Source organism: Mobula birostris, chromosome 2, assembly GCF_030028105.1.
Source record: "Mobula birostris isolate sMobBir1 chromosome 2, sMobBir1.hap1, whole genome shotgun sequence".
NCBI classification, from domain to species: domain Eukaryota; kingdom Metazoa; phylum Chordata; class Chondrichthyes; order Myliobatiformes; family Myliobatidae; genus Mobula; species Mobula birostris.
Genome location: NC_092371.1, coordinates 2,549,921 through 2,671,547, shown reverse-complemented (window position 1 = coordinate 2,671,547; position 121,627 = coordinate 2,549,921). Strand labels below are relative to the sequence as shown.

The following is a 121,627-nucleotide window of genomic DNA, read 5'->3' as shown; positions in this document are numbered from 1 at the left end:
TAACCTACCTCTGCTGCTATTTCTTATGCTCTTATGGAGTACTTCCTTAATCATTTCATTAACATAGCATCCTCTCACCCACAAACCCTGGAGCATGATCAGTCAGCATTTAGTCAGCAGCGTGCCCGTTCATCAGGACTGTGAAAGAAGAGGCAAGAACCAAATTAAGAAGTCTAGTAAAAGTGCGTACACGCCGGCAGGCGATAGGAGAAGGAAGGTGAGAGCGAATGTAAGGTGTAGGAAGCGTGGAGAAGAATTGTGCAAAATTCTCATCTCAGTCCGCTGACAAAGGGACACATCCGTCCTGTCCCACGCTGTCATATCTACTGACCTACGATTACCCTTATCCCACGTACCTGCGTTCGATTCACTCAGCACCCAATTTGTCATTTCATCCCCATTCGTCCCCTATCTACGTGCCTTATAGCACTTAGTTTCACTGATCATCAAATGGAGGCAGAAGATTGTGGATGAGAAAGAAGAGCAGGGTGGCATGCCTGAATGACTATCGACCTGTGCCTCTGACATCAATTGTTATGAAGTGCTTCGAGAGATTGGTTATGGCACACATCAACCACAGCCTACCGGTCAACCTCGACGCTTTGCAATTCGTCTACCGGAGCAACAGGTCAACGGCAGATGCCATCTCTCTGGCCCTGCATTCCTCCTTAGAGCATTTGGAGAATAAAGACTCATATGTAAGGCTCCTTTTCATTGACTACAGCTCTACCTTTAATATCATCATTCCAAAATAAACTGATTCCTAAGCTCCGGAGCCTGGGCCTTAGCACACGGATCTGCAGCTGGATCTTCAACTTCCTCACAGACAGGACCCAGGCTGTAAAAATAGAGGACAAGCTCCCCTCTACAATCACTTTGAGCACCGGTGCCCCACAAGACTGTGTACTTAGCCTCCTGCTGTACTCACTGTACACCCATGATTGTGTAGCCAAGTTTCCATCGAACTCAATATGTAAGTTTGCTGATGACACCAGAACTGTAGGCCGTATATCGGGTAATGATGAGTTTGAGTACAGAGAGGAAATTAAGAACCTGGTGGCATGGTGCGAAGACAATAATCTATCCCTCAACGTCAGCAAGACGAAGGAATTAGTTGTTGACTTCAGAAGGAGTAGCGGACCGCACGACCCCATTTACATCGGTGGTGCGCAAGTGGAACAGGTCAAAAGCTTTAAGCAACATTTCCAATTAGATGGAATACTGAATTTAAAGAAGTTAGCTGAAACACAAAGTGCTGGAGGAACGCAACAACTCAAGAAATTCAGCAAATGCTGGAAATGTGCGAGAAAATCAACAAGTCAGTCGGCATCTACGGAGCACAATAAACAATTGACAATTCATGCCAAGACACTTGATCGATACTTTATTTACATGATACTGAGATCTCAGGAACGCACCGTGGCGGCTACTTGTGATTCACGGCTCTGACTTGAAGAACTTCAGCATCGGGCGTGATTGTTTGAAACTGTCCCCCAATCCGCACTGAAAACATACCGTGAGTGTGTCGTTCGCTGATCCCTTCTGTTCAGGCGCCGTCAACACCACCGACGGATTCAGTGGTGCGGTGATCAGCAGGTGCGCCCCACCTTTGCTCCGGTAAAGAGTGTTCACCCGAAACGTTGACGGCGTATTCCTCTCTCTCTCTCGCTGCTGCATGACCAGAGGAGATACTCCACTATTGTGTGCGTATTGTGACAAGTATTCACAATCTGGATCGGGCAGAAACACGTTGAAGCATTTCACCAGATTCCCCTTTCTCTCACAGTGATATATTCACTGAAATGGTATCCTTCCATTTACTCTTCAACGTCCAGCCGGTTTTCACGTCCTATGTAAACTAATCAAGTATTTAACACCTTAGCTGTTTTTATACTGCAGTGGTTATCACTGTCAAATTACACGCCAACAGTTCCCAGTTCGATAGAAAACGGCAACGTAAATATTTCTCATTTTCCAGTTTGTCACAATGAACGTGTATACTGTGGGTTTGTATTTAAACAGACGATTGATGTCCGAAGGTATATTTCTACTTAGTAAGCATTCGGACAGGTTTGTTTGCCCACCTTAGGTGGGAAGTAGGGCAGGACCGGTTCCATACGGCGCACATGGGATGAACAGAATTACCGTTGCTATGTACTCTATGTGTCTGAATCTCTCGTTCAGTCGACCTTCCCCCTCTCGGGCCCTGTCTCCATCGTGATCTCTGCACCATTTTCTCAGTGTCGGCCGTTATTGACCTTTTTTAAAATTTTGTTTATTATTTTCCTTCGCGTTGAAAACTCTACATCGACGACACATGAAAAAAGTCAAAGGGGAACAAGTGGATTTTGAAATACGTGGTGCGTTGCTACAGCCCCAACCGGACTCAACGGGAGCTAGTTACAGTTGGGGCGGGATTCGTGAAGATAGTTAAGAGTGGAAATAAGTCATTGCATGCATTTGTTACTGAGTTTGATTTTAGTACAGTATACAATTCAGTCGTTAATACCGGTTTTCCAGTATCTGGAGTGAGTGTTCTGTATAGGTCCATTCATATCCGCTGGATGCGGGACATAACAGACAGCAGTCGCGTTTCTGTAGTGTAGTGGTTATCACGTTCGCCTAACACGCGAAAGGTCTCTGGTTCGAAACCAAGCAGAAACATTCGGGCATACTTTTGTTTACAACAAGTCCTTGGAAACGGACGCAACGACATGTTAATTCAATGGAGTACTTCTGTTACACAGCATTCTGATATTTCTGATACAGAGCATTCCCTCAACCACAAACCTCTGGAGCAAGAGCAGTTAGCATTTATTCAGTGACCGTTCATCCGGACTGCAAAAGAAAGGGCACGAACCAGAATAAGAAGTTTCGTAAAGGTCTGTACACGCCGGCAGGTGATAGGAGGAGGGAGTTGACAGCGAACGTAAGATGCAGGGAGCGTGGAAAAGATCTATGTAAAATTCTGATCTGTGACACTGTTAGCGGTGACACACTCAGTCTGTCCCACACTGTGATCTCTTCTGACATGCGACTTTTCTCATCCCAGGTACGTGCGTTCGACTCACTCAGCACCCAGTTTGTCATTTCAACTCCAATCTTCCCCAGTGTTCAGGGGAACAGACAGGAGGCTCTATCAGCCTGAAAGAGATACCCGCATTGTGTGTTGCCTCCCAGGTGCCAGGGTATGGGATGTTTCGGATAGGGAGCAGAGTATTATGAAGGCATGGGGTGAACGGCCAGAAGTCCTGATAGACGTTGGTACCAATGACATTGGTAGAGAAAGTGAGGTAGCTTGAAGAGAGAATTCACGGTGTTGGGGAGAAATCTGAAAAGCAGGACCTCCAGGGTAGTAATCGTAGGATTGTTGTCTGTGCCACGTTCTAACGAGCGCAAGAATATTATGATCGGGCGTATTAATGCGTGGCTGAGAGACGGCAGTAGGGGGCGGGTTTCGGGTTCGTGGATCATTGGGCGCCTTCTGTGGGAGGTATGACGTGTACTAAAAGAATGGGCTGCACCTGAAACCGGAGTGGTCCAGTATCCGAGCAGGCAGGTTGAATACAACTGCTAGGGATTGTTTACAATAATTTGGCAGAGGGATGGGAACTGGACTGACAGGGTTGAGGAAGGAGAAAATAGAAATATATCAAAGATAGCGTGCAACAGAGATGATAGAAAGGACAGGCAGGAAATGAGCCATCATCACAGCCAAAGGGATGATTCAGAGGGCAACAGAGCGGTGATGCAGTTAAAACAGAAAGCAAAAAATACTGGACTAAAAGTGTTATATTTAAAAGCACGGAGCATAAACAACGGACAATCTTGAAATTCAGCTACAGTTTGGCAAGTATGACAACGTGACCATCTCTGAAACGTGGCTAAAGGATGGCTGCCATTCGAACTGAACGTCCAAGGATATACGGTGTATCAGAAAGAAAGGTTAGTAGCCGGAGAGCTTAGTGTGGCTCTGTGTACAAGAAACAATATTAAATCATTAGAAAGGGATGACTAAGCTCGGAAGGTCGAGAGGCTCTATGGGTTGAGTTAAGAAATGGCAAGGGTAAAAGGACCATAATGACAGTTGCATATAGGCCTCCAACAGCAACCGAGATATGGATTACAAATTATAGCAGGAAAATAAAAAGGCATGTCAGAAGGGCAATGCGATGATAATCGTTCGGAATTTTAACGTGAAAGTGGATTGGGAAAAGCAGGCCAGTATTGAACCTCAAAACAGAGATTTTGTGGAATTTCTAAGGGATGGCTTTTGAGAACAGACTGTTGTTGAGCCCACTCGGCGATCGACTGTGCTGGATTGGGTGTTGTACAGTGATCCGGATGTGATAAGAGAGTTTAAGATTGAGGAACACTTCGGGTACAGAGATCACAATATGTTCGAGTTCAGTTTGAAATTTGAGAAGCAGAAACTAAATTGCAATGTTTCAATATTTCAGTGGAATAAAGGAAATTACAATGGCATGAGAGGCGAACTGGCCAAAGTTGACTGGAAATGGGCACGAGAAGGAAGGACAGCACAGCAGCAATGGCTGGAGTTTCTGCAAAAATTGAGGGAAATGCAGAGCAGATATAGTCGTTTAAAGTTAAATTGGATCGATATATGGACAGGAAGGGAATGGAGGGTTATGGACCGAGTGCAGGTCGGTGGGACTAGGTGAGAGTAGGAGTTCGGCACGGACTAGAAGGGCCGAGATAGCCTGTGTTCGTGCTGTAATTGTAATATGGTTATATATTCCAAATAAGAATAAATTTTCCAATGAAAGAAGGACACTACCGTGCCTGACAAGTGAAGTCAGAGCCAAAGTAAAGCAAAAGAGAGGCATATAAGGAAGCCAAAGATAGTGGAAAGATAGAGGATTGGGAAGTTTATAAAAACTTGCAGAAGGAAACTAAGAATGTCATTAGGAAGGAAAAGGTTAATTAACAAAGGAAGCAGGTAACTAATATCAAAGAAGATCGTAAAAGCTTTATTAAATATATAAAGTACCAAATGCACGGTCGGGTTCTGAAGGAAGTAGCTGGAGAATTTGCAGAGGCATCAGCAATGATTTTCAAGAATCGATATGTTCTGGCATTGTACCGCATGACTGGAAAATTGCGAATGTTACTCTGCTATCTATGAAGGGTGGGAGGCTGCAGAAAGGAAACTATAGACCTGTTAGCCTGACATCAGTGGAAACATGTTGGAATCGATTGTTACGGATGAGATTATCGAGCACCTGGAAGTACATGATAAGATAGGCTAAAGCCAGCCTGGTTTCCTGAAAAAAAAATCCTGCCTGACTAAACTACTGTAATCTTTTAAGGAAATTACAAGCGGGGTAGACAAAAGAGATGCTGTAGATGTGGTGTAGTTGGATGTACAGAAGGCTTTTGACACGATACGCACATAAGGCTGCTTAGCAAGATAAGAGCAGATGGAATTACAGGGAAGATAGTAGAATGGGTGGAGATTTGGCTGTTCGGCAGAAAACAGAGAGTGGGAATAAAGGGATCGTATTCTGGCAGCCGTTACCAATGGAGTTCCACAGGACTCGGTGTTGTGACCGCTTCCTTTTACGACGTATGTCAATGATTTTTACTGTGGTACAAAGATAGGTGGAGGAGCGGGTAGTGTAGAGGAAACAGAGAGCCTGCAGAGATAATTAGATGGTTAAGGGTATGGGCAAAGAAGTAGCAAATGAAATACCATGTTAGAATGTGTATGGTCATGCACTTTGGTGAAGAAATAAACGGGCAGACTATTATTTAAATGGGGAGATAATTCAAAATGCAGAAATGCAAAGGAACTTTGGAGTCTTCATGCAGGATCCCCTAAATGTTAAACTGCAGGTTGAGTCGGTGGTGAAGAAGGCGAATGCAATCTTGGATTTCATTTCTAGATGTATAGAATAAAAGAGCAGGGATGTGATGTTCAGGCTCTATGAGACATTCGCGATGAGACGACACTATCAGGCGAGACGGAACAAGTTCCATCTCATCCGTACTGCTCGAGGACGGTGTGAGTGCCACGTAGGTGAGTGAAATTTAACTCAAAGCGCACCTCATCGTACTACCTCTGTTCGTTCCGCCTACGTTGTATGCACCAAGAAACAGAAAGTGCTGGAGGAACGCAACAACAAAAGAAATTCCGCAAATGCTGGAAATGTGCAAGGAAATCAGGAGTCAGACGGCATCTACGGAACAGAATAAACGATTGACAATTCATGCCAAGACACTTGATGGAAACTTTATTTACACTGATATTGAGATCTCTGCAATGCAGCGGGCCGGCTTGACTTGAAAAATTCCAACACCAGGTCTGCTTATTTGAAACTGCCTCCCAATCCGCATTGAAGATATACTGTCAGGGTGTCGTTCCTCTGATTCCTTCAGTTAAGGCGCCGTCAACCAATCGACGGATTCGGTGGGGCGATGATGAACAGGATCGTCCCATCGTTGCTCGGATAATGGGTCTGTACCAGTAATCGTTGACGGCGTATTCCTCTCTCTCAGTGCTGCATGACGAGAGCAGTTACTCCACTATTGTGTGCGTCCTGTGACAGGAATTCAGAATCTGGATCGGAGAGAAACACTGAAAATTTTCTCCAGATTCCGCTTCCTCTCACAGCCGTCATATTCACTGAGATGGTATCTTTCCAGTTACTCTTCAACGTCCAGCAAGTTTCCACGCTTTATGTAAACTGTTCTTGTTTTTCACAGCCCAGAACTTTGCTTCACTGATCGTCAAGTGGCGGGAGAAGGGTTAGGATGTTGCAAATGCACTATTTAGCAAATCAGGAGCACATTGCACACGGCAAAATCTGTCGCTGAACACGGTTATGAAACATTTCAAAGGAGAGGGAACGCAGAATTTGAAGAAGTTAGCAGACGTTGTGGCAATTCCATCGCAATCAGACGATACAGAACAAGTTCCATCTCAGTAGTACAGCTCGAGGGCAGGCGAATGCCACGTAGCTTAACTGGTCAGAAAGTCTGTCCACTGAAAGGGGGAGGGAGGTTTGGAATTCGCAGAGGCGCTTTTAGTTTCTGAGGTATCGTCCTTTATTAAAGTGACGTTCTTTGCAAGAATTGCCATTCCCTGATTTGTCACACAGGGGTTGCCGTAGAAGAGCGACCTGTCTCTGCCTGAACAGCGCTGGGAACCTCTTTTCAGTTTTTGACTCAGTCCATCCAAAGATAGTGCAACGCATTTTTCTGACACGACTTCATCTTCGTTACATTCGCTGTGTGGAATTTAACTCAAAGCGTACCTCCTCTCCCAACCTCCGTTCGTCCCTCCTAGTTTGTATGTAGCAAGAAACACAAAGTGCTGGACGAACTCAACAACACAAGAATTTCCGCAAATGCTGGAAAAATGCGGGGAAATCTACAAGTCAGACGGCATCTGCAGAGGAGAATAAACAATTGACAATTCATGCCAAGGCACTTGATCGATACTTCATTTACACTGATACTGAGCTCTCTGGATTGCAACGTGGCGGCTACTTGTGATTCATCGTCTTGACTTGAAGAACATCAGTACCCGGCCTGCTTGCTTGAAACTTGCTCACACGCCGCACTGAAAATATATCGTGAATGTGTAGTACCTTTGATCTCTTCCCTTATGGCGCCTTCAACACCACCGACGGATTCGGTGGTGCGTTGATGAACGGGTTCGCCCGATCGTTGTTCCGAAAAATAGTCTGCGCCCCAAACGGTGACGGCGAACTCCCTCTCTTTCGCTGCTGCATGCCCAGAGAAGTTACCCCACTATTGTAACAGGAATTCACAAACTTGGTCGGGGAGAAACACGTTGAAACATTTCACCAGATTCCTCTTTCTCTCACAGCCGACAGATTCAGTGAAATGGCATGCTTCCATTTCCTCTCCAACTCCCAGCAGGTCTCCACGTTCCATGGAAACTGGTCTTGTTTTTTTACACCCCACTGGTTTTTATACTTCAGTGGTTATCACAGTAAACTTACACGCTAATAGTTCCGAGTTCGATGGAGGACGGTAACGTAAGTACTACTCGTGCCCCAGTTTCTCAGTAAGAGCGTGTATACTGAAGATTACAACTCAAACGGACAACTACTGCCCCAAATCGTTTTTTGTACTTTGCAAGCGTTCGAAAAATTTTGTTTGTCCATCAAAGGCAGGATGAAGGGCAGGACCGGTTCAATACTGCGCCCATGGGATAATCAGAATTACCATCGCTGTGCACTCTGTGATTCTGAATCTCTCGATCAGTCTACTTCGAAGCCTTCACCCTCTTGGGCGACTGTCTGCATCTTTTGATACTATCCTCATTTGCTCAGTACCGGCCGTTATGTATAATCTAGAACGTGCATATTTTTTCCTCCACGTTGAAAACTCTATTTGACACCCGCACCTGAATGAAGTCACAAGACAGTAGGTGGAATTTGAGATACGTGGTGCATTTCTCCATCCTCATCTGGACTCAGCAGGAGGCAGTTTCAGTAGTGACGGGATTCGTGAAGATTGTTAGGAGAGGAAAAGATCCATTGCATTCATTTTTTATTCATATTGGGGATGATTTTAGTATATAATTCAGTCGTTAGCGTTTGGGTTTTAATGGAGGGAAGTGTGTGTTGTGCATTGTATCCCCTGCATGTGATACATGATACACAGCAGCAGCGTTTCTGTAGTGTAGTGGTTATCACGTTCGCCTAACACGCGAAAGGTCCCTGGTTCGAAACCAGGCAGAAACATTCTGTCATAATTTTATATCTATCAAATAATTAGAAAGGGTAGCAACCAGGTTTATTCAATGGAGTACTTCTGTTACTCGTCCGTAAACTGAGCATAACCTCACCCACAAGTTGCTAGACAAACAGAAGTCAGCATTTATGTCGTGATCGTCTATTAGGACTAAAAAAGATGGGACACGAACAAGAATAAGAAGTTTGGTAAAGTTGGCTAGTTCTAGGAGGAGGCAGATGAGAGAGAAGGTAAGGTGTAGGGAGCTTGGAGAAGGATTGTGTAAAATTCTCATCTGAAACAGCCGTGTACCGTGGCACAGTCTCTCTGTCGCAAACTGCGATGGCTTCTCACCTGCGATTCTTCTTCGTATCCCAGGTGCGTGCCTTCGATTCACTTTGCACTCAATTTATCATTTCATCCCGAATCTTCCACGTATCTGCGTTCCTTCCAGCACCTGGCTTCATATATCGGCAATTGGCGAGAAAAGGATTCGAATGTTGCAAATGCAGTCTTTAGCAAATAGGCCGTACATGCCGTTGGAGAGAATCCTTCCCAAAACACGGTTATGCACACGTTTCAAATTATATGGAATACTGAATTTAAAGAAGTTAGCAGAATTTGAAGCAATTCCATCTGACAGACGATACAGAACAAGTTCCACCTCATCAATACGGCTCGAGGACGATGTAAATGCCAGGTACATTAATTGCTCAAGGAGTCTGTCCAGTAAAAAGGAGAATGTGGTTTGGATCTCCCAGAGGCGCTTTTAGCTTATAGTGTGAACTTCCTTAATTGAAGGGTCGTTACTTGCAAGGATAACCTTTCCCTGATTTATCACGCAGGTGCTGCTGTAGGAGAGCGACCTACCTCTGCCTGAGCAGCGCTGGGAACTTCTTTTCCTTCTCTGACTCTGTCCATTCGAAGCTAGTAGACGCAATTTTCTGAATTGACTTAATTTTCGTTGCATTCATTAAGTAGAATTTACCACAAAACCGCACCCCAAACACACACCTCCGCTCGTCCTGCCTAGTTTGTATGTAGCAAGAAACACAAAGTGCTGGAGGAATTCGACAACACAAGAAATTCCACAAAAGATGGAAATGTGCGAAGAAACAAACAAGTCAGACGGCATCTACGGAGCAGAATAAACAATTGACAATTCATGCCAAGACACTTGATCGATACTTTATTTACACTGATACTGAGCTATCTGGGATGCAGCGGGGCGGCTAATTATGATTCACCGGCTTGACTTAAAGAACTTCAGCACCCAGTCTCCTTGTTTGAAATTGTCTCCCAATCCGCACTGAAAATACACTGAGTGTGCTGTTCCTCTGATCCCTTCCCAGGATCCGCCGTCAACACCGCCGACAGATTCAGTGGTGCGGTGATGAACATTGTTGTTCGGATAAACCGTCTCCGCACGAAACGGTGACGGCGAATTCCTCTCTCTCGCTGCTGCAAGACCAGAGGAGTTACTCCACTATTGTGCGCGTATTGTGACAGGAATTCACAATCTGGATCCGGGGAAAACACGTTGAAACATTTTACCAGATTCGGCTTTTTCTCAAGCCGACAGATGTACTGAAACGGTATCCCTCCGCTTACTCTTCAACGCCCAGCAAGTTTTCACGTTCTATATAAATTGTTCTTGTTTTTTACATGCCAGCGATTTTTATCGTGCGGTGGTTATCAAGGTCAACGTACTCGCCAATAGTTCCGAGTTCGATAGAGGACGGTAACGTAAATATTACTTGTTCTCAAGTTTCTCGGTAAGGGCGTGTAAAAATAAATCTCAGATAGTGAGCAGTAAAGTTGTCAGGAAGGACAGGCAGGTGATGGCGCAAATTTGCAGCCATTGGGATGAGTTACAGTGCAATAAAGTTGTAGTGAAATCAAAGCAAAAATTACCAAATACTGGACTTAAGCTGTTATACTTAAATGCACGCAGCATAAGGAATAAGGTGGATGATCTTGTCGTGCAGCCACAGATTGGCAGGCATGATATGTGGCCATCACAGAGACATGGCTAAAGGATACATGTCTCTGGGAGCTGAACATCCAAGGATACACGGTGTATCGGAAGGATACGCAGGTAGGCAGAGGGGGTGGCGTGGCTTTATTGGTGAGAAGTGATATTAAATCATTAGAAAGAGGTGACATAGGATCGGAAGGTGCAGAATATTTATGGGTTGAGCTAAGAAATAGTAGGGGTAAAAGGACACTGATGGCAGTTATTTATAGGGCTCCAAACAGCTGCAGTGATGTGGACTACAAATTACAACTGGAAATAGAAAAGGCTTGTCAGAAAGGCAGTGTTATGATAATTGTGGGGTATATTAACATGCGAGTGCATTGGGAAAATCAGGTCAGCACTGGATCTCAAGAGAGAGAATTTGTAGAATGTCTGCGAGATGGCTTTTTAGAGCAGCTTGTTGTTGAGCCCACTAGGGGATCGGCTGTACTGGATTGGGTATTGTGTAATGAACCAGTGGTGATCAGAGAGACTGAGGTGAAGGAACCCTTAGGAGGCAGTGATCATAACATAATTGAGTTCACTGTGAAATTTGAGAAAGAGAAGCCGAAATCCGATTTGTCGGTGCTTCAGTGGAGTAAAGGAAATTACTATGGCATGAGAGAGGAACTGGCCAAAGTTGACTGGAAAGGGACACTAGCGGGAAGGATGACAGAGCAGCAGTGGCTGGAGTTTATGCGAGAAGTGAGGAAGGTGCAAGACAGATATATTCCAAAAAAGAAGAAATTTTCGAATGGAAACAGGATGCAACCGCGGCTGACAAGACAAGTCAAAACCAAAGTTAAAGCAAAGGAGAGGGCATACAAGGAAGCAAAAATTAGTGAGAAGAAAGACGATTGGGAAGTTTTTAAAAGCTTACGAAAGGAAACTAAGAGGTCATTAAGAGGGATAAGATGAACTATGAAAGGAAGCTGGCAAATAATATCAAAGAGGATACGAAAAGCTTTTTCAAGTATATATAGAGTAAAAGGCAGGTGAGAGTAGACATAGGACCGATAGAAAATGATGCTGGAGAAATTGTAATGGGAGATAAGGAGATGGCGGAGGATGTGAACGAATATTTTGCATCAGTCTTCACCGAAGAAGACATCAGCAGTATACTGGACACTCAAGGGTGTCAGGTAAGAGAAGTGTGCGCAGTCACAATTACGAAAGAGAAAGTACTCAGGAAGCTGAATAGTCTAAGGGTAGATAAATCTCCCGGACAAGATGGAATGCACCCTCGTGTTCTGAAGGAAGTAGCTGTGGAGATTGCGGAGGCATTAGTGATCATCTTTCAAAAGTCAAGAGATTCTGGCATGGTTCCAGAGGACTGGAAGATTGCAAATGTCGCTCCGTTATTTAAGAAGGGAGCAAGGAAGCAAAAAGGAAATTATAGACCTGTTAGCTTGACATCGGTGGTTGGGAAGTTGTTGGAGTCGATTGTCATGGATGAGGTTACGGAGTAGCTGGAGGCATATGACAAGATAGGTGGAACTCAGCATGGTTTCCTTAAAAGAAAATCCTGCCTGACAAACCTATTGCAATTTTTTGAGGAAATTACAAGTAGGCGAGACAAGGGACATCCAATGGATGTTGTGTATTTGAATTTCCTTTTTTTTCCCCATAATCTTTTATGACAAACAGAAAAACAACAAAAAGAACAGCGCATCTACAAAATCCATGACCTTAACAAAATCTAATTAAATAATGAGCAGCAAAAGGGAGAAAAATATAAAGGCAAAAGTAAACATACACAGCAGAGGTTCACCGCACCAAAAAACCTCAGTCCTCACCCCGTAAGAAAGTCCAATACAGAGCTCCATATCCTTTCAAAGATGTCTCCTCTGTTCTCATTACATAGTATCGGTCTCTCCAAATGTAAAGTATTTGCCAGTTATCTCAGCCACAGATCGTGCGTAGGCACAGAGTCCATTTTCCACATTTGCAGCATTAAATTCTTAGCAATCACCATGCCAAACAATACAACCTTTTTTTAATATTTATTGGCTGAAGATAAGGAGCTTGTTGCTCCAAGGATGGCTATGAGCGGGTCTGGTTCCCACCGCTTCCCATAAGCCTCAGAGAAACAGTGAAAAACACTCTTCCAGTATGCATAAAGCTTACTACATGACCAGAATGAATGTGACAAGTTACTGTTCACAGATTTACATCTATTACAAACTGATGAAACATCAGGGTAGAAACTGTGCATCTTTGCTTTGCAATACTGAAGTCTATGTATTGTTTTAAACTGTATAAGTCTGTGTCTGACGTTGACCGAACAATCATGTATACGCTTTAAACACTCATCCCAGACCTCCTCTGTCAGTTCTATACCCAATTCATCCACCCATGCCTGGATAACCCGCAGTATTCAACCGAGCTCCATTATGTAGGATCTGATAAAAATAGGATGCCGCAGTACGAGTAACAGGACTAAATTTATTTTTTGCCTCCAGGGACGCATGTTTATCTAAAACTTCGAAGTTAGGTGTATATTTCCTGACATAATCTCGAATTTGTAAATATATAATAAACACTAGATGCAGGGATATTGTAAACTGCTTGTAACTGCGCAAATGAGGCAAAGTTTCCATTAATATATAGGTCACCTGCAATACAGATGCCTCTCTGTCTCCAGGTAGAAATAAACATCATCATTCAGGCCAGGCCTTTAACAAGGTGCCGCACATGAAGCTGCTAAACAAGATAATAGCCCATGGAGTTACGGGAAAGTTACATACGTGGATAAAGCGTTGGCTGGTTGGCAGGAAACAGAGAGTGGGAATAAAGGGATCCCATTCTGGTTGGCTGCCTGTTACCAGTGGGTTCCACAGGGGTCCGTGTTTGGGCCGCTTCTTTTTACGTTGTACATCAACGATTTGGATTATGGAATAGAATGCTTTGTGGCTAAGTTTGCTGACGATACGAAGATAGGTGGAGGGGCCTGTAGTATTGAGAAAACAGAGATTCTGCAGAGAGACTTGGCTAGATTGGGAGAATGGGCAAAGAAGTGGCAAATGAAATACAATGTTGGAAAGTGTATGGTTATGCACTTTGGTAGAAGGAATAAACGGGCAGACTATTATTTTAATGGGGAGAGAATTCAAAGTTCCGAAATGCAACGGGACTTGGGAGTCCTCGTGCAGGATACCCTTAAGGTTAACCTCCAGGTTGAGTCGGTGGCGAAGAAGGCGAATGTAATGTTGACATTCATTTTTAGAGGTTGCACAGAGCGTCACAGGAAGTCATTCCTGCCTGTGGCCATCAAATTTTACAACTCCTCCCTTGGAGGGTCAGACACCCTGAGCCAATAGGCTGGTCCTGGACTTATTTCATAATTTACTGGCATAATTTACATATTGCTATTTAACTATTTATGGTTATATTACTATTTATGATTTATGGTGCAACTGTAACGAAAACCAATTTCCCCCGGGATCAATAATGTTTGACTATGACTATGACTATGAGTAGAGTATAGGAGCAGGGATGTGATGTTGAGGCTCTATAAGGCGCTGGTGAGACCTCACTTGGTGTACTGTGTGCAGTTTTGGGCTCCTTATTTAAGAAAGGATGTGCTGACGTTGGAGACGGTTCAGAGAAGATTCACTAGAATGATTCCGGGAATGAGAGGATTAACATATGAGGAACGTCTGACCGCTCCTGAACTGTACTCCTTGGAGTTTAGAAGAATGAGGGGCGACCTCATAGAAACATTTCGAATGTTGAAAGGTATGGAAAGCGTGGATGTGGCAAAGTTGTTTCCCATGATGGGGGAGTCTAGTACGAGAGGGCATGACTTAAGGATTGAAGGGCGCCCATTCAGAACAGAGATGCGAAGATTTTTTTTTAGCCAGAGGGTGGTGAATCTGTGGAAATTGTTGCCACGGGCGGCAGTGGAGGCCAAGTCATTGGGTGTATTTAAGGCAGAGATTGATAGGTATCTGAGTAGCCAGGGCATCAAAGGTTATGGTGAGAAGACGGAGGTGTGGGACTAAATGGGAGAATGGATCAGCTCATGATAAAATGGCGGAGCAGACTCGGTGGGCCGAATAGCCGACTTCTGCTCCTTTGTCTTATGGTCTTTACTGTACTGAAGATTACCACTCATATGGACAACTGTTGTTCCATGTTATTTTTTGTACTTTGCGAGCTCGGAAAATTTTGTTTCTCCATCACAGGAGGGATGTATGGCAGAGTCTGTTAAATGAGGCGCAGATCGGATAAAAATAATTACCATCGCTATGTACTGTATGCGTCCGAATCTCTCATTCAGTCAACCTTGAATCCTTCCCTCTCTCGTGCGCTTGTCTACATCGTATCTATCCCCTTTCTCTCAGTATCGGCCGTTATGGACAATTTTGAAAGTGCATAATTTTCTCTTTGATGCTGAATATGATTTTAGAATATAATTCAATCATTGGTTTTTGGACCCTATTGGCTGGAACTGTGTGTTGTCTGTAGTTCCACTGGTATCCACAGTATGTGTTCCATGGTAGACAACTGCGAGGTTTCTGTAGTGTAGTGGTTATCACGTTCGCCTAACACGCGAAAGGTCCCTGGTTCGAAACCAGGCAGAAACAGAACGTGATACTTTTGTATAAATCAAATCCTTGGAAAGGGACGAAACCACTTTTATTCAATGAAGTACTCCTGTTACTCGTTCCGTAAATTGAGTACAACCTCAGCCACAAAACACTGGACAAAGAGAAGTCGGAATTTATAACATGACCGTTTATCATGGCTAGAAAAGATGGCCTGTATGTGGCCTCCGTTGGTCGTGATTGACCATGGGTCCTGCCCCTCCGGTAGTCACTGGTTTGTCGATAAGCGCTGACTGTGGCTATTGAGGCCGATCCTTGAATGGCAGGGTCTGCCACAGTTGCTGCATGTGTAGGGCGTCGTGGAATTGTTGTCCGATGTCCGCTGTGCTCTCCGTTTAGCTCTCCGCTCCTCAAACTGACTCAGGATCACTCTTTCGACTTGCCCTAGGTGTTGCTGAAGAGTACCTCGCCATTTGTTGCGTTCATCTGCTGTATCCTCCCAGCACTCTGTGTTGATTTTTAAGACTTTCATGTCGCGCTTGCAGAAGCGAAGCTGGGGTCTACCAAAGTTCCTCTTGTCTGTTGCTAGCTCTCCGTAGAGTTCGCCTTTGGCAGTCTACCATCCTTCATAGAACGGACTGTCTGCGTTGTCTTAAAAGCGTGAACATTGTGGGAAGTCTAGACGACCTCAGAGTTTGGGACTTTATCTCTCCAGGTGATGCCGAGGATGTGGCCAAAGCTGTGCAGGTGAAAACTATTGAGTTTCCTCTCCTGCTTGGAGTAGATGGTCCAAGTCTGATAACGCAAGCATTGCATACAGCAGTCTTGATCTTTGTAGCGAGTTTCGGATTCTCTCAGACCCGCGAATGGAGTCGAGCAAGGATCGATGCTGCTTTGCCGATACATCTCTTGATTTCAGCATCGAGGGAGTGAGTGTCGCTGATGGTGGACCCCAAGTATGTGGACTCGTGGACCACTTCTAGATCGTAATTGCCGATGGTAATTAGGGCCGGAATTTAGGCAGAACTAGGCTGAGCCCAAAATAGGTAGCTATCATCATGCCGGAGAAAAAAGATACGAGAGTGGAGCACAGAAAAGAAAAAAGAAACAGGAAAAAGAGGACCGTGAGGAAGAAGCATTAAAAAAGATATTGAAATTGACTGAATTTTTAAACCTGTTCTCGATGTTGCAGCAGTACCATCGTTCCTGTGACAGTCTGAGACCGGTGGACAAATGGAGACTTATTTAACAGTTATCGCTATCACCGGCGTTAGCACAGGTTCACCGTTCTTACCACAGTCAGCAGCTAACGTTGAAGAGGCAGAGGGCATAACTTTTGGGATTCCCGACCACAGAGGCCTCCGAACAACCAAGTCGGGCCGCCATTGATGTTAACGTTTCCGCTACGGACGATCCTTACAGCACTGATCCTGCTCGCTGGGGAAAGGAAACGTTAGATGATTGAGTCCGAGCGTACTGGGCTAAGACAGGGCAGGAGTCCTGCCAGAATAACGATGTGGATATCAAAGCTTCGGAACGAGTATACAAACAGCAGAGACGTTTTTTCGCCAAATTTCACTTCAAACGCAAGCTCGTAAATGGTGAGAACATATCAAGGCACCGGCTCTTATATTCCCCTTCCACCGGCTGTGTGTTTTGTTTTGCATGCCGCATCTTCAGTGATGGCAACTGTCAGTCCATCTTCGAAACTGGTTTTAGCGACTGGAAGCATGCCGCTGAGCGCATAGGAGAGCATGAAAATAGCGAACTCCGCAGGAAAAATACTGACCGACGTTACACTAGCGTCTGACAGCGGAAGAATAGATACAGAACTGCAAAAACAGTTCGAGTCAGAGTGTGTCTACTGGACTGACGTATTGAGAAGAGCGTTGATGGTTGTGAAGTTTTTGGTCGAGAGGGGACTGGCTATCCGAGGCTCCAGTGACATATTTGGCAGGCCTGATAAGGGCAACTACATAGGCTCAGATCCACAATGGGGCAGTACAGGCTGAGTCATCTTACTCTGATGTTACTTGAAAGTGATCTCGTTTGGAAACCAGTGATCTGATCAAGGACTTTGTTGCAAAGAAATCGAGAAGAACTAGGCTTTAATTTTGAAAAACAAGCATCTGACTTTGTAAATATCTAGGCTCGTGTGTCAGTGCTGTTCCTGCTTTTGTGGCAATAGGCTAATAGTTGACTGTTTACAAACTTAGTAAGTAATAAGTGGTCTTTACTCTGCAAGCCACACAGTACAGCAATAGGTTAGTATGTGCTAGATCTCATTTATCAAAAAGATTGTTGGAGTATTGTCAAGTTTCCTAGTCTGCTATAGTGCCATCTCTCTTGGCCTTTTTGTCTCTCATTTCCATTTTACTTTCTCAGAACACATGGTTGAGAAAAATACCGAGATAAAAATGCTTTGGCATTGTTTGAGAAATAAGGCCTATGGTATGTGCAGCAATAGCTAAATAAAGATTTAATATTGGGTACATCATACTTCATCTCCCTCATTACTAAGCCAACTAAGCCTATGTCAATATTTGAGTGTTTTAGATGCTGTCCTTCAAACCAGGAATCTGCATTACTTTCTGTCCTCCGTCTTAAGGCCTGTAAGTTTATAGCCTAAACTAATGTCTTGGTCCACAGCTTTCATATTTACACCAATACGACCTTTGCTCTTGTTCTTGCCTTTCTTTGCTTGGTACAGCAGCATTTTACGGTGTCGGCAGGGGCCCATCAGTGCCTCGTGCCCAGGGTCCCCGGCCCCACTAAATCCGGCCCTGGTCTACACTATTGCTCTGTTTAACAAAATGCATTATTGTGCATTTCAGAACACTTATTCCACCTGCTACTTTTTGCCAATTCTTCCAATTTGTCGAAATCCAGTTTTAATCACATTGCTTCCGCAACACTACCTACCCGTCCACCTATCTGCATATCATCCGCACACTTTGCCGCGAAGCTATCCATCCTATTATCTAAATCATTGACACCCAATACTGACCCCTGAGGAACACCACTACTCACTGGCAGACAGCCAGAAAATTCAAGTAAGTGACATCCAATGCCTCTCCTTTGTCCACCCTGCTTGTTACTTCCTCGAGGAATTCTAACAGATTTGTCAGGCAAGATTTCCCTTTTCAGAAACCATAATGATATTGAATTATTTTATCATTAGTCTCCAATCATTCAGAAACCTCATCCTCAATAATAGACCTCAACACTTTCTCAACTACTGGGGTTAGACTAACTGACTAATTTCCTTTCTTTTGCCGTCCTCCCTTCTTGAATGCAGATGTCAGGCACAGCCATGGTAGGTGGGGACTCCATCGTGAGAGGTACAGAAAGGGGTTTCTGCGGCAACAGGCGGGATTTAAGGATGGTGTGTTACCTCTCTGGTGCTAGGATCCAGGACGTCACGGACCGATTGCAGGGCATCCTCAAGGGTGAAGGTGAACAGGCGGAAGTGGTGGTGCGTGTCGCCACAAATGACGTCGGGAAGAGGAAGAAAGAAATTCTGCAGCGTGACTTCAGAGAACTCGGAAGAAGGTTGAAAAGCAGGACCTCCAGGGTGGTTACCTCCGGTTTGCTTCCAGTTCCTTGTGCTGGAGAGGACAAGAACAGGGAGATAGGGGATCTGAATGTGTGGCTGAGGAGCTGGTGCCTGAAACAGGGATTCAGATTCTTAGACCACTGGGATCTGTTTTGGGGTAAGGATGAATTGTACAAAAGGGACTGGTTGCACCTCAACAGGCGGGGGACCAGCGTTCTGGCAGACAGGTTTGCCTCTGCTGCACAGGTGTGTTTAAACTAAGTCGTGGGGGGGGGGGAGGTAGGAGAGGAAATATAAGGATGGAGTTAAAGGGAAAGAGAGAATAAGGAAAGTTAAGAAAGACAACAGAATTAACGGGACAGAAAGCTCAGGAAGGGATCGGAGAGTGTGGCCAAGTGCAATAGGAATCGATGTGAAAGCTGAGGGGAGTAAAAATATTACATTAAATGGATTAAAAGTATTATATATGAATGCACGAAGTACAAGAAATAAAATGTATGAGCTTGAGTCTCAGTTGGAAATTGGCAAGTATGATGTTATAGGGATAACAGAGACATGGCTGCAAGAGGGCCAGGGCTGGGAAGTGAATATTCAAGGATATACATCCTATCGAAAGGACAGACAGGTGGGCAGAGGGGGTGGGGTGGATCTGTTGGTGAGGAATGAAATTCAGGATCTTGTGAAGGGCGACATAGAATCAGGAGATGTAGAGTCATTATGGATAGAACTGAGAAATTGTAAGGGCAAAAAGACACTAATGGGATTTATCTGCAGGCCCCCAAATAGTATCCTGGATATAGGGTGTAAGTTGAATCAAAAGTTAAAATTGGCATGTTGCAAAGGTAATGCTACGGTTGTTATGGGGGATTTCAACATGCAGGTAGACTGGGAAAATCAGGTTGCTACTGGACCCCAAGAAAGGGAGTTTGTGGAGTGCCTCCGAGATGGATTCTTAGAGCAACGTGTACTGGAACCTACCAGTGAGAAGGCAATTCTGGATTTAGTGTTGTGTAATGAGCCAGATTTGATAAAGGAACTCGAGGTAAAGGAGCCATTAGGAGGTAGTGACCATAATATGATAAGTTTTAATCTACAATTTGAGAGGGAGAAGGGAAAATCGGAAGTGTCAGTGTTACAGTTCAACAAAGAGGAGTATGGAATTACTGACACGGTGTTCGCTTATTGCTCCGAATAACAATTTTAAGTACAGATGGAAACAAACTTCAATCTGCCTTTGCTAAACACTAAGCTTCCTTCCACAGTCCAAAGGCGGACCGGTTAGTAGATTTTAAAATTGTCCCGATTCCACAATGTACGTCTGAATAATCAAACTAATTTCCTTCATTTGCTAACACGAGAAGTTCTGCAGATGCTGAAAATCCAATGTAAAACATACACAATGCTGGAAGAACTCAGCAAGTCAGGCAGCACCTATCGAAATGATAAACAGTTGACCTTTCAGGCCGAGAAAAATCTTCAGGACTGGAAAGGACACCAGAAGAAGATGGTGGGTGGTAGGAGATGGAGGGAACCCAGAAGGTGATAGATGAGGCCAGGTGAGCAGAAAAGGTAACGGGCTGGTGAGGAAGGAATCTGAAAGAGAGGAGAAAGTGACGGAGGAGGAGTCCCAGGAGGACGTGATAGGCAGCTGAGAAGAGATAAGAGGCCAGAGTGGAGAATAGAAGTTGGGAAGGGGAGGGGAGGGGAAAATCATTTTACCAGAAGAGCTGTCAGGTAATCCAAAAGGAAAAATAATGGGCCTATGGAGTACCTGATCTCAGTGTGTTGTTTTTCATTGAATTTGGAACCGGGTTTTTCGGCTATTTATCGTCGTGACGTTGGGAATGCAATTAAACACAATATTCTGTTGCTCTAGAATTGATAACCCTTCGATCCCTTGATAATTAGCGACGATGCTGAAGCGGATCGCTTCATACGTCTCACCCAGCCCGCATACCCAGATTGCACCTGTCAGCGAGAAAGGACGGAGCAACACAAGTCAGCCTCATAACCCCAGCCGGAAAGGCAACTCACTTCAATGTGCATGTCCTTCTAGCCCCTTAACGTAATCGTACTATATGTTAAAACACTTGACTGTTGGTGAATGAAAACTGCTCCCCACTCTACCATGGGCCGGATTCTTGTTTTTTGTCCCTTTGCGTTCCCAACAGGGTGCAACCGTGTGGCCCAACGGATAAGGCGTCTGATTCGGAGTTTGATGCGAGATCAAACTGAAGATTGTCGGTTCGAGTCCAGTCACGGTTCTTGCACACGGCTGAAAGTTTCGGTTTCATGCTGCCACTTACTCATCCCACCACAGTTGTCGAAGTGGCTGACATGCGTTTACGGACCGACGGGCTGACGTTCCTCGTGTCGTCAGTGGACAGGCTGCGGTCGCCGGGTGTGGCCGTTCTCTGGGAGCAGGAACTCTATTCGCAGGAGCGGCACTGAAATCCAAGTTGTTTTCGGAAGGGGCACAACAGCGAGGGGATCGGGTGAGAAACAAGTTAGCAGGGACAAAGGGGCATCACAGCAGCTTATCTCAGCCGGGCCGACAGCAGCGGGCAGATACAAATAGACCAGTCAGAGAGAGCGTTTAATATAGCCATAGTAAATACAGAGCCGGCTCGAGACCCACACAATCGGGAACACTGCATACTTAGGAAAGGAGGTCAGACTATATGGTCTTAATTTCCTTTCTTCTGCCTCTAACCCTTCTTCAAGAGTGACATTTGCATTTTTCCAGTCTTCCCAAACCATTCCAGAATCTACTGATTCTTGAAAGATCGATTCCAACGCCTCACAATCTCTTCAGCCACCTCCTTCAGAACGCTGTGGTGTACGGCTTCTGGACCAGCTGACGTGTCGACCTTCAAGTTGATACTCTGCAGGAACTTCCTCCATACTGCTTGTGTCTTCCATAGTGAAAAATAATGCGAAATATTTGTTCAGTTCGTCCGCCATTTCCTTTTCTCCACTACTACCTCTATAAAATCGTTTTCAAGCGGTCCGATATAAACTTTCGCCTCTCTTTTACACGTTACTTATGTGCATAAACGTTTTCTATACTTACTAATATTATTGGCCAGCTTGCTTTCCTATTGCAATTTTTACCTCTTAATGAATGTGCCCTTCCTTTGGCTTTTATGTTGGCGTTGACTTCTCTTGATAGCCTCTATTGTGTCATCTTGCCTTTTGAATACCTCTTCCTGTTTGGGGTGTATATATCCTGTGCCTTCTGAATTGATGCCATAAATAGCACCCATTCCTGCTCAGCCCTCATCCTTGCCAGTGTTTGTGTGCTGTCAATTTTGTTCAACTCCTCACTGATGCCTCTGTAATTCCCTGCGCTCCACTGTAATACGATACATCTGACTATGTTTCCTTATCAAATTTCAGGGTGAATTCGGTTTTTCTATGATCATTTTTCCCTAAGAGGTCTTTTACCTTGAGCCCTCTGATCAATTCCGGTACGTGGCACAACACCGAATCCAGAATAGCTGGTCACCTAGTGGGTTCATCCAGGAGCTGGTCTTAAAAGCCATCCAGTAGACATTTCAGAAGTTCCCCCCTCTGGGATCCAGCGCCAATAGGATTTTCCCAATCTACCGGCATATTGAAATTCCAATTGCCTTACTGGGCACGCATTTCCTGTCTCCCGCTGTAATTTGTAGTCACATCTTTATTACTGATTGGAGGTCAGCATACAACTCCCATCAGGATATATTTACTCGTGCAATTCTTTAGTTTTACCCACAACGACCCTATGTCACCTCTTTCTAATTATTTGATGTTCTTTTATTATTGCCAACAGCTAGGCTTGCAGATCAGCTGCTGTGTTGAAACTGACTCCCAAACCGCGCTCAGAATTATTCCTTGGGGGCACATCCGCTCTCTCATGGCGTTGTTAGCCCCAAGTATTACGGAGGTGTACAGGTTCGACAGAAATTCACAGTATGAAACCGGGAGAAACGTGTCGAAACATCTCAAAAGCTTCTATTCCTGTGGAAACCGATCAGTTGACGGAAATTTCATCTTTCTATTTCCTCGTGTACGTCCAGCTGCTTTCCATGCCTGTATCGTTTTCATTCATTCACTGACCTTTGTTTCAATTCGTTCCTTTGTCGAGCATTTACTCTCTGACATAAACCCTTCGTGAACAATAGAGGGCTCGATTGGAGGGAAGACTTAGATTGATGCTAGAGTAGCATAGAAGATGACCACAACATTGTGGGCCGATTTACGGTGCTGTTCTGTTCCATGTGATATGTTACATTGGAAAATCTGCTTTTGGGGCAGGCGGTGGCTTCCTTCGGCTTTAGGAAGGAAGAAAATGAATAACGTAGAGATGGTGGGAACGCTGAATGTGCTGAAAATGTAGCTCCTTTCCACCGATGCTGAATGACCTACTGCATAACTTTCTTTTTCATTTCAAATTTCCAGCAACGCAGGTTTTAGAATAAAAGAAAGATAATTTTGTATTTGGGCACAGTATTTCATTTTAGCCACGACAGTTCATTGTTAAAATTGGCCTCACAGGCTCACTTCTGCTGGCTGTTTTCGGAAGGGTAAAGTGCGTTTAATATCGTGAGGAACAAGTGAGCGAACACGCAGCAAACATTTTGATGACAAAATCCGACGCCGCGCTTGTGACCTCGACGTGATTCGAACACGCAACCTTCTGATCTGGAGGCAGACGCGCTACCATTGCACCACGAAGTCAAGCGATGAGAGTTTCTTTATACAAGAAACTTCAACGTTCCGTCGGATTGACTGAGGTTCGCCAGCTATACAGTATTGATAATACGCAAACTGGCGGCTTCTTTAGTTCTTTTGCTCGGTTTGCAGAACTTCATTTTCCGGCCTGCTGCGTTTAAGTTGACTCGCACGCCCAATGGGAATTTATTCCTTGAGTGTACATTCCCTCCCTCAGGACGTCCTCAGCCCCAAGTGGTGAGGAAGCGAACAAGTTCGACAGAAGTTTATTACCTATGACGGGGAGAAGCGTCCAGAAACCTTTCAACAGATTCCGCTTCCGACCAGCAGACTGACATTACATATTTCCCTGTCATCGTTTATGTCCAGCTGTGTTCCATCCTCTGTATCTTTACGTAGCCGACTTTGTAGTGTAGTCACTATCACGTTCCCATTACCGGCGAAAGGTTCTAAGTTCTATATTGATGGCGAATGCGATGTCAGGTTGTTCCGTTCACATTGACAACAAGTGTCCGAAGCTTTGCTGCAGAAACATGGGAATGCGCTTACAGTTTGAAAACACCCCAACAAACTTTCCAAAGTTTATGATCATCTCTGGCTGGACGAAGTACTGGACCGGTTCAATGCCACATATATTAATCGTAAATGTACACAATTAGTCCCATTGTGTTCTCATTGTGCCTGGGTCTCTAGACCCGCCTTTACGTTACGTCTCTGTCTAAATGTGCAATGTGCAATTTATAGTCATTTGTAGTAAATAGTGTGTACAACACGACAGTCAATTTAGCAGAGAAATGCAATTGTATCAGTGTGAATTAATCAGTCTGATGGGCTGGTGGAAAAAGCTGTCCTGGAGCCTTTTGGGCCTGGCTATTATGCTGAGGTACACTATCCAGCTGGACAGGTTGTAGTTGGGATGACCTGGGTCCCCAATGATCCTTCGGGCCCTTTTTACGTAGCTGTCTCTGTAAATGTCCTGAATAGTGGGACTTTATTTATGCCAATTCACCATATATGCATCTTTAGTTTTTACTTTACTCGAATCCTCAATATCCCCGTTCAACCGAGGTTCCCTAATCCTGTCATAACCAATCTTCACACCAACAGCTGTGACATAGGTTGACAATTCACCTGCTTATATGTTACCTTAATCAACGATCGTCTGGTGATTCACGTGTTTGGAATTGCATCGCAACTTCGTGGTAAACTGCTCTGTGGAAGACAACAAATAACATATTCGACGTGGGCAATATACGATTAATCCATTTGCTTTCTCAGAAACAATTCATTCATCGCCGGCTGTCTAATTTCAAAAAAAAATATTGACATCCTCAATTCCTTGAAAGCTGCTTGATGTGTTGAACATCCTGATATTGATGAACATCCCACAGGTCGTGTTGCTCACTCTCCTCACGTCACTGTCTCAGATGAAGACACTCAGTTCAAAGGCAAAAGCTGGTACTTATCAGCCTAAAGCTTCAGTGTAAGATTAATGAAACCAGCTGCGAGCAGGGTTTTGAATCTGTGCGCAGAAGCTCCACCGGATTTCGCATCAGTTGGCTGTGACTGCTTTCTGTTGAATTACTCGAAAGGATGTCATATATCAAGAGCAGACTTGTCACTTGAAGTAATAAATATTACCATTTCCAAGCGAGGTTTATGCGGGATCCAGATACCAGTTAAATAGACTCCTGCGTATAGATTGAGGCGACAGATTCCAGGTAGAAAACTGACATTATTTCTGAAAAATAGAATACAAACTTATAGATCGTTGTTCAGAGAATGGTTGAGTTACACTAACATGATACAGAGGATTTGTCACAATTAGGACATTAAAGTAATGGAAGATTTTAAGGAATTTGAAGGGGGGGTATAAAATATATTACCTGCAGAGAATCGTCCATGCGCTTTGGTAAGACTGACAAATGAGAATCAGAATCTAAATTAGGTTTAATAGCACTCGCATATGTCTGCAATTTGTTCACTTGCGTCAGCTGTATATTGCAATGCATAATACAGTATATATTTTTAAACTGCAACTGATTATATACTATAATTGATTCACGTGATGAGTGAAGGAGTTCAGTATTTTAAACAATGACCTGTTTTTCCAACTTTCGCCGCCGTTGTTTACTAGAATTCTGTCTATCTATATGTGACCTTCTATATTGCCAGAAAATTGAATTCAGACGCAACACCGGCTCTGGTGGGACTCGAACCCACAACCTTTGAATTACTTCACACACTCTTAGAAGTCCAACACGCTATCGATTGCGCCACAGAGCCTGTATACTGTTGGGGAAAATTGTTTCACAAACAATTGCAAATTGTCAACTGCAGGCATTCGTCCACTCTCGATCGTTCTTCCGTTGAAGACCCGACAAAACCAGTCCATCAGTACCCATCATATTTCTCATGAATATTTGGAGCAGAAAACAGGAATTCTGCAGATGCTGGAAATTCAAGCAACACACATCAAAGTTGCTGGTGAACGCAGCAGGCCAGGCAGCATCTCTAGGAAGAGGTACAGTTGACGTTTCAGGCCGAGACCCTTCGTCAGGACTAACTGAAAGAAGAGCTAGTAAAACATTTGAAAGTGGGAGGGGGAGGGGGAGATCCAAAATGATAGGAGAAGACAGGAGGGGGAGGGATGGAACCAAGAGCTGGACAGGTGATTGGCAAAGGGGATATGAGAGGATCATGGGACAGGAGGTCCAGGGAGAAAGACAAGGGGAGGGGGACCCAGAGGATGGGCAAGGGGTATAGTCAGAGGGAGAGAGGGAGAAAAAGGAGAGTGAGAGAAAGAATGTGTGTATAAAAATAGATAACGGACGGGGTACAAGGGGGAGATGGGGCATGAGCGGAAGTTAGAGAAGTCGATGTTCATGCCATCAGGTTGGAGGCTACCCAGACGGAATATAAGGTGTTGTTCCTCCAACCTGGGTGTGGCTTCATCTTTACAGCAGAGGAGGTCGTGGATAGACATGTACAGTAGAGGAGGCCGTGGATATTTCACGCACATCTGCTCTCACTCCATCCTCCCACCACTACACTAGGAACAGGGTTCCCCTGGTCCTCACCTACCACCCCACCAGCCTCCGGGTCCAACATATTATTCTCCGTAACTTCCGCCAGCCCCAACGGGATCCCACCACTAAGCACATCTTTCCCTCCCCCCTCTCTCTCTGCTTTCCGCAGGGATCGCTCCCTACGAGACTCCCTTGTCCATTCGTCCGCCCCCCCACCCCCATCCCTCCCCACTGATCTTCCTTCTGGCACTTATCCGTGTAAGCGGAACAAGTGCTACACATGCCCTTACACTTCCTCCCTTACCACCATTCAGGGCCCCAGACAGTCCTTCCAGGTGAGGCGACACTTCACCTGTGAGTCGGCTGGGGTGATATACTGCGTCCGGTGCTCCCGATGTGGCCTTCAATATATCGGCGAGACCCGACGCAGACTGGGAGACCGCTTTCCTGAACACCTACGCTCTGTCCGCCAGAGAAGGCAGGATATCCCAGTGGCCACACATTTTAATTCCACATCCCATTCCCATTCTGACATGTCTATCCACGGCTTCCTCTACTGTAAAGATGAAGCCACACTCAGGTTGGAGGAACAACACCTTATATTCCGTCTGGGTAGACTGCAACCTGATGGAATGAACATGACTTCTCTAACTTCCGCTAATGCCCCACCTCCCCCTCGTACCCCGTTCGTTATTTATTTTTATACACACATTCTTTCTCTCACTCTCCTTTTTCTCCCTCTGTCCCTCTAACTATATCCCTTGCCCATCCTCTGGGTTCCCCCCCCCCATCTTTCTCCCCGGACCTCCTGTCCCATGATCCTCTCATATCCCTTTTGCCAATCACCTGTCCAGCTCTTGGCTCCATCCCTCCCCCTCCTGTCTTCTCCTATCAATTTGGATCTCCCCCTCCCCCTCTCCCTCCCACTTTCAAATTTCTAAACTAACTCTTCCTTCAGTTAGTCCTGACGAAGGGTCCCGGCCTAAAAGGTCGACTGTACCTCTCCCTAGAGATGCTGCCTGGCCTGCTGCGTTCACCAGCAACTTTGATTTGGAGCAGAGGATTTGACGGATTGGTTAAAACGACGGACTGTTAAGCCATTGTGATTTGTACGCGTGGACAGGAACTCCACCCTCGGCGAGAGACCTTGACTACCTGTGGGGGGCACCGTCGCGTCCAGCGCTACGGACCTCTGTTCAGTTCCGCCGCGGTCTGTAATCACAGGGTTAGATATTGTATTAATAGGTCACCTGGGTGAATTGGGCGGCGTGGCTAGTTGGGGCGGAAGGACGCGCTGTAACTCTAGATGATAAGAAAACAGTTGAAAGCAAATGTACGCCATGAACTTCTATTTCGAGAGACCTGCAAACACTTCTTCTCCTGCCGAGGGAGCCGCGCTGAAAATCTTCAGAATCAGCATATTTCCGGTTGAGAACAGACCGGGGCACTCCGATTAACGTCACTGTGAGCACACTGCTCTCCTGCACTTAGACGACATAATTCGGGAATCACTTCAAACTCCGCAGGATAACATTTGCAACAGAACTCCCAAAGCATCGCTGCTTATGGTCCCGGTCTCTGCTGGATTTTGCTTGATTGATTTTTTATTGAAACCTCAGTTAACCTCTCTGCATGGAAGTTCGCTGTGATCTACCTCAAAATATCGGGAGTACAAATTGCCTGGGCCAATTTTACAAAAGAGAACTTCTTGCATTTTCCCAGAATCCTCTCCCTTGCCGAATGTTTACTCCTTGTCCATCTTCTCTCCGTGCGTGGTTCCAATGCACATGTGATTACGGAAAATGCTGCCCATGTTCCGGAGTTACATGGACTACCATTGCGCCATGAGGTCTGGCGGCAAGTTACATGCATAGAAGGAACCGATGATCTGCCGTAGTGGGAGAGACTCATTTACCAGAGAACAGGACATCTGTTCTCTCACCCAGCCGCTGCTAGCGGAGGGCTGTCAGTTTTGCCTCAGCGGTTACTGGGAGCCGCATTCTCTTCAGGGACCGAGTCTGTGCACACACAGAAATCACACAATGTCCTGTCACATTTTAGTCTTCTTTAGATTCACCAAGAGCAATTTAACTCAACCTTCCGCCCCATCCAATCTGCCGCTTAGTACTTTATTTAGTGACGTACACAAAATACAGGAGGAACTTGTCAAATCAGGCAGCATCTATGGACGTTAAAAAAGTTAATGTTTCGAGCCAAGACTATTCATCAGTACTTTATTTGCACTGATACTGTGACCTGGTCCGGATGGAATACCTGGCCGTGTGCTCAGAGTCTGTGCAGGGCAGCTGGCCGGGGTCTTCACGGAGATTTTCAATCTGTCCCTGGCCCAGGCCGTTGTCCCCACAAGCTTCAAGATCGCCACCATCGTGCCAGTGCTGAAGCATTCCACTGCCACGGGCCTGAGTGACTTCCGCCCAATTGCACTCACCCGCATCCTTGCAAAGTGCTTTGAGGGACTGGTTCCATCGCATCTGAAATCCTGTCTGCCCACTACCCAGGACCCGCATCAATTTGCCTATCGCACCAACAGGTCAACAGAGGACGCCATCTCCACGGCACTTCACTCTGCCCTGACCCACCTGGACAGTCCCAACTCCTACGTCAGAATGCTATATATTGACTTTAGTTTGGCGTTCAATACTGTGGTCCCCTTGAAGCTGATTGCCAAACTTCGCCAGCTTGGTATCAGCTCATCTATCTGCAATTGGACCTTGGACTTTATGACTAACAGATTCCAATCAGTTAAGTTAGACAACCTCTCCTCCTCCACTCTCACCCTGAACACCGGCGTGCCTCAAGGCTGTGTGCTGAGCCCTCTTCTGTACTCCCTTTTCACCTATGACTGCGTTCCTGTCCATGGTGCTAACTCCATAATCACGTTCGCAGACGACACCACGGTGGTTGGTCTGATCAGAGGGGATGACGAGACGGCCTACAGGGTCGAGGTGCAGCAGCTGGCCGCGTGGTGTGCGACAACAACCTGGCCCTTAACACCCAGAAGACCAAGGAGATCATTGTGGACTTCAGGCATGCTAGGAGCCACACTCACCTCCCCATCTACATCAACGGAGCTTCAGTGGAGCGTATATCAAGCTTCAAATTCCTTGGTGTCCACATTTCCGAGGATCTCACCTGGTCCCTGAACTCCTCCATCCTGGTCAAAAAGGCGCAATAGCGCCTTTATTTCATGCGGAGAATCAAGAAAGCTCACCTCTGTTCCAGGATACTGACGGACTTTTACCGCGGTACCATTGAGAACATACTCACCAACTGCATCTCAGTGTGGTATGGCAATTGTCCCGTATCGGACCACAAGGCACTCCAGCGTGTGGTGAAATCTGCCCAGCGGATTATCGGCACCCAATTTCCCACCATTGAGAACATCTGCCATAAACGCAGCCTGGACAGGGCGAAAAGCATTATCAAGGATGCATCTCACCCTAACATGGACTTTTTACTCTCCTCCCATCCGGTAGGCGCTACAGGATCCTTCGTTCCCGCACCAGCAGGCACAGGAAGAGCTTCTTCCCTGAGGTTGCGACCATGCTGAACCTCACATCACAGCGCTACGCAGTACTGAACCCATATTGTACTGTCTCAGTACTTCTATATTTGTGTGCTGTAGCACTTACTTTTTATTCGCAGTTATTTTGTAAATAACTATTCTTTGCATTTCTGGTTAGATGCTAACTGCATTTCATTGGTTTTGTATCTGTACTCGGCACTATGACAATAAAGTTCAATCTAATCTAATCTCTGGACTGCAGAGTGGCGGCTGTTTATAGATCACCGGCTCGACTGGCGGAACTTCAGCAACCGGCCTGTTTTGTTCAAACTGACTGCCACCACGCACTGAGAATTTACACGAGTGTGCCGCTACCCGGATCCGTTCCTTTAATGTTCCCTCAGCACCAACAGCAGATTATGTGCCCTGCTGGTGAACACTGAGTTGCTCTAGAATTTTGTGCGTTTCGTGACAGGAATTCACAACTGAAAACGGGAGAAACGCGTTGAAACATTTCACGAGCTTCCGCTTTCCCTCACAGCCGACAGGCAATCTGAAATTGCAGTTTTCCATTTACTATACAACGTCGTGCAAGTTTCGATGTTCCACATAACCTGGTCTTTGTTTTAAACCTCAGCGGGTTTTTTTTTCGTACAGTGGGTATCACGTTCACATTACGCACGACTGGTTTCCGGTTGAATAGCGGCCGGGAACATAAATCTGACTCTTGCTCGAGTTTGTCAAGAGAGTGCGTATTCTAGCGGTTCCGATTCACATTGACCACCGCTGCCCGAACGTATTTTTTAGCACTTAGCAACCACCCAATCAATCTTCAATGTCCACCACGGGCTGGAAGAAGGATAGGATGAGCTTAATGCCTCGTACTTAGCATAAAATACAATCACCCTCGCTATGTCCTCCCTGTAGCAGAATATCTCGTTCAGTCTGCATCCAACCCTTCCCCCTCCTCCGGTGCGTGTCGCCCTCTCCGTTTCTGTCTTCCTATTTCCTCAGTTATTAGAAATTTCAGATTTTTTTTTGCCTTCCACATTGAAAGCTCCAGTTCGCACACACATGAAGGAACTTACAGGACCACACACAGATTTTCAATTATATAGTGCAGTTGCAACTCCTGGCCTGGACTCAGCGGGAGCCAGTTTCGATTGTAGCAGGTTTCGTGAGGACTGTTGTCAGCGGAAATGGGCCACTGCATTCAATGTTTTATTAATACCGAGGTGACTTTCAAGGTTATTTAGCCATTAGCATTGGGTTCAAATTAACTGACAGAGCGTGTTGTGTACAGATCAATTCGTATATGCTGCGTGCGGTAGAGGTTTAACTGTAGTAGTGTTTCTGTAGTGTAGTGGTCATCACGTTCGCCTAACACGCGAAAGGTCCCTGGTTCGAAACCAGGCAGAAACATTCGGAGATACTTTTGTTCAAATCAAGTAATTGGAACGGGACACAACCAGTCGTTTATTCAATTATGTACTGCCGTATCTCCTTCCATAATGACAGAAATTAGTCTCACAAAATACAGTCAACATTTCCGCCGAGACCGTTCAACAGGATTGGAAAGGAAGGGAAAACATGGTAGTGGAAGGAAGGTGATAGGTGAAGCCAGGTGAGAGTGTTATGGGAGTGGGGTAGAAGGGTAGAATCCTGAAGAAGTTAAATCTTCTCTTCGACGGGGCTTCCGTGTGACTTTCTCACTGTCCCACTCAGTGATCTCTGCTGCCCTGCGACTTTTCGATCTGAGGTACGTGCATTCGATTCACTGACCACCCAGTCTTACACTTTGTCTCCCCACAACTCAACTCCTCCCCCCCCCCCGAGAATCAGTCCCTGAACACCATGGTGGAAAGTGTCGAAGGACAGTGAACTGCGAATATGAAGAATTTAGCAGAATCTGGCGGAACATCACTATCAATGTTGCGGAGCAAATTACATCTCAACAATACAGCTCGAGGACGGTGCGATGGCTCTGGTCAGAACGCATGCCTAGTGAAAACGAGTCGCTGGGTTCAGCTCGTAGAAGAGCGTTTAGTTCCTGAGGCGAACTGAGTTTGGAGCAGCCACGGTCCACGGAAGCAACGCCATTCACTGCAATCACGAACAGGCGTTGCCTTTGGAGAGCTGACAATCTCTGCCTCAGCAGCGCCTGGAATCCTCTTTTCCCTTCTTGACTCAGTCCATCCGCAAACCACATAAATGCTTCCATGCGGGAGAAGAAGATGGCGGCGCGCCTGCGCGTGCGCAGCCCTCCGGTGAGAAATGATGACGTATCTGTTAAATAGGGGCCGTGGGCAATTCTGATTTGATGGAGAATGGATGTAAAAGCACAGAGGAACAACTGGAGGAATTTCTGCAACGCTCGTTCACTGCTGTCGTTACTGCGTGGTCGGGAATCTTCCGGAAGGTAGGCCTCAAAATCCCCGGCTTTGCCTGCTTTTGGCGAGCGAGAAGGAGTTCGAATCGTTCGGACAGAGATGGCGCTCAGTACTCGGTGTCGGAGAACTGATCAATGCTCTAAGTATTCAGATAACTCGGAATCGGATTGTGGTCGGCATGGCAGGGAGATTTTTTCTTCCTTCTCCCGTCTGCGTGAGATGTGGGACATTTGAGAGACCTTGAACTCTTTACTGTGCTCATGGACTTCTTCATCAAGTTATGGTATTGTTGCACAATTGTAACTATTTGTTATAATTATGTGGTTTTGTCAGTTTTTTCAGTCTTGGTCTGTCCTATGTTTTGTGATATCGCACCGGAGGAAAGATTGTATCATTTCTTAATGCATGCGTTACTAAATGACAATAAAAGAGGACTATGTGTCTTCATAATCTTCAAAAAAAATCGAAATTGGCTCCCGCTGAGTCCAGGCCAGCAGCTGGAACTGCACCATATAAGTGAAAATCTGTGTGTAGTCCAGTGAGTTCCTTCATGTGTGTGCGAAATGGAGTTTTCAATGTGGAAGGCAAAAAGAAAAAATTCTGAAATTTCCAATAAAGGCTTCTACTGAGGAAATGGGAAGACAGAAACGGAGAGGGCGACACGCACCCGAAGACGGGGAAGGGTTGGATGTAGACTGAACGAGATATTCTGCTACAGGGAGGACATAGCGAGGGTGATTGTATTTTATGCCAAGTGCGAGGCATTAAGCTCATCCTATCCTTCTTCCAGCCTGTGGTGGATATTGAAGATTGATCGGGTAGTTTCTGAGTGCTAAAAAATACTTTCGGGCAGCGGTGGTCAATGTGAATCGGAACCACTAGAATACGCACTCTCCTGACAAACCCGAGTAAGAGTCAGATTTATGTTCCCGGCCGCTATTCAACTGGAGAATAGTCGCGAGTAATGTGAAGTTAAAAAAAAAAGCCGCTGAGGTTAAAAAAACAAAGACCGGGTTATTTGGAATATCGAAACTTGCAGGAAGTTGTAAATAAATAGAACACTACAATTTCAGATTGTCTGTCGGCTGTGAGAGAAAGCGGAAGCTCGTGAAATGTTTCAACGCGTTTCTCCCGTTTTCAGTTGTGAATTCCTGTCACGAAACGCACAAAATTCTAGAGCAACTCAGTGTTCAATAGCAGAGCGATGAATCTGCTGTTGGTGCTGAGGGAACATTGAGGGAACGGAACCGAGTATCGGCACACTCACTGTCAATTCTCAGAGCATGGTGACAGTCAGTTTGAACAAAACAGGCCGGCTGCTGAAGTTCCGCCAGTCGAACCGGTGATATATAAACAACCGCCACCCTGCAATCCAGAAATTAGATTAGATTCAACTTTATTGTCATTGTGCCGAGTACACAGACAAAACCAATGAAATTCAGTTAGCAACCAGAAATGCAAAGAATAATGTTATTTACAAAATAACTGCGAATAAAAAGTAAGTGCTACAGTACACAAATATAAAAGTACTGAGACAGTGCAATATGGGTGCAATGCTGCTTAGCGCTGTGATGTGAGGTTCAGCAGGGTCACAGCCTCAGGGAAGAAGTTCTTCCTGTGCCTGCTGGTGCGGGAGCGGAGGCTCCTGTAGCGCCTGCCGGATGGGGGGAAAGTAAAAAGCCCATTGTCACGGTGAGATGCATTCTTGATAATGCTTTTCGCTCTGCCCAGGCAGCGTTTATGGTAGATGTTCTCAATGGTGGGCAATTGGGTGCGGATGATCCGCTGCGCAGTTTTCACCACACGCTGGAGTGCTTTGCGATTCGTTAAGTGACAATTGCTATACCACACTGAGATGCAGCTGGTGTGTATGCTTCCAATGGTACAACGGTAAAAGTCCGTCAGTATCCTGGGAGAGAGGTGAGCTTTCATGATGCTCCACAAGAAATAAAGGCGCTGTTGCGCCCTGTTGATCAGGATGGAGGAGTTCAGGGACCAGGTGAGATCTTCGGAAATGTGGACACCTAGGAATTTGAAGCTTGATACACGCTCCACTGCAGCTCCGTTGATGTAGATGGGGACATGAGTGTGGCTCCTAGCATGCCTGAAGTCCACAATGATCTCCTTGGTCTTCTGGGTGTTAAGGGCCAGGTTGTTGTCGGCGCACCACGCGGCCAGGTGATGGACCTCGTCACTGTAGGCCGTCTCGTCATCCAACCACCGTGGTGTCGTCTGCGAACGCGATTATGGAGTTAGAACCATGGACAGGAAGGCAGTCGTAGGTGAAAAGGGAGTACAGAAGAGGGCTCAGCACACAGCCTTGAGCCACGCCGGTGTTCAGGGCGAGAGTGGAGGTGGAGAGGTTGTCTAACTTAACTGATTGGAGTCTGTTACTCAGAATGTCCAAGATCCAATTGCAGAGGGATACGCTGATACCAAGCTGGCGAGGTTTGGCGATCCGCTTGGAGGGGATCACAGTATTGAATGCCAAACTAAAGTCAATGAACAGCATTCTGACGTAAGAGTTGGGGCTGTCCAGGTGGCTCAGGGCAGAGTGAAGTGCCGAGGAGATGGCTTCCTCTGTTGACCTGTTGGTGCGATAGGCAAATTGATGGGGGTGCAGGGTAGTGGGCAGGCAGGATATCAGATGTGATAGACCCAGTCTCTCAAAGCACTTTGCAATGATGGGGCTGAGTGCAACTGGGCGGAAGTCATTCAGGCACGTGGCAGTGGAATGCTTCGGCACTAGCACGATGGTGGGGATCTTGAAGCTTGTGGGGACAACGTCCTGGGCCAGGGACAGATTGAAAATCTCCGTGAAGACCCTGGCCAACTGCCCTGCACAGACTAAACACACGGCCAGGTATCCCATCCGGACCAGATCTCAATGTCAATGCAAATAAAGTACTGGTGAAATGTCTTAGCTCGAAACATTAACTTTTTTTAACGTCCATGGATGCTGCCTGATTTGATAAGTTCCTCTTGTATTTTGTGTACGACACTTAATGAAGTACTGAGCGGCAGATTGGATGGGGCGGAAGGTTGATTTAAATTGCTATTGGTGAATCTAACGAAGATTAAAATGTGACAGGACATTGTGTGAATTCTGTGTGTGCACAGACTCGGTCCCTGAAGAGAATAAGGCTCCCAGTAACCGCTGAGGCAAAAATGACAGCCCGCCATTAGCAGCGTCTGGGTGAGAGAACAGATGTCCTGCTCTTTGGCAAATGAACCTCTCCCACTGCGGCAGATCACCGGTCGGTTCCTTCTATGCATGTAACTTGCAGCCAGACCTCGTGGCTCAATGGTAGTGCAGCTAACTCCAGAACATGGGCAGCATTTTCAGTAATCACATGTGCATTGGAACCAGGCACGGAGAGAAGATGGACAAGGAGTAAACATTCGGCAAGGGAGAGGATTCTGGGAAAATGCAAGAAGATCTCTTTTGTAAAATTGGCCTCGGCAATTTTTGCTCCGGATTATTCGAGGTTAATCACAGCGCAATACTCATAGCAACGATCACGTAAAATCAACCGTTGTTCTAGCTTCAAACATTTTTTTCGTATTTTCCGTCTTTGCACTGATAATTATTACATCGGGATGCCAGTTGAAGTGATAAATTCGAGAACTTCCATGCAGAGAGGTTAACTGAGGTTTCAATAAAAAAATAATCAAGCAAAACCCGGCAGAGACCGGGACCATAAGCAGCGATGCTTTGGGAGTTCTGTTCCAAACGTTATCCTACAGAGTTTGAACTGATTCCCGAATTATGTCGTCTAAGTGCAGGACAGCAGTGTGCTCACAGTAACGTTAATCGGAGTGCCCCGGTCTGTTCTCAACCGGAAATATGCTGATTCTGGAAATTTTCAGCGCGGCTCCCTCGGCAGGCGAAGAAGTGTTTGCAGGTCTCTCGAATTAGAAATTCATGGCGTACATTTGCTTTCAAATGTTTTTTTTTATCGTCTAGAGATACAGCACGTCCTTCTTCCCCAACGAACCGCGCCGCCCAATTCACCCAGGTGACCTATGAATACAATATCTAACCCTGCGATTACAGACCGCGGCGGAACTGAACAGAGGTCCGTAGCGCTGGACACGACGGTGCCCCCCACAGGTAGTCAAGGTCTCTCGACGAGGGTGGAATTCCTGTCCACGCGTACAAATCACAATGGCTTAACAGTCCGTCGTTTTAACCAATCATCTGCTCCAAATGGTCTTGAGAAATCTACTACTGTAATAAGAAGGGTACTGATGGACTGGTTTTGTCGCGTCTTCAATTGAAGAACGATTGAGAGTGGACGAATGCCTACGTTTGACCAATTGCAATTTCTTGTGAAATAATTATCCCCAACATTATCGACTACAGGCTCTGTGGCGCAATGGATAGCGTGTTGGACTTCTAAGAGTGTGTGAAGTAATTCAAAGGTTGTGGGTTCGAGTCCCACCAGAGCCGGTGTTGGGTCTGAATTCAATTTTCTGGCGATATAGAAGGTCACATATAGATGGTCAGAATTCTAGTAAACGATGGCGGCGAAAGTTGGAAAAACAGGTCATTGTTTGAAATACTGAACTCCTTCACTCATCACGTGAATCAATTATAGTATATAATCAGTTGCAGTTTAAAAATATATATTGTATTATGCATTGCAATATACAGCTGACGCAAGTCAACAAATTGCAGACATATGCGAGTGCTATTAAACCTAACTTAGATTCTGACTCTGATTTGTCAGTCTTACCAAAGCGCACGGACGTTTGGCTGTAGGTAATATATTTTATACCTATGGTTGCCTTCAAATTCCTTAAATTCTTCCATAATTTTAATGTCCTAATTGTGACAATTCCTTTGTATCATGTTCATCTAACTAAACCCTTCTCTGATTAAAGATCTATAAGTTTGTATTCTATATCTCAGAAAGAATGTCACTTTTCTACCTGGAATCTGTCGCCTCAATATATAAGCAACAGTCTATTTAACTGGTATCTGGATCCCGCATAACCCTTGCTTGGAAATAGTAATATTTATGACTTCAAGTGACAAGTCTGCTCTTGATATATGACATCCTTTCGAGTAATTCAACAGAAAGCAGTCACAGCCAACTGATGTGAGATCCACTGGAGTTTTTTTGACTGGAGTCAGAAACAGTTGACCACTTTGCCAAGTCAGTACAGGGTGCTATGACTACCTCCTCACAAGGAAATACTGCAACAGAGCAATGGTCATACCTTCGCGACACCATCTACGAATCAGCACTCTCTATCTTTGGAAGATAGACCACGAAGAGCAGTGACTGGTTTGAGGCAAAGTCCAACATCATGACTCCTGTCATCGAAGCCAAGCGTGCAGCTCTCACAGAGTACAAGTGCTCACCATCCGACCAAACACTCCAGGCACTTCGAGCTACTAGAAGCAAAGTGCATCAGACTGCAAGGCAGTGCGCAAATGAGTACTGGTTCCAGCTCAGTGAGGACATTCAGACAGCAGCTATAACAGGAAACATCAGATCGATGTATGATGGCATCATGAAGCCCCTTGGCCCATCGCAGAGCGAGACAGCACACCTGAAGTCAACCAGCGGTGAAATAATCACCGATAAAATCAAGCAGCTGGAACTCTGGGTAGAACACTACTCTGAGCTCTAGTCGGGGGGAAATGTTGTTCTTAGCTCAGCCATTGATGCCATCGATTATCGACCCGTCATGGATGAACTCGACTCCGAACCAACCATTGAGGACCTCAGCAAGGCAATTGACAGTCTGGCCCCAGGGAAAGCTCCTGGAAATGATGCGATTCCTCCAGACCTGATCAAACACTGCAAGAGCTCACTCCTCCAACCTTTACACGAGGTCCTCCGTCAGTGCTGGAAAGAAGGAGCCGTACCACAGGATATGTGTGACTCCAAAATCGTCACTTTGTACAAGAACAGGGTGATAGGAGCAACTGCAACAACTACAGGGGTATCTCCCTCCTGAGTATTGTCGGCAAAATCTTTGCTCGTGTAACTCTGGCACGTCTACAAACTCTGGCAGAATGGGTCTACCGAGTCCCAATGTGGTTTTCGCACAAGGAGGTCAACTGTCGACATGATTTTCTCACTCCGTCAACTCCAGGAGAATGCAGGGAACAACAGAAACCCCGCTATGTCGCTTTCATCGACTTGACCAAGGTTTTCGGCCTTGTCAGCAGGGATGGGCTCTTTCAGATTCTCCTCAAGATCGGCTGTCCAATGTATGATCAAGTCATCCAAGACGACATGAGGGCTACTGTTCATTACGATGGCAGCTCATCAGAACCCTTCGCTGTTCATCGTGGAGTCAAACAAGGATCGTATTGGCCCCAGCATTATTCGGCATCTTCTTCCTTTGTTGTTGAAGCACGCCTTTGGGACGTCGACAGAAGGCATCTACATGCACACCAGGTCTGATGGGCGGCTGTTCAACCCTGCGCGCCTGAGAGCAAAACCAAAGGTGTTGAAAGATCTTAATATGTGACATGTTCTTTGCCGATGACGCTGCTATAACCTCGAACACCAAACAGCAACTACAAACTCTCATGGACCGCTTTTTTAAGGCACGCAAGGACTTTGGGCTTACCATCAGCTTAAAGAAAACAAATGTTGTTGCCCAGAACGTAGTGGAGACACCAATCATTACCATCAACAATTATGATCCGGAAGTGGTCCACGAGTACACACACTTGGGGTCGACCATTAGCAACACTCTCTCCCTTGATGCTGAAATTAATAGCCATATCAGCAAAGCAGCATCGATCCTTGCTCGACTCTCCACGCGGCTCTGGGAGAATCGGAAACTCGATACAAAGACCAGGACTGCATGCCTTATCAGCACCTTCCTGTATGGTAGCGAGACTTGGACACTCTACTCGAAGCAGGAGAGGAAACTCAATATTTTTCAGCTGCGCAGCCTTCGCCGCATCCTCGGCATCACCTGGAGAAACAAGGTCCCACACTCTGAGGTCCTCTCCCGCGCTGGGCCTCCCACAATGTTCACGCCACAGTCGACGCTGCTCGACAAACCAGTGACTACCAGAGGCGCAGTACCCATGGTCGACCACGACCGACGGAGGACACACACAGACCATCCTTTCCTGCCCTGATAAACGGTCATGGTATAAATGCTGACTTCTCTTTGTCCAGTGTTTTGTGGCTGAGGTTATACTCAGTTTACGGAACGAGTAACAGAAGTACTCCATTGAATAAAAGCGGTTTCGTCTCTTTCCAAGGATTTGATTTATACAAAAGTATCACATTCTGTTTCTGCCTGGTTTCGAACCAGGGACCTTTCGCGTGTTAGGCGAACGTGATAACCACTACACTACAGAAACGTTGCGGCTGCTTATCATGTACCACATGCAGTGGATACAATGCACAACACACACTTCCAGCCAGTAAAAGCTGAAAGCTAATGACTGAATTATATACTAAAATCAACCTTCTATATCAATAAATAATGAATGCAATGGATCATTTCCTTTCATAGTAAACTTAACGAATCCCGCCACAACTGAAACTGCACCCCACTGACTCCAGATGAGGGTGTAGAAATGAACCACGTATCTCAAATTCCGTCTATCATCCTGTGACTTCATTCCTGTGTGTGTGTGTCGAAAGAAGTTTTCAACGCGAAGGAAAAATATACACGTTCAAAATTATCCATAACGACCGATGCTGAGAAAATGGGGACAGAAACGAAGATGCAGACAGGTGCCCGATAGGGGGAAAGCTTTAAATTCGACTGAACGAGAGATCCAGACACACAGAGGACAGAGCGATGGTAATTCTGCTGATCGCACGTGCGCAGTATTGAACGGTTGCTGCCCTTCATCCCACCTGTGATGGACAAACAAAATTGACCGAATGCTTGTAAAGTACAAAAAAATAATTTTGGGCAGTGGTTGTCCGTTTGAGTCGTAACCTTCACTATACACGCTCTTACTCGGAAACCGGAGCACGAGTAATATTTACGTTACCGTCCTCTATCGAACTGGGAACTACTGGCGTATGTATTGACCGTGATAACCACTGCAGTATAAAAACCGCTTGGGGGCGGGCGAGGGACAAGACCAGTTTACATTGAACGTGGTAACCTCGTAGGCGTTAAAGAATAAATGCAAAGATCCCATTTCAGTGAATCTGTCGGCTGTGAGAGAAAGGGGAAGCTGGTGAAGCACTTCAAAGTGTTTCTCCCGGATCCAGATTGTGAATTCCTGTCACAATACACACACAATAGTGGAGTAACTCCGCTGGTCATACAGCAGCGAGAGAGAGTAATTCGCTGTCAACGTTTCGGGCGAAGACCCCTTATCCGAACAACGATCGTGCGAATCCGTTCATCACCGCACCACTAATTACGTCGGTGGAGTTGTCGGCGCCTTAAGGGAGGAGATCAGAGGTGCGACACATTCACATTATATAATCAGTGGGGATTGGGAGGCAGTTTCAAACAAGCTGGCCGGGTACTGGCGTTCTTCAAGTCAAGCCGGTGAATCATATGTAGCCCCCACACTGCATTCCAGAGATCTCAGTATCAGTGTAAATAAAGTATCGCTAAAGTGCCTTGGCATGAATTGTCAATTGTTTATTCTCCTCCATAGATGCCGACTGACTTGTTGCTTTCCCCGCGCATTTCCAGCATTTGCGATATTTCTTGTGCTGTTGAGTTCGTCCAGCACTGTGTGTTTCTTCCTGCATACAAACTAGGCGTGACGAACGGAGTTTGGGCGAGCAGGTTCGCTTTAAGTTAAATGCCACTCACCGAATGCAACGAAGATGAAGTTGTGTCAGAAAAATGCGTTGCACTATCTTCGGATGGACAGAGTCAGAGAAGGGAAACAGGTTCCCAGCGCTGCTCAGGCAGAGGCAGGTCGCTCTTCTACGGCAACACCTGTGTGACATATCAGGAAATGACAATTCTTACAAAGAACGCCATTTCAATAAAGATGGTTCGCCCTATGAACTAAAAGCGCCTCTGCGAATTCCAAACCATCGTCTCCCTTTCACTGGAAAGATTTTTTGACCAGTTAAGCTACGTGGTGTTCGCCTGCCCTCGAGCAGTACTGTTGAGATGGAACTTGTTCTGTATCACCTGATACCGATGGAATTGCTTCAAATTCCGCTAACTTCTTCAAATTCAGTATTCCATCTGGTTTGAAATGTTTCATAACCGTGTTCAGGGACTGGTTTTCCCCAGTGCAAAGTCTTCCTGATTTGTTAAACACTGCACTTGCAACATCCTCATCCTTCTCCCTCCATTTGATGATCAGTCAGGCAAAGTGCCATAATGAGGCACGTAGAATGGGGTCAATTGGGGCTGAAATGACAAATTGCGTGCTTAGGGAATCGAACGCACCAACGTGGGATGAGAGTAATCGTAGGTCTGCATATATGACCGCGTGGGACAGGACGGATGTGTCTCCTTGTCAGCGGACTGAGATGAGAATTTTGAACATTTCTTCTCCACGCTCCCTACACCTTACATTCGCTCTTATCTGCCTCGTCCTATCACCTGCTGGCGTGTACACATTTTTACTAAACTTCTTATTTCGGTTCCTGCCCCTTCTTTCCCAGTCCTGATGAACGGTCACGTTGCTGACTAAATGCTGACTGATCTTGCTCCAGCGTTTTGTGCGTGAGATGATGCTTGGTTTATGGAACGAGTAACTTGTTTGCTTGTTACATACACCTGTTAGGGTGCATTCTCCAGATAACTTACAAGCTAACCGTAGCCTTCAGCCAGAAGCAGATACCATCAGGTGGTTGCCAACCTTCACAGAGTGTTTCGACCCTTAACCACGACACTCTCCAGTTGGTGGGCCAGCAGTGGTGGCCAAATCACTGCTCCTCTGCTCCTGGCTTCCAGCTTCCCTCCTCTCGCCTACTCGAAATCCAACAAGAGACTCGTTCTGTCTTTTCCACCATCCGAGGAGCTGCTTGTTGTTTCCGTCCGGGCCCAGAGCTGACAACAACCGCCATGCTGATTTGGCTGGGAAACCTCTGCAGCCGAGCTCCACAGGGAACAACCATGCCTGCCATCCCTTGTCTTTACACTCTCCTGCACTAAAGGCTGGTACTTCAAGGCCGTTTTTTCACAAGTACTCCACAAGAGTACAAGACATAGGAGCAGAAGTAGGTTATCCGGCCTATTGAGTCTGTTCCGCTATTCAATCATGGGCTGATCCAATCACCCAGTCATCCAGACTCCACTGACTTCTCTCTATGCCGGTTCATGTCATGGCTAATCAAGAACCTTCCTATCTCTGCCTGAAATACATCCAATGACTTGGCCTCCACTGCCTCTTGTGGCAACAAATTCCACAGATTTACCACCCTTTGAATAAAGTAATTTCTCCGCAATTCTGTTCTATCTGGACGTCCTTCAATCTTGATGTCGTGCCCTCTTGTCTTAGACACGCCTACCTTAGGAAATAACTTTGCCATATCTAATTTGTTCAGGCTATTTAACATTGGGAATGTTTCTATGAGATTCCCCCTCATTCACCTGAACTCCAGGGAATACAGCCCAAGAGCTGCAAGACATTCCTCATACGGTAACACTTTCATTCATGGAATCATTCTTGTGAATCTTCTCTGAACCCTCGCCAATGTCAGCGTATCTTTTCTAAAATAAAGATTCCAAAATTGCATTCAGTGCTCTAAGTGTGGTCTCACGAGTGTCTTGTAGAGCCTCAACATCACATCCATGCTGTTATATTCTACACCTCTAGAAATGAATGCCAACATTGCATTCGCCTTCCTCACCACGACTCATCCTGGAGGGGAACATGTAGGGTATCCTGCATAAGGAATCTCAAGTCCCTTTGCATTTCTGCATTTTGAGTTTTCTCCCCATCTAAATAATAGTCTATCCGTTTAATTCTTCCGAAAAAGTGCATGACCATGCACTTTCCAAACCCCGTATTTCATTTGACACTTCTTTGCCCATTCCCCTAAACTATCTAGTCTCTCAGCAAGCTCTCTGTTTCCTCAACGCTACCCGCTCGTCCACCTATGTTTTGTACCATAGTCCATTTCATTGACATATATAGTAAAAAGAAGCTGTCCCAACACTGACTCCTGTGGACCTTCATTGGTAACCGCCAGCGAGCCTGAATAGGATCCCTTAATTTCCACTCTCTGCTTTCTGCCGATCATCCAATGCCCTACCCATTCTGCTATCTTCCCTGTAATTCCATCGGCTCTTATCTTGCTAAGCAGCCTCATGTGCGGAACTATGTCAAAAACCTTCTGTAAGTCCAAGTACACCACATCTACTGCATCTCTTTTGTCTACCCCGTTTGTAATTTCCTTAATAGATTGCATTAGATTAGTCAGGCAGGATTTTCCTTTCGGGAAACCAGGCTGGCTTTAGCCTATCTTGTCATGTGCTTCCAAGTGCTCCATAGTCTCATCCCTAACAATCGATTCCAACATGTTCCCACTGATGTCAGGTTAACAGGTTTATAGTTTCCTTTCTGCAGCCTCCCACCCTTCTTAAATAGCGGAGTAACATTCGCAATTTTCCAGACATACGGTAAAATGCCAGAATCTATCGATTCTTGAAAATCATTGCTAATGCCTCCGCAAATACTCCAGCTACTTCTTTCAGAACCCGAGAGTGTCTTTGGGACATTAGGTAATTAATAAGGCTTTGACTATCTTCCTTGATATTAGTTACCAGCTTACGTTGATAATTCATCTTTTCCTTCCTAATGACATTCCTTCTGCAAGTTTTTAAAAGCTTCCTAGTCCTCCATCTTCCCACTATCTTTGGCTTCCTTGTATGCCTCTCTTTTGCTTTTACTTTGGCTCTGACTTCACTTGTCAGGCACGGTTGCGTCTTTCTTCCATTCGAAAATTTGTTCTTACTTGGAATATATCTGTCCTGCATTTCCCTCAATTTTCGCAGAAACTCCAGCCATTGCTGCGGTGTTGTCCTTCCTGCTCGTGTCCCTTTCAGTCAACTTTGACCAGATCCCCTCTCATGCCATTGTAATTTTCTTTAATCCGGTGAAATACTGACACATTGCAATTTAGCTTCTCATTCTCAAATTTCAAAGTGAACTGGAACATATTGTGATCACTTTACCCGAAGTGTTCCTTAAATTTAAGCTCTCTTATCATATCCGGATCATTGCACAACACACAATCCAGCACAGTCGATCGCCTAGTGGGCTCAACCACAAGCTGTTCTTAAAAGCCATCACTTAGACATTCCACAAAATCTCTCTCTTGAGGTCCAGTACAGGCCTGGCTTTCCCAATCCACTTCCACGTTAAAATCCCGAACGATTCTCATGACATTGCCCTTCTGATACGCCTTTTCTATCTCCTGCTATGACTTGTAATTCACATCCTGGCTGCCTATATACAACTGCCATTATGGTCCTTTCACCATTGTCATCTCTTAGCTCAACCCATAGAGGCTCCAGGCCTTCCGATCTTATGTCATCCCTTTCTAATAATTTAATATTATTTCTTGTACACAGGGAAACGCTACCCTCTCTGGTTACTAACCTATCTTTCCGATACACCGTATATCCTTGGACGTTCAATTCGAATGGCAGCCATCCTTTAGCCACGTTTCAGAGATGGCCACATCGTCATACTTGCCAACCTGTAGCTGAATTTCAATATTGTCCATTTTATTTATGCTCTGTGATTTTAAATCGAACACTTTCAGTCCAGCAACACACATAAAAGTTGCTGGTGAACGCAGCAGGTCAGGCCTGAAACGTCGACTGCACCTCTTCCTAGAGATGCTGCCTGCCCTGCTGCGTTCACCGGCAACTTTTATGTGTGTTGCTTGAATTTCCAGCACCTGCAGAATTCCTGTTGTTTGCGTTTTTACTTTCAGTCCAGTTTTTTTTTTTTGCTTTCTGCTTTAACCGCATCACGCCTCTGTTGCCAGTAAATCATCCCACTGGCTGTGATGATGCCTCATTTCCTGTCAGTCCTCTCTATTATCTCTGTTGCACGCTGCCTTTGATTTATTTCTATTTTCCCCTTCCTCAGCCCTATCAGTCCGGTTCCCATCATACCGTCGCAAACAGCTCTATTCAACCTGCCTGCTAGGATACTGGAGCCCATTCTTTTAGTACAGGTCATACCTCCCACAGGAGAGGCCCCAGTGATCCAGGAACACGAAGCCCGCCCCTACAGCCGTCTCGCAACCACACTATGCCTGATCATAATATGCTTGCGCTCGTTAGCACGTGGCACTGGCAGCATTCCTGCGATTACCACCCTGGAGGCCCCGCTTTTCAGCTTCCTACCCAGCTCCCTGAATTCTCTCTTCAGGCCACGTCCCTTTCTGTACCTATGGCATTGTTACCAACGAGTACCAAGACTTCTGGCCATCCACCACTTGCCTTCAGTATACACTGCACCCGATCCGAGACATCCCATACCCTGGCACCTGGGAGGCAACGCACCATGCGGGTATCTCTATCCGTCTGTTAGAGTCTCCTGTCTGTTCCCCTGCATATTGGGGACGATTGGGGTTGAAATGACAGACTGGGTGCTGAGTGAATCTAACGCATGCACCTGGGATAAGAAAAGATCACAGTGTGGGACAGAGAGAGAGTGTCACCGCTAACAGTGTCTCAGATCAGAATTTTACACAGTTCTTTTCCACACTCCATGCATCTTACCTTCCCTCTTAACTGCCTCCTCCTATCACCTGCCGGCGTGTACACACCTTTACAAATGATCTTATTCTGGTTCGTACCCCTTCTTTTGCAGTCCTGATGTACGGTCACGGCATAAATTCTAACTGTTCTTGCTGCAGACTTTTGTGGGTGAGGGGATGCTCTGCTTATGGAACGAGTAACGGAAGTACTCCATTGAATTAGCGTGCGGTTGTGTCCCTTTCCAAGGACTTGTTGTATACAAAAGTATGACCGAATGTTTCTGCCTGGTTTCGAACCAGGGACCTTTCGCGTGTTAGGCGAACGTGATAACCACTACACTACAGAAACGCTACGGCTGCCAGTTATGTCCCATATCCAGCGGATACGAATGGACCTATACAAAACACGCAGTTCCAGCTAATGGAAAATCGATATGAACGACTAAAATGAATGCTAAAATCAAACTCAATATTAATAACAAATGCATGCTTTCGCTCATTTCCACTCCTAACAATCTTCACAAATCTTCACAATTAACAGAAACTTGACAGTAACAACTGAATTATATACTAAAATTATACATAATATCAACTAAAAGTGAATGCAATGGCTCATTTTCACTCCTACCAATCTTCAGAAATCCCGCCGCAACGGTAACTGGCACCCACTGAGTCCAATTTGGGCCGTAGGAACGCACGACGTATTTCAAAATCCGCTTGCCCCCTTTGACTTCTCTCATGTGTGGGCGATATAGAGATCTAAACGCGAAGGAAAACAATAAACAAATTTAATAATATCAATAACGGCCGACACGGAGGAAATGGGGCAAAGATCACTATGGTCATAGAGCCCGAGAGGGGGAAGTCTTCAACGTCGACTGAACAAGAAATTCCGACACACAGAGCACATAGCGATGGTAATTCTGTTCATCCCATGTGCGTCGTATTGAACGGGTCCTGCCCTTCATCCCGCCTGTGATGGGAAACAAACTCGTCCGAATGCTTGCAAAGTAGAAAGAAATCTTCCTGCAGCAGTTGTCCATTTAAATAGATACCCACCGTATACACGCTCATAGTGATAAACTGGAACACAAGCAATATTTACGTTGCCTTGATGAATTTCCAATCATTCCCTGATTCCACTAACTACACACACCTGCTTTCGATCAGAAAATCAGGATAAAGACCCTGTGATCACAACAAGGAGCTGACAATTCGTTGGTCGACTCTAGTGTGAGCAAACCTCGTTTAATGATTCCTGAGAACTGTCAGTACTAAGTTCCGCGTCGTTTCCTGGATACTCGACATGACCCTTGTCTCTGCTGTGAGGGGATCCAAGAGTGCCCCTATTAACTGTTCGGAGAGAGACATTTATCATTGATGGTTTGTTTGGAAAGGAGAGAAAGACAGAGTTATTTACCACCGATATTTTGCTTTTGAAGAGAGAGAGAGAGACGAAGATTAACGGTTGGACTGTCACTTTAAGGCATTGGAAGTAACTTTGGATTTCTACTGAGTTTGGAGTTGGAGACAGCACCGAGCAGCTCGAAGGTTGCTATGGTGACCGAAGGCTGGTTGTTGATGTTACTTTCGAGGACTTGTTGCCTGCTTGTGCACTCCTTTGTAGACAAAGGAAGGAAGGACTCTTTGAATGACAGGTGATGCTCAGCCTGGTGAAATAAATGGGAAGTCAGATGATACAGACCTCAGGACACATGATCTGGACACTGAATGAGCATTGTTGTGCCCGCAGAAAAAGTGGGTTTTGGAGGTTCGATCAGGAGAATCGATCCAAATTGCTATTCCATCGGTGAAGAAGGGATTGACTGGTGGGGAGTTGTCTATGTGTCCACTCTCGCCTGGGTCGTCCCAAGTCCAAGGCTCGGCTGTTCCTAAGTACCAAGTCAAGGCTTCGTGTTCTCGCCCTGTCCATGTGCTTCGACCTGTGCTGGATTTCCCTCGTCCTGCACTGGAGTTCCCTCATCTTGCCCTGGAGTCTCTTGTTCTGCTCTGCAGCCTCGCCTAGTCCTGTCTCCCAAGTCCACGTCATGTTTTCGCCTAGTTCCGGAGTCCAAGCACGAGTCAAGACCCAGGTTCTGGGTCCTTGTCCAGTCTCCGGCTCGGAGTCCAAGCCCTGGGTCCTAGTTTCCAGTTCCTTGTCCTGATCCCACTTGCCTAGCCAATGTCCTACCCCATGTCTGTGTTCTTGTCCCAGCTCTCTAGTGAAGTCCTGTTCCTAGTACTTCAGTGTCCATGTCTTGCATTTAGTTCCACTCCTAGCGCCCCACTATGACACATTACGGCTGTGCTCGTGTCCCTTTCCAGTCAACTTTGGCAAGTTCCCATTTCATGCTGTTGTAATTTTCTTTATTCCATTGAAATATCGACACATTTGAATTTAGTTTCTTCTTCTCTAATTTCAAAGCGAACTCGATCATATTGTGATCACTGATCTCTAAGGGTTCCTTAATCTTAAGCTCTCCTATTACCTTCGTATCATTGCATAACACCCAATCCAGCACAGTCGATCACCTAGTGGGCTCAACAATAAGCTGTTCTAAAAAGCCATTCCTTAGACTGTCATGGTCCTGTCCTTGAAGACCGCATTCCGGTTCATGGTCCGGTCCATCGATCCTTCTTTTTTTGAGTGCCTCAATTGAGGCATCTGATTCTCATTTTGAGCTGGCTACATAAATAGCTCCTGGGTTCAGCTTCATTTGCTGGACGGTTCTCTTCCCTTCCTCTGCTTTCTGAAGATTTGCCTGTAGCCTTGCCTGATGACTTCACTTGAAGCCTTCGCCTGAAGCCTTGCCTGTAACGCCGTCAAGTTCAACCGCCGGAACAAGACCGGGGCCATGCTGTGTCAAGATAAGGAACAGTTTGTCGGTGTTTGAAATTGTCTCTTTCTGTCCTTGCTTTCGCTATGTAGCTCCGGTCGTTTACCGCTACCCTGAGTGACAACTGTCTCTTCGTGTTGGGTGTACTGTGTATAGGAAGAGAACCGGCCCTTGATCCTGTTTCCAAGGAGGGCGACCTGGCTCTGTGTGCTGTGTACCAGTCCCGGCCCTACGTCCTGCTCCCAAGGAAGGATCCCGGCTCTGTGTTCCATACTCCTGTTCTCAACATCAAGGCTCCGTGTTTCCCGTGCTCAAGACCAAGGCTCCGTGTTTCCCGAGTTCAAGGTCCAAGGCTCCGAGGTTCCGGAGTTCCAATTCCAAGGCTCCGAGGTTCCGGAGTTCCAAGTCCAAGACTCCGAGGTTCCTGTCTTCCAAGACCAAGTCAAAGCTTCGTGTTCTCTTCCTGTCCATGTATCTCATCCGGTCCATTTGCCTCGCCCAGCCTTGTGCTGGAGTTCCCTCGTCCTGATCAGGAGTCTCACGTCCTGTCCTGTAGCCACGTCTTGTCCTAGCCTAAACCCGGATTCTGGTCCCGAATCAAGACCCAGGTTCCTAGTCCTAAAAAGACCCAGGATCCGGGTACTTGTTCAGGCTGTAGTTCCGGAGTCTCGTGTCCCTCGTCGAGGCTCCTTGTTCCTAGTTCCTTGTCCGGGTTCTGTGTTTTTTTGTCCTTGTCCTAGCGCAGGCCCTGCATCCTAGTCTCGTTCGGGGCCTGTGTCAATGTCCAGCGTTCTTTCTTCCTGACTCCCCTTGCTTTCTTGATAAAACTTGTCCTGTTCCTAGTACATCAGCGTCTATGTCTTGCATTTGGTACGCCACCAATGACCCCCTTATGACATAGACCTTACACAAATTCTCTCTCTTGAAGTCCAGTACTGGCTTGCTTTTCCCAATCCACATTCATGTTAAAATCCCCCACGATTATCATGACTTTGCCCTTCGAACACGCCTTTTCTATCTCCAGCTAAAATTTGTAATCCACATCCCAGTTGCTGTTTGGAGGTCTGGATACAACTGCTATTAGGGTCCTTTTACCCTTGCCATTTCTTAACTCCACCCATAGAGACTCTGGACCTTCCGATCTTATGTCATCCCTTTCTAATGATATAATATTATTTCTTATACACAGGACTACACTACTCCATCTGCCTACTAACCTATCTTTCCGATACCCCTGATGTCCTTGGACGTTCAGCTGCCAAAGGCAGCCATCCTTTAGCCAAGTTTCAGAGATGGCCACAACGTCATACTTGGCAATCTGTAGCTGAATTTCAAGATCGTCCATTTTATTTCTGATGCTGCGTGTATTCAAATATAAAATTTTCAGTCCAGTATTTGTTGCTTTCTGTTTCAAATGCACCGCGCCTCTGTTGTCTTGTAAATCATCCCACTGTGTATTATTATGCCTCATCTCCTGTCTGTCCTTTCTATCATCACTGTTGCACGCTATCTTTGATTTAGTTCCATTTTCCCCATCACCCCTGTTCCCACCCCTCTGTTAAATTAAGTTAAACCCTCCCTAACAACTCCTTTAAACCTACCGGATGGGATAATGGACGACTTTCGCTTCAGGTGCAACCCATTCTTTTTACACAGGTCATACCTCCCCCAGAAGAGGCCGCAGTCATCCAGGAACCCGAAGCCCGCCCCCTTCAGCAGTCTCTCGGCCACGTATTAGTATGCCTGATCATACTATTATTGGGCTCGTTATCACGTGGCAGTGGCTGCAATCCTGAGATTACTACCCTAGAGGCCTCCCCACTTTCTTCACCAATGTCACCGGTACCAAAGTGCACCAAGACCTCTGGCTGTTCACCCTCTGCCTTCAGAATGCATTGCACCCGATCCGAGATATCCCGTACCCTGGCATATGGGAAGCAACACACCATATCTCTATCAGGCGGCAAGATCCTCAAATCTGTTCCTCTGAATATTGGGGAAGATTGCGGTTGAAATGACAAACTGGGTGTTGAGTGAATCGAGCGCATGTAGCAGGGATGAGAAATGATCACAGTGTGGAACAGAGAGAGTGTGTCAGCGCTAACAGTGGCTCAGATCAGCATTTTACACAATTCTTCTCCACGCTCCGTACATTTGAACTTTCCACTCAACTGCCTCCTACTGTGACTTGCAGCCGTGTAAACACCTTTACCAAACTTCTTATTCTTGTTCGTGCTGCTTCTTTTGCACGCCGGATGAACGGTCACGACAAAATCCGTAACTGATCGAGCTGCAGCATTTTGTGGGTGAGCGGATGGAACAGGAAACGGAACGAGAATTGGAAGTACTGCATTGAATAAACATGTGGTTGCGTCCCATTCTAAAAACGAAAATATGACCGAATGTTTCTGCCTGGTTTCGAACCAGGGACCTTTCGCGTGTTAGGCGAACGTGATAACCACTACACTACAGAAACGCTACGGCTGCCTGTTATGTCCCGCATGCAGCGGATACGAATGGACCTATACAAAACATTCACTTTCAGCTGATGGAAAACCAATATTAACGACTGAGTTGTATTCTAAAATCAAACTGAATATCAATAAAAATGAATGCAATGGCTCATTTCCACTCCTAACAATCTTCACAAATCCTGCCCCAACTGTAATTGGCTCCCGGTGAGTCTAGTTGGAGCCGAGGAACGCACCACGTATTTTAAAATCCGCTTGCCGCCCTTTGGCTTCCTTCGTGTGCGGTCGATATAGAGTTTTCAGCGCGAAGGAACACAATAAACAAATTCAGTTACGGCCTATACTGACAAAATGGGGCAAAAACTAAGATAGAGACAGCCTGAGAGGGGGAAGGTTTCAAAGTCGATTGAACGAGAGATTCAGACATACAGAGTACATAGCGATGGTAATTCCGTGCGCCGCATTGAACCGGTCCTGCCCTTCTTTCCACCTGTGATGGGCAAACAAAATTGACCGAATGCTTGCAAAGTACCAAAGCTACCTTGGGGCAGCAGTTGTGTCGTTTGAGTAGTGACCTTCAGTACACACGCTCTGACTGAGAAACTGGAGAACGCGTAATATTTACGTTTTATCCTCGATCTAACTAGAAAGTATTCGCGTGTAAGTTGACCGTGATAACCTCCGCACTATAAAAAAAAGCGCTGGAGTGTTAAAAACAAGACCAGTCTACGTATAACGTGGAAACTCGCTGGGCGTTGAAGACCCTTTATCCGTGCAACTATCTGGCGAACCTGTCCATCACCGCACCACTGAATACGTCGGTGGGGTTGACGGCGCCTTAAGGGAAGGGATCAAACGAACTACACACTCACCGTATATTTTCAGTGCGGATTGGAAGACAGTTTCAGACAAGCTGAAGTTCTTCGGGTCAATCCGGTGAATCATAATTAGCCGCCCCGCAGAATTCCAGAGATCTCAGTATCAGTGCAATTAATGTAGCGATCCAGTGTCTTGGCATGAAAAGCAAATTGTTGATTCTCTTCCGTAGATGCCGTCTGACTTGTTGATTTGCCAGAAAGCGGAACTGGTGAATTGTTTCAACGTGTTCCTTTCCGATCCAGTTTGTGAATTCCTGTCACTGTACGCACACAAAAGTGGAGTAACTCATGTAAAAAACAAGACTGAATCCGTCCACTGAACTCAGCGCTGTCCACTGAACCCGCCGGCGGTGTTGACAGCGCTTTAAGGAAAGGAATCAGAAGAACGGCACACTCACCGTATATTTTCAGTGCAGATTGGGAGACAGCTTCAAACAAGCAGGCCGTGGGCTGAAGTTCTTCAGGTCAAACCGGAGAATTATAAGTAGCCATCATTCTGCATTCCAGGGATCGCATTATCAGTGTAAATAAAGTATCGATCAAATGTCTTGGCATGAATTGTCACTCCAGCACTTTGCCTTTCTTGTTACAGACAAACTAAGCTGCACGAACGGAGGTGTGTGGAGTGGGTGCGGTTTTGAGTTAAACTGAACTTAGTGAATGCAACGGAGATCAAGTCAAGTTAGAAATTCTTCTCCACGCTCCCTACACCTTACATTCGCTCTCATCTGCCTCCTCCTATCATCAGCCGGTGTGTTCACACGTTTATCAAGCTTCTTATTTTGGTTCGTGGCCCTTCTTTTCCAGTCCTGATGAATGGTCACGGCATAAATGCTGACTAATCTTCCTCCAGCGATTTCTGGATGAGCGTATGCTTTGTTTATGGAACGAGTAACAGAAGTACTTCTCAAGACCACAAGACACAGGAGCAGAAGTTGGCTATTCGGTCCATCGAGTCTGCAAAGGTATTCAATCAGGAGCAGATCCAATTCTCCATTCATTCCCCTCCCCTGATTTCTCCCCATACCCTTTGATGCCCTGGCTAATCAGGAACCTATCTATATCTGCGTGAAAGACACCCCATGACTTGACCTCCACAGCCGATCGTGGCATCAAATTCCGCAGATTAACCACTCTGACAGAAGTAATTTGTCCACATCTCTGTTCTAAATGTTCAATTCTGAAGTCGTGCATTCTTTTCCTTGGCTGCCCTACCATGGGAAATAACTTTCCCATATCTAATCTGTTCAGGCCTGTTAACATTCCAAATGTTTCTATGAGATTGCCCTTCATTCCCCTGAACTCCAGGGAACACAGCCCAAGAGCTTTCAGACGTTCCTCATGCGGTTACCGTTTCATTCCGGGAATCATTCTCGCCAATCTTCTCTGAAACCTCTCCAACGTCAGTATATCCTTTTCTAAAATAGGCAGACAAAATCTGCACACAATACTATGTGTGGTATCACTAGTGACTTATAGAGCCTCAACATCACACCCCTGCTCATATATTCTCTTCCTCTCGAAATGAGTGCCAACATTGTTTTCACCTTCTTCATAACCGACTCAACCTGGTTAACCTTTAGGGTGTCCTGCACAAGGACTCCCAAGCCCCTTTACATCCCTGCATTTTGAATACTCTCCCCATCTAAATAATAGTCTGCCCGATTATTTCCTCTACCAAAGTGCATGATCATACAATTTCTTATATTGTATTTCATTTGCCACTTTTTTGACCATGCCCCTAAACTATCTAAGTTGCTCGCAACACACACAAAATGCTGAGGGAACGCAGCGGGCCAGGCGGCATCTATAGGAAGAAGTACAGTCGACTTTTCGGGCCGAGACTCTTCGTCAGGACTAACTGAAAGAAGAGATAGTAAGAGATGTGAAATGGGAGGGGAGGGGGTGATCCGAAGTAATAGGAGAAGACAGGAGGGGGAGGGATGAAACTGAGAGCTGGAAAGTTGATTGGCTAAAGGGATACAGAGCTGGAGAAGGAAACGGAGCATGGAACGGGAGGCCTGGGGAGAAAGAAAGGGGAGGGGAGCCCAGAGGAAGATGGAGAGCCGGCAATGAGTGATTGTGAGAGGGGCAGAGAGAGAGAAAAAGGCAGAGAGAGAGAGAGAGAGAGCGAAAGGGGGTCAATAATAAATACATCAATAAGGGATGGGGCAAGACGGAAGATAATGTGTTCCTCCTACCTGAGTGTGGCTTCATCTTGACAATAGAGGAGGACACGATTGACATCTCAGAATGGGAGTGGGAGGTGGAATTAAAATGAGTGGTCACTGGGAGATCCTACTTTCTCTGGTGGACAGAGCGTAGGTGTTCAGAGGAACGGTCTCCCCGTTTCATCAAAATATAGAAGGCCACACCGGTGTCCCTATCTGTTTCCCTTACCTTACTCAATTCAATATCCTTCTCCTTCATGAATACAGAAGGAAAGAAACTGTTCAAAATCTCCCCCATCTCTTTTGGCTCCACAAATAGCTGTGTACTCTGATTCTCTAAGGGATCAACGTTATCCCTCGCTATCCTTTTGATATTAATATAACTGTAGAAACACTTTGGATTTATTTTCACCTTACTTGCCAAAGCAACCTCGTATCTTCTTTTAGCTTTTCTAATTTCTTTCTTAAGATTCTTTTTACATTCTTTATATTCCTCGAGCACCTCATTTACTCCATGCTGCCTATATTTATTGTAGATATCTCTCTTTTTCCGAACCAAGTTTCCAATATCCCTTGAAAACCATGGCTCTCTCTAACTTTTAACCTTTCCTTTCAACCTAACAGGAACATAAAGATTCTGTACCCTCAAAATTTCACCTTAAATGACCTTCATTTCTCTATTACATCCTTCCCATAAAGCAAATTGTCCCAATTCACTCCTTCTAAAACCTTTCACATCTCCTTAAAGTTAGCCTTTCTCCACTCAAAAATCTCAACCCTGAGTGCAGACCTATCCTTCTCCATAAATATATTGAAACTAATGGCATTGTGATCACTCGACCCGAAGTGCTCCCCAACACAAACCTCCATCACCTGACCGATCTCATTCCCTAACAGGAGATCCAACACTGCCCCTTCCCTCGTTGGTACCTCTATGTATTGCTCCAGAAAACTATCCTGAACACATTTTACAAACTCCAAACCATCCAGCCCTTTTACAGAATGGGCTTCCCAGTCTATGTGTGGAAAATTAAAATTTCCCACAATCATAACCTTGTGCTTACTACAAATACTTGTTAACTCCTTATAAATTTGCTCCTCGAATTCCCGCTCCCCATTTGGTGGTCTACAATACACCCCTATAAGTGTTAGTACACCTTTTAGCATTCCTCAATTCCACCCAAATAACCTCCCTAGACGAGCCCTCTAATCTATCCTGCATGAGCTCCATTGTAATGTTTTCTCTGACAAGCAACGCAACACCTCCCCCTCTTGTTCCTCCGATTCTATCACACCTGAAGCAATAAAATCCAGAAATATTTAGTTGCCAATCACACCCCTCCTGTAACCATGTTTCACTAATAGCTATCACATCATACTTCCAGGTATCAATCCATGCTTTAAGCTCATCCACCTTTATTATCATGCTCCTAGCATTAAAATAAATGCATTTAAGAAATATTCCACCTCTTACTCTCTGTTTATCACTGACGGTGCAAACAACTTTACTATTTCGTTTTTCTTCCTTCTCCGCTACATCTGTTCCTACCTTCTAGTTCCGCTGTCCCCATGTATCTAGCTTAAATCCACTGGAGCCTACCTGCAAGAAGATTTGTCCCCCTCCAGTTCAGATGTAAACCGTCCCGCCGGAACAGGTCCCACCTTCCCTTGCAAACAGCCCAATTATCTATAAATCTAAAGACCTCCCTCCTGCACCATGTCTTCACCCACGCGTTGATCTGCGCTATCTTACTATTTCTAAACCCGCCTGCACGTGCCACTGATAGCAATCCTGAGATTGCTATCCTGGAGATCCTGTCCTTTAGCTTCACGCCTAACTCCCTAAACTGGCCTTTCAGGACCTCCTCACTCTTCCTACCCATATCATTGGTCTCTACACGGACAACGACTTCCGGGTGTTCACCATCCCTCTTCAGAATACTGACAACTCGATCCGAGATCTCGCGGACCTTGGCACCAGGGAGGCAACAGAGCATCCAGGTTTCTCGATCTCTTCCACAGAACCTCTTATCTGTCCCCCTAACTATCGAATCCCCTATCACTATGATGCTCTATCAATTACTCCAAAAGATTGGGAGTAAATACTGAAAGGCTTTTATTAACAGTCAATGGACCAACGCCCATGCTGAGTATCTGTCCTGGACTGAGGGAGGAGCAGTGATACAATCGCCTTTATTCAGGTGTCTGTGGGAGGAGCCACAGGAGCAGTCAGCAAAGGGGCGTGTCCAGGCATGTCCAGACAGGTATACGTGGTTTAACACCGACTACTGCTCTCCTCTTTTCCCTCCTTCCCTTCTGTGCTCAGGGTCCCGTCTCGGTGCCCGAGACGCAACCACAGCAACTTGTCCCTGGTAGGTCGTCCCCATCAACAGCATCCAAAATGATATACTTATTATTGGAGGGAACGGCCACAGGGGTGCTCTGCTCATTCTGTCTATTCCCCTTCCCTCTCCTGACAGTCACTCATTTACCTGTCTCCTGACTCTTAGGAGTGACTATCTCCCTGTAATTCCTGTGTATTTCTGCCTCTGTCTCCCGAATGATCCGAACTTCATCCAGCTCCAGCTCCAGATCCCTAACTCGGTTTGTCAGGAGCTGCAGCTGGATGCACCTTTTTCAGGTGTAGTCATCAGGGACAATTGTGTTCGCCCTGACTTCCTTAATACTGCAAACGAAGCACTCAACGGCACTAACTGATGCCTCCATTACCTATTCTTAAGGTAATTAAATTAATTTAATTAATTAATCATCTGCTCCAAATGTTCTTGAGAAATCTACTGCTGTAATATTATTGGTACTGATGGACTGGTTTTGTCGGTTCAATTGAAGAACGATTGAGAGTGGACGAATGCCTCCAGTTGACAAATTGCAATTTCTTGTGAAATAATTTTCCCCAACAGTATCGACTACAGGCTCTGTGGCGCAATGGAAAGCGTGTTGGACTTCTAAGAATGTGTGAAGAGGTAATTCAAAGGTTGTGGGTTCGAGTCCCACCAGAGCCGGTGTTGCGTCTGAATTCAATTTTCTAGAGGTATAGAAGGTCAGATATAGATAGTCAGAATTCCAGTAAACGATGGCGGAGAAAGTAGGAAAAACAGATCATTGTTTGAAATACTAAACTCCATCACTCAACACCTGAATCAATTATAGGATATAATCAGTTACGGTTTAAAAGTAAGAATCTCCCGAAGAGAAGGCCCTGAGTCATTGGCTTTGCTTGTTCCTCGGCTGCCGGGACGGAGTCGAAGCGCTCGGCAGAAATGGTGCTCGGTGCCCGGTGTCGGATGCTCGAAGTTTTCGGACGGACTCAGAGTCGGCTGTGGTCGGGTGCTTCCAATGCACCGGCAGTTGTCGGCGCCTGGAGGTTTATGGCAGGGAGATTTTTCTCCCTTTTGCCGCCTGCTATCGGGACTACCGGGAGTCGATCGAAACTTTGAGAATTTTTTTTTTACCGTGCCCATGGTCCGCTCTTTATCAAATTATAGTATTGCTTTGCACTGCTGTAACTATATGTTATTATTAGGTGGTCTTGTCAGTGTTAATCTTCGGTTTGTCCTGTTCTTTCTGTGATATCACTCCAGAGGAACATTGTATCATTTCTTAATGCATGCATTTCTAAATAACAATAAACGAGGACTGAGTGTCCTCATAATCTAATAATCTAATACATGCTTTATTATGTATTGCAATATACAGCTGACGCAAAACAACAAATTGCAGACATATGCGAGTGCTAGTAAACCTAAATTAGATTTTGATTCTGAATTGTCAGTCTTACCAAAGCGCACGGACGTATGTCTGCAGGTATATAATTTATACCTCTGGGTGCCTTCACATTCCTTAAATTATTCCATTAGTTTAATGTCCTAATTGTGACAAGCACTTTGTATCATGTTCATCTAACCCAACCATTCTCTGAATAGAGATCTATAAGTTTGTATTCTATATTTCAGCAATGATGACACTTTTCTACCTGGAATCAGTCGCCTCAATATATATGCAAGAGTCTATTTAACTGGTATCTGGATCCCGCATAAACCTCGCTTGGAAATGGTAATATTTATTACTTCAAGTGACAAGTCTGCTCTTGATATATGACATCCTTTCGAGTAATTCAACAGAAAGCAGTCACAGCCAACTGATGCGAAATCCGGTGGAGCTTCTGCGCACAGATTCAAAACCCTGCTCGCAGCTGGTTTCATTAATCTTACACTGAAGCTTTAGGCTGATAAGTACCAGCTTTTGCCTTTGAACTGAGTGTCTTCATCTGAGACAGTGACGTGAGGAGAGTGAGCAACACGGCCTGTGGGATGTTCATCAATATCAGGATGTTCAACACATCAAGCAGCTTTCAAGGAATTGAGGATGAGTCAATATTTTTTTTTGAAATTACACAGCCAGGGATGAATGAATTGTTTCTGAGAAATAAAATGGCTTCATCGTATATTGCCCACGTCGAAGCTGTTATTTATTGTCTTCCACAGAGCACTTTACCACGAAGTTGCGATGCAGTTCCAAACACGTGAATCACCAGACGATCGTCGATTAAGGTAACATATAAGCAGGTGAATTGTCAACCTGACTCACACCTATTGGTGTGAAGATTGGTTATGACAGGATTAGGGAAACACGGTTGACGAGGCATATTGAGGATTCTAGCAAAGTAAAAAAAAAGATGCATATATGGTGAACTGGCATTAATAAAGTTCCACTATTTACAGAGACAGGTGCGTAAAAAGGGCCCGAAGGATCATTGGGGACACGAGTCATCCCAACCACAACCTGTTCCAGCTGGAAAATGTACCGCAGCATAAAAGCCAGGACCAACAGGCTTCGGGACGTCTTTTTCCACCAGCCCATCAGACTGATTAAATCGCACTGATTCAATTGTATTTCTATGCTACATTAACTGTCGTGTTGTACATACTATTTATTACAAATGACGATAAATTGCTCATTGCACATATGGACAGATACGTAAAGATTATTACTCCTCATGTGTGTGAAGGACGTTTGAAATAAAGTCAATTCAATCCGACAGAAAACTATTAAATGAAACACCCTACACCATTAGCTGGAAAAACAAACATCCATTTCCGTTGCATATTTTCAGATAGGTTATATTCAAATTCATTCCTTCACTTTGGCTTTCTATATTATTCTAGCTTCGTTCTGGAATTAGTTTCGGGTTTAACTTCGCCTAAGTTACAAATTAAAATACACACACCTCTCCCGTTGCCTCCATAAGGAAGCACCACTTCCATCATGGTATGTGACCTCCATTTCAACATTTCATTGCCACGCTGTGATGGCCGAGTGTTTAAGGCGCTGGACTCGAAATCCAATAAAGCAGGTTCGAACACTGTTTGTAACAGGGTTCCATTTACCTGGGGAATTGCACTGACGGAATAAGCTGGAAAACTTCAATTTTTGCCATTAATCCTCGTGCCTCCTTCTGTTCCCGTGACGTGAAGGTGAGTGTGCGGTAGGAAATACGGCCTGCAGATGATCAGACTCTGAGATTCTATTAATATATTAAGAGGAATAGGATAACCAGGGAGAGATGGTTACCCGACAAGGGGCATCGCAGACCTCTTATCTGGAGCTCAGGAGAAGGGCGAAATCCAAAGAATGAAAGGAAACGGGGATATACACTTGTTTCCTGACACCGAAAGAAAACGAGGAATACGATATTTTTCATTAGGTTAAAGACAGTGACTTATCACATAATCACGATCTCCGATAGTTCCGTACCGCTAAAATTACTTATATTTCCACAGTGGCTGCCCGTCTGTGATCATATTGCGCTTCAATTTTTATTTCAGTGCAATTCCACATTTCATCTGGCATATATGGCTGGTTGTTCCTTAAGGGTGTGCTAACCAGCGGAGGTAGTCGGGCCAAGCTCTCACCACCTGCTGAGTGCATCTCAAATAGCCTCTGTCAACCAAGTGCAGCTCCCGCTCTTCACGCGTGGTTTAACAACTCCCAACGGAACTCTTTCTACGCACAGGAGAAGGGGCAAATGCGGAATACTGGCACCTTAAAACCTATTGCTTCGGGAAGATAAGGCTCGAAGGGCGGGGTTGGCAACTCATCTAGGAGAAGGCAAATTCTGATCTCAGTCCTTCTCTGCCTTGCGGATACATGCAGTAATGGGAAAGGCTTCGGGACTAAACCCCGAGGAAAGATCCGGAGTAATGTCTGACGTGCGCGCACTGAAACGGCGGGAAGTAGGTGAAGAAATGTTGATGGTAGTGGAAGGATCAAAAACTGCATTCAATTGAATATATGTCTGGTGTCAACCTTTCCTGGTAGTTGAATTTAAAAAAAAAATCAGAATGTTTCTGTTTACATTCGAAGCTGGAATATTTCGCATGTGAGGCGAACGTGATGACCACTGCACTACAGGAATACTGGCCGCCGATGAGCCTGTACCGCATTGGCAGATGCGAACATCCTCTGTCCAATGCACACTGCCAGATGTTTGTCTAGCTCTCCAGCACAAAAGAGCGGCTAAAATATCTTTAAAAATCGTTCGCAGTATCAATAGACAAAATTGAATCCAGTGCGTCATTTCCGCTGAAAACAACCTTAACAACCTCGCCGCAATTGAACTGCATCACTCATTTCACATTCCAATAGTGGTCCTGTGATTTCATTCCTGTGTGTGCAAGTCGGAGATTTCAATCCGAAAGGCAAAGGAAAAGAAACAGAAATTATCATTATATGCCGTACTGTGTAAACGGAAAGAAAGAAACGGTGAGAGAGATACCCGCGATGAGGCAAAGTGCTGATTGTAGGCGGGTCTAGAGACTCAGGCACAATGAGAACAGAGTTGGATGAGTTGTGTACATTTATGTGGCATTGCACTGGTCCAATACCTCGTCCAGCCAGAGATGGTCATAGACTTTGGAAAGTTTGTTGGGGTGTAAGCGCATTCCCATGTTTCTGCAGCAAAGCTGCGGACGCTTGTTGTCAATGTGAACGGAACAGCCTGACATCGCAATCGCCATCAATATCAAGCTTGGAGCCTTTCGCGGGTAATGGGAACGTGATAGTGACTACACTACAAAGTCGGCTACGTAAAGATACAGAGGATGGAATCCAGCTGGACATAAACGATGACAGGGAAATATGTAATGTCAGTCTGCTGGTCGGAAGCAGAATCTGTTGAAAGGTTTCTGGATGCTTCTCCCAGTCACAGATAATAAACTTCTGTCGAACTTGTTCGCTTCCGCACCACTTGGGGCTGAGGACGCCCTGAGGTAGGGGATGTACACTCAAGGAATAATTCTCAGTGGGCGTTCGAGTCAACTTAAACGCAGCAGGCCGACAACTGAAGTTCTCCAAACCGAGCGTAAGAAATAAAGAAGCTGCCAGCTTGTGCAATTATCACTGTTGTATAGCTGGTGAACCTCAGCCAATCCGACGGAACGTTGAAGTTTCTTGTACAAGGAAACTGCCATGGCTGACTTCGTGGCGCAATGGTAGCGCGTCTGACTCCAGATCAGAAGGTTGCGTGTTCGAATCACGTCGAGGTCACATGCGCTGCGTTGGATTTTGTTATCAAAATGTTTACTGCGGAACAGTATTCTGGTCCCTTCACTATAGCATTGGAAAGGTACAGAGGAGATTTACCAGGATGCTGCCTGGTTTAGAGAGTATGCATTATGATCAGAGATTAAGGGAGGTAGGGCTTTACTCTTTGGAGAGAAGGAGGATGAGAACAGACATGATGGAGGTGTACAAGATAATAGGAGGAATTGATAGAGTGGATAGCCAGTGCCTCTTCCCCAGGGCACCACTGCTCAATACAAGAGGACATGGCTTTAAGGTAAGGGGTGGGAAGTTCAAGGGGGATATTAGAGGAAGGTTTTTTACTCAGAGAGTGGTTGGTGCGTGGAATGCACTGCCTGAGTCAGTGGTGGAGGCAGATACACTAGTGAAATTTAAGAGACTACTAGACAGGTATATGGAGGAATTTAAGGTGGGGGTTATATGGGAGGCAGGGTTTGAGGGTCGACACAACATTGTGGGCCGAAGGGCATGTACTGTGCTGTACTATTCTATGTTCTATGTTCTATGAAACTGTCCGCACTTGACCTCGTGGCGCAATGGTAGCGCGTCTGACTCCAGATCAGAAGGTTGCGTGTTCGAATCACGTCGAGGTCACATGCGCTGTGTCGGATTTTGGCATCAAAATGTTTGCTGCGTGTCCGCTCAGTCGTTCTTCCCGAAATTGAAAGCACTTTGCCCTTCGGAGAACAGCCAGCGGGGCCAATTTTAACAGTGAACTGTCGTGTCTGAAATGAAATACTGTGTCGAAATATGAAAGCATCTTTCTTTTATTTCAAAACCTGCGTTGCTGGAAATTTGAAATAAAAAACAAGAAAATTAAGCGGTAGGTCATTCAGCATTGGTGGAATGGAGCTTCATTTTCAGCACATTCAGCGTTCCCACCATCTCTACGTTATTCATTTTCTTCCTTCCTGAAGCCCAAGGAAGCCACTGCCTGCCCCAAAAGCAGATTTTCCAATGTAAGATATCACATAGAACAGAACAGCACCGTAACTCTGCCCACAATGTTGTGCTAATCTTTTATGCTACTCGAGGATCAATCTAAGTCTGCCCTCCAATCGAGCCCTCTGTTGTTCACGAAGGGTTTATGTCCGAGAGTAAATGCTCGACAAAGGAACGAATTGAAACAAAGTTCAGTGAATGAATGAAAACGACGAGAAATAGCCCCTCAGACAAACGCACATTTGCAGTATTTTTCTTCCATGCAAGCATTTTATCAAAATAATCTTCTTGGCCAGGATTCAACTTGGGACCTTTCGTGTGCGATGGGAACGTGATAGTCATTTTACTGTTAGGCTGGCAACAGTAAAAATACAGACATAGAAACCAGCTGGACGTTAACGAGGAAATGGAAGGATGCAATTCCCGTCAACTGATCGGTTTTTACAGGAAAATAAGCTGTTGAGAGGTTTCGACACGCTTCTCCCGGTTTCATACTGTGAATTTCTGTCGAACCTGTACACCTCCGCAATATTTGGGTCAAAAAACGCCATGAGGGAGCAGATGTGCTCCCAAGGAATAATTCTGAGCGCGGTTTGGGAGTCAGTTTCAACACAGCAGCTGTTCTGCAAGCTTAGCTGTTGGTAATAATAAAAGAACATCAAATAATCAGAAAGAGGTGACATAGGGTCGTTGTGGGTCGAACTAAAGAATTGCAAGAGTAAATATATCCTGATGGGTGTTGTATGCTGACCTCCAATCAGTAATAAGGAGGTGACTACAAATTACAGCGGGAGACATACTCAATTGGAATTTCAGTATGCAGGTAGATTGGGAAAATTCTATTGGCGCTGGATCCGAAAGCGGGGAGCTTCTGAAATGCCTGCCAGATGGCTTTTAAGACCAGCTTGTGGTTCAGCCCACTAGGGGATCAGCTATTCTGGATTCGGTGTTGTGCCACATACCGGAATTGATCAGAGGGCTCAAGGTAAAAGAACCCTTAGGAAAAAGTGATCATAGAATAATCGAATTCACCCTGAAATTTGATAAGGAAATACAGACAGATGTATCGTATTACAGTGGAGCGCACGGAATTACAGAGACATGGGTGAGGAGTTGACCAAAATTGACAGCAAACAATCACAGGCAGGGGTGAAGGCAGAGCCGGAATGGCTGGAATTTATGGCAGCAATTCAGAAGGCACAGGATATATACACTCCAAACAGGAAGAGGTATTCAAAAGGCAAGATGACACAATAGAGGCTAACTGGAGAGGTTAAAGCCAATATAAAAGCCAAAGGAAGGGCACATTCATTAAGAGGGAAAAATGCAATAGGAAAGTAAGCTGGCCTGCCCCAGAGGGAGAAGGCTTCAAAGTAGATTGAACGGGAGATTCAGACATACAGGGTACATAACGATGGTAATTCTGAGCGCCGTATTGAACCGGTCCTGTGCTACTTCCCACCTTTGATTGGCAACAAAATTGACCGATTGTTTGCAAAGTAAAACTACCTTAGGGCAGCAGTTGTGTCGTTTGAGTAGTGACCTTCAGTACACACGCTCTGACGGGAAAACTGGAGAACGCGTAATATTTACGTTTTATCCTCGATCTAACTAGAAAGTATTCGCGTGTAAGTTGACCGTGATAACCTCCGCACTATAAAAAAAAACGCTGGCGTGTTAAAAACAAGACCAGTCTACGTATAACGTGGAAACTCGCTGGGCGTTGAAGACCCTTTATCCGTGCAACTATCTGGCGAACCTGTTTATCACCGCACCACTGAATACGTCGGCGGGGTTGACGGCGCCTTAAGGGAAGGAATCAGACGAACTACACACTCACCGTATATATTCAATGCGGATTGGGAGACAGTTTCAGACAAGCTGGCCAGGTGCTGAAGTTCTTCAAGTCAAGCCGGTGAATCATAACTATCCGTCCCGCTGCATTGCAGAGATCTCAGTATCAGTGTAATTAATGTAGCGATCAAGTGTCTTGGCGTGAAATGCAAATTGTTTATTCTCTTCCGTAGATTTCGTCTGACTTGTTAATTTGCCGGCAGGTTTCCGTTATTTGCTGATTTTCTTCTGTTGTTGTGTTTCTCCAGCACTTAGTGTTTTTTGCCGCATCGTGGGTGAGGGGAAGCTTTGTTTTTGGAACGATAACGGAAGTAGTACTCCGTTGAATAAACCTGTGGTTGCGTCCCTTTCGAAGGACTTGATGTATACAAAAGTAGGTCAGTATGTCTCTACCTGGTTTCGAACCAGGGACCTTTCGCGTGTTAGGCGAACGTGATAACCACTACACTATAGAAACCCTGTGGCTGCTTATCCTTTACCGCATGCAGCGGATATGAATGGACTTATACAAAACATTCACTTCCAACTAATAGACACTTGACAGTACAGACTGAATTATACAATAAAATCATACATAATATAAATTAAACTGAATGCAATGGCTCACTTCTCTCCTAGCAATCTTCACGCATCCCGCTCCAACTGTAACTGGCTCCCGCTGAGTCCACCTGCAGCTGTAGGAACGCACCACGTATTTCAAAATCAGCGTGTCGCCCTTTCACTTCCTTCATGTGTGGCCCAAATAGAGTTTTCAATGTGTAGGAAAACAAATAATTTAAAAATTGTCAATAGCGGCAGATACTGAGAAAATGGAGACAGATACTAAGATGGAGACAAGATGGAGGAAGGCTTGAAAGTCGACTGAACGGGAGATTCAGACACACGGAGTACATAGCGATGGTAATTCTGTTCATCCCATGGGCGCCGTATTGAAACGATCCTGCCCTACTTCCCGCCTGTGATGGGCAAACAAACTTGTCCGAATGCTTGCAAAGTAGAAATATACCTTCGGGCAGCGGTTGTCTGTTTGAATAGAAACTGACAATAGACACGCTCTTACTGACAAACTGGGACACCAGCAATATTTACGTCGTCGTCCCCTATCGAACTGGGAATTATGGCCGTGTAATCTGACCGTGACAACCAGTGCAATATAAAAACCGCTGGGGTGTAGAAAACAAGACCAATTTACAGAGAACATGGAACCCTGCTGGGCGTTGAAGAGGAAAAGGAAAGATACCTTTTCAGTGAATCTGTCGGCTGTAAGAGAAAGAGCAGTCTGGTGAAATGTGTCAACGTGTTTCTCCTGTATCCAGGTTGTGAATTCCTGTCACAGTACGCACACAGTAGTGGAATAACTCCTCTGGTCACGCAGCAGCGAGAGAGAGAAATCCGCCGCCAACGTCTCCGTGAAGACTCTGCATCTCAGCAACGATCTGGCGAACCCGTTTTTCATCGCACCACTGAATACCTCCGTCGTGCTGACGGTACCCGAAGAGAAGGGAAACTTTCACGTTATATTCTCACTGTGGGGTGGGAAACAGTTTCTAACAATCAGGCCCGGTGTTTAATTTCTTCATGTCAAGCCTCCCCGCTGCATTCTAGAGATCTCAGTATCGGTATGGATCAAGTGTCTTGGCATGAATTGTCAATTGTTTATTCTCCTCCAGAGACGCCGTCTGACATTTTGATTTCCCCTCACATTTCCGCCATTTGTGGAATTTCTTGTGTTGTTGAGTTCCTCCAGCACTTCGTGTTTCTTGCTACATCCAAAATTAGGTGCAACGAACTGAGGTGAGGAGAGAGGATGCAGCTGTGATTTAAATTCCATAGTGAATATAACGAGGATTAAGTCGTGTCGCGTTCTACTACCTGTGGATACACTGAGTCAGAAACGGAAAAGAGTTTCGTAGCGCTGCTCAGACAGAGATAGGTCGTTGTCCTACCGCAACACTTGTGTGACAAATCAGGGAATGGCGATTCTTGCAAGTAATGCCCCTTCAATAAAGGAAGTTAACCCTATAAACTAGAACCGCCTCTGGGAATTCCAAAACCCGGCTCCTTTTCACTGGACAGACTTCTTGGCAGGTTGGGCTATGTGGCATTCGCCCGTCCTCGAGCTGTTTTGATGAGATGGAACTTGCTCTTCATCGTCTGATATCTATAGAACTGCTCCAGCTTCTGCTAACGTCTTCAAATTCAGTGTTCCCTCTCATTTGAACTGTTTCAGAACCGTGGATCGAGAGGCTTTGATAGTTTTGGCAGTTGGATTGTGCAATCAAGTCAATCAAGATTTGAATAGCTCATACACAGCAGAAAGAAGCTGATTGCGCCATCAAGTTCAGTTGACCAAGAAGTTTCATTGGGCAATCGAAAATTGAAAAACCCAAACTAATAAAAAGAGGATATCGTTTTTACTGCTGATAAACGGTCACGGCATAAATGCTGACTTCTCTTTGTCCTGCATTTCGTGGGTGAGGATATGCTCAGATTACGGAACGAATAACAGAAGTACTCCATTGAATTAATGTGGCTGCGTCCCTTCCAATCATTTGATTTACCCAAAAGTATGACAGACTGTTTCTGCCTGGTTTCGAACCAGGGACCTTTCGCGTGTTAGGCGAACGTGATAACCACTACACTACAGAAACTTTCCGGCTGCGCATCAAGTACCGCAATCAGCCGATACCAATGGAACTACACACAACACACTCTTCCAGCCAACAGAAGCCAAACACTGATGACTAAATTATATACCAACATCAACCTCAATATCAATAAAGAATTACAGTAGGTCCATTCGTATCGACTGCATGTGGTACATGATATATTAATGTAGTGTTGTGGTTATCACGTTGGCCTAACACGCGAAAGGTTAAGCAACACACACCAAAGTTGCTGGTGAACGCAGCAGGCTAGGCAGCATCTCTACGAAGAGGTACAATCGACGTTTCAGGCCGAGACCCTTCGTCAGGACTAACTGAAGGAAGAGTTAGTAAGAGATTTGAAAGTGGGAGGGAGAGGGGGAGATCCAAAATGATAGGAGAAGACAGGAGGGGGAGGGATGAAGCCAGGAGCTGGTCAGGTGATTGGCAAAGGGGATATGAGAGGATCATGGGACAGGAGGCCCAGGAGAGGATCATGGGACAGCAGGCTCCGGGAGGTCTTCGACGCGAAAGGTCCCTGGTTCGAAACCAGGCAGAAACATGCTCTGATGCTTTTGTACAAATAAAGTAACCACATGTTTATTCAATGAAGTACTTCCGTTATTCGTTCATAAACAGAGTATCCCCTCATATACAAAACGGTGAAGCAAGAGCAGTCAGCATTTATGGCGGGACCGTTCATCAGGACTAAAAAAAGGAAAGGGGAAGAACCAAAATAAGAAGGTTGGTAAAGGTGTCTGCACGCCGGCAGGTGATAGGTGAAGGGAGTTGAGAAGGAAGATAAGGTATAGGGGAAGTGGCGAAGAATTGTTGAAGAATCTTCTCTTAGACGGCTGTTCACGGTGACACAGTCTCTCTGCTCCTATGCTGTGATCTCTTCTGAGCTGTGACACTTCGATCCTAGGTACGTGTGTTCGATTCACTCACCACCCAGGTTGTCATTTCGGCCCCACTGTTCCCCAACCCCCGCCCCCAAACGTAACTTCTAGCACTTGGCTTCACAGATCGTAAAATAGTGGGAGTAAGATTCGGGTGTTGCAAGTGCAGAATTGATCTATTCAGGCGTGCATTGCATTGGAAAAATTCCGTCCCTGAACACTAGACACTAGAATACTGCAGGACAGTACAGGACCGTTGGCCCTCGATGTTGTGCCGACCCATATATTCCTTTAAAAAAAAGTACGAAACCCATACTACCCCGTAACCCTCTATTTATCTTTCATCCGTGTGCCTGTCCAAGAGGCTCTTAAATACCCCTAATATTTTAGCCTCCACGAACCGGGGTAATTGGGGGAAATGGAACTAAATCAAAGATAGCGTGCAACAGAGATGACAGAAAGGACAGACATGAGACGAGGCACAATAATACACAGTGGGATGATTTACAGGACAACAGAGGCGCGGTGCAGTTAAAACAGGAAGCAACAAATACTGGAGTGGAAGTGTTATATTTGAATGCACGCAGCGTAAGAAATAAAATGCACGATCTTGAAATTATGACGTTGTGGCCATCTCTGAAACTTGGCTAAAGGATGGCTGCCATTGGGAGCTGAACGCCCAAGGACATCCAGGGAATCAGAAAGATAGGGTAGTTGGCTGATGGGGCGGTGTGGCCCGGTGCATAAGAAATAATATTAAATCCTTAGAAACGAATGACGTAAGATCAGAAGGCCCAGAGATTCTATGGGTTGAGTTAAGAAATGGCAAGGGTAAAAGGACCGTAATGGCAGTAGTATACAATCCTCCAAACAGCAGCTGCGATGTGGATTACAAATTACAGCAGGAGATAGAAAAGGCGTATCAGTAGGGCAATCTCATGATAATCGTTGGGGATTTTAACATGAAAGAGGATTGGGAAAAGCAGGCCAGTACTGGACCTCAAGACAGAGAATTTGTGGAATGTCTAAAGTTTGGCTTTTTAGAACAGCTTGTTGTTGAGCCCACGAGGCGATCGACTGTGCTAGATTGGGTTTTATTCAATGATTAGAAGGTGATAAGAGTGCGTAAGGTTAAGGATCCCTTAATGATCACAATATGAACGAGTTCAATTTGAAATTCGAGGAGGAGAAACTAAATTCGTAGAAAAATTGAAGACTGAAATATTAAGTTGAAGACTGTTACGGCCGGATTTGGGAACAGCTTCTTTCCTACAGTGATAAGACTGCTGAACGGATCCTGACCCGGATCTGAGCCGTACCCTCCAAATATCCGGACCTGTCTCTCAGTTTTTTTCACTACCTTACTTCCCATTTTCTATTTTCTATTTATGATTTATAATTTAAATCTTTAATATTTAATATCGATTTGTACTCCAGGGAGCGGGAAGCGCTGAATTAAATATCGCTGTGATGATTGTACGTTCTAGTATCAATTGTTTGGCGACAATAAAGTATAAAGTATTTTACAGGAAATTCCAATGAGTCGATATTTCAGTGGAATTAAGGAAATTGCAATGACATGAGAGGGGAACTGGCCAAAGTTGACTGGAAACAGACATGAGAAGAAAGGACAGCACAGCAGCAATGACTGGACTTTCTGCAAGAAATGAGTGAAGTGCAAGCACGATATATTCCAAATAAGAAGAAATTTTCGAATGAAGAAGGACACTACCGTGGCTGGCAAGTGAAGACACAGCCAAAGTAAAAGCAAAAGAAAGGCATACTGGGAACTAAAAGATAGTGGGTAAATAGAGGATGGGCAGCTTTTAAAAACTTGCAGCACGAACCGCAGAAGCTCATTAGGAAAGAAAAATGAATTATGAAAGGAAGCTGGCGAATAATATTAAAGAAGATAGTAAAAGCTTTATTAAGTATATAAAGGGTAAAAGTGAGTTCAGAGTAGATATAGGACCAATAGAAAATGTCGCTAGAGATATTGTAATCGGAGACGCAGAGAAGGCAGAGGATTTGAACGCGTATTTTTGCATCAGACTTCACAGTGGAGGACCTGGGCAGTTTACTGTACATTCAAGAGTGTCAGTGAACTATGTGCAGTGAGAATTACGACAGAGAAGGTGCTCAGGAAACTTAATGGTCTGCTGGTGGATAAATCTCCTGCAGCTAATGGAATGCCCTCTCGGATTCTAAAAGAAGTAGCTACAGAATTTGCGGAGGCATTAACAATGATCTTTGGAGAATCGATAGATTCTGGCATTGTACCGCATGACGGGAAAATTGTAAATGTTGCTCCACCATTTAAGAAGGGTGGCAGGCTTCAGAAAGGAAACTATAAAACTGTTAGCCTGACATCATAGGTTGGGTACACGTTGGAATCGATTGCTGGGGATGAGATTATGGAGCTCCTGGAGGCACATGACAAGATAGGCCAAAGCCAACATGGTCTCCTGAAAGGAAAATTCTGCCGAACTAACCTACTGCAATCTTTTAAGGACCTTACAAGCGGAGAAGACAAACAAGATGCAGTAGATGTGGTGTACATGAATTTACAGAAGGCCTTTGACAAGATGCCGCACGTGAAGCTGTTTAGCAAGATAAGAACCGATGGAATTATAGGTAAGTTACTAGCATGGGTGGAGCATTGACTGATCAGTAGAAAACAGAGAGTGGGAATAACGGGATCCTATTCTGGCTGGCTGCCGTTTACCAGTGGAGTTCCATAGGGGTCGGTGTTGGGACCGCTGCTTTTTACGCTGTATGTCAATGATTTGCACTATGGGATTAATGGACTTGTGGCTAAATTTGCCGATGACACATAGATAGATGGAGGAGGGTGTAGTGTTGAGGAAGCAGGGAGCCTGCAGAGAGACTTAGATAGTTTTGGGGAATGGGAAAAGAAGTGGCAAATGAAATACATCGTTGGAAAATGTATGGTCGTGCACTTTGGTGAAAGAAATAAACGGGCACACTATTATTTAAATGGGGAGAAAATTCAAAATGCAGAAATGCAAAGGGACTTGGGAGACCTTTTGCAGGATACCCTCAATGGTAATGTCCAGGTTGAGTCGGTGGTGAAGAAGGTGAATGCAATGTTGGCATTCATTTCTAGAAGTATAGAGTATAAGAGCAGGGGTGTGATGTTGAGGCTCACATCCCCCGTGAGACCACTTGCAGCATTGTGTGCAGTCCTGGGCTCCTTATTTTAGAAAATGATATACTGACATTGAAGAGGTTTCAGAGAAGATTCGCGAGAGTGATTCCACGAGTGAAACGGTTACCGGATGAGAAAATCTTTGCAGCTCTTGGGCTGTATTCCCCAGAGTTCAGGAGAATGAGGGGGGAATCTCATCGAAACATTGCGAATGTTAAAAGCCTGAATAGATTAGATATTGCAAAGTTATTTGCCATAGTAGGGGATCCTAGGACAAGAGGGCACGACTTCAGGATTGATGGACGTCCAGTTAGAACGGAGATGCAGAGAAATTATTTTAGTCAGAGCGTGATAAATCAGTGGAATTTGTTCCTACGAGCGCCTGTGGAGGCCAAGTCATTGGGGGTATTTCAGGCAGAGATAGATAGGTTCTTGATTAGCCATGGCAAGAAACGGGTATGGGGAGAAGTCAGGGAAGTGTGGATGACTGGATAATTGGATCAGCCCATGATTGAATAGCGGAGCAGATTCGATAGATCGAATAAACTACTTCTGCTCCTATGTCTTGTGCTCTTGTGGAGTACTTCTCTTACTCGTTCCATAAACAAAACATCTTCTCACCGCACAAAGCGCTGGAACAGAAGCAGTCAGCATTTATGCTGTGACCGTTCTCAGGACTGGGAAAGAAGGGGCACGAACCAAAATAAGAAGTTTGGTCAGAATGTGTACACACCGGCAGGTGATAGGAGGAGAAAGGTGAAAGCGAATGTAAGGCGTAGGGAGCGTGGGGAAGAATTGTGCAAAATTCATCTCAGTCCGCTGACACGGGGACATCTTCGTCCTGTCGCACACTGTCGTATCTGCTGACCTACGATTCCTTTCATCCCATGTACGGGCGTTCGATTCACTCAACAGCCAACCTGTCATTTCATCCATCTTCCCCTATCTACGCGCCTGGCTTCACTGATCGACAATTGGCCGGAGAAGGATTCTAATGTTGCACATACCGTCTTTAGCAAATGAGGCGTACATTTCATTGGGACAATCCTTCCCTGAACACGGTTATGCACACGTGTCAAATTAGATGGAATACTGAATTTAAAGAAGTTAGCAGAATTTGAAGCAATTCTAACGCTCAGACGATGCAGAAGAAGCTCTATCTCATCAGTACAGATCGAGAACGGTGTGAACGCCACGTACATCAACTGGTCAAGGAGTCTGTCCAGTAAAAAGGAGAATGTGGTTTGGATCTACCAGAGGCGCTTTTAGCTTATAGTGTGAACTTACTTCATTGAAGGGGCGTTTCTTGCAAGAATCGTCTTTCTCTGATTTGTCACACCGGTGTTGTCGTAGGAGAACGACCTACCTCTGCCTCAGCAGCTCTGGGAACCTCGTTTCCTTTTCTGACTCTGTCCATAAGAAAATAGTAGAACGCATTTTTCTTACTTGTCTTAATCTTCATTGCATTCACTAAGTGGAATTTAACACAAAACCGCACCCCATACACACACCTCCGTTCGTCCCGCCTAGTTTGTATGTAGCAAGAAACACAAAGTGCTGGAGGAACGCGACAACACAAGAAATTCCGCAAAAGACGGAAATGTGCGGTGGAAAAGCAAGTCAGACGGCATGTGCGGAGGAGAATAAACAATTGACAATTCATGCCAAGACATTTGATCGACACTTTATTTACACTGATACTGAGATTTCCGGAATGCAGGGGGGCGGCTAATTATGATTCACCCGGCCAGCTTGTTTGAAACTGTCTCCCAATCCACACTGAAAATACACGGTGAATATGCCGTTCCTCTGATCCTTTCCCAGGACCGCCGTCAACACCACCGACGGATTCAGTGGTGCTGTGATGAACAGGGTTGCCACATCGTTGTTCGAATAAAAGGTCATTGCCCGAAACGTTGACGGCGAATTCTTCTCTCTCGCTGCCGCATGACCAGAGGAGTTACTCCACTATTGTGCGCGTATTGTGACAGGAATTCACAATCTGGATCGGAGAGAAACACGTTGAAACATTTTACCAGATTCCGTTTCCTGTCACAGCTAACAGGTGCAGTGAAATGGTATCCTTCCATTTACTCTTCAACGCCCACCAAGTTTCCACATTCTAAGCAAATTGGTCTTGTTTTTTACGGCCCAGCGGTTTTTATACTGCAGTGGTTATCATGGTCAACTTGCACGCCAATAGTTCCGAGTTCGATAGAGGACGGCAACGTAACTATTTCTCGTGCTCCAGTTTGTCAGTAACAGCGTGTATACTGAAGATTACCACTCAAACTGCTGTCCCAGGTTATTTTTTTTTGTACTTTGAAAGCATTCGAAAAATTTTGTTTGTCCATCGCAGGCGGGATAAAGGGCAGAGACAGTTCAATGCGGCGCACATAGGATGAACAGAATTCCCATCGTTATGTACTCTGTGTGTCTGAATCTCTCATTCAGTGTACTTTGAAGTCTTCCCCCTCTCGTACGCCTGTCTGCATCTTCTCTTCTGTCCCCAATTTCTCTGTCTCGGCTGTTGTGGAGAATTTTGAAAGTGCAAATTTTTCTCCTTGATATTGAGTAGGGGTTCAGTATATAATTCAGTCGTTAGTATTTAGATTCTATTGACTGGAAATGTGTGTTGTGTGTAGTTCCATTGGGATCCATTACATATTGTGCATGGTAGGCAGCCGCAAGGTTTCTGTACAGGCCTCTAAACGGCAGCCGGGATGTGGATTACAAATTATAGCAGGAAATAGAAAAGGCGGGTCAAAAGGGCAACGTCATGATAATCGTTCGGGATTTTAACATGAATGTAGATTGGGAAAACCAGGCCAGTATCGGACCACAATAGAGAGATTTTGTGGAAGGTCTAAGGGGTGGTGTTTTAGAAGAGTTTGTTGTTGAGCCCACCAGACTATGCTAGATTGGGTGTTGTGCAATGGGCCGAGGGGATAAGAGAGCTAAAGGTTAAGGAATACTTCGGGTTCAGTGATCACAATATGTTCGAGTTCATTTTGAAATTTGAGAAGGAGAAACTAAATTCAAATGTGCCGGTATTTCAGTGGAATAAAGGAAATTACAATAACATGAGAGGGGAACTGGCCAAAGTTGACTGGAAAGGGACACCAGCAGGAAGGACAGCACAGCAGCAATGGCTGGAGGTTCTGCGAAAATGAGGGACGTGTAGGACAGATGTTGGGAGGGTTTTAAAAACTTGAGAATGAAACTAAGAACGTAATTAGGAAGAAAAAGCTGAATTATGAAAAGAAGCTGGCAACTAAGATAAAAGAAGATAGTAAAAGTATTTTTAAAGTATATAAAGGGTAAAAGACAGTTGCGCATAAATATGGGATATAAACATTCAAGAGTGTCGGTGAAGTGAGGTATGTGCAGTGAAAATTACGACTGAGAATGTGCTCGGGAAGCTTAATACTCGGAGTGTGGATAAATCTCCTGAAACTGTTGGAATTCAATCTCGGATTCTTAAGAAAGTAGCTGGATAATTTGTGGCGGTATTCACAATGATCTTTCAAGAATCGATAGATTCTGGCATTGTACCGGATGACTGGAACATTGCAAATGTCGTTCCGTTATTTAAAAAGGGTGGGAGACAGCAGAAAGAACACTATAGGCCTGTTAGCCTGACATCAGTGATTAGGAACATCTTGGAATCGATTGCTAGGCATGGGATTATGGAGCACTTGGAGGCATATGACAAGATAGGCCAAAGACGGCATGGTTTCCTGAAAGGAAACTCCTGCCTGACTAACCTGCTGCAAACCTTTGAGGAAATTATAGGCAGGGTAGACAAAAGAGATGCAGTAGATGTGGTGTACTTGGATTTTCGGAAGGTCTTTTGCAAGATGCCGCATATCAGGCTGCTTAGCAAGGTAAGAGCCGATGGAATAACAGCGGAGTTACTAGCACGTGTGGAGCATTGGCTGATCGGCAGAAAACAGAGTGCCGGAATAAACGGATCCTATCCTAGCTCGCTGCCGGTTACCAGTGGAGTTCCGTAGGGGTCGGTGTTGGGACCGCTGCTTTTTACGCTGTATGTCAATGATTTGCACTATGGGATTAATGGACTTGTGGATAAATTTGCCGATGACACAAAGATAGGTGAAGGAGCGGGTAGTGTTGAGGAAACAGAGAGACTGCAGAGAAACTTAGATAGTTTAGGGGAATGGGCAAGTATGTGGCAAATGATATTCAATGTTGGAAATTGTATGGTCATGCACCTTGGTGGAGGAAATAAACGGGCAGACCACTAATTAGATGAGGAGAGAAATCAAAATGCAGGGACGTAAAATGACTTGGGAGTCCATGTGCAGTTCATTCTAATTGTTAACCTCCAGGTTGAGTCGGATATGAAGAAGCCGAAAGCAATGTTGGCATTAATGTATGGAATATAAGAGTAGGAGTGTGATGTTGAGGCTCTATAAGGCACTCGTGAGGCCACACGGAGTATTGTCTGCAGTTTTAGGATCCTTATTTTAGAAAAGGATATACTGACTTTAGAGAGGTTTCAGAGAATATACGCGAGAGTGTTTCCACGAATGAAATAGTTACCGGCTGAGAAAAGTCTGGCAGCTCTTGGGCTGCATTCCCCAGAGTTCAGGAGAATGAAGGGGGAATCTCATCGAAACATTGCGAATGTTAAAAGGCCTGAAGAGATTAGATATTGCAAAGTTTTTTTCCCATGGTAGGGGAGTCTAGGACAGGAGGGCACGACTTCAAGATTGAAGGGCATCCAGTTAGAACAGAGATGCAGAGGAGTTACTTTAGTCAGAGGGTGGTAAATCAGTGGAATTTGTTCCCACAAGCGCCTGTGAAGGCCAAGTCATTGGGGGTATTTCAGGCAGAGATAGATAGGTTCTTGATTAGCCATGGTATGAATGGGTATGGGGAGAAGTCAGGGAAGTGTGGATGACTGGATAATTGGATCAGCCAAAGATTGAATAGCAGAGCAGACTCAATAGGCCGGATAACCTACTTCTGCTCCTATATCTTGCGCTTTTGTGGAGTATTTCTCTTACTCGTTCCATAAACAAAGCACCCTCTCACCCACAAAACGCTGGAGCAGAGTGAGTCAGCATTTAGTCAGCAAATTGTCCGTTCATCAGGACTGTGAAAGAAAGGGCACGAACCAAAATGAGAAGTTTAGTGAAAGTGTGTACACGCCGGCAGGTGATAGGAGGAGGAAGGTGAGAACGAATGTAAGGTGTAGGGAGCGTGGGGAAGAATTCTCAAGAATCCTCATCTCAGTCCGCTGACAAGGGGACACATCCATCAGGTCCTACACTGTCATATCTACTGACCTATGATTACTCTCATCCCACGTACGTGCGTTCGATTCACTCAGTACCCAATTTGTCATTTCATCCCCAATAGTCCCCTATCTACGTGCCTTATAGCACTTAGCTTCACTGATCATCAGATGGAGAGAGAAGAATGAGGATGTTGCAAATGCAGCATTCAGCAAATCAGGCGTACATTACACTGGGGAAAATCCATCCCTGAACACGGCTATGAAACATTTCAAAGTAGATGGAATACTGAATTTGAAGCAATTCCTTCGCTATCAGACGATACAGACCAAGTTCTGATGACGGCATACCCCAGGTTTACTGTAACCGGACTGCTCTTAAGACAAATCAGCTGTGGAATGAGTTCTGCGGAAGTGACAGCTGCTCAACGAGATGATCCGGGCATTAGCATTATTTGGTCCGCGGTCAAAAAGGGAGATATGGCTCAGGAGGAGAAGACGAAACACGCTTCGGTGCCTCCATTACTGAAAGAATGGCCTCGGCTGGAGTTGAAGTACCAGATCTTATACCGGGTCACGCTGACAACTGGTTCTGCCCGAGAAGTATCGGAGGATTGCGTTGAAGTCACTTCATGATGATTCTGGACTTTTGGGCTTAGCAAAGACCTATGGATTGCTCAGAGACCGGTTTTAATGGCCTCGAATGAAGTCGGAGGTCGAAGAAGACTGCAAGTCATGCATTCGCTGCATACGTTGGAAGACACTACCAACGCGGGCAGCTCCTTTATCCCACTTGCACAGTGCAGGACCCCTGGACCTGATGTATATGGATTTCCTGTCAACAGAACCCGATGCCACCAACGCGGCGAATGTCTTAGTCATCACGGACCATCACACCAGGTAGGCTCAGGCTTTTCCTACCAAGGACCAGAGGAGACTACGGTGGCAAAAGTTTAATGGGAGAAGTATTTCGTTTATTATGGCCTTCCCAGGCGGGTGCATAGTGACCAGGGACAGGACTTCGAGAGTAGACTCATCAATGAGTTATTGGGAATGCTTCGAGTGGCGAAGTCGAGGACCACACCCTATCACCCGCAGGGCGATCCCCAGCCAGACAGGATTAATCAGACATTGCTAGACATACTCGGCACCCTGGAAATCAGCAAGAAGAGCAGGTGGAGTCAACATATTGGGCGTCTGGTTCACTGTTACAACTGTATACGAAATGAAGCTACATGGTACTCGCCAAATTATCTGACGTTTGGGCGCGAGGAGAGGTTGCCCATTGACCTTTGTTTTGAGACTAACGAGGGTGACTTACCACATAAGCCTCGTCTGAAGTATGTGTCTGATAGAAGGAAGAGCTGAAAAGGGCTTATGAATTGGCTGAGGTCGCGGCCGCCAAGCAGAATCGAGAAATAAGAGGAGGTATGATCAAAAAATGAGGTTCTCCCAACTCCCGCCGGGAGACCGAGACCTCATAAGGAATTTGGGGCTACCTGGAAAGCACAAGTTGGCTGACCGCTGGGCGGCCACACCCTATGTAGTGGAGAATCAGGTGCCAGAACTACCAGTTTTCCAGGTGAAACCAGAAGAGGGGAATGGGCCTTTCAAGATTCTCCATCGGAACCACCTGTTGCCCCTGTGACAAGAGGTGCAGGTAGACCCGGAGCCCGACTTCGAGCCTACACCTGGTAAGAGGACTCTGCGAAAATGCGGGGCGACTGCAGGGCCCACAGCAGGAGAGTCGGGGCCGAGCTCCGCCCATGAGAGGGATACTGATTTGTAGGATGCTGCTCTGGATGTGTGGTACATGCTGCCTTTCGCTAACTCCCCTTTGATTGAGGAAGAGACTCCTGGCCGTTCTTCCACTGAGTCAGGTGAAGTGGGGCCTGGGGTGGGCTGTCTTTGGGCAGCTTGGGTTACAGCTGGACCCTGAAGGAGAGGAAACGGAGCCTGGACACAGGACAGAGGGATCCGAGTCCACCACCATCGCCGGCACTAACCACTATCTACGTAAAAAATGACCCCTGACATCTCCTCTGTACCTACTTCCAAGCACCTTAAAACTGTGCCCTTCCATGCTAGCCATTTCCGCCCAGGAAAAAGCCTCTGACTATCCGCACGATCAGTACCTCTCGTCATCTTCTACACATCCATCAGGTCACCTCTCATCCTCCTTCGCTCAAAGGAGAAATGGCCGAGTTCACTCAACCTATTCTCATAAGGCATGCTCCCCAATCCAGGCAACATCCTTGTAAAGCTCTTCTACACCCTTTCTATGGTTTCCACATCCTTCCTGTAGTGAGGCGACCAGAACTGACCACGGTACCGCAAGTGGGGTCTGACCCGGATCTTCTATAACTTTAACATTACCTATCGGCTCTTAAACTCAGTCCCATTATTGATGAAGGCCAATGCACCGTATGCCTTCTTAACCACAGAGTCAACCTGCGCAGCTGCTTTGAGCGTTCTGTAGACTCGAACCCCAAGATCCCTCTGATCCTCCACACTGCCAAGAGACTTACCCTTAATACTATATTCTGCCATCATATTTGACCTACCAAAATGAACCACCTCACACCTATCTGGGTTGAACTCCATCTGTCACTTCTCAGCACAGTTTTGCATCCTATCAATGTCCCGCTGTAACCTCTGACAGCCCTCCACACTATCCACAACACCCCCAACCTTTGAGTCATCAGCAAATTTACTAACCCATCCCTTAACTTCCTCATCCGTGTCATTTATAAAAATCACGAAGAGTAGGGGTCCCAGAACAGATCCCTGAGGCACACCACTGTTCACCGGCCTCCATGCAGAATATGACCCGTCTGCAACCACCCTTTGCCTTTTGTGGGCAAACCAGTTCTGGATCCACAAAGCAATGTCCTTCTGGATCCCATGACTCCTTACTTTCACAGTAAGCCTTTCATGGGGTGGCTTGTCAAAGGGCTTCAACATATTCCGCTTTCTCTCACAACCGACAGATTCAGTGAAATGGTATCCTATTACACCGTATTGCTTTGCGTTGAAAACTGCATTTCGCACATACACGAAGGAAGTCACAGGACGACACGTGGATTTTGAAATATGTGGTGCAATTATGTATAGGTAGCCGTAGCGTTTCTGTAGTGTGGTGGTTATCACGTTCGCCTAACACGCGAAAGGTCCCTGGTACGAAACCAGGCAGAAACATTCTGTCATACTTTTGTATAAATCGAGTCCTTCGCAAAGGGCGCAGCCACACGTTTATTCAATGGAGAACTGCCGTTACGCGTTCCGTAAACAAAGCATCCACTCATTCACAAAACGCTAGAGTAAGCGCAGTCCGCATTTACGTCGTAATCCTTCATCAGGACTGGAAAAGAATGCGCAGGAATCAAAATAAGAAGTTTGGTAGAAGTGTGCACACTCCAGCAGTTAATAGAAGTTAGGCTGTTGAGAGGGAAGATAAGATGTAGGGAGCGTGGAAAAGAATTGTGTAACATTCTCCTCTGAGACCACTGAACACGTTTAGACACTCCGTCCGACATTCTGATCTCTTCTGACATGCGACTCGTCTTATCGCAGGTATCTGTGTTCGATTCACTCAACACCCATTTTCTCATTTCTTTCACAATCTTCCCCCATCTATGTGTCTTCTAGCACCTGGCTTCACAGATCGACAAGAGGCGAGAGAAGGATTCGGATGTAGCAAATGCAGTATTTAGCAAATCAGGCGTAGATTGCACAAAGGTGAATCCGTCCCAGAACAGGGTTATGCAACGTTTCAAAATAGATGGAATACTGAATTTAAAGAAGTTAGCGGAAGTTGAAGCAATTCCATCCATCAGCCGATGCAGAGCAAGTCTCATCCCATCAGTACAGCTCGAGGACGCGCGAGTGCCACGTCGCTGAAATGGTCAAGAAGTCTGCCCAGTGAAAAGGACAGGGCGGTTTGGAACTCCCAGAGGGGCTTTTAGTTGATCTAGTGAGTTTCCTTTACTGAAGGGGCGTTCCATGCAAGAATATCCATTCCGCGCTATGTCACGCAGACGTTTCCGCAGGAGAACGACGTATCTCAGCCTGAGAAACGCTGGGAACTCGTTTTCCTTTTCTGACTCAGTCCATCCGCAGGTAGATGATTGCGCTTGCCTGACACGACTTAATCTTCGTTGCATTCACTAAATGGAATTTAAGTCACAACTGCATCCCCTCCCCACACCTCTGTTCGATCCGCCTGGTGTGTATGTTGCAAGAAACACAAACTGCTGCAGGAATCAACATCACAACAAATTGCGCAAATGCTCAAAATTGCGGGGAAATCAAGATGTCAGACGGCATCTACGGAGGAGAATAAACAATTCACAATTCATGCCAAGGTGCTTGATCGATACTTTATTTACACCGATATAGAGATCTTTGGAATGCAGAGTGACGACTACTTATAATTCACCGGCCTGACTTGAAGAACTTCAGCATCGGGCCTGCTTGTTTGGAACTGTCCCCCAATCCGCACTGAAAACATACTGTAAGTGTGTCGTTCCTCTGATCCCGTCTCTTCAGGCGCCGTCAACACCATCGACGGATCCAGTGGTGCGGTGATCAGCAGGTGCGCCCCATCGTTGCTCGGGTAAAGAGTGTTCGCCCGAAACGTTGACGGCGTATTCCTCTCTCTCGCTCCTGCATGACCAAGAGAGTTATGCCGCTATTGTGTGCGTTTCGTGACAAATCTTCACATTCTGGATCGGGGAGAAACACGATGAAATATTTCACCGGATTACCCTTTCCCTTTCTCTCACAGCCGTTTCCTGAAGCAGTATCCTTCGATTTACTCTTTAACGCCCAGCCGGTTTTCACGTCCTAAGTAAACTGGTCTTGTTTTTTAACATCCCAGCATATTTCTCTTGTTCCAGTTTGTCAGCAAGAGCGCATCTACTGTGGGTTTCTATTCAAATGAACAAATGCTTCCCGAAGGTATCTTTCTACTTTGCAAGCATTCGGACAAGTTTGTTTGCCCATCACAGGTGGGAAGTAGTGCAGGACCGGTTCAATACGGAGCACAAGGGATTAACAGAAAGAATCACCATCGCTATGTACTCTGTGTGTCGGAATCTTTCGTTCAGTCGACTTTGAAGAAGCCTTCCCCCGGTCGGGCCCTGTCTCCATCGTGATCTCTGCCCCATGTTCTCCGTGTCCGCCGTTATTGACATTTTTCAATTTGTTTGTTGGTTTCTTTGGCGTTGCAAACCTTAAATCGATGACACATTAAAAAAGTCAAAGAAGGACAAGTGGATTTTGAGATATGTAGTGCGCTCTTACAGTCCCAAATGGACTCAGCGGGAGCTAGTCACAGTTAGGGCGGGATTCGTGAAGATAGTGAAGAGTGGAAGTGAGCGAAAGCATGCATTTGTTATTGCTACTGTGTTTGATTTCAGTATACATTTCAGTCATTAATATCAGCTTTCCATTAGGTTGCAGTGAGTGTTTTGTATAGGTCTATTCGTATCCGCTGGATGTGGTACATAGCAGGCAGTCGTAGCGTTTCTGTAGTGTAGTGGTTATCACGTTCGCCTAACACGCGAAAGGTCCCTAGTTCGAAACCAGGCAGAAACATTCTGTCATACTTTTGTATACAGCAAGTCCTTGGAAAGGGACGCAAGCACACGCTAATTCAATGGCGTACTTCTGTTACTCGTTCCGTAAACAGAGCATCCCCTCACTCACAAAACTCTGGAGCAAGAGCAGTTAATTTCATGCCGTGACCGTTCATCAGGACTGCAAAAGAGAGGGCACGAACCAGGATAAGAAGTTTGGTAAGGGTGTGTACACGCTGGCAGGTGATAGGAGGAGGCAGTTGACAGGGAAGGTAAGATGCAGGGAGCCTGGAGAAGAATTGTATAAAATTCTGATCTCAGACACTGTTCGTGGTGACACACTCTCTCTGTCCCACACTGTGATCTCTTCTCATCCCAGGTACATGCGTACGATTCACTCAGCACCCAGTTTGTCATTTCAATCACAATATTCGCCAATATTCAGGGGAACAGCCTGATAGAAATACGCATATAGTGTGTTGCCTCCCAGGTGCCAGAGTATGGGATGTCTCGGATCGGGTGCAGAGTATTCTGAAGGCATGGGGTGAACTGCCAGAAGTCTTGCGACACGTTGGTACCAATGTCATTGGTAGAGAAAGGGAGCTGGCCTGAAGAGACAATTCAGAGAATTGGGTAAGAAGCTGAAAAACAGGACCTCCAGGGTAGTAATCTCAAGATTGCTGCCTGTGCCATGTGCTGACGAATAGTATCATCAGGCATATTAATGCGTGGCTGAGAGACAGCGGTAGGGGGCGAGCTTCGAGTTCCCGGATCTTTGCGGCCTCTTCTGTGGGAGGAATGACCTGTAGAAAAAGAATGGGCTGCACCTGAACCCAAAGGGGTCCAGTATCCCAGCAGGCTGGTTGAATAGAGCTGTTAGGGACCGTTTAAATGAATTTATGAGGGGTTGGGAACCGGATTGATACGGCTGAGGAAGGAGAAAATAGAAATAAAATAAAGATAGCGTGCAACAGAGATAATAGAAAGGACAGACAGGAAATGAGGCATCATCAGAGCCAGTAGGATGATTTACAGCAGGGGTCCCCAACCTTTTTTGCACCGCGATTGACAATAATCTTGCGGACCGGCCAACTGGAAGGCGGGGGGGGGGGGCGGCGGGGAGCGTTGCCAACGGACGAGAGTAGCAGTCAAATACGTTGAGTTTATCCCTAAAGACTACCATAACCATGAAGCCTTGCGTGAGCACCAGTGCGCATGCGCTTACGTGCCGGTTTTTTTCTACAAATTGTTTTTGGCGATTCTGTTCCGGTGGGGTGTTAATCACGACCGGAATATAGGCGATAAGTGACTAATACACTCAATTTCGTTTCTAAAAGCGTTTATCTAACGAATTTAATATTAAACACACAGCACATATTTTCCTCGCATGAATATAATGCTAAGTCAATTATAAGTCACTTATAAGTCAATAGCATCATAACATTTTAAGTAACGTTTGAACATTAAACACACAGCACATATTTTCCCCGTATGAACATATAAAATCATTGCAACGCACCAATATCGCTGATTCAGTGGGAGCCGTGGGCTTTTTTCCCTGCAACAAGACGGTACATCGAGGGGTGATGGGAGACAGCGATACTCGAAGGGGGTACCTTATGTCCAGTCTATTCCGCAATTTAGTTTTCGTTGCATTCATTGCAGAGATATGTTGGAAACAGAAGCAACGTTTTCAGTGCTTTCCTGGCTCTCTCAGGATATTCAGCCTTGACTTTGATCCAGAATGCTGGCAGAGATGTTACGTCAAACATACTTTTCAGCCCGCCGTCATTTGCAAGCTCGAGGAGTTGATGTCCTTCCCGCGCTGACATGGATTACCCGTGTGTAATGACCTCGCGTGCGTTCAAGCTCAACAGTGGGTGACAGGGAATGAGGAAAGGTGAAGCTGACTCATAACGCCAAATCATATCGTTTCCTCGCTGGCCGGTAGCACATGCTTGGCGGCCCGGTGGTTGGGGACCGCTGATTTACAGGGCAAGAGAGCCGTGATGCAGTTAAAACGGAAAGCAAAAAATACTGAACTGAAAGTGTTATATTTAAAAGCACGGAGCGTAAATAAAATGAACAAACTTGAAATGCAACTACAGATTGGAAAGTATGACGATGTGGCCATCTCTGAAACTTGGCTAAAGGATGGCTGTCATTCGAACTGAACGTCCAAGGATATACGGTGTATCGGAAAGGTAGGTTAGTAGTCAGAGAAGGTAGCGTGGCCCTATGTACAAGAAATAATATTAAATGATTAGAAAGGGATGACATAAGATCGGAAGCTCTAGAGTCTCTGTGAGTTGAGTTAAGAAATGGCAAGGGTAAAAGGACCATAATGGCAGTTGTATACAGGCCTCCAAACAGCAGCCGGGATGTGGATTACAAATTATAGCAGGAGATAGAAAAGGTGTATCAGAAGTGCAATGTAATGAAATTCGTTCGGGATTTTAACAAGAAAGTGGATTGGGAAAACCAGGCCTTTACTGGACCTCAAGAGAGAGATTTTGTGGAATGTCTAAGGGATGGCGTTTTAGAGCAGCGTGTTGTTGAGCCCACTAGGCGATCGACTGTGCTGGATTGGGTGTTGTGCAATGATCCGGAGGTGATAAGAGAGCGTAAGGTTAAGGAACAATTAGAGTCCAGTGATCACAATATGTTCGAGTTCACTTTGAAATTTGAGAAGGAGAAACCAGATTCCAATGTGCCAGTATTTCAGTGGAATATAAGAAATTACAATAACATGAGAAGGGAACTGGCCATAGTTGACTGGAAAGGGACACAAGCAGGAAGGACAGAACAGCAGCAATGGCTGGAGTTTCTGCGAAAAACGAGGGACGTGCTGGACAGATATTTGGAGGGTTTTTAAAACTTGCAGAAGGAAACTAAGAAGGTGTCATTAGGGAGGAAAAGATGAATTATGAGAAGAAGCTGGCGACTAATATCAAAGAAGATAGTAAAAGTTTTTTTTAAGAGCAAACATATATAAGGGGTAAAATAGAGCTGCGGATAGATATGGGGCCAATAGAAAATGGGGCTGGAGATATTGTAATGAGAGATGCTGAGATGGCAGAGGAAATTAATGCGTATTTTGCATCAGTCTTTACAGTGGAAGTCCTCTGCATATACCGGACATTCAGCAGTGTCAGTGAAGTGAAGTATGTGCAGTGAATAGTACGACTGAGAAAGTGCTCGGGAAGCTTAATGGTCTCAGGGTGGATAAAACTCCTGGAGCTGATAGAATTCACTCTCGGACTCTGAAGGACTCTGGAGAATTTGCGGAGCCATTCAAAATGATCTTTCTGGAATCTATAGATTCTGGCATATTACCAGATGAGTGGAAAATTGCAAATGTTGTTCCCCTATTCAAGAAGAGTGGGAGGCAACAGAAAGGACATTATAGACCTGCTAGCCTGACATCTTCAATTACCAGAGCTCTACAACTACATACACGCACATGGCTGACAAACGCATATGATCCCTTTGCTCTCCCCCGTTCCCTTGCCAAGCTCCTGCTAAGCCTCCGCTCCCTAGAGCGGGAAAAGTTTTGGGGAACGTCCCCTCTCCGTCCGAACCTGAATCCTTCTCTACTGCCTCCCCTCCGGCAGTGCGATCTGAAAGCGGCCGCCAATGTCAGGCCGCACATCCGGATCAACGGGCGGCAATGGCCCGTCAATGAGATAGGCTGCCGTTCTCCTGGAGGACGAGGTCAGGCCGCAGCGGCAGCCCTAAGCTCACAGCTAAATGTCGAAGGTTGTGCATCGGGTGAGAGAGAGAGAGAGAGAGAGAGAGAGAGAGACCTCTTTCATATAGTCCATCATTTCAGTTTTCTTCGTCTTCTGGTTATTCTTGTTATCTTCATCTGTGCAAACTAAGCAGGCAGAATAGCTCGTCGGGAGGGGCTGCGGTGTTTGAATAAAATTCTCAATGAATCTAACGAAGATTGCAGCGTGACAGATTAATGCGTGGTACGATGTGTGGCTGGACTGAGCCGGCAAGGGATATCGGTTCCCAGTTGCTTCTAAGGCTGAGATCGGTCGCTGACCACAAGCAACACTTCCGTGTCAGGGCGGAGAATGCCACTGCTTGCATGAAACGCGTCTTCAGCAAAGGCAATTCACTATATAAACTAAACGCGCCTCTGGGAGTTGAGACAATCGTCCTGTTTTCACTGCACAGACGTTTTAATCAGTCAAGCGATGTTGCATTGGTACCGTCCTCGGCCTGTACAGGTAAGATGTGTCTTGCTCTGTATCGTCTGACAACAAGGGAATTGTGTCAGCTTCTGCTAACTTCTTCAGATTCACTGTTCCTTTTACTTCGAAACGTTGCATCAGCGTGTTCAAGGGTAGATTCTACATAGTGTCATGCCGACCGAGTTACCGAGTAGTAATCTTCGGCGAGGACAGCCGGATATATATGTTAATTCCATTATTTCTTATTTAACTCTAGAGAAAATATGGAATACGTCTACAGAGCCAGGGCCCTGCTCTGAGTGTCAGATGTGAGATATCCAGGAGACTTTTGTGTCACGCGACACTGAGGATAGGAATAGAATGAAGTGGCAGATAAATGCGTGGCTGAAGAATTGGAGCAGGGCGGAGGGATTCAGATTTCTGGGTAATTGGGACCTATTCTGGGGCAGGTGGGACCTATACAAAAGGGACGTGTTGCACTTCAATCCGAAGAGGACCAATATTCTTGCGTGCAGACTTACTAGACTGTTGGGAGTGGTATAAATTAATTTGGCAGGGAGATTGGGACCCGTATGATATAGCTGAGGATGAGCTAGAAGATTTACAAGTGGATGATGGGTGTAACATGAATGTAAGGAAGGACAAGTTAATAATTGTGTACAAATGCAAAGTTAAATTGTACCACAGAGGCAAAATTCAAAAGAGCAAAGAACGCAGACCTGAAGATGGTGTTATCTGTCATTGGAACCCACCAATACCCTTTAAACATATCGATCTTTGTGAGAAACTTAGCTTTTCCAACCTTCTCCACACAATCATCTACCCTAGGGATTGGTTTTTGTTGCAGAGTTCTCCTTTCTTTAATCAGTACAAAACCGAACACTACCATCTGGTTTGGGCACCATGACTCCAATTCGAAGTAGAATGTCTAATAATATCATTTTCTAACATATATTCTACCTCTTGTTCAGCGATTCTACATTTTTCCTGGTCCATTCGATATGGCTGCTGTTTTATGGGTTTGGTGGTTCCAACATCTACATCATATGAGGCTACTGTGGTTCTTTTTGGAATGTCTGGAAATAAATCCCTAAATTTCGTAATTAACTGCTTCATTTTCTGCCGCTGCTGTGGCTGTAGATGGGTCAATTTCTCTTCAATATTTTCCAAAATTGTCGAATTTGTTAGTCTGGTAGAAATACTGTTAGGTTTAAAATAACCCTCAGATGGATTAGCTAACAAGTTTCCAGGGAAATCAGACTCATTGTTATTGACGACAACAGTTATAGTAGCGGACTGTTTTTCATAATATGGTTTTATCATGTTCACATGACAAAGCTGCGTTGGCCTTCGACGATCTGGTCCACAATATTAACTTTAGATATAATCTCGTAAGGTCCATGAAATATAGCTTTCAAAGGGTTCGTTTGCACCGGGAAAAGAACCAACACCTTATCTCCCGGCTTAAATGATCTCATTCTAGCTTCCTTGTCATACCAAGTTTTCATTCTTTCCTGAGCAGATTTTAAATTTTCCCTTGCTAACCTGCAAGCTTTTTGTAATTTCTCCGTAAAATTTAAAACATAATCCAGCAAATTAGTATGTACAGTAGTTCTTTGTTAACCCACCGTTCTTTTAACAATGCTAAAGGTCCTCGGACTCTGTGCCCAAGCACAAGTTCAAAGGGGCTAAAGCCTAGGGACTCCTGCACAGACTCCCTTACTGCAAACAAAAGCAAATAAACTCCTTCATCACAATCTTTTTCATTTTCAACACAAAACGTCCTAACTACTTTTGAGGGTAGAATGGTACCTTTCTCAGGCTTCTTGTGATTCTGGATGGAATGCAGACGATGTAATCTTTAAATCTCTCAAACATCATTTGTTCCATTTGTAGCTGAATCTCAAGTTTACTTACTGGAAACTTCTCTAACACCTCCTCATCAAACACTTTCGCAGCTATATAGTAGTCAGCTATTTTTCTCTGAATCACTGACTTTGTCATAGCCGATGTTATCCAAAGAAGCTCCTTCAGCAATTTCCAGCACCTCACCCTTTTTGGCTTTCGCTAATACCTCAGGGGTTGGTGATGCCAGAAATGCCCCAACATCCATTGCTGCTGATTACCACTCACAAACCAACCAAACAAAAAAAAAACGATTATTTCCACTTTTCCATCAGATCGATAATCAAACAACCAATAAGGCATAAATCTGTTCAAATCTGGACAAGCCGCCATTTTTTTGTTATGTACCAGCAGCAATCGATAGGAAATTGAGTCGGGTTTTATAAATAAACAACGAAATTTATTAACCTTTACTCAAAAACATAGAACATAAATAAACGACTAACTTAAAACGGAAGTTAACAGTGGTATGCGTATATAGTTATCAAACAGTCGAACTTAAAGACAATTCTTAACAGATCTTATTTAAGCACAGTCTTAAGGTGGTAGATCAAAGAGTCCAAGTGATTTATGAAATATATGAGAGGACAGACTTCGTGAACCAGCGATGAAGAAAAGACGAAACTGCTGACGCAGATTACAGCCGAGAAATGCCTTGTACGAAGAGATCACGAAGAATACGATTTCTCACAGTAACTGACCTTTTGCCGGAGGTGGACGTCACACAGCACCCACGGCCATGCAGGGGTTAACCAACTGTGTGTGCCATAATACCCGTCTGTGCCGGACCAATTGTCAATCACAGAATGCCCTTGATTTCTATTCAATTCTTTTGGGTTCGTACGAAGCTGGAAAGTTCTTCACTCTCTCTCTCTCTCTCTCTCTCCTTCTGCGATTGCGTAACCACCGACTATGACTCCCAACAAAAACACCAACGAAACAAACTACGGTTACCCCTTTATACCGGTTGGAACATACCATCACGTTACATCACATCACTCAGCTATCATGAGACTGTTACATCATGCCTATCATAAAATAATTACATCATGCTCACGGACAGGTAACAGAAGGAAGACAATTAATAATGTAGAGATGATTGGAACGCTGAATGTGCTGAAAATGTAGCTGCTTTCCACCGATGCTGAGTGACCTACCGCATAATCTTTTTTTTTTATTTCAAATTTCCAAGAACACAGGCTTCAGAATAAAAGAAAGATGATTTTGTATTTCGACACAGTATTTCATTTCAGACATGACAGTTCATTGTTAAAATTGGCCTCACAGACCCACTTCTGCTGGCTGTTTTCCGAAGGGTAAAGTGCGTTCAATTTCGTGAGGAACAACTGAGCGGACACGCAGCTAACATTTTGGTGACAAAATCCGACGCAGCGCTTGTGACCTCGACGTGATTCGAACACGCAACCTTCTGATCTGGAGTCAGACGCGCTACCATTGCGCCACGAAGTCAAGCGAAGGCAGTTGACTTATACAAGCAACATCTACATTCCGCCGGATTGGCTGAGGTTCACCAGCTGTACAGCATCGATAATTGCACAAGCTGGCGGCTGCTGATAGTTCTTTAGCTCGGTTTGGAGAACTTCAGTTGCCGGCCTGTTGCGTTTAAGTTGACTCGCACGCCCAAGGGAATTATTCCTTGAGTGTACATCCCCTCCCTCAGGACGTCCTCAGCCCCACGTGGTGCGGAAGCGAACAAGTTCGACAGAAGTTTATTACCTGTGACTGGAAGCTTCCAGAAACCTTTCAACAGATTCCGCTTCCGACCAGCAGACTGACATTACATATTTCCCTGTCATCGTAAATGTCCAGCTGGGTTCCATGGTCTGTATCTTTACGTAGCCGACTTTGTAGTGTAGTCACTATCACGTTCCCATTACCCGCGAAAGGTTCCAAATTCTATATTGATGGCGATTGCGATGTCAGGCTGTTTCGTTCACATTGACAACAAGTGTCCGAAGCTTTGCTGCAGAAACATGGGAATGCGCTTACACTTTGAAAACGCCCTAACACAGTTTCAAAAGTCTATGACCACCTCTGGCTGGACGAGGTACTAGAACAGTGCAATGCCACATATATTAATCGTAAATGTACGCAATTAATCCCACTCTGTTCTCATCGTGCCCGAGTCTCTAGACCCGCCTACAATCAGCACTTCGTCTCATCGCGGGTATCTCTCTCACCGTTTATTTCTTTCCGTTTACACAGTACGGCCTAATTGATAATTTCTGTTTCTTTTCGTTTGCCTTTCGAATTGAAATCTCCGACTTGCACACACAGGAATGAAATCACAGGACCACGATTGGGATGTGAAATGAGTGATGCAGTTCAATTGCGGTGGGGTTGTTATGGTTGATATCAGCGGAAATGACGCACTGGATTCAGTTTAGTCTATTGATACCGCGAATAATTTTTAAAGATACTTTAACCGTCCTTTCATGCTGGCGAGCTGGACAAACTTCTGGCAGTGTGCATTGGACAGAGGATGTTCGCGTCTGCTCAAGCAATACAGGCTAATTGGCGGCCAGTATTTCTCTAGTGCAGTGGTCATCGCGTTCGCCTCACACGCGAAATATTCCTGTTTCGAATGCAAACAGAAGCATTCTGATTTTTTTCCAATTCAAGTACCAGGAAAGGTTGACACCAGACATATATTCAATTAAATGCAGTTTTTGATCCTTCCACTACCATCAACGTTTCTTCACCTTTTTCCCGCCGTTTCAGTGCGCGCACGTGAGACATTACACCGCATCTTTCCTCGGGGTTTAGTCCCGAAGCCTTTCGCATTACCGCATGTATCCGCAAGATAGAGAAGGACTGAGATCAGAATTTGCCTTCTCCTAGATGAGTTGCCAACCCCGCCCTTCGAGCCTTATCTTCCCGAAGCAATAGGTTTTAAGGCGCCAGTATTCTGCATTTGTCTCTTCTCCTGTGCGTAGAAAGAGTTCCGTTGGGAGTTGTTAAACTACGCGTGAAAAGCGGGAGCTGCACTTGGTTGACAGAGGCTATTTGAGATGCACTCAGCAGGTAGTGAGACCTTGGCCCGACTACCTCCGCTGGTTAGCACACCCTTAAGGAACAACCAGCCATATGTGCCAGATGAAATGTGGAATTGCACTGAAATAAAAATTGAAGCGCAATATGATCACAGACGGGCAGCCACTGTGGAAATATAAACAATTTTAGCGGTACGGAACTATCGGAGATCGTGATCATGTGATAAATCACTGTCTTTAACCTGATGAAAAATATCGTATTCCTCGTTTTCTTTCGGTGTCAGGAAACAAGTGTATATCCCCGTTTCTTTTCAATCTTTGGATTTCGCCCTTCTCCTGAGCTCCACATTAGGTCTGCGATGCCCCTTGTCGGGTAACAATCTCTCCCTGGTTATCCTATTCCTCTTAATATATTAATAGAATCTCAGAATCTGATCATCTGCAGGTCGTATTTCCTACCGCACACTCACCTTCACGCCACGGGAACAGAAGGAAGCAAGAGGATTAATGGCAAAAATTGAAGTTTTCCAGCTTATTCCGTCAGTGCAATTTCCCAGGTAATTGGAACCCCGCTACAAACAGGGTTCGAACCTGCTCAGTCGGATTTCGAACCCAGCGCTTTAAACACTCGGCCATCACAGCGTGGCACTGAAATATTGAAATGGAGCTCATATACCATTGTGGAAGTGCTGCTTACTATGGAGACAACGGGAGAGGTGTGTGTAATTTAATTTGTAATTTAGGCGGAGTTAAACCCGAAACTAATTCCAGAACGAAGCTAGAATAACATAGAAGAAAGCCAAAGTGAAGGAATGAATTTGAAAATAACCTATCTGAAAATATGCACCGGAAATGGATGTTTGTTACAGCTAATGCTGTAGGGTATTTCATTTAATAGCTTTCTGTCGGATTGAATTGACTTTATTTCAAACGTCCTTCACACACGAGAAGTAATAATCTTTACGTTTCTGTCTAAATATGCAATGTGAAATTTATAGTTATTTGCAATAAATAGTATGTACAACACGACAGTTAATGTAGCATAGAAATACAATTGTATCAGTGTGATTTAGTCAGTCTGTTGGGCTGGTGGAAAAATATGTCCCGGAACCTGTTGGTCCTTGCTTTTATGCTGCGTTACATTTTCCAGCTGGAACAGGTTGTGGTTGGGATGACTCGGGTCCCCAATGATCCTTCACACAAGCCGTGTTGCGCACTCTCCTCACGTCACGTTCGCAGATGAAGACACTCAGTTCAAAGGCAAAAGCTGCTACTTATCAGCCTAAATCTTGAGTGTAAGATAAGTGGAAACTTGCTGAGAGCAGCGTTTTGAATCTGTGCGCAGAAACTCCAGTGGATTTCGCGTCAGTTGGCTGTGACTGCTTTCTGTTGAACTACTCGAACGGATGTCATATATCAAGAGCAGACTTGTCACTTGAAGTAATAAATATTACCATTTCCAAGAGAGGTTTATGCGGGATCCAGATACCAGTTAAATAGACTCTTGCATATATATTGAGGCGACAGATTCCAGTAGAAAGGTGTCATCATTGCTGAAATATAGAATACAGACTTACAGATCTTTATTCAGAGAATGGTTGAGTTAGATGAACATGATACAAAGTTCTTGTCACAATTCGGACATTAAACTAATGGAAGAATTTAAGGAATTTGAAGGCAACCAGAGGTATAAATTATATACCTGCAGACATACGTCCGTGCGCTTTGCAGGGACTTACAAATCAGAATAAAAATCTAAAATAGGTTTAATAGCACTCGCATATGTCTGCAATTTGTTGTTTTGCGTCAGCTGTATATTGCAATACATAATACAGCATGTATTAGATTATTAAATTATGAGGACACTCACACCTCGTTTATTGTCATTTAGAAATGCATGCATTAAGAAATGATACAATATTCCTCCGGAGTGATATCACAGAAAGAACAGGACAAACCAAAGACTAACACTGACAAAACCACATAATTATAGCATATAGTTACAGCAGTGCAAAGCCATGGCATAATTTGATAAACAGCAGACCATGGGCACGGTAAAAAAAAGTCGCAAATTTCCGATCGACTCCCGGTAGTCCCGATAGCAGGCGGCAAAAGGGAGAAATATCTCCCTGCATAAACCTCCAGGCGCCTACAACTTGCCGATGCATTGCAAGCACCCGACCACAGCCGACTCTGAATCCGTCCAAAAACATCGAGCCTCCGATCAGTTTACCGACACCGAGCAGCGAGCACCACCTCTGCCGAGCTCTTCTACCCCGTCTTGGCCGCGGAGAAACAAGCAAAGCCGAGGACTCGGGGCCTTCTCTTCCGGAGATTCTTATTTTTAAACTGTAACTGATTACATACTATAATTGATTCACGTATTGAATAAAGGAGTTCAGTATTTCAAACAATCAACTATTTTCCCCACTTTATCCGCCATCGTGTACTGGAATTCTGACTATCTATACCTGACCTTCTGTACCTCCAGAAAATTGAATTCAGACGCAACACCGGCTCTGGTGGGACTCGAACCCACAACCTTTGAATTACTTCTTTTCACATTTTTAGAAGTCCAACACGCTATCCATTGCGCCACAGAGCCTGTAGTCGATACAGTTGGGGAAAATTATTTCACAAGAAATTGCAATTTGTCAACTGGAGGCATTCGTCCACTCTCAATCGTTCTTAATTGAAGAACCGACAAAACCAGTCCATCAGTACCCATAATATTACAGCAGTAGATTTTTCAAGAACATTTAGAGCTGATGATTAATTAATTAAATAAATTTAATTACCTTAAGAATAGGTAATGGAGGCATCAGTTAGTGCTGTTGAGTGCTGCGTTTGCAGTATTTGGGAAGTCAGAGTGAACGCAATTGTCCCTGATGACTGCACCTGTGAAAGGTGCATCCAACTGCAGCTCCTGACAAACCGAGTTAGGGAACTGAAGCTGGATCTGGATGAAGTTCGGATCATTCGGGAGACAGAGGCAGAAATACACAGGAGTTACAGGGAGATAGTCACCCTTAAGAGTCAGGAGACAGATAGCTGGGTGACTGTCAGGAGAGGGAAGGGGAATAGACAGAATGAGCAGAACACCCCTGTGGCCGTTCCCTCCAATAATAAGTATATCATTTTGGATACTGTTGATGGGGACGACCTACCAGGGACAAGTTGCAGTGGTTGCGTCTCTGGCACCAAGACGGGACCCTGAGCACAGAAGGGAAGGAGGGAAAAGAGGAGAGTAGTAGTCTGTGGTAAACCATGTATATCTGTCTGGAAATGCCTGGACACGCCCCTCTGCTGACTGCGCCTGTGGCTCCTCCCACAGACCCCTGAATAAAGGCGATTGTGTCGCTGCTCCTCCCTCAGTCCAGGACAGATACTCAGCATGGACGTTGGTCCATTTACTGTTAGTAAAAGCCTTTCAGTATTTACTCTATTTCCAGTCTTTTGGAGTAATTGATAGTGCATCATAGTGATAGGGGATTCGATAGTTAGGGGGACTGATAAGAGGTTCTGTGGAAGAGATCGAGAATCCTGGCTGAACTGTTGCCTCCCTGGTGCCAAGGTCCGCGAGATCTCGGATCAAGTTCTCAGTATTCTCAAAAGGGAGGGTAAGCAACCGGATGTCGTTGTCCGTGTGGGGACCAATGATATGGGTAGGAAGAGTGAGGAGGTCCTGAAAGGCTAGTTTAGGGAGTTAAGCGCCAAGTTAAAGGACAGTACCTCCAGAATAGCAATTTCAGGATTGCTACCAGTGCCACGTGCAGGCGGGTTTAGAAATAGTAAGAAAGGTGGATAAGTTTAAAGCATGGATTGATACCTGGAAGTATGATGTGGTAGCTATTAGCGAAACATGGTTACAGGAGGGGTGTGATTGGCAACTAAATATTCCTGGATATCATTGCTTCAGGTGTGATAGAACCGGAAGAACAAGAGGGGGAGGTGCTGCATTGCTTGCCAGAGAAAATATTACAATGGTGCTCTGGCAGGATAGATTAGAGGGCTCGTCTAGGGAGGTTATTTGGGAGGAATTGAGGAATGGGAAAGGTGGATTAACACTTGCAGAGGAGTATTATACACCACCAAATGGGGAGCTAGAATTGGAGGAGCAAATTTGTAAGGAGATAGCAGATATTTGTAGTGAGCACAAGGTTATGACTATGGGAGATTTTAATTTTCCACACATAGACTGGGAAGCCCATACTGTAAAAGGGCTGGATGGTTTGGAGTTTGTAAAACGTGTGCGGGATTGTTTTCTGGAGCAATACATAGAGGTACCAACTAGAGAAGGGTCAGTGGTGGATCTCTTGTTAGGGAATGAGATAGGTCAGGTGATGGAAGTTTGTGTTGGGGAGCACTTCGGGTCCAGTGATCACACTGTCATTAGTTTCAATATATTTAGGGAGAAGGATATGTCTAGACCCAGGTTGAGATTTTTGAGTGGAGGAAGTCTAACTTTAAGGAGATGCGAAAGGATTTAGAAGGATTGGATTGGGACAATTTGTTTTATGGGAAGGATGTAATAGAGAAATAGAGGTCATTTAAAGGTGAAATTTTGAGGGTACAGAATCTTTATGTTCCTGTTAGGTTGCAAGGAAAGGTTAAAAGTTTGAGAGAGCCATGGTTTTCAAGGGATATTGGAAACTTGGCTCGGAAAAAGAGAGATATCTATAATAAATATAGGCAACATGGAGTAAATGAGGTGCTCGAGGAATATAAAGAATGTAAAAAGAATCTTAAAGAGTTTGAGAGAGCCATGGTTTTCAAGGGATATAGGAAACTTGGTTCGGAAAAAGAGAGGGATTTACAATAAATATAGACAGCATGGAGTAAATGAGGTGCTCGAGGAATATAAAGAATGTAAAAAGAATCTTAAGAAAGAAATTAGAAAAGTTAAAAGAAGATACAAAGTTGCTTTGGGTGTAAGGTGAAAATAAATCCGAAGTGTTTCTACAGTTATATTAATATCAAAAGGATAGTGAGGGATAAAATTGGTCCCTTAGAGATTCAGAGTGGACAGCGATATGTGGAGCCAAAAGAGATGGGGGAGATTTTGAACAATTTCTTTTCTTCTGCCTTCACGACAGAGAAGCATATTGAATTGCGTAAGGTAAGGGAAACAGGTAGGTACACCGATGTGGCCTTCTATATACTGGTGAGTCCCGACGCAGACGGAGAGACAGTTCCTCTGAACACCTACGCTCCGTCCACCAGAGAAAGTAGGATCTCCCAGTGACCACACATTTTAATTCCACGTCCCACTCCCATTCTGATATGTCAATCCATGGCCTCCTCTACTGTCAAGATGAAGCCACACTCAGGCAGGGGGAAACACCTTATGTTCCATCTTGCCCCATCCCTTATTTATGTATTTATTATTCAGCCCCTTTTTTCCTTCTCTCTCTCTTTTCATCTCTCTCTGCCCCTCTCACAATTAATCCTTGCCTGCTCTCCATCCTCCTCTGTGCTCCCCTCCCCCTTTCTTTCTCCCCAGGCCTCCTGTCCCATGCTCCTCCCCCTTGTCCAGCTCTGTATCCTTTTTGCCAAACAACTATCCAGCTCTTAGTGTCATCCGTCCCCCTCCTGTCTTCTCCTATTACTTTGGATCACCCCTTCCCCTCCTATTTCAAATCTCTTACTATCTCCTCTTTCATAGAAACCATAGAAAAACTACAACACAGAAACAGGCCTTTTGGCCCTTCCTGTCTGTGCCGAACCATTTTCTTCCTAGTCCCACTGACCTGCGTACTGACCACATCCCTCCATACATCTCTCATCCATGTATCTGTCCAATTTATTCTTAAGTGTTAAAAAAGAACCCGCATTGTGTTTGTAGACGACACAAAGGATGGTGGTATTGTAGATAGTGTAGAGGATTGTCAAAGATGGCAGAGAGACATTGATAGGATGCAGAAGTGGGCTGAGAAGTGGCAGATGGAGTTCAACCCGGAGAATTGTGACGTGGTACACTTTGTAAGGACAAACTCCAAGGCAGAGTACAAAGTAAATGGTAGGATACTTGGTAGTGTGGAGGAGCAGAGGGATCTCGGGGTACATGTCCACAGATCCCTGAAAGTTGCCTCACAGGTGGATAGGGTAGTTAAGAAAGCTTATGGGGTGTTAGCTTTCATAAGTCGAGGGATAGAGTTTAAGGGTCGTGATGTAATGATGCAGCTCTATAAAACTCTGGTTAGGCCACGCTTGGAGTATTGTGTCCAGTTCTGGTCACCTCACTATAGGAAGGATGTGGGAGCATTGGAAAGGGTACAGCGGAGATTTACCAGGATGCTGCCTGGTTTAGAAAGTATGCATTATGATCAGAGATTAAGGGAGCTAGGGCTTTACTCTTTGGAGAGAAGGAGGATGAGAGGAGACATGATAGAGGTGTACAAGATAATAAGAGGAATAGAGAGAGTGGACAGACAGCGCCTCTTCTCCAGGGTACCACTCCTGAAATAACACAGTGATTCATATGCACACTCTCCTTCACGTCACTGTCGTAGATGAAGACACTCAGCTCAAAGGCAAAAGCTGTTACTTGTCAGCCTAAAGATTCAGTGTAAGATTAATGAAACCAGCTGCGAGCAGAGTTTTGAATCTGTGCGCAGAAGCTCCACCGGATTTCGCATCAGTTGGCTGTGACTGCTTTCTGTTGAATTCCTCGAAAGGATGTCATATATCAAGAGCAGACTTGTCACTTGAAGTAATAAATATTACCATTTCCAAGAGAGGTTTATGCGGGATCCAGATACCAGTTGAATAGACTCTTGCATATATATTGAGACGACAGATTCCGGGTAGAAAAGTGACATTATTTCAGAAATATAGAATACAAACTTATAGATCTTTATTCAGGGAAAGGTTGAGTTACATGAACATGATACAAAGGGTTTGTCACAATTAAGACATTAAAGTAATGGAAGAATTTAAGGAACTTGAAGGCAACCATAGTATAAAATATAGTCATAGTCATAGTCGTACTTTATTGATCCCGGGAGAAATTGGTTTTCGTTAGTTGCACCATAAAAAATTAAATAGTAATAAATCCATAAATAGTTAAATAGTAGTAATATGAAAATTATGCCAGGAAATAAGTCCAGGACTAGCCTATTGGCTCAGGATGTCTGACTCCCCAAGGGAGGAGTTGTAAAGTTTGATGGTCACAGGCAGGAATGACTTCCTATAACGCTCTGTGTTGCAAGTCGGTGGAATGAGTCTCTGGCTGAATGTACTCCTGTGCCCAACCAGTACATTATGTAGTAGATGGGAGACATTGTCCAAGATGGCATGCAACTTGGACAGCATCCTCTTTTCAGGTACCACCGTCAGAGAGTCTATATATATATATATACCTAAAGACAAACATCCGTGCGCTTTGTTAAGACTGTCAAATCAGAATCAGAATCTAAATTTATGTTTAATAGTACTCGTATGTGTCTGCAATTTATTGTTTTGCTTCAGCTGTATATTGCAATACATAATATATATGTTTAAACTGTAACTGATTATATAGTATAACTAATTCACGTGTTGTGTAATGGGTTAAGTATTTGAAACAATGCCCCGTTTTTCCTACTTTCGCCGCCATCGTTTACTGGAATTCGGACTATCTATACCTGACCCTCTATATTGCCAGAAAATTGAATGCAGACGCGACACCGACTCTGGTGGGACTCGAACCCACAACCTTTGAATTACTTCTTCACACATTCTTAGAAGTCCAATACGCTAACCATTGCGCCACAGAGCCTGTAGTCGATACTGTTGGGGAAAATTATTCCACAAACAATTGCAAATTGACAAACGTAGGCATTCGTCCACTCTCAATCGTTCTTTAATTGAAGAACCGACAAAACCAGTCCATCAGTACCCATCATATTACAGCGGTAGATTTCTCAAGAACATTTAGCCCAGATGCTTTGACGAATTGGTTAAAACGCGTGGATAGGAATGCCACCCTCGTCGAAAGACCTTGTTTTGGGGATTACCTGTGGGTGGCACGGTCTCGTCCAGCGCTACCGACTGATGTTCAGTTCTGCCGCGGTCTGTAAGGCCATTGTACGTTCTCCCCGTGACTGCGTCGTCTTCGGTTTCTTCCCACGATTCTAAGTCGCAGGGTTAGATATTGTATTAATAGGTCACCTAGGTGAATTGGGCGGCGCGGCTCATTGGGGAAGAAGGACGTGATGTATCTCTAGACGATAAAAAATAACATTTGAAAGCAAATGTACGCCATGAATTCCTATTTCGAGAGACCTGCAAACACTTCTTCTCCTACCGAGGGAACCGCGCTGAAAATCTCCAGAATCGGCATATTTCCGGGTGAGAACAGACCGGGGCACTCCGATTAACGTTGCTGTCAGCACACTGCTGTCCTGCACTTAGACGACATAATTCGAGAATCAGTTCAAGCTCCGCAGGATACCATGTGGAACAGAACACTGAACGCATCGCTCCTTATGGTCCCGGTCTCTGCTGGAGTTTGATTGATTGATTGTTTGCTGAAACCTCAGTTAACCTCTCTGCATGTAAGTACTTCCACGAATTTATCACTTCAATTGGCATCCCGATAACAATTATCAGTGCAAAGACGGAAAATACGAGAAAACGTTTGAAGCTAGAATAGTTGTTGATTGTATGAGATCGTTGCTAAAACTATTGCGCTGTAATTCAAGTCGAAAAATCCGGAGCAGAGATTACTGAGGCCCATTTTACAAAAGAGATCTACTTCCATTTTAAGTGACGTACAGAAAGTACAGGAGGAACTTATCAAATCAGGCAGCATCTATGGACGTTTAAAAAGTTAATGTTTCGAGCCAAGACATTTCATCAGTACTTTATTTGCACTGACACTGAAGGTGCCGGCTGTTTATAGATCACCGGTTCGACTGGCGGAACTTCAGCAGTCGGCCTGTTTTGTTCAAACTGACTGTCACCACGCACTGAGAATTTACAGTGAGTGTGCCGCTACTCGGATGCGTTCCCTCAATGTTCCCTCAGCACCAACAGCAAATTCGGTGCTCTACTGGTGAACACTGAGTTGGTCTAGAATTCTGTGCGTTTCGTGACAGGAATTCACAACTGAAACCAGGAGAAACGCGTTGAAATATTTCACGAGCTTCCACTTTCCCTCACAGCCGACAGACAGTCTGGATTCAGTGATATATATAAAATGAATTCAGTGAGTGGAATTCATTTCAACTTCCGGCCCCTCCGTTCTGCCCGATCAATATTTTATGCAGCAATAAACACAAAATACTGGAGGAACTCAAGAACACAAGAGAATCCATAGATGCTGGAAATGTGCGAGGAAATCAACAAGTCAGACATCATCTATGGACAAAAGTCAAAGGTCAAATATCAAAGGTTTTATTTTATTTTCACTGTATGCAGAATACAACCCTACGATTTGTCTTCTCCAGACAGTCATAAAATACAGTAAGCCAAAGAAGTGGTTGAAAGAAAGGCATTAATCTCCCTCACATAAAAAGGAAAAAATAGCAAAAGCTTGCAAATCCCAACTCCTCAACCCTTCCCTCGCCCAAAGAAACAGATCACCCAATCCCTCAGCCCGCCAATCGATAATAAAAAATGGGCAAGAACACGAAAAACCTATAGAACGGAACAAGGTCAATATAATTTGGACATCTCCAAGAGCATCGGAACCAACCGGTCCCTCCAAGGGAAACGGCACGAACTAGCGGCTCTTCCGAGGGAAGCGACTGGAACCAGCCTCTCCGAAAACCCCTCGCTCTGCACCGCATTTGCCTTGATGTCTTAATCTACCTCGAATCTTTAACCGGCGAAAAACGACAGGGTATTTTATGAGACTCCTGGATAGGTACATGGAGCTTAGAAAAATAGAGGGATATGGGTAAGCCTAGGTAGTTTTAAGGTTAGGATATGTTCGGCACAGCCCTATGGGCCGAAAGGCCTGTATTGTGCTGTAGGTTTTCTATGTTTCCATGTTTCTAAATATCGTCGATCGTGGCCATTCGTCTCGTCTCGGTTTTCATTTTTTTTCCTTGAGCTTTTTCGAAGACATCAGAGCGTTGGCTCACACGATCAAACTACAGATTTTATGTCACGTGCTCCAACAGTTACAGAAATAAAATGAAAATAACAAGTATAAGCAGAAGACGAAGAAAAACTGAAATAATGGACTATATAAAAGATGTCACCCGTGGATTTCCTCCCCCCACCCCCCACCCCGCCTTTCTCTCTCACCCGATGCACATGCTTTGACATTTAGCTGTGAGCTTAGGGCTGCCGCTGCGGCCTGACTTCGTCCTCCCGGAGAACGGCAGCCTATCTCATTGACGGGGCCATTGCCGTCCGTTGATCCGGAAGTTCCGCCTACCATTGGCGGCCGCTTTCAGACCGCACTGCCGGAGGGAAAGCGGTCTCTAGTTCCACCTATTTTCAATACTCTCTCTCTCCGTTTCTATCACCGCGTTTACTCAGTACCCGCCGTCATTGTTTATTTACTGTTTCTTTTTCTTTACCTTACAGATGGAAAACTCCGTCTCCTGCACACACGAATGAACTCACAGGTCCACAGGCAGAATGTGAAATCTGTGGTACAGATCAAACGGCAATATTCAATTGCGGCGGGGTTGTTGCCAACGGAAACGCTCCCTGGATTTAATTTTAACGAGAATATTTTTCAAAAAACACGTTTTCGCCTCGACTCTCTGATACTGACCTGAATAATTATTTGGCAATGTGCATTTTACGGAGGGTTGCGCTGATCTATTGATGCGGTACATACTAATAAACGGCTCCCGTCTCTGTAAAGTAGTGGTTTTGACGTTCACCTCAATCATGGGAGGTCCCTGGGTGGAAACCTGGCATCAACATTTTTGCAGTCAATCAGTGGGAAAGGGACACAATCAGGTGTTTGTTCAGTTAAATACAGCAGGCGAACATTCCACAACCGGCCGGATTCCTTCACCCGCTTCCCACCGTTTCACTGCTCGCAAGTTAGACACTGGGGAAGCAACACACATAAAATGCTGTTGGAATTCAGCTGTTCAGGCATTTATGCAAGTGGATCAGCAGTCGACATTTCTGCCCGAGATCCTTCATCCGGATTGGACAGAAAGGGGCAATAATCCAGATTAAGAAGGTGTGGGGAGAGGTGCGAGGAGTACAAACTAAAAGGCGATAGGTGAAGCCAGGTCGGAGGGGCAAAGGGGATGAAGTAAGAATCTGAGAGCTACTTGCTTTCTTACTGCACGTTGCGCTGTTGATGTTTAGGGCAGCAATGAAGGTCTTCCATCTCTGTCCTTGGTACGGCACTAAACTGCCTTTGGTTTTCCATTTTTCCTCTGCGCTTCGGGGGCCCGGGTGTATACTCTGGGATAATGCCGCACACAGGTGGAGAAGAATTCTCCATTGCTGTTTTCGTAACGATTTTGTTTGACCAGTCAAGGTCGTTCGCCCTGAGCTGAACCCCCAATCCCAGAGGACTGGTACACCACTCTTAGTCTGGCCTCTATCCTTTAACCTGTTTGGCATGGTGACCTTTCCAAGAGCCAAACTGTAAGTCCTTCACCAGCCAGAAATGTTCCCAGGGTAATTCAGGCACAGAAGCCTCCAGCCCACTACATGGGCGTGGTCCTCGTGCAGGAAGTTGCGAGGCTATAGGTGAAAACGTAAAGAGCTAGAGAAGAAGGAATCTAATAGTACATGAGAGTGGATCATGGGAGAAAGGGGAGGAGGTAGAGCACCAGGGGGATGTGAGAAGGCAGTTGAGGAGGAGAGGAGGTAAGAAGGGGTCCAGAGTGGGAAATGGAAGAGGCAAAAGAGAGGAACGCCTCTTTATTTATTCTGCCGCGTCATGTTTCCTGTGTCCGCAGCTGATCGGCAAGAACCCGGCATTCTGATGGGACAGCCTCAGACCGGCACCTACGGAACAGAGTTCTGTTTCGACTCATTCTCTGTCTCGCTCTGTGTTACATACACGCGCAGTTTGGAGCGTAAATTGCTTCTTGGCTTGTGGGTGTTCCTGTCCCCACCGCGAGGATCAAGGGTTCAATGTAATGTCAAAGAAATACATACAATATACATCCTGAAATACTTTTTCTTCTTCGCAAAACATCCACGGAAACAGAGAGGTGCCCCAAAACATGAACGACAGTTAGACGTGAGAACCGTAAAGTGCCCCCACCCCAGCTCTCCCTTCCGCGCGTAAGCGGCGGTGAGCGGCAATCCACCCTCCCCCCCACCGGAAAACAAAAAAGCGCACCCGCTACCGAGCCCAAGCTTGAGCCAAGCGTTAGCAAAGACACAGACGTTGCAGTTACCCCAAAGCCTACCGCAATTCATCCGGCATAAACCAAGCCCCAGGTTCTCTCTCTCCCTAATAAGGGAGAGGGAGGTGTCCCCCATTTTCACACCGAACGGGAGACTTGACAACAACGTTAAAAAGTCCGTTTTGTCCCTTTTTACGAGCTCTGTGCCCAAAGATGGGGAAGTTCTCGGGTCTTCGGGCCCACAGCGGAAGATTTTCCGGCCTTCCCAACGACACACGAGGCTCCTGCCGTGACACCGACCCTCGATCCGCCCGTCTCCAGAGCCCCGAGACCTTAGGCTTCTAAACACTAGGCCTCCTCTCAGGCCCAACCCTTGGTGTGTCGAACAACGGCCGGTCCTGAACCCTCTAGAACGGGTCCCAGTCCCGCGAAGAACTGAAGTCAGACTGTAACTTCAGGTCAGACTCTTCAAAATAACACCGAAAAGGAAAAATAAAGATATTAAAGATGGAAATAGAGTTGTTTCCGAAGAAGCAAGCAAAGGAGCCGTCGTTTAGCGCCTTCTTAACTCCGCCTCTTAAAATATGTGCTCTATATTACCATGTGCACTTGTTCCTAATGCGTCGTCCCACTGGCGTTATGACTGGAATGAAGAGAAGGGAGGAGAGTTTGGAAGACGGAAGTCATCGCTGGACTATCCGAGATGTGTTATCCTTAAGAAACTGAATTCCCAATGTGTGCGATATATTGGTATTTTCCTGTTCTACTTGCATAGCACTGTGTATATTCCATGCTGAAAGCTGACCGAACGGTGGTCAGGTGCTGCGTTCACTGTTTGGGCAACAGACGTTGTATTTCGTGGTTATACAGAAGCCGGTCAGTGCGGAAGGCAGTGAAGAGGTGGACGACATACTCTAGCGATATACTCATGATCAAATGGGGAATTGTACTAAAATAAAAATTAAAAAGCAACACGGACAGCTACTGTGGAGGGAGAGAGAATCAGCGTTACAGAAGTATCAGAAATCAGGGTTAAGTGATAAAACGCATTCTTTCACCTACTAAATGACGCCTTGGACGGGGGAACAGTGTGGATGCTGCGTAATTTGCCACGGTGTTACAACTCAGTGCCACGAAACAACAGACAGCACACTGCATGGGATTAAAGGGATTGTATTAAAGGGTTAGTGAAGAAAAAAATAAACTAAAAGGGGCCCATTATAATTGAAGAGTCAAATGTGCACAAGCTGGAGCAAAATTCATATTCACCGATCCTCAGTAGAGCTTGACACCTGGCTCTATCGAATCACAGTCCCATACCGGGGCGTAACTTACGACGGGTTCCTTACTGGGTTCCTTACTCTCTTCATATCCCGCCTAACAAAAGACTCAGCTCGTATCCCAAAGCGCCCGTTATCTCTAGTATAACAGAAAAACAGTTTCTACAGTAAGACGATGACGTTAGCAGTGAAACCATTCCCAGGGTGTTCTACTCTCCCCCCGGTAAAATTAGTCATGTCCTCATAACATTGAAATAATTTGTCTCAACTTCATCCAAAGCACCAACTCCAACCCAGGTGTAAATGACAGTATAATGCTCACCTAGGGGATAGCTGCCACACTCTATTCCCCGGGTTCCACCTGGGGCAGCTTGTCTGGGGTTCTGCTGACTCTTTGGGACCTTCTTACACCATCATCTACTTTTCCAGTTTCAGACAGTCCTTGGGGTCTTTCCTGTCTACCTGGGTGTCCCCCCTTGTCCAGTACTTGTGCCTCCCGACAATTCAGGTTCCTTCTCACTTGACTGAGCCTGCCTTCATGCCCAATTACTTTAGACTCCAGCCTCTCGTCATTTTCTAACCGTAAATCCGCCAGTCCACTATAGTTCCCCATTCCCCCGCCCCCCCCCCCCGTTTCACCCGCCTCAGCATGAGAAGGGTTGGGAATTTGTTCATCAATTATTGGGGAGTTTGCGAAGGGCAGCAGATACCACACCACCATCTCATCATCCTCCGAGGCCGTATCACATTCAGGGGGACGGTCTGGTCTAGTCCTTCCGGCTGCTGGTGCTTCGGTTCCCCCACGTCAACGTGGAGTCCGAGTCAGGCTCTGGGTCAACACGTACCTTTTGTTCTAGAGGTAGAAGGTGGGTCCGATGGCCAATCTTAGCAGGCCATTCCCATCCTCTGGTTTCACCCGGAAAACGGCTTCCTTTGTCATGTAACTCTCCACGACATAGTGCGTAGCCGCCCAGCAGTTAGCCAACTTATACTTCCCTGGTAGCCCCAAATTCTTTATGAGAACTCGGTACCCAGGAATTAACTGGAAGAACCTAAACTTTTGATTATACCTTCTCTTATTTTCTGGATTCTGCTTCGTAGCAGAGATCTCAGCTAGTTCATCAGCCTTTTGCAGCTCCCTTCTCATATCAGTCATAAACTTCAGTTAAGTCTTCTGTAGTAGATCTTCCGTACCAGTCGCAAACCACAGGTCAATGGTTAACCTCGCTTCGTGCCCAAACATCAGATAATACGGGGAGTACCCGGTATTTTCATTCTGTGTACAGTTCTAGCAGTGGACCAGATATCCAGAGTGTTCACTCCACTTGTTTATCTTTCAGTGATCTCCAAGGTTCTGAGCATATCTAGTAAGGTCTGATTGAACCTTTCGGGCTGTGTATCACCCTGCTAGTGATAAGGCATAATCCTCGACTTCTCTACTCCAAGCATGCTCAGTAACATATGTTTGAGCCTACTCTAGAAATTCCATCCCTGGTCGTCATGCATGCGCCAGGGGAGGCCATAATAGACTAAACACCGACCCATAACACTTCGGTACCGGTGGACGTCCTCTGATCCTTGGCTGGAAAGGCTTGCACATATCTGTAGTAATCAGCAAAAGTCAAGACATTGCTGACATCAGGGTCTATTGATACGAAATCCATACACACCAGATAAAGTGACCCAGCACTCTGCCAATGGGATAACGGAGCAGCCTGCGTAGGCAGCGTCTTCTTCCGTATACATCGGATACACGATTTGCAGTATTGTTCGACCTCCGGCATGTAGAACCGACTTCTGAGAAATCGATAAGTCTTGTCAACCCCAAATGGCCGGAATGATCATGAAGTGCCTTCAGCACAATCCTCCGATACTTCTCAGGAGGAACCAATTGGGAAAGCCGAGGCCTGTCTGGTGGCGACGTGACCCGATATAGAATCTGGTTCCTCAACTCCAATCTGAGCCACTCACTCAGACACCTCTGAATGTTTCATCTTGTGCGTTTGGGCCATATCCCCTTTCGCAACCGCTGACAAAAGGAACGATGTATGGGTTATCTCGCTAAACCGCTGCCATTTCCCCAGGACTCAATTCCAGCAACTGCTTTGTCTTCAGAGCAGTCTGGTTGTAGTAAGCTGTTGGAATGGCACCAGCGAAAGCTCACAAATGATCTATAGCTTGATTCTGCCCTTGCCTTTCCTGTGCCTTGTGCATGACGGAAGACTGGCACATTACTTTAACGCCAGGAGCGCTCTCCCACTCTCTGCCCCTGTCCAGCCCTTCATGTGCACGTTGGGACAAAGTATCGTCATCAATGTTTCTACTCCCGGGCCGGTACTTCAGGCTGAAATCATAGGCAGACAACGCCGCCAACCACCGATGGCCTGTGGCATCCAGTTTCGCCGAGGTCAGGACATAAGTTAATGGGTTGTTGTCCGTCCTCACCTCGAACTTGACACCATATAGATCATCAATTAGCTTATCCACCACAGCCCATTTCAATATCAGGAACTCCAATTTGTGCTTGGGGTAGTTTCACTCAGAGGGTGAAAGACTCCTGCTGACAAAAGCGATAGGTCTTACCCTATGCCCTGGTCCTGATACATCCCCTAAGCTCTCTCTGCTGGCATCTATATGCAATACATACGGCAACCGGGGGTCTGTAAAAGCCAGCATAACACTTTCGTCAGCAGCTCCTTCACCACCTGAAAGGCCTCTTCAGATTTTGCATTCCGCCTGGGTCAAAAAGGCCCCGAAAGGCTACGATACTCTTTACCCTCCTGTCATTTTCTTCCCCGAGGGAGGGTAACCGCACAGAATCTGATTTAAAGGGTGACTCGCTTGAGACTAGTCCTTAACGAACCTCCGATTGTATTTACAGAACCCAAGGAACGAGCGCAGGACGTTCACAGTCTGGGACCTTGGTCAAGTGGCCACCGCCTCTATCTTAGACGGAACTGCAGCTATTCAATTTCGTGAGACTATGTGCCCAACATAGTTGACAGACGTCTTGCAAAACTGGCACTTGTCCAGGGAAAGTTTTATCCCTTCACCTTTCAGGCAGCCCAGCACGTTCAGTAGCCTCGCTTTATCTTCCTCCAAGGTGGACCCGAACATAGATCATCCAGGTACACCAACACCTCAAGCAAGTTCATATCCACCACCGTTTTCCCCATGACGCGCTGGAAAGTCCCCGGGAAACACGATATGCCCTGAGGCATCATTCCAAACTGGAGGAATCCCAATGGACAAATGAATGCCGTCTTCTCCTTATCGGCTTCACTCATGGGGATCTGATAATATCCACTTCTCACGCCAGCACACTGACCCACTTCGCACCACCTAGAGAGGGCAGCACGTTCTCGATCAGGGACTGCGCGCCTGTTTACAGTCGGATGGTCCACACACATTCGTACCTTCCCATTCTTCATGCTGTCCACCACTATTACGTATAGGGGCTTCTGGATTAAGTGATGATCCTGATTTCCTTCAGCTTCCGCAGATGCCGCCGAACGTCTTCCACTTCTGCAGGAGCCGGCCGGCGCGGACTTTCTCTGAACGGGGTGTCCTCTGTCACCTGGTTGGTGTGCTGAGTGGTCTTGGAACAACCCACATCAAACTCGTCAGTAGAAAAGACATCTTCCAGCTTCAACATCTTCTCGCTTCCCTTTTTCGGACGGAGTATCTCCCCGGCTTGTCTCACAGAGGCATTAGTCATTACCGTCACCGGAAAGAGGTGCACCATTGGCATTCCCTGCCTGAGGGTGAGTTCCCTTTCTGCAGTGTTCCTGATGATCACTTTCATTCTGTTCACCTGTACAAACGACGGCGTCTGCACTTCGGACCAGTACCCCAGCAAGTAAGCATGACTCCTTGTCGTGGTCGTCCGGAACATCCGACAAAGGACCTCGGTATCAGGCATTCCGGGAAATTTGGGGTTTCCCGTCACGCTATCTACTTCCATTGGCCATAGTCCGACTGGTTTGGACTGGGTGTACAACACAGTTCCTCGTTTATGCTCATCGTTCAGCCCAGTACGGTCATGAACTTTCTCAAAAGCGGCTCGGAACACCGGGTGAATGGACAATGGTCTCAGAAAGCTCTCTCCAACTTTCTCCTTGCAGGCTCCCTCCAGCCTCCTCACTATAGGAGTATTTATCCCCACAAGAATTGATGCTTCGCCCTTCTCGACCGGGTGCGGAAAATCCAACAGGAATGTATCAAGGGCCTCAGCTACTCTCACATCTGCCTCCGATAACCCCAGGTTCAATGACAGTCGCTGGTATAAATGTCGCCTGCACCAGTCGCTCCCCTTCTCGCGGGATCCCGTTCACGAGCAGCTCTGAGGTGGTCCTACTTCCTGTTGCTTAGTCGTGGAGAGTGGCCGCACCCGCGGTAACAACCCGGACATCTCAGTTCTGTGGGCTATCAGTGGCCGCTTCAGCCGAGGGGGCTACTACCAAGGACTGTACCCCGCTGGCGGAGGCCACCCGCGCTTCCGTCGCATTCTCCTCCATTCTTACTTCTTTGATCAGCTCGACCAACGAGGGAGGAGGCGCGTCTTACGAGACATTCGGAGACCCCACGAGATCTTGGCCTATGACTGTGCGCCTTTCGCCACGTGGTCCATTCATAACTGAGTCACTTCAGCTGTTTGAATGCCGCCCCCCCCCCACGCCGCAAGCAGCTCAGCTGCCTCTCCAGCTGAAAAATGTAGGCGGGAAGTTTCTCCCCCTTCTCCTGAAACATGTCCTGAAAACCCGTCATAAGTTCCACTGGCCTCCCCGTCGCGTCAAAGACATTTTCTTGCGCTTGCATGTGACCCGCAGAAGTAGCAAGGGGATTTTCTGCCTTTAAGGTTCTCAATACTTCAGCTGCCGCCCCCTCAGACTATCTACCAATCGATGTCCTTTTACGTCATCAGAGCACAGCCACTCAGCCAGTGCGCGCCTCCCAAGTCTCAAATTCCTCCTTCTCCTCGGGGTGGGCATTATTCCTGAGAATTTGCTGAGCCTACGAAAACAGGGACTTTTAAACTGGGCACGTCTCTGTTTATTCGCCAGAGATGTAAGTGCCGGAACCAACTCAGAATCCTCACCCCTCGCTGGAGGACTCTTTAGACCTTCTACATCAGACTTCTCCTTCCCCTCGCTCCGCGGAAACGAGAGCAACTTTTCTCTAAAGTCTCCGCCGCCAGCTACGGCAAACTCACCTTCTGATTTGGCACCCTCGCCTACACTCCCCACCTTCCGGAAAGTGTTGTCAGCCCATGCACCACCCCCTCCCCCCACCCCCACACCCCGCCACCTCTCTTGGGGCCCCAGTTCAGCGCTAGTCTGAACTAAAATACAGTCTTTGCCTGCGATTTTGTCAAAAAATGCATTTCATGATCGTAACTGATCCCAATGCTTTAACGGTACTTAAATTTGGAATTAACAATTTATTGGAGCTACGAATGTCTACCCCATTAAGTACACACGCATTCGTGAAAGGACCTTAGCGATTGTACGGATTACTTACTGCGGACTAAAAAGCTTGAGCATGTAGATATTATGGAAGAGGATGTGCTTTTGGGAAGCATCAAGTTGGATAAGTCACCGTGACCGTACGAGATGTACCCCAAGCTACTGTAGAAGGTGAGAGAGGAGAGTGATGAGCCTCTGGCGACGATCTTTGCATCATTAATAGGGATTGGAGAGGTTACTGAGTATTGTAGGTTGGCGGATGCTGTTCCTCCCTTATTCAAGAAAGGGAGTAGAGATAGCCCTGGAAATTATAGACCAGTGAGTCTTACTTCAGTGGTTGGTAAACTGATGGAGAAGATCCTGAGAGGAGGATTTATGAACATTTGGAATAGTCAGCATGGTTTTGTCAAAGGCAGTTCGTGCCTTAGGAGCCTGATTGATATATTTGAGGATGTGACTAAACACATTGATGAAGGTAGAGCAGTAGATGTAGTGTATATGGATTTCAGCAAGACATTTGGTAAGGTACCCCATGCAAGGCTTCTTGAGAAAGTAAGGAGGCATGAGATTCAAGGCTACATTGCTTTGTGGATCCAGAATTGTCTTGACCACGGAAGTCAAAGGGTGTTTGTAGACTGGTCATATTTTGCATGGAAGTCAGTGACCAGTGGTGTGCCACAGGGATCTGTTCTGCGACCCCCACTCTTCGTGATTTTTATAAATGACCTGGATGAGGAAGTGGGGGGTGGCTTAGTAAATTTGCTGATGACGCAAAGGTTGGAGGTGTTGTGGATAGTGTGGATAGTCAGAGGTTACAGCGGGGCACTGATAGGACGCAAATCTGGTCTGAGAAATGGCAGATGGAGTTCAACCCAGATAGGTGTGAGGTGGTTCATTTTGGTAGGTCAAATATGATGGCAGATTATAATATTAATGTTAGGACTCTTGGCAGTGCGGAAGATCAGAGGGATCTTGGGGTCCGAGACCATAGGACGCTCAAAGCTGCTGTGCAGGTTGACTCTGTGGTTAAGAAGACATACGGTCTATTGGCCTTCATCAATCGTGGGATGGAGTTTAGGAGCCGAGAGGTAATGTTGCAGCTACATAGGACCCTGGTCAGACCCCACTTGGAGTTCAGTGCTCAGTTCTGGTCGCCTCATTACAGGAAGGATGTGGAAACCATTGAAAGGGTGCAGGGGAGATTTACAAGGATGTTGGCGGGATTGGGGAGCATGACTTATGAGAATAAGTTGAATGAACTCGGCGATTTCTCCTTGGGGCGACGGACGATGAGAGGAGACCTGATAGAGGTGTATAAGATGATGAGAAGCATTGATCGTGTGGATAGTCAGAGGCTCTCTCCTAGGGCTGAAATGGCTAGCACGAAAGGGTACCGTTTTAAGGTGCTTGGAAGCAGGTACAAAGGAGATGTCAAGGGTTTTTTTTTTACGCAGAGAGTGGTGAGTGCGTCGAATTGGCTGCCGGCGATGGTGGTGAAGTCGAATACGATAGGGTCTTTAAAGAGACTCCTGGATGGGTACATGGAGCTTAGAAATATAGAGGGCTATGCGTAACCCGAGGTAATTTCTAAGGTAAGGACATGTTGGCACAGCTTTGTAGGCCGAGGGGCTTGCATTGTGCTGTAGGTTTTCTATGTTGTTACGTTTCTATGTAACCCCGTGGAGTCTCACTACCGCTCAATCCCTGCAGAATCCACAACCACGTATCTTACTCATTTTACTGGACAATAGTTTAACACATGCGTAAACACACAACCCAATGAATCAATGTTCATGGTAATCACACAGCGTCCAAAGGAATCGATCCGGGACGATATCCCCACGAGTGAAAGTCCGCTGGTTTCATTGGCTACGTAAGTCTCGGGAATACTCCCCCCGGTCCCGCCAAACCCATGCGATTGAGACGTCTCCCCCATCCCAAACCCCAATTTGTGTGGATGGTGTGTAATTTGCTACCCTGTTACAACTCAGTGCCAAGAAATAACAGACTGCACACTGCATACGATTAAATGATTTATATAAATAAGTCTTAATTTAACTAGAGAGTTAGCAAAGAAAAGAAAAAAAAAGGTCCAATATAATTAAACAGTCAAATGTACACAAGTTGCCGCTCAACTCTTCCCAAAATTCCTATTCACCGTTCCTCAGTCGATCTCGGCGCCTGGCTCCCATCGAACCGCGGTCCCTACTGGGTCGCATCCTAAGACCGGTTCTCTCCAAGTCTTCTGCCTTCATCTCCCGCCGAGCAAAAGACGCACCTTGAATTCCAAAACACCCGTTGTCTCTACTATAACCCAAATGCTTCTACGGAAAGACTATTACATTAACAATGAAACGTTTCCCAGGGTGTTACATTTCCTTTAGAAGACATCTTCCGCTTTGGGTTGTATATATCTCGCGCCTTCAGAATTGCTTCCAGAAATTCAAGCCACTTCTGCGCTGCCGTCATCCCTGCCAGTGGTCTATTTACGCTCTCTAGTCAAGTCTAGCTCATTGCACAACACTCAACCCAGAATAGTTGATTCCCCTGGTGGATTCAACCACGAGCTGCGCTAATAGCCCTCTCACAGGCACTCCAGAAATTCCCCCTCCTGGAATCCAGCACGTACCTGATTTTCGTAGCTGACGATCTGCAAATGTGCTTCAAGTTCATCTACCTTAGTCCGCATACTGCGCTCATCCAAATATACAGTGGCATGCAAAAGTTTGGGCACCCCGGTCAAAATTTCTGTTACTATGAGCTGATTTCCAAAAGGCATAGAAGTTAGAGATGACACATCTCTTTAATATTTTAAGCAAGAAAACTTTTTTTATTTCCATCTTTTACAGTTTCAAAACTAACAAAAAAGAAAAGGAACCCGAAGCAAAAGTTTGGGCACCCTGCATTTCAGTACTTAGTAACACCCCCTTTGTCAAGTATCACAGCTTGTAAACGCTTTTTTTGTAGCCAGCTAAGAGTCTTTCAGTTCTTGTTTGGGGGATTTCCGCCCATTTTTTCTTGCAAAAGGCTTCTGTGAGATTCTTGGGCCGTCTTGCATGCACTGCTCTTTTGAGGTCTATCCACAGATTCTCGATGATGTTTAGGTTGGGGGACTGTGAGGGCAATGGCAAAACCTTCAGCTTGCGCCTCTTGAGGTAGTCCATTGTGGATTATGAGGTGTGCTTAGGTTCATTATCCTGTTACAGAAGCTATCCTGTTATCATCTTTTGCTTTTTTACCGACGGTGTGATGTTTGCTTCCAGAATTTGCTGGTATTTAATTGAATTCATTCTTCCCTCTACCAGAAAATGTTTCCCGTGCCACTGGCTGCAACACGAGCCCAATGCATGATCGATCCACCCCCCGTGCTTAACAGTTGGAGAGGTGTTCTTTTCATGAAATCCTGCACCCTTTTTTCTCCAAACATACTTCTGCTCATTGCGGCCAAAAAGTTCTATTTTAACTTCATCAATCCACAGGACTTGTTTCCGAAATGCATCAGGCTTGTTTAGATGTTTCTTTGAAACTTTTGAATAAAACTTTTTCGTGCCTACAAGACGGCTCAAGAATTTCACAGAACTATAAGCCTTTTGCAAGGAAGAATGGGTAGAAATCGCACAAACAAGAATTGAAAGACTCTTAGCTGGCTACAAAAAGCGTTTACAAGCTGTGGTACTTGCGAAAGGGGGTATTACTAAGTAACCATATAACCATATAACAATTACAGCACGGAAACTGGCCATCTCGGCCCTTCTAGTCCGTGCCGAAGTCCTACTCTCACCGAGTCCCACCGACCTGCACTCGGTCCATAACCCTCCATTCCCTTCCTGTCCATATATTTATCCAATTTAACTTTAAACGACAACATCCAACCTGCCATGCGGGTTGCCCAAACTTTTGTTTCGGGCCCTTTTCCTTTTTTGTTATTTCGAAAATGTAAAAGATGAAAATAAAAAAGTTGTCTTGCTTAAAATATTAAAGAAATGTGCCATCTTTAAGTTTATGCCTTTTGGAAATCAGTTAATCTTTTACTCGCTTAGCTATTCACAGTAGCAGAAATTTTGACCAAGGGTGCCCAAACTTTTGCATGCCACTGTAAACACCCTTAGTCCTTGTATTCACCCATTTCGATTTTGTCCGCCATTCACTTTGTAATTCATCCTGTTGACTGCAATTTCGCCCTGTTAACAGCCTCTCCTCAGTACACATTACCTCTATTTGTAAACCAGCTACCTCGTCTTCATCACTATTACCCGCTTTTCTTACTATACTTCTTGCATTGAACTACATGCTGTTCAGGACATTAATAACACCATGCTCAACCTTTTGATTCCTAACTTTGCTTGAGGTCTTACAAACATCTGCCTCAGGAACCTCTCCGCAAGCTGTTCGGGCACTTTGGCTCCAATCCCCCTGCAACTCCAGTTTAAACCCCACCGTGCAGCATTAACAAACCTTCCCGATAAGGTATCATTTCCCCTCCAGTTGAGGTGAAAACCGTCCCCTCAGTACAGGTCCCACCATCCCTGGAAGAGAGCCTAATGATCCAAAAATCTTCTGCCCTCCCTCCTACACCAACTCCTTAGCCAGGTATGAAACTAAATAAACTTCCTAATGCTGGCCTCACTCGCACGAAGAACGGGTAAAATCTTGACACCGCAGCCCTGGAGACCATGCTCTGATACCTAATTCTCTGTGCTTCCTATGCAGACCCTCGGTACTCGTGTATCCCCCGTCATTGGTACCTACAAGGACCACGACTTCTGGCTGTTCACCCTCCCACTGAAGAACGCTATGGTCTAGATCCGAGATATTCCGGACCCTGGCACCCGGGAGGCAACATACCATCCGGGAAGCTCAATCTCGACCACAAAATCTCCTGTCCTTTCCCCTAACTAACAAATCTCCTATCAGCGCAGTGTGCCATTTCTCCCCCCCCCCCCGCCCCTTCCCTTCTGAGTCACAGGGGCAGACAGTGCCAGAGACCCGATCACTGTGACCTTCCTTCTGTTAGATAATCCGCCTCGCCCATGACAGTATCCAAAGTGATATATCTGCCGTTGAGGGGGATGACCATAACGGCACTTTGCACTGGCTCCTTAATCCTTTTCCCTTTCTTGACCATCAGCCAATTTTCTGAATCCTAACCTTGGGTTTAACTATCTGTCTGTATGTCCTGTCTATCACCCACTCAGCCTCCCGAATGATCCGGAGTTCATCCAGTTCCAGCTCTAACTCCTTAACGTTGATTGTTGGAAGCTGTAGCTGGATACACTTCTCGCAGATGCAGTCGTCAGGGACACTGGAGATCTCCCTGCATAGCCACAGCCAGCAAGAGGAGCATTCAACTATCCTGTCCAATTGTTACCTTAATCAAAAATTGTATGATGGTTCCGATGTTAAGAACTGCATCGCAAATTCATGTGAAAGACAATAATTGGAAAGCCAATTAAAAATTAACAGCATCTGTGTGGGAGAAACGCCGTTAACCCATTTCAGGGACACGTCATTCGTCGCCAGTTAACCAATGATCAGAAATGTTTACACATGCTCAATCCCTTTAAGTGTTGTGGGATCTGTTAAAAATTCTGATACGCTCGCGGACTCTCCCGCGCGTTACTAGTCCGGTTGGCATTCAGTTCAATGGCAAAACCAGACACTTTTCCGGCCGTATCTTCTGTGTCAGGAATCAGGTAAACAGTATCCGCTGCGAGCAGGGTTCGAACCTGCGTGGAGAAACTCCATTGGATTTCGAATCCAACGCCTTAACCACTCGGCCATCGCAGCTTTTCTTTGAAGTGTTAGAATGCCCTTTTCATGTCACATATCAAGGGACGGAGAAGACATTCAGAGTAATTTAATTTTTAATTGGCCGAAATTAAACGCGAAATTATTTTCGGAATGATTCTTGAAAGAAGGCGCAAGATAAAAGAACGAAATTACATACAACCTATTAGAAAATCTGTATTAGGAATTGGATATTTACCTTTCCAGAAATGAAGCGAGTAATTCAGTCACAGGAACAGTATGATGTACTCAGCACCACACAACAGCGATGCCACTTTGGTCTTTAACAGGGAATCAGCCGGATTTATAAGGGAGTTAAAATTTAACACATGTGGTCGAACAAGTAAGCACAGTTTGCAGAGTCTAGGGATGTCTCGCTGAAGCGTTGGCGTTAATGATGCCATTCATCGTGTTATTCATGAAAACATGTTTGCTTTACGTGAAGTGTCTTTACTTGTTCATTCAGCGGTAAAACCGGGAAAGGCTTTCCAGGCCCCAGATACAGACTTGTTGGGACCATTAGTGAAATTGTCATATTCAGATTGTTCTTGGGTATATTTGCGCCTTTAATTTGCTCAGATGGTGAGACTCACGTTAGAGCACCTGGGCAAGCAAGTAATTTGGAGAAGATGATCAAATCCTTGAGGAATTTCGAACCCTGCACTACAGTACTCGAAAGTGCTGCTGGAGTTGTGTAGGATAACGGATATCGCACAGTGCAACAACAGTTCAGGGGTTTGGAGGAACTGGAAGTAGAAATAAAACACCGAGATTCCGAGGAGAAATTGACCAGCACCGGGCCCAATGGAAAGCTGTGGAGAGTAGTTTTTGGCGCACGGCCCGGGACAATGGAACAGCTCGGTGGACAGTGTCATGCCGGTGATTCCGGAACTCGCGCCTAACTAGACTTTCCGACTAGGAGGTAGTCCGTCCTTTCCAATGTCGTTATTATAAATCGGGGGTGTCAAACTACCGGCCCGCGAAGGGATCCAATCTGGCCCGCGGGATGATTTGGGGGAAAAGTATATTCACGACCATTTATTATGTATCTGTACGGCAGCCGCTCTCTCTCCCACCGCTGTCAGTGCTACCTGCTGCGCCGGCAGCCTGTTGTGTGTACTTTTTAAGGACGTAGTGAGTGCTACGTCCACACTACGCCGGATAATTTTGAAAACGAAGCTTTTTCTCTTCGTTTTGATCCCCCGTCCACATTAAAGCGGAGATTTCATCCCCCGAAAACGGAGATTTTCAGAAACGGTCCCCAGAGTGAATAAATTTGAAAACGCCTAATATCCGTTGTAGTGTGTACGGAGTAAACGGAGAGATTTAAAAACGTTATCATGACAACACCACAACAACAATGCTTTTTCTGCTTCTGCTTGGCACTGCGCAAGCACTGCCGGACGGCTCTTATAACACACAGTCGGTGTGAACGGCGTGAGAGTTAAATAGTAAAGTGAGCTTTTTTGACTATTTAAAAACGCTGTCATGACGTGCCGGAACAGATGGCCGCAGCGTGGCATTTCGTTGTTTTCTTCAACGCAACCCCCCACACAACCTAACAATTTCAGAACAGACGGACGAGACTGAAGCCAGTTGACCCACAGCTTACTGAATAAATAAATATTCTCATTTTGCCCTGTTTTCTGTCCTTGCTTGTATGAAGGTGGTTTACCTCTTTATGCAAGTACTTCTCTGACAATAGATGTGTAACAGCCTAATGTAACATTGTATGGAAATACAAGATAACACTGATGCAGACGTTTTATACATTTAACAAGGTGCTTTATTAATGCAACAGAGTTAGTCAGTTTTTCAATGTTCGTCGTCAGCCGGGTCATACTGTCCGTGAACTCCCTGTCGGTTGCCTCCATACGCTCCAGTATTTGTTTATTTTTAGTTTTAAGTCCTCCTGCGCGAGAGCCAAGAGCAATTCCTGTGAAGTTTTTCTACTCTGTAACTGGACAAACGCGCACTAAGTATACCGTTTCCTCTTCGCCTGTTTTCTGTGTCCTGCGCGTGCGCATTAGAGGAGATTCTCCCAAATATCCGTGTTAGTGTGGACAGAGCTATTTTGAAAAACGCTTAGTGTGTACCACTGTCGTTTTCACTCGAAACCGGCGTTTTCAAAATTATCCGGCGTAGTGTGGACGTAGGCGGCAGTTAACCTCCCGCTGTGCATAAACACCTACCACCCTGCACTGAAGACCACTAGGGACCCACTCACGTCGTCAGACACAGTATCAACACACAGAGTACTCAGATAAGCAACACCTGTAGCAAGACTGAGATTGTTTGCTGCTGTGGTTCAAAATGCTCTCCAAGAAAAGAAAAGTTGACATCGAAGGTCGGATATTCAACGATAATTGGAAAGAAAGATCGTTTTTTCTTCTGTGAGGTCAACGGCACACCTGTGTGTCTAATATGCTTGCAGCAAGTGGCTATGGCAAAAGAGTACAATATCAAATGACACTATGAGACGTCACGCGGATAAAAATATGACAAGTACTCAGGACGACTCAGAACGCAAAAGGTAAACGAGCTTGAAACAGCTCTGAAAAAACAGCAATCAGTGTTCACCAAAAGTCGAGAGACTCGTGATGGAGCTGCCAGGACCAGCTATATTATTGCCAACAAAATAGCTGCTGCATCGAAGCCATACTCAGAGGGGGAGTTCATCAAAGCATGCATGCTGACGGCGGCTGAGCTGGCGTGCCCTGAGAAGAGACAGGCTTTTGGAAATATCAGCTTGTCAAGAAATACTGTGGCAGAAAAAATCGGGGAACTTGCAGGAGATTTGAAGAGTCAACTAAAAGAAAAAGTGAAGTCACTTATTGCCTTCTCTATTGCAATTGATGAGAACACCGACGTGACTGATGTAGCTCAATTGGGAATATTTATTCCTGGTGTTGATGCATCTTTGACCGTCACCGAGGAGTTTGTCGAGATGGTGCCCATAACAAACACCACAACGGCGAACGACGTTTTCTCCAGCCTAGTCGAGGCCTTGGACAGACTGGGGATTGACTGGAGTCACGCTGTCAGCATGGCAACAGATGGCGCACCGTCCACGGTCGGGAAAAAGGCAGGTGTTGTTGTGAAACTCAGAGAGAAAGTTCAAACAGAGAATCCAGAGCAGGAATTCTGGAATTTCCATTGTATTATACACCAAGAGGCGTTATGTAGCAGCAGCCTGAAAATGGACAATGTCATGGATGTAGTATTCAAAACGGTTAATTTTATTAGAGCCAAGGGACTCACCCATCGGCAATTTGACACTGATACCTGTCCAGTAGTCTCTTAAACTTCACTAGTGTATCTGCCTCCACCACTGACTCAGGCAGTGAATTCCACGCACCAACCACTCTCTGAGTAAAAAACCTTTCTCTAATATCCCCCTTGAACTTCCCACCCCTTACCTTAAAGCCATGTCCTCTTGTATTGAGCAGAGGTGCCCTGGGGAAGAGGCGCTGTCTATCCACTCTATCTATTCCTCTTAATATCTTCTACACCTCTATCATGTCTCCTCTCATTCTTCTTCTCTCCAACGAGTAAAGCCCTGTCTCCCTTAATCTCTGATCATAATGCATACTTTCTAAACCAGGCAGCATCCTGGTAAATTTCCTCTGTACCCTTTCCAATGCTTCCACATCTTTCCTATAGTGAGGCGACCAGAACTGGACACAGTACTCCAAGTGTGGCCTAACCAGAGTTTTATAGAGCTGCATCATTACATCGCGACTCTTAAACTCTATCCCTCGACTTATGAAAGCTAGCACCCCATAATCTTTCTTAACTAACCTATCTACCTGTGAGACAACTTTCAGGGATCTCTGAACATGTACCCCCAGATCCCTCTGCTCCTTCACACTACCAAGTATCCCGCCATTTACTTTGTACTCTGCCTTGGAGTTTGTCCTTCCAAAGTGTACCACCTCACACTTCTCCGGGTTGAAGTCCATCTGCCACTTCTCAGCCCACTTCTGCATCCTATCAATGTCTCTGCAATCTCCGATAATACTCTACGCTATCCGCTGTCACAATGGGGGCATTGGGAACGGACCCAAATGCAAGACACAGACACTGAAATGCAAGGAACAGGACTTGACTAGAGTAGGGACGTGACAGGATACAGACAAGGAGCAGGGGCAAGAACGCAGACTTGGGCTTCGACCCCGAGCCAGACACTGGACAAGGATCCAGAACCTGGGCCTTGCCTCGGGCTTGGGCCCTAGAACTAGGCAAGGACATGACATGACTGCAGCACTGGAGACAGGGGTCTTGAGGCTTGAGCTTGGAGACAGGCTTGGGGTCTTGTGGCTTGAGCCTAGGGTCTTCGTCTTGAGGCCTGCAAGCTGGGGTCTTGGTCTTGAGGCTTGCAGGCTGGGCTCTAGGGTGTTGAAATGCGGCGGCTCGGGTATGGACCCCAGACAGAAACTGAGCAAGTACCCAGAACCTGGGACTTGGCTCGGCTCGGAATCCAGAACTAGGCGAGGACAAGACGAGGTTACAGGACTGGAGATGGCTTGCGTGTGGAACTCCTGGGTAGGGTGGGACATAAGGACAGGTAAATAGTCATAGTCATAGTCATAGTCATACTTTATTGATCCCGGGGGAAATTAGTTTTCGTTACAGTTGCACCATAAATTATAAATAGTGATAGAACCATAAATAATTAAATAGTAATAAGTAAATTATGCCAGTAAATTATGAAATAAGTTCAAGACCAGCCTATTGACTCAGGGTGTCTGACCCTCCAAGGGAGGAGTTGCAAAGTTTGATGGCCACAGGCCATCAACAAGAAGAGACGGATCCCAACACAAGGTGGGAGCAAACAGCCGGACCCACCGAGTGGAGGCATGGACACAGAGACAGATCTCAACACTAGGTGGTGGCAAACGGCCGGACCTACCCAGCGGAGGCGTGGTCACAGCGAGACAATTCCACACAACGAAACACAGTTCCTTATCTTGACCAAACAAGGCTCCGGTCTTGTTCTGTCAGTAAAACTTCAGTGATACAGGCAGGGTATACAGGCAGGTTATCCAGGCTAGGAGGGCAGGCAGAGAGTTACGCGAGGGGGGGAAAGACAGGGAGGGGAACAGAACAGTCCAGCAGGGAATCCCTGGTTTGCAGAGGTATTTATGTCTCCGCCCCCAAAACGAGAAACGTGTGCCCACAACAGAAACTGGGGAAATCCAGAAACCCCGGAACAAGGAACCGTGGACCGGACCGTGAACT

At 45.6% G+C, this 121,627-nt stretch overlaps 21 non-coding genes across 21 annotated transcripts; 10 read left to right on the top strand and 11 right to left on the bottom strand.

Annotated features, from left to right (window-relative positions):
- The first annotated feature begins 2,591 nt into the window (after positions 1–2,591).
- trnav-aac (transfer RNA valine (anticodon AAC)) lies at positions 2,592–2,664 on the top strand. The gene has a single exon. It is a non-coding gene; the product is annotated as a tRNA-Val (tRNA).
- A 6,001-nt stretch (positions 2,665–8,665) lies between these two features.
- trnav-aac (transfer RNA valine (anticodon AAC)) lies at positions 8,666–8,738 on the top strand. The gene has a single exon. It is a non-coding gene; the product is annotated as a tRNA-Val (tRNA).
- A 6,522-nt stretch (positions 8,739–15,260) lies between these two features.
- trnav-aac (transfer RNA valine (anticodon AAC)) lies at positions 15,261–15,333 on the top strand. The gene has a single exon. It is a non-coding gene; the product is annotated as a tRNA-Val (tRNA).
- Positions 15,334–23,500: 8,167 nt separating this feature from the next.
- trnaw-cca (transfer RNA tryptophan (anticodon CCA)) lies at positions 23,501–23,572 on the bottom strand. Its single transcript has one exon. It is a non-coding gene; the product is annotated as a tRNA-Trp (tRNA).
- Positions 23,573–25,764: 2,192 nt separating this feature from the next.
- trnar-ucu (transfer RNA arginine (anticodon UCU)) lies at positions 25,765–25,852 on the bottom strand. Its single transcript is given in 2 exon segments — positions 25,765–25,800; positions 25,816–25,852. It is a non-coding gene; the product is annotated as a tRNA-Arg (tRNA).
- A 5,618-nt stretch (positions 25,853–31,470) lies between these two features.
- On the top strand, positions 31,471–31,543 carry trnav-aac (transfer RNA valine (anticodon AAC)). Its single transcript has one exon. It is a non-coding gene; the product is annotated as a tRNA-Val (tRNA).
- A 5,333-nt stretch (positions 31,544–36,876) lies between these two features.
- On the top strand, positions 36,877–36,964 carry trnar-ucu (transfer RNA arginine (anticodon UCU)). The gene is given in 2 exon segments: positions 36,877–36,913; positions 36,929–36,964. It is a non-coding gene; the product is annotated as a tRNA-Arg (tRNA).
- Positions 36,965–39,783: 2,819 nt separating this feature from the next.
- Positions 39,784–39,856, bottom strand: trnav-aac (transfer RNA valine (anticodon AAC)). The gene has a single exon. It is a non-coding gene; the product is annotated as a tRNA-Val (tRNA).
- A 6,577-nt stretch (positions 39,857–46,433) lies between these two features.
- On the bottom strand, positions 46,434–46,506 carry trnav-aac (transfer RNA valine (anticodon AAC)). Its single transcript has one exon. It is a non-coding gene; the product is annotated as a tRNA-Val (tRNA).
- Positions 46,507–51,397: 4,891 nt separating this feature from the next.
- trnav-aac (transfer RNA valine (anticodon AAC)) lies at positions 51,398–51,470 on the bottom strand. The gene has a single exon. It is a non-coding gene; the product is annotated as a tRNA-Val (tRNA).
- Positions 51,471–57,446: 5,976 nt separating this feature from the next.
- Positions 57,447–57,537, top strand: trnar-ucu (transfer RNA arginine (anticodon UCU)). The gene is given in 2 exon segments: positions 57,447–57,483; positions 57,502–57,537. It is a non-coding gene; the product is annotated as a tRNA-Arg (tRNA).
- Positions 57,538–62,008: 4,471 nt separating this feature from the next.
- On the top strand, positions 62,009–62,080 carry trnaw-cca (transfer RNA tryptophan (anticodon CCA)). The gene has a single exon. It is a non-coding gene; the product is annotated as a tRNA-Trp (tRNA).
- Positions 62,081–62,638: 558 nt separating this feature from the next.
- trnaw-cca (transfer RNA tryptophan (anticodon CCA)) lies at positions 62,639–62,710 on the top strand. Its single transcript has one exon. It is a non-coding gene; the product is annotated as a tRNA-Trp (tRNA).
- Positions 62,711–65,296: 2,586 nt separating this feature from the next.
- Positions 65,297–65,369, bottom strand: trnav-aac (transfer RNA valine (anticodon AAC)). The gene has a single exon. It is a non-coding gene; the product is annotated as a tRNA-Val (tRNA).
- A 2,121-nt stretch (positions 65,370–67,490) lies between these two features.
- trnav-aac (transfer RNA valine (anticodon AAC)) lies at positions 67,491–67,563 on the bottom strand. The gene has a single exon. It is a non-coding gene; the product is annotated as a tRNA-Val (tRNA).
- Positions 67,564–80,013: 12,450 nt separating this feature from the next.
- Positions 80,014–80,086, top strand: trnav-aac (transfer RNA valine (anticodon AAC)). Its single transcript has one exon. It is a non-coding gene; the product is annotated as a tRNA-Val (tRNA).
- A 2,327-nt stretch (positions 80,087–82,413) lies between these two features.
- trnav-aac (transfer RNA valine (anticodon AAC)) lies at positions 82,414–82,486 on the top strand. Its single transcript has one exon. It is a non-coding gene; the product is annotated as a tRNA-Val (tRNA).
- Positions 82,487–89,972: 7,486 nt separating this feature from the next.
- trnaw-cca (transfer RNA tryptophan (anticodon CCA)) lies at positions 89,973–90,044 on the bottom strand. Its single transcript has one exon. It is a non-coding gene; the product is annotated as a tRNA-Trp (tRNA).
- A 4,058-nt stretch (positions 90,045–94,102) lies between these two features.
- On the bottom strand, positions 94,103–94,193 carry trnar-ucu (transfer RNA arginine (anticodon UCU)). The gene is given in 2 exon segments: positions 94,103–94,138; positions 94,157–94,193. It is a non-coding gene; the product is annotated as a tRNA-Arg (tRNA).
- Positions 94,194–99,256: 5,063 nt separating this feature from the next.
- Positions 99,257–99,347, bottom strand: trnar-ucu (transfer RNA arginine (anticodon UCU)). Its single transcript is given in 2 exon segments — positions 99,257–99,292; positions 99,311–99,347. It is a non-coding gene; the product is annotated as a tRNA-Arg (tRNA).
- Positions 99,348–116,304: 16,957 nt separating this feature from the next.
- Positions 116,305–116,386, bottom strand: trnas-cga (transfer RNA serine (anticodon CGA)). Its single transcript has one exon. It is a non-coding gene; the product is annotated as a tRNA-Ser (tRNA).
- Positions 116,387–121,627: the final 5,241 nt, after the last annotated feature.